Source organism: Rhinoraja longicauda, chromosome 22 (genome assembly GCF_053455715.1).
Source record: "Rhinoraja longicauda isolate Sanriku21f chromosome 22, sRhiLon1.1, whole genome shotgun sequence".
Classification (NCBI taxonomy): domain Eukaryota; kingdom Metazoa; phylum Chordata; class Chondrichthyes; order Rajiformes; family Arhynchobatidae; genus Rhinoraja; species Rhinoraja longicauda.
The window spans coordinates 15204532-15318279 of NC_135974.1; the positions used below are offsets into that span (position 1 = coordinate 15204532).

At 47.1% G+C, this 113748-nt stretch overlaps 3 protein-coding genes across 4 annotated transcripts; 1 reads left to right on the plus strand and 2 right to left on the minus strand.

Annotated features, from left to right (window-relative positions):
- Positions 1 to 298: 298 nt before the first annotated feature.
- On the minus strand, positions 299 to 27668 carry LOC144604588 (glutathione synthetase-like). Its single transcript, XM_078419209.1, is given in 14 exon segments — positions 299 to 321; positions 790 to 951; positions 1709 to 1789; positions 2664 to 2859; positions 4237 to 4277; positions 4280 to 4299; positions 10650 to 10727; positions 12171 to 12251; positions 13421 to 13537; positions 14822 to 14961; positions 15729 to 15816; positions 17923 to 18056; positions 19736 to 19870; positions 27618 to 27668. Coding segments are annotated over 14 exon segments (1347 nt in total).
- Positions 27669 to 37661: 9993 nt separating this feature from the next.
- On the minus strand, positions 37662 to 72853 carry gss (glutathione synthetase). 2 transcript variants are annotated; one of them, XM_078418809.1, is made up of 13 exons: positions 72649 to 72853; positions 60148 to 60282; positions 58636 to 58781; positions 58131 to 58206; positions 57203 to 57342; positions 54877 to 54993; positions 53378 to 53458; positions 51658 to 51735; positions 49577 to 49646; positions 47946 to 48140; positions 45739 to 45820; positions 43156 to 43345; positions 37662 to 41538 (listed from the first exon to the last, which is right to left on the minus strand). In XM_078418809.1, exons 1-13 carry the CDS (start codon positions 72697 to 72699, stop codon positions 41415 to 41417), a joined length of 1485 nt encoding a protein of 494 aa, XP_078274935.1. In that variant the 5' UTR covers positions 72700 to 72853; the 3' UTR covers positions 37662 to 41414. The 2 variants fall into 2 exon arrangements, with proteins under 2 accessions (XP_078274935.1, XP_078274934.1); XM_078418808.1 differs by lacking the exon at positions 72649 to 72853 and adding an exon at positions 71804 to 71916.
- Positions 72854 to 72992: 139 nt separating this feature from the next.
- LOC144604652 (deoxynucleoside triphosphate triphosphohydrolase SAMHD1-like) lies at positions 72993 to 110845 on the plus strand. The gene is made up of 15 exons (XM_078419290.1): positions 72993 to 73037; positions 74044 to 74203; positions 75149 to 75280; positions 83100 to 83166; positions 84106 to 84175; positions 89462 to 89622; positions 94202 to 94317; positions 94929 to 94999; positions 96682 to 96849; positions 99025 to 99125; positions 100670 to 100778; positions 103907 to 103998; positions 106150 to 106262; positions 106712 to 106851; positions 110690 to 110845. The coding sequence occupies exons 3-15, from the start codon at positions 75229 to 75231 to the stop codon at positions 110795 to 110797; spliced, it is 1368 nt and encodes a 455-aa protein (XP_078275416.1). The 5' UTR covers positions 72993 to 73037; positions 74044 to 74203; positions 75149 to 75228; the 3' UTR covers positions 110798 to 110845.
- Positions 110846 to 113748: the final 2903 nt, after the last annotated feature.

A 113748-nucleotide genomic window follows, 5' to 3' on the forward strand; every position in this document is an offset into this window, starting at 1 on the left:
ACCTATCCATTTTCTCCAGAGATGCTGCCTGACCCACTGAGTGACCCGCCCTTTGTGTCTATCTAAGATTTTGACTACTTTATTAAATAATTCGTCAAGTGCCATCACTCCTACTCCCCTCGCTCTGGACCAGAGAGGTGGGAGAGATCTGGTTGAATTTCTGCAGCAGTAATGCAGCATCCTGCATGCATTTTGAGCCACGTGGATCAGATGAGATAAGGCGTGTCGAGAACAACCATTCCAGAAATTATCCCTCCATCTGCAAACTCTATGCGAAGCAGGTGCCCGGCGCACATGTTCATGGACAGTCGATTACAATTCCTACAAGAGTGAAACGCAAGAGTCAACATTAACAAGCACCACTGCTCACCAATCCACACCATGAAAATCCACACTATTACATCCACTGTATTTCCACCAACCCCCTCCTCCAGTTACCCAGTCAGGTCATTGAAACATTAACGGGATTAAGTGCGGGCAGATGAGATTAGTTTTTCTTAAAATATTGTTGGGCACAGACATAGTGGGCTGAAGGGCCTGTCCCCGCGCTGTTCAGTTCTACATTCTATGTTCTTTCCCCACTTACCGAGCCTACTGAGCTCAGCATTATTTTTAAAGACACACACAAAATGAGTAACTCAGTGGGTCAGGTAGCATCTCTGGATAGGTGACATTTTGGGTCGCAACCCTTCCTCAGTCTTGTATGTCTATCTTTGTTATAAACCAGCGTCTGCAGTTCCTTTGAGATTACATCTGCTTTATTTTTGGTTATTTTCTTTGCTTGCTTACCATTTTCTGACAGCCAAAAGAAATCGTTGTTGCGATTCCAAGGCAAATAATTTTTCACCACCTGCGGTTTGAAGCGGTCCATCAGGATATAGGCCGATCTCTGTGAATCACCTTTAATACTCCCAAGAACATGCACGAGTTCTTCACTGAAAATGTTGTTTCCTAACAGCAACACAAATAGTACGAGTTACACACACAAGTCAGAAAAAGTGTCTTGACCTGAAACATTACCCAGTCCTTCTCTCTAGAGATGCTGCCTGTCCCGCTGAGTTACTCCAGCATTTTGTGTCTATCTCCAAAGTTTTATCCGTTCATTTGATATCCATATTTTCTTTGACTGAACTGATCACTTGGGGCAATGGCTGCCCTCTACATCTACACCAGTCACGATCCAGTGCAACTCTATCAAATCTCCTATCAACCTCCTTTGCTCTCCAGTGAACAATGCCAACGTCTCCAGTCTGACATTTTCCCTGATCTCTGGAACCATTCCAATCAATCCTCAGTCAATCCAATCAACATCTTCAGCATCTCCCCCAAGACCCATCCAGAGAGGTGGTGACCAAATTACAATGCTCCAGCGTATCATAATGGTCACAATGCTTACCATGTGGCCTAACCTGTACCTGATACAAGTTCAGGCTGGTAACTGGCAAGATCTGCTGTATTTTAGTCAGAAACACAACAAGTTGTTGCCTACTGCTTCTATTCCCTCACTCCTGCTCCATCATTCAACAGGGCAGCACAGTGGCACAGTGGTAGAGTCGCTGTTTCTCAGCATTGTAGTTCATAGACAATGTCCACTGTCTTCAATGAGGTAGTGGCGAACCGAACAGTACCCTAGCTTAAGGACTCTAGTTCATGTGAAATTTAGAGGAAATCTCATTCTTCAATTTACAAAGAGAAGGCGCCATCTCACCTCCTCCCTCTCGTTGTGGCTTCAGCACATAGGCTTCCGGGTCCTGCAGTGCTTTAGCTATTATTTCATCACCCTCGGGACTGTCACAGAGAGAGTTTTAGTTTAAGTTATTAACAAACTTCTGATACACACGGTTACGACAAAAAGATCAGTAAATATTAGTTCCACTTGCTAACATGACTCCCATCTCAATATTCACAGGTGTCCCAAAAACTTCCCCTCCTCTGCTCCAGGAGAAGTTCAAGAGAACACTCTCTTGAACTTGTACAGGTGTACAGTAGAGAGCATGTTGACCGGTGGCATCACGGCCCAGTTTGGCAACTCGAGCGCCCAGGAAAAAAGAAGATTGCAAAAAGTGGCGAACACTGCCCAATAAATCACGGGATCTGTCCTCCCCGCCATCTCCAAGAGTCTCTGCCTCAAAAAGGTAGCCAACATCATCGGAGACCCACACCACCCTGGCCACACTATCATTTCACTCCTGCCATCAGGAAGGTGGTACAGGAGCCTGAAAACTAAAAAACGTCCAGGTTCAGGAGCAGCTTCTTCCCTACATTCATCAAGCTATTAAACACTACAACCTCCAAATAAGCTCTGGGTGACATAGACTTGGGGGCATTGTTTTTGACTTTGCACTATTGTTGTTTGTTTATTTAATGTACTTCTATGTATTAAAAAATAAATAAATACACACCCATATATATACACACACATATACATTCGCACCCATACACATATATTCATTGAACGTTTTATGTTGTTTTACAGAGTACCATTTGTTGTGCTACTGAAAGTAAGAATTTCATCGTTGCGTTTTTTAGGACATATGACCATAAAATACTCATGATTCTTGACCATTGGTAAACGTTCCCGCCACAATTTTATTGTTCAGTGTTTTTTGTGGGATGCATTTCCACCTTCTGGTGCCTTACCGATACAGGCATTATCTAGACTACCTTGTCAAGACTGTAGAGGCCCTCAAAAGTGTCCTGGATTCGTTCAACAGCAGCCGGGTCCTCTGACAGGTAGTTCTCAAGGACTCCTTCACACACCAATTCCTGTTGAATCTTCTTGGTGCCCACGAGGTGGGTGGCGATATTCGGGCATTTAATTGCCATGGAACGCTCAATCATCAGTCGTGCAAGCCAGCACTACAATAAAGATTAAACAGATACATTATACCATGTTAAATAGATGTCAATTATTATATATCAGTTCTAAACTTACTGTTCACTCCCTCTTGCCACTGTTCATAATTTACAATTCCCATTATCCTTAATCTTAAGGTCATAAGTGATAAGAGCAGAATTAGGCTATTCGGCCCATCTAGTCTACTCTGCCATTCAATCATGGCTGATATATCTCTCCCTTCTAACTCCATTCTCCTGCCTACTCCCCTTATCCTCTGACACCCTGACTAATCACGAATCACTTAAAATGATTACACAAAGTTTCTGAAATGGGCGGCACAGAGGCATAGCTGGTTGAGTGGCAGCGGGTAGAGCTGCTGCCTCACAGCGCCAGAGACCCGGGTTCGTTCCTGACCTCTCGTGCTGTGTAAGTGGAACTTGCACGTTCTCCCCGTGACCGGGTGGGTTTGCTCCGGGTGCTCCAGTTTGGTGTGGCTTTGTCAGATAATTGGCCCTCTGTAAGTTGCACTGAATGCATAAGGAGTGGGACAATATAACGCCAGTGTGAACTGGTGATCAGTGGTGGGAGTGGACTCAGTGGGCTGAAGGGCCTCTTTGCATACTATCTCTTTAAACTATTTGCATTTCAATGTTGCCACCATCCACTGGAATAACATAGGTACAGATACCAGTTACTATGGGGCCCTATGAGCCAATTTTCATACGGTCACAATTCTGAGTATGTTACTCAGTGACACAAACACAAAAAGGCACCGATTTGAAGAGCGAATGACTCATGTCTGTCATTCCCCCCCCCCCCCCCCCCCCAAAGAATTCCCTCAATTAAAATCAATGAAGGAGCCCCCTTTGACCAGCCTGGTTAGGAAAGAGCTACACAGGTTGAGCCCACCTGCCAGCCCTGGGTCTGCAACCCTGCAGGACAGGGCTACACAATGTGCAAAGTGGTTAAATGTGCCGAGAGTTCCTCATTCAACATCCGGTAACAATTTCAGTGAAGCTGTCACATTGGCGGCTGTGTGGACACCACACTCTTGCCCAAGCTCGTACAAAATGCAGCCAACGCTTGACCCCATGGACAAGCCGTTGCAAGAATACCACTCAAGAATGTGTAGGAAGGAACTGCTGTTAGAACTTCTAACTGAAGATAGACACAAAAAGCAGGAGGAACTCAGTGGGACACGCAGCAACTCTGGAGAGAAGGAATGGGCGACGTTTCTTCACCAGTCTGAAGAAGGGTCTCGACCCGAAACGTCACCCATTCCTTCTCTCCAGAGATGCAACAAATTGAAAATGAGTTTAAAAGGGCAGCAATGATTACAGCCCTAGCTATAAATGAATATGCATTAAAATGGGTCGTTTAAAAATAAACACACCAACCTCTTCACTCAGGTAATCATCTGGACTGTATCCAGTACGACAACTGCAACTTCATATCCATCTCTAAACATCAACACAACATAGACTGACGTTACAAAACTTTCCAAAACTAAATTAAAAATCAATGAAAAACAATAGAATTAATCGAAGGTATTTATTCACAAAATGCTGGAGTAACTCAGCAGGTCAGGTAGCATCTCGGGAGAGAAGGAATGGGTGGGTAACGTTTCAGGTCGAGACCCTTCTTCAGACTGATGTCAGGGGGGCGGGACAAAGGAAGGATCAATTAATCGGGTCAATTAATCGAATCGCTGAAATATGAGAAGTTTCTCTTTCCACTGATGCTGTTTGACCTGCTGAGTTTTTCCTGACATTTTCGGATTATAGAGTTAGTCAGGCAACTGTCAGAACACTATCATCGACAAGTACTGGAAAGTTCTCAGCGTCTGGGGTATGCCTGGCAAGACCGACCTTTATTTGCCCGCTGCCCATTGTCCTCGAGAGTGTAGTGGGAGAATGTGGCTACCCGCTGCAGGGCTGCTGGTGAGCTGCTCCCACTGGGCTATGGGGTAGACTTTTAGACCCAGTGACCATGAAGGAACGGCGATGCATTTCCATCTCAAGCATAGACTGGACCCTGGAGGTTTAGTTTAGTTTAGTTTATTGTCACATGTACGGAGGTACAGTGAAAAGCTTTTGTTGCGTGCTAACCAGTCAATGGAAAGACGATATGCGATTGCAATCGAGTCATCCAAAAGTTTACAGATACACGATAAAGGGAGCATAGTTAAAGTAAGAAATGCTGCTGTTGCAGTAGAGGTGTAAATGGGTGGTGCGATTGTAATGCGTGATTGCAGATGCATTTCTGTGACCAGCACGCACAGAGTCGCCTGGCTTGGGTGCCATCGGGGTGGTGGTATTCCTGTGCATTTGCTGGCCTTGTTGTTTGCTTGGGAGGTGCTGTTAGAGTAGCCTCGACAAGTAAAGTAACAGCAACGCATTTTGTGCAAGGTGCAGACACACGTGTTGTCTTATAAAATATGAAAATGAACATAATCCAAATGTGGAATGTGTACCTTTACATAGAAAGAAGGCCAATTTATTAAACCATGTTTACTTGCATCTGTATGTTAGTCATTAGTTCGAGATGCAGTGGTGTGAGAGTCATATCATATCATATCATATATATACAGCCGGAAACAGGCCTTTTCGGCCCTCCAAGTCCGTGCCGCCCAGCGATCCCCGCACATTAACACTATCCTACACCCACTAGGGACAATTTTTACATTTACCCAGCCAATTAACCTACATACCTGTACGTCTTTGGAGTGTGGGAGGAAACCGAAGATCTCGGAGAAAACCCACGCAGGTCACGGGGAGAACGTACAAACTCCTTACAGTGCAGCACCCGTAGTCAGGATCGAACCTGAGTCTCCGGCGCTGCATTCGCTGTAAAGCAGCAACTCTACCGCTGCGCTACCGCTATCAGCTAGACTTATCTAAGAAATAATTCAAAGAACACAAGACTCAGTTGACAAAACCTTTTACTTTAACACCAAGGTGGGAGAAGACACAGAGACCTGAGTGCACTGTTGTTCACTCAAGCACCTGCTTCTGTCCTCTCAAAGAATACCCCGAGTACAGGCAATATTTATACAGCTCAAAGCAGCACAAAGCAGCAGCACAGTCATTTTCCACAGTTACATGACATCATCTAGTCTTAACAATAACATAGTACAGATCGCATAGTATAGTTCTTTTAATTGTTACGGAGTCAAACAGGAGTACAGGGGAGTAAAGGGGAGTTGCATAGCAAAGATGATTAGAAGGCGATAAGGAGGCACCATAGCATCTAGTTCAGAACATTGGAATGTCCAGTCCTCAACAGCAAACCCAGAAAAACAACTTCTAAACCTTGGGAAGCAGCTTCTTATCTGCATGTGCCCAGGACTGTGAAGGATTACTTCCCACGACAACTTTTCAGCTTAAAGAGCAAATTCAGCTCAAAATGTATGCCACAGTTAACACAAAATGGTTTCCAGTTAGCACAAAATGGTTTCTACAGAATTAACTCTTACAGTGGAGCATATAACTGTTTTGCAGTTGTCTGATTAATTTAGCTGGTGTCATTTGATAGAACAAATGAAACAGAATCTAAAACAACTTTAGGGCAGCACAGTGGTGCAGCGGTAGACAAAATGGCAGCGCGTGCAGATGCAGCGGCCCCACACTCTCCCGACTTTTCGAGTGTTTTTAATGTTTTTTCAAGTTCGTCATGTTTGTCACTTCAACAACTCTGGACAGTCAGCAGTAGACAGTATAGTCGTGAGTTCTTGCTGGACAAGAAAACAACATCATCAACACTGGACGCTACGCTTGCAGAGGAACTTAGCGGCCTCAGAATACTCTGCCTGACCTCGACCTCGGCCTCGAGTGCTGCCCCCCGGCTGGAAAGGAGACGCCGCAGGCGGTGTGAGAGGAAGCAGAAGAGGGGTAAGCGCGGAGGCATCCGGGCTAGGCTAGCGGCTAGCCCACACAGACCGGCTATTCCGAGCATGCTAATGGCTAATGTACGCTCACTGGATAATAAAATGGACACTATAAGACTTCTCCGGTCGACCCAGCGTGAGGTGAGGGAATGCTGTGTTTACGTTTTTACGGAAACATGGCTTAATGACAACATCCCGGACTCCGCTGTTCAGCTCGACCGGCTAACATGCTACCGATCGGACAGAGCTACGGTTAGCGGGGGGAAGACTCGCGGCGGCGGTGTGATTGTTTACATCAGTGATGCTTGGTGTCGGGACGCTGTGTTGGTCTACAAACACTGTTCACCGCTGGCGGAGTTTATGGTTGTGAAGTGCCGACCTTTCTACCTCCCGAGGGAGCTAACAGCTATCCTGTTAGTCGCTGTTTACATCCCTCCCAGTTCCAACAACAAGGACAGAGAGGAGGCACTCTGCGAACTGTACCGGGCCATCTCTGAGCAGCAGACAGCACACCCAGATGGCTTTCTCATCATAGCTGGGGACTTCAACCATGCTAACCTAAAAACTGTCATGCCCAAAGTATACCAGCATGTTGATTTCCCAACACGAGAAAACAACACCTTGGACCTTGTCTACACGACCATCAAAGGAGCATACAAGGCTTCCCCCCTCCCCCACATCGGCCTCTCTGATCACCTCACCGTTCTGCTGAAACCGGCATACAGACCCCGGGTGAAAGTCACCAAACCGGTTTCAAAAGAGGTACGTGTGTGGTCAGAGGACAGCACAGCTGCACTCCAAAACTGCTTTGAGACTACAGACTGGGACATGTTCAAGCAGGCAGCAACATACAACAACACAACCAACATTCAGGAATACACAGAGACAGTTACAGGCTACATCACCAAATGCATTGACGATGTGACCCACACCAGAGCCATCACCATCCGGGCTAACCAGAAGCCATGGCTGACAGGGGAGGTCCATGGGTTGCTGAGGGTCCGCAACTGCCTTCAGAGAGGGCAATCCAGCCGGTCTCAGAGCAGCCAGGGCCAACCTTTCCAGTGGCATCAGGAAAGCCAAACAACACTACACCCGGCGCATCACAGCCCACTTCAGTGACAGCAGAGACACACAGAGCCTGTGGAAGGGTATTAGGACTATCACGGACTACAAACCCTTACCACAGACCTGTGACAGTGACACCTCTCTCTTGAACGACCTCAACGGCTTCTTCGCACGCTTTGAAGCACAGAGCAACACACCTGCGCAGAAAACAACTCCCCCCCCCAACGACCAGGCTAGTTGTCTGTCTCCAGGCAGTGTGAGGAGCACACTGTTAAGGATTAACACCCGGAAAGCTTCTGGACCTGACAACATTCCTGGTCGTGTGCTAAAAGACTGCGCAGCTGAGCTCACAGATGTCCTCACAGACATCTTCAACATCTCCCTGAGCCAGGCTGTTGTTCCCTTGTGCTTCAAAGAAACCACCATCATACCCGTGCCCAAGAAGTCTTCTCCATCCTGCTTCAACGACTACCGCCCTGTAGCGCTGACTTCAACCATCATGAAGTGCTTCGAGAGGCTGGTCATGAAGCAGATCAGATCCAACCTCCCCCCCTCCCTGGACCCGTTTCAGTTTGCATATCGAGCTAAGCGGTCCACTGAGGATGCCATCTCCTCTGCTCTACACCCAGCCCTCACCCACTTGGACACTAAAAACTCATATGTTAGGATGCTGTTCATAGACTTTAGCTCAGCATTCAACACCATCATCCCCCAGCAGCTGGTTTGTAAACTAACAAATCTGGGCCTCAGCCCCCTTCTCTGCAACTGGCTGCTGGACTTCCTCACTGCCAGACCCCAGTCTGTACGGGTCGGCAGCAACACATCGGACACCATCACGCTGAGTACGGGTGCCCCACAAGGATGTGTGCTAAGCCCCCTGCTCTTCACCTTGCTGATCCACGACTGCACACCCACCTTCAGCTCCAACCACTTCGTCAAGTTTGCGGATGACACAACAGTGGTGGGTCTCATCAGCAACAACGACGAGACCCACTACAGGAAGGAGGTGGACCAGCTGGCCGCGTGGTGCACAGACAACAATCTCTTCCTGAATGTGGAGAAAACAAAGGAGATTGTTGTCGACTTCAGGAGAACGCACACCCAACACCCCCACCCACTGACCATCAATGGTGCTGCTGTGGAGCAGGTGAGCAGCACCAAATTCCTGGGGGTGAACATCACCGAGGATCTCTCCTGGAGCAACAACATCACGTCCATCGCCAAGAAAGCCCAGCAGCGCCTCTACTTCCTCCGCAAACTGAAGAGAGCGGGAGCCCCCACACCCATCATGTACACTTTTTACCGAGGCGCCATCGAGAGCATCCTCAGCAGCTGCATCACTGTGTGGTTCGGCAGCTGCACAGCCTCCAGCCGCAAGACCCTGCAGCGCATAGTGAACACTGCTGAGAGGATCACTGGCGCCTCACTCCCAACACTCCTGGTCCTTTACACCACCCGTCTCACCCGCAAAGCATTGAGCATTGTGGGTGACCCCTCCCACCCCTCCAACAGCCTCTTCACCCTCCTGCCTTCAGGGAGAAGGTTTCGCAGCCTGAGGTCAAGCACCACCCGACTAAAGAACAGTTTTTTCCACCAGGCTGTCAGGATGCTGAACTCTCTCCCCTCCCTTCCTCCTCTCTCCCCTGCCCCTATTGGACCTGGACTTTAACACCCCACACACACGCACATCCAGCACCAGACACTTAAAAAAATTTTTTTTAACGCATTTGAAGTGACTATATTTTATATTTTATGTTGATTGTTGTTTGCTGTGCCTTTTTAATTTTAACTTAGTTTTATGCACTTTGTTCCTCGGGATTGTGGGAAACGGTATTTCGATTTTCTGTCTGTGTAAACTGGCTGAGGATTGACAATAAAATTGACTTTGACTTGACTTTTGAGTTGCTGCCTTACAGCGCCAGAGACCTGGGTTTGATCCTGACTATGGGTGCTGTTTGTTCAGAGTTTGTTCATTATCCCTGTGACCGCATGGGTTTTCTCCAGGTGCTCCGGTTTCCTCCCACATTCCAAAGACATACAGGTTTGTAGGTTAATTGGCTCCTGTAAATTGTAAATTGTCCCTTGTGTAGAGGATAGTGCTAATGTATAGGGATTGCTGGTTGGCAGGGACTCGTGGGCCGAAGGGCCTGTTTCCACTCTGTGACTCTAGTCCTCTCAAACAAAGCTGGGATATGAGCAGTGACCGAAGGATTGGGAAGTGAGAATCTATGCTATTAGCTAATATAAAATGGATGCTTATTTTCAGTAGAAAGCAGTAAGATGGATGCTTGTGGTAGAAATGTTATCATTGGGAATGGAATGTGTTTGTCCCTTTAGGAGTAATAGGGAGTAGACAGAGAAGCATAGGGATCCTTTGTTCTTAAATGACTCCCTTCGTCTGATAGTGTGAGCCTGTGTCCTAAACAGTAGTATTAGAATTGTAATTTTATCTGTTACCACCCCTTTTTCCTTTCTGTATAAAAAAGTAAACAATCGTGGAAAAGTTGTTCTTCCCCTCTCCTGAGTTGAAATCTTTTCAGACACTAGTATTGTGTCTGGAGATCCACACGGGAAGAACCCCACTGTGGAATAAATCTGATGTGCTCATCCAGTATTACGTGTGTTCTTATTCAGACTGAAGGTAAAGAACTCGGATTATCAGAAGGTGCAATGTATGTACACAGGACCACTGAGTCATTGAAAGTCGTGAAGTCATCCTGGATTGATTGGGGAACTTCTCAATCCTCTCCACTCTAGCAAGAAATGACTCAGTCATCATCCACAACATTTAAAACTGACGTCAACCAACTTCTTATAGTTATTCAGGCAACTCGTGTCAACTAGGCAGAAACTCACACCAGAAGTCTTTTGCTGTCGTCCAAGGTCGCTCTCTCGTATATTTCAAGCATGTGCCTCCTTATCACACAAAGATTCCTGTCATAGAAAGTAATGAAAGTATTAATAGCCCGACAGTGCATATAAATGACACTCCCAAAGCACCGACTAAATTAAAAAAACAGAAAGACACAAGGTGATAGGGCTGACTTTGCACTTTATGCTTTTCCCCATACTTTTCTTAAGCACAAATTCTATCTTTTTGTTTGTCATGCCATTAGTGTACTGACAGTGACTAGGACTCCCTCAGCACAATAATGCATTCAAAATGCAAGGATGAGTACAGGACATTAGTAACATGGTATACACCATTACCGAACAACAGTACAGGAACCAAAATGCTGGAGTAAACCAGTGGGTCAGGCATCATGTCCAGAGAATATGGATAGTTGACAATGCATGCAGGACCCTTCAGATTGATTGTGCGGTATGAATCAGCCTGAAGAAGGGCCCCGACCCAAAACATCACCCATCAATGTTCTCCAGAGATACTGCCAGTTACTTCAGCACTTTGTGTCCAGTGTGGGACTCGTGTAGATGGGCCGTCTTGGTGGGCATGGGGAAGTTGGACTGAAGGGCCCGTTTCCGTGCTGTATATATGACTCTAAAACTATATTTAATTATGAATTTAACATCTCCTTCTGCTACGATAGGATTTGAATCCATTTCTCCAGCTTTGCTTTAAATGTTCCACCACTAATTGTGCAACCATTGGTTCCAAAAGATTACGTACACAAATTGAGCAAAAAAGAAAATCAGCATTAACATGCTGTGCCTTCATGTTATATAAACAATAGACAATAGGTGCAGGAGGAGGCCATTCGGCCCTTCGAGCCAGCACCGCCATTCAATGTGATCATGGCTGATCAATCTCAATCAGTACCCCATTCCTGCCTTCTCCCCATACCCCCTGACTCCGCTATCCTTAACTCTATCTAGCTCTCACTTGAATGCATTCAGAGAATTGGCCTCCACTGCCTTCTGAGGCAGAGAATTCCACAGATTTACAACTCTGACTGATGTTGGACCATCAAACGTGGTTCACAAGGTTTGGCTTGTTTAAAACTCGTCTGTGCTGAGATTTTTTGCTTTGTTTATAGATACAGCACAGAAAAAGGCCCTTCGGCCCACCGAGTCCGTGCCGCCCCTGTTACAATGGCACACACCACACACTACAGACAATTTACAATTTTCACCAAAGCCAATTAACCTCCAAACGTGCACGTGTTTGGAGTGTGGGAGGAAGCCGCAGCACCCGGGGAAAATTGACGCGGTCACGGGCAAACTGTACAAAAACTCCGAACCTGGATCTCTGGCGCTGTGAGGCAGCAACTGTACTGCTGCGCCACTGTGCCGTCCCTTGCGCCACCGTGCCGAGATTCAGATCAACAAGGCAAGGAACACCAACGCAACCAATAAGTAAACATAACAATGAGCCACAAACGGAAAATACACAGATAACTTCACCCTGTGGACACATACCTTTCCCAAAGCTTCATTTCCAAACAGCGTTGGTCAAATATATTCCTCGGGACTCTCTCAACCAGGAAGAGAACCACTGCCCTGAATGCAAAGAACAAAATACTGCTGGTCAGTATTATACAACTTGTACCAGCCAATCCTGTCAATGGGTTTTCCTCATTCATGTGATAATTAATGTTATTTGGTGTGGCATATTCTCATATAATCTTCCCTCTTCTCCCCTCTGCCATCAGGCACGAGGTACAGAGGTTTGAAAACGCTCACCTCCAGATTCGGGGACAGTTTCTTCCCAGTTGTTATCAGGCAAATGAACCATCCTCTCACCAACTAGAGAGCGGTCCTGACCTCCTATCTACCACATTGGAGACATTGGAACTATCTTTAATAGGACTTTACAAGACTTTATCTTTCACTAAACATTATACCCTTTATCCTGTATACGTAGTGTGGATGGCTTGATTGTAATCATGTATAGTGCTTTCACTGGCTGGATAGCATGCAACAAAAAGCTTTTCACTGTACCTCGGTACACGTGACAATTAAATAACTAAGCATTAACAATGACAAGGGGAGAGAAGGCAGTGACAAAGTGGTGACATGCTCTCCCTCATTTGATGGGGCATCGAGTACAAGAGTTGGGTTGCAGCTATACAACTCATTGGCAAGACCACATCTACAATGTTGTGTGCAGTTCTGGTCGCCATACTCTAGGACAGATGTCATTAAGCAAGAGAGAGTGCAGAAGAGATTCAAAAGGACATTGCTGGAACTGAAGGGCTTAAATTCTGACAAGAAATTGGTTGGAGTGATACTGTTTTCCTGGAGTGAAGGAGATATGACAATAACTAAATTAAACAACTAGTGATAATAAAATGTGCAGGAAGGAACTACAGATGCTGGTTTACATCAAAGATGGACACAAAATGCTGGAATAGGTGATATTTCGGGTCGAGACCCGTCTTCAGACTGAAGAAGGGTCTCGACCCAAAACGTCACCCATTCCTTCTATCCAGAGATGCTGCCTGTCCCGCTGAGTTACTCCAGCATTTTGTGTCTATCTTTCAGGATTATAAAAATCAGACTTCAGGTTTGTTTACCATACCCAGTTCTGATGAAAGGCCCTTCATCTGGAATACCCACTTGGTTTCCCTTTGCACTGATCTACTTGACCTGTTGAGTATTTTAGCTTAGATTTCTCAGTATCAACAGTCCTTTTGATTTCCATTCACCGTTGAATAGTACTCACTCACTCATGTGACCCATACAATTGGCAAGCTTCAGTGATGCCTTTGCAAATCCCTTCCACTGCTTTGTTATTCAGGATCTTTGCGGCTTCGTCAGGTTTTCCCCAGCAGTTCAATACATGCCTACGTGAAATATAGGAGGATAAATTAACTTGCATAAAATCACAAGTGGAATGGATAGGGTGAATTCATGCAGACATTTACTTGGGTAGTGGAATCCAGAACCGGAGGGCATAGGTTTAAGGTGACAGGGCAACGATTTAATAGGACCTGAGGCACAACATTTTCATTCCCAGAGGGTGGTGGGTACATGGAACGAGTTGCCAGAGGTTGTAGTTGAGGCAGGTACAATAACAACATTTAAAAGTCACTTGGACAGGTAATTAGGAAATATTAGGGGGATATGGGTCAAATGCAGGCAAATGGGACCGGCTTTGATGGGCCATCTTGGTCGATGTGGATGAGTTGGGCCAAATGGCCCCTTTCCGTGCTGTAGTTTGGTCGATGACTCTAAGTACACTGTTCAATTCTTTCAAAATAGTAAACCATCCATAAAATTAACACACACAAGTCCATTAAATAGAGGCAAAATCTGATAGTCTACCTGCACAAATCTTTCAAAGATTGCAATGCCATACAACACTGAAACAGTCCCCTGAGATCACCAAGCCCACACTGACCTATTTCCTTCAGTCCTACACTAATTCCCATCAAGTCCCACTACTACTCACCTATTAGGGCCAGTTTAGAATTAACCTGCCATCGGCAGAGCATTGGGACGGAGGAGGAAACCAACGGAAACCGATTCGATCACCGGGAGAACGTGCAAACTCCACACAGACATCACTGGAGATCAGGACTGATCCCAGGCCGCTGGAGCAGCAAGTCAGCGGCTCCACTGACTGCGTCACTGTGCCACCAAACAAGAAACAGACCAGGCAACAACTTTCAGTCTGACCACTGCTTGGTTGGTTTGGGATCTTGTTGAAGCCAAATCATGACCTCCGCACAGCGCCCATCAGCGGGATGATCGAGCTATTTTGTTTTTATTTTAGACATACAGCATAACAGGCCCTTCTGCCCACCGAGTCCACGGCAACCAGCAATCACCCCGTACACTGGCACTATCCACGAGGGACAATTTACAATTTTTACAGGCGCCAAATTAACCTAAAAACCTGTACGTCTTTGGAGTGTGGGAGGAAACTGGAGAAAGCACATGCAGTCAGGGAGAACGTCACTGGAGCTGCAAGGGAGCAACTCCACCACTGTGCCACTGTGCCGCCCCCGAATTGCATGCCCCATATGGACGGATGCGACATGGGAGGAGGAGACCAAGACCCTGTACACAAAAGGGAAGACCAACATGAACTAAATGGACAGAACGCCCCTCACGCCGAATCTTACTGATGTACTTCAGGCATCCTGGAAGCCAGCCCTGCCAAGCCGGCAGCGATGGTGTTAATCTCCATCTGTTTCAGAGTGGCAACCTCACAGTGTCTTTTGTCAAACATGTAGTCTGATCGGTTCACACCCAGAGTTATGGGCTGAACAAGGGGAATAAAATAAAAATGATTGGACCCAAGTTTATGCAAAAGCACGAGCGTTACCACATGGAACATTTCCCGGCGTGCAGGTTTGAAGAAAGTGCCCGCGTTTTTGAAAATCAGCTGAAGTTGCACTTGCATGCATAGCAGAAGTCACCAATTTGAAGCATTAACTCGGGACGCAAAAGACCGCAGGAGCTGGAATCCGAAACAAAATAACTAACCTCCAGAGGAACTCAAATCATCTGTGCAGTGAGGGGGGGGGGGGGGGGGGTTGGGGGGTGGGGGGGGGGGGGGGGGGTGGGGGGGGGGGGGGTGGGGGGGGCAGGGGGGGGGAGGATTTGTCGACTTTTCTGGTGGAGACCCAGCATTGGGAATGATTATCCTGCTACTGATGGAAAGAGATGAGAGAAAGGGGTGGGGCAAGAACTCTTCCCCTCACATCTTTCTTCCACCAACCTCCCTCCCAGGCCTGAAAAAGGGTTCTGACACAACTGTTACCTGTCCATTCCCCTCCACAGATGCTGCCTGATCTGCTGATTTCTTCCAGCAGATTTTAATTTTTTTTTCTCTCTCAGGATTCCATCATCTGCAGACTTGTGCCTCTTAACATTGCTGAAGGCTTTCCCCGCAGATCAACAGCACTTCATCGCACTCTTACTGATTGTGTTTTTTGCACCAAAAGTTCTAATTTTTGACAGATATAAAATAATTGGATGTTTTTTGAGAAGGTCCTCTGCTATTCAGCACAAAATGTAATCCATTACCTGGACAATTCCTTCTTCAAGCACCTGATTGTAGATGCTGAACAGGCGAGCTGTAAATTCATCTGCTTTTACAGTGCTGGAAAAGGCAGCACCGAAAACATATTTGATAAGACTGCAGCAATTAAACAACCACAACAAAGTTCAATTACATTTAATGTAATACTTTAGACATAGTTCATGCCTTGACCCACAGGCCCAATTCCATACACATTTCACCAATATTTTTACGACCTTGCTAATAGGAAGCTCAAGACAGCATGTGTTTGATAAGTAAATATAGACACAGAGTGCTGGAGGAACTCAGCGGGTCAGGCAGCACCTCTGGAGAAAAGGGATAGGTGACGTTTCGGGATGAGACCTCCTCCAGTCTGAAGGGGGGTGGGGGGGCGGGGAAGAGAGAAGAGGTCCAAACCTGTGGCATCTGTCTATTCTCTCTTCAAATACTGCCTGCCCTGCCTAGTTCATGTAGCACTGTGCTTTGCATCTGCAGTTCATTGCGTCTCCAAGCTTCTTTCGTCTCCTTCCCAGTTCTGACAAACATTTCCCAATGTCATATATTAACCATTTCTCTTCCCACAGATGCAGCCTGAATTGCTGAGAATTTCCCCATGTTCTGTTTTTGTTTAGCATCTGCCATCAGCACATGCATAACAACGACCTTGAATCTCAATACAGCCACCCCTCATTCTCCTCGAGTTCAATGAGCCCAAGCCTTGGTATTTCCAGGAAGCTATTGTCACATCCCTTCCTGTTCTTTCCCTGCCCACCCCACCATTCCCTTCCACCCTCCACTCCTCCCTCTGCTTCTACATTTCACTCCCCACCTTCCTTCCTTCTCAGTTTCCATCATTTGCACCGAGTTGTCTCGTCTCTCCTGAGCCATAGTTACTATCCCCATCCCCCTCCCACCCTCTCCCAGTTGTCCATTCTGCCGATCAACTCTCCTCACCTGGCTCCAACTATCACTAGTCCTTGCCCTATGCCTTCCCCTCCCCTCTTTCTACCAGCTATCTCTCCTCTATTCCATCAGTCTGAAGAAGGGTCCCAACCCAAAATGTAATCTTTCCATTTTCCCCCACAGGTGCTGCCGACCCACCAAATTCCTCCAGCACTTGGTTTGTTCTAGATTCCTGCATCTGCCGTCTCTTGTCTCCCACTACCCGTTACCACGTTAAAATAGTTACGTTCACTTATATGGCACGACTGTAGTAGAAAACACACCACAGCTCTTTGCTGTTGCGTCCCAAAAAATGACACTGAACCACATAATCTCCAGCATTTTCAGGATGTGGTTCAGAAATGCCCACCCTGTCAAGATAGGAATTGTTGTTAAACAATTTTAACCTCATTGGGTTTAAACCTATGACCGCTTAAAAAGGCTCCAGGGGACAAGAGAAATGAAGCAAGTGAATGTGGAAGAGAGGAATAGAGAACACAGGGTAAACCTGCAACTAACGCAAAACCACAGACAGTCCAGACAGCCGATGCACAAAGTACTTTGTACAACTGCACAGGCAACTCCTGCACAACAGCCACTTAGGTGACAGAAATGTTCTCGAAAAGATTTCACACGTCACTGGCCAGAAATTCCACATCTATATACTAAAACTCGTTTGTTTGTTTATTTGTGATCGAACTACAGCCAAAACGGTACACGATAGCTTGACAATTTTAGGCCCACCTTACTCACCGTCATCGCTTTAATGGTAAAGCAAGTAGTTTTATTCAAATCGGTTATATTTTTTAAGTTATTCACATTTTAAAGTTTAAATCTATCTCCTAGGGAGGGAGGGGGAGGGAGGTGGGGGGGGGGGGGGAGGGAGGGGGGAGGAAGGTGGATAAGGGGGGTTGAAGGGGATGGAGAGGGGGAAGGGGAAGTGGGGAGAGGATGGGGAGGGGGAGGGGGGAAAGGAGAGGGTGTTGCACCAATGCAGGAGAGGTTTGGGCCCAACGGGTCCACTTGGTCTAGTGTGAAATAACATTTGCTCTCTCAGAATGAATGTGGAAAAACCACCACAAAATTTATTTTTTATTCAACTTGCGTCTCTTGACGCATGCACTGATGATGTGGTTTCACGTTACAGAATATGGCGATAAGGACAGATTTCTGTGAATGCAACCCCCTTCGTAACATTGGAGGGCCCCCTTTCTTTTTTGTGTATCATATCATTGGAGTCTCACCTTGCCAGCGCTTTTTTTTAGAAATTCTGAATCCATGCTGATTTTATCAACTAGCACGTTGAAGTTGTGCTGGACCTCAAATGCCTGGGTGAAGAGTCTTGTTGGTACCGGCGATGGGAACAGGGTGAAGGGAGCATAGTTGATCGTCTAGAAGGGAAGAGGTGAAAGATCCATTACACTAGGTATGTGAGACACTAAAATGATCAGCAATACAATATAATCTAGTACAGAACCCAACGAAAGGACATTTACAAATACTGGAAATCAAAATTTGGAAGTGATGGTAACAGTTTTTCAAGTTCGTGTTTCGAGATCAGGAGACAATACATTGGTGGTGGACCTAGCTCCTAAATACTTAAACAAGTTGCATTTTAATTGTGCCTTAAATATAGTATAAGAATTTAAAAAAAGGAGGGACTTTATGCTAAAGCACATAAGAAAATAGTGGGAGCTGGCCACTCAGCCCCTCAAGTATGTCTGGGGCCTCTTCTAGAATCAGAAATGAATAGCATCGAAATGAGCACTTACCCCTTATCCAGACTGACCACAATACCCGGCCACTCCAATCCCAATGATCCATATACATAGACTCTTTTTCCATTCCCAGTACGATAAAAAAGTATAAATAGGTAATAGGTTGTAGAATCTCAGAGACACAAGAGACTGCAGATGCTAGAATCTTGAGTAAAAAATAACCTGCTGGAGGAACCCAGTGGTTCGGGCAGCATCCGCGGAGGGGGATGGACGGACAACATTTCAGGTCAGGACACTTCTCCAGACTTATGATACGGAGGGTGGTTGGGTGAAAGCTGACCAATGGGAATTCTATCTTTGTTCTATCTGAGGGGAGGGGGAGGGGAGGGGGGGGGGGTGGGGTGGGGTGGGGGGGTGTGGGAGGGGGGAGGGAGATCAGGACCCTGGGAGAGATAGGTGAGGGCCATTTTCACAGCAATGAGGGGAAACCAACTTTACTGAAGAAAGAAGACTCGCAGATGTCCCAGAGTGGAAAGCCTCATCTTGGGAGCAGGTGCAGAAAAGACAGGGGAACTGAGAGCAAGGGACAGTCCCCTTGAAAGACCAGGTGTAGTCGAGGTAGCTGTGGGACTCTGTGGCTTTGTGGAAGATAAGGGATGGAGGGGAGGATAAGGGATGGAGGGGAGGATGCATTTCAAACTGCGAAGAATATTGGATAATACAGTTCACCCTCTCCATGGCACACTAGTCAACCTGCGGAGTACCTTCAGCAATACACTGGTCCCACCAAGATGCAGGACAGAACGCCACAGGAGATCCTTCTTCCCTGTGGCTATCAAACTGTACAACCCCTCCCCCTTCTGTCATGGGGTGGACTGATTCCCCGCCCCCACCCAAATCTTTGCACATCCCCAATCCTTTCCACTCAACACTTTAATTTCATGTTTCATGTATCTTGTGTTTTATGACTGTTGGCAGATCAATTTCCCTCCTGGGATAAATAAAGTTTATCGTATTGTATTGTATATCATATCGGAGGAGGAAAGGAGGAAAGAAGATAAGACTTGATTGCCTTCCATCACAGTGGGGAATGTGGAGGAGTCGCTGTGGTGGATGTTTATGTCAAATTTTTATGTGTCTTGTTGCTTTTTTGGTGTGACTGTATGGCAAACCAAATTCCTCGTATGTTACAAAACATGAATAAATTACGACTTCGATTATGATTATGATGATCGTATCGTAGAAGCTAACAGGAGCAATTTAGGGAGAATACATGTCGGATTGATTTGCAAATTTGACCACGAGTATAAACGTACTGCCCAAATTAAAAGGCCACTCCCACCAGAACCGACCTCACTGCTGTCTGGATCCTCCTTTGTCCTCGGAAGGACTCCCTGAAGGAGGGCAGCATCTTTGGCTGCAGCTGTCAGGCACTGGATGAGACTACTGTTCTGCAGGACTTCATCTGTTATGAAGGGGATCACAAGCTCCTGTAACAACAGAGAAATCTTAGAACAGATACACACTGGGACATCCAAATTATTGCTCCTTCCATCTCACCACCAGCACCTCTGCTGAATTTATCCAGGAACATGATTTTGCATAACTCTGACCAAGTGACTTTTTATTTGGACGGGACTCTGTGTTGCAGACAAAAATGGGGAGGGACAATGTAATCCTCCAGCAGGAACATTCCTTACTTGTTCAGTTTAGTGTAGTTCAGTTTAAAGATAACAGCATGGAAACAGGCCCTTTGACCCACCGAGTCAATACCGACCAACAATCACCTGGACATCACTTCTATCCTGTACACGAGGGACAATTTACAGAGGTCAATTAACCTACAAACTTGCACGTCTCTGGAATTTGGGAGGAAACTGGAGCACCAGGAGGAAACCCACATGGTTACAGGGAGAACTTGCAAACTTCGTACAGACAGCACTTGCAGTCAGGATCGAACCCAGGTCTCCGGCGATGTAAGGCAGCAACTCTACCGCTGCACCACTGTGCCGCCCTAATTTAATTTAGAAAAACAACATGGAAACAGGTCCTTCGGCCCATGAACCATTGATCACGCTAGTTCTGTGTTAACTCACTTGACCAGAAACATCCAGGACCTGTGTTAATGGCTCAGCGGAGATCATTTAACTGAATGTTCACCGTCCCCATGGGCAATCATGGCACACACTTCAGAGTGCTTACCTTTGGAAGATTTGTTACACTGGAATCAAATTTGGTGCTGGCGCTCAACTGAGCAGCTGAACAACCCAAGGTCAAGAATTGGGAGATTGACATCAGCAAGAACAGCACCTCATATTTCACTTGGGCAGCTTACAACTCAACAGTATATATATACAGTTGCTCCTCAATGAAAGGAAGCATGCAGGTACAGCAGGCAGTGAAGAAAGCCAATGGAATGTTGGCCTTCATAACAAGAGGAGTTGCGTATAGGAGCAAAGAGGTCCTTCTACAGTTGTACCGGGCCCTGGTGAGACCGCACCTGGAGTACTGTGTGCAGTTTTGGTCTCCAAATTTGAGGAAGGATATTCTTGCTATGGAGGGCGTGCAGCGTAGGTTCACTAGGTTAATTCCCGGAATGGCGGGACTGTCGTATGTTGAAAGGCTGGAGCGATTGGGCTTGTATACACTGGAATTTAGAAGGATGAGGGGGGATCTTATTGAAACATATAAGATAATTAGGGTATTGGACACATTAGAGGCAGGAAACATGTTCCCAATGTTGGGGGAGTCCAGAACAAGGGGCCACAGTTTAAGAATAAGGGGTAGGCCATTTAGAACAGAGATGAGGAAGAACTTTTTCAGTCAGAGAGTGGTGAAGGTGTGGAATTCTCTGCCTCAGAAGGCAGTGGAGGCCAGTTCGTTGGATGCTTTCAAGAGAGAGCTGGATAGAGCTCTTAAGGGTAGCGGAGTGAGGGGGTATGGGGAGAAGGCAGGAACGGGGTACTGATTGAGAGTGATCAGCCATGATCGCATTGAATGGCGGTGCTGGCTCGAAGGGCTGAATGGCCAACTCCTGCACCTATTGTCTATTGTCTATTGTCTATTGTCAACTTACGTTCTGATAAACCCTCGCAAACCGAAAATATCGCAAGTCGAAAATGCATTTAAATACACCCGATGACGTGACCGGAGGCGAGCTGCTGCTCACTGCCATTGGCCAGTGTTTGCACCATTGTAAAGTCAAAATATCGTAAGTCGAAGCATTGTAAGTTGAGGAGCAGCTGTATTGAATTCATAATGTTATTGTTCTATAACACCATCTATAATTTCTCATTTTAAACCAGCATCTGCAGTTCCTTCCTTCAGAAAGGAGTTGGTTGTTGACTCTTGGACAGGGATTTGGATCGGAAGGGTTTAGAAAGATACGAGTCAAACATGAGGAATTGTGAATAGCTTAGTTGGGTGCCTTGATCGGTGTGGACAAATTGGACCAAAGGGCAGGTTCTGGTGCTCATGATTCCATGACACGGTTGTGTTCATCCGCGGTTTGATCACAATCTAGTCCTTGTCAACGGAGCTGCCATAGAGATGGTTGATGGCTTCAAATACCTAGAAATCTATATCACCAGCAACCTAACCTGGTCACATCTGGGTGATGCGGTGATCAAGAAACAACCAGATCAGCGTCTGAGAAGGTTCAACGTGCCTACAGGGTTTCTTCCATAGGTGCGCAATTAAAAAGTATTTTGACGAGATGTATCTCAGCCTGGTCTGGTAAATGCTCGGTCTTGACCACCTGAATCTGCAGAGAGTGGTGAACACAACCCAGTCCATCACAGGCTCGTCACTTCCTTCCATCCAGTCTATCTTCAATCAGTCTATCCTGGTTAACTCACCCCTTCCCACTCAAACCACCCCCTCCCCAGATACTTTCCCCGACAACCACAGGAGATGCAACACCTGTCCCTACACCTCCTCCCTCAACTCTGTCCAGGGACCCCGACAGTGCTTTCAGGTTAGGCAGAGGATCACGTGCACCTCCTCCAACCTTATCGACTGTATCCGTTGTTCAAGATGTGGACTCTTATTCATCGGCGAGACCAAACGTAGACTGCGTGACCGTTTCGCTGAACACCTTCGCTCAGTCCGTCTGGACCAACCTGATCTCCTGGTTGCTAAACACTGTAATTCTCCTTCCAATTCGCACACAGACCTTTCTGCCCTCGGTCTCCTCCATTGTCCGGAGGCAAAATGCAAACTGGAGGAACAGCATCTCATATTTTGTTTGGGCCGCTTACAGCCCAGTGGTATGAATATTGATTTCTCTAACTTCAAGTAACCTTGACATTCCCTCTCTCTCCACCCCCCCCCCCCCCCCCCCCGGGAACAAAGCACTATCTGCCACAGACTGGCGCGTAAAGCAATATACACAGCGCTACAGACTTGGCACTTAAAGGTAATACACACAGCGCTGCTAGGTTGGCGCACAAAGGTTTAAACAGAGCGCTGTCAGTTTAACACATGGGAATTTAAACAAAGAGCTGTCGGCTGCAGCGCAATGGGTTCTAAATACAGCGCTATCGGCCACAGCGCTACGGGTCAGACTGTTCGGGGAAATTATAGACAATAGACAATAGGTGCAGGAGTAGGCCATTTGGCCCTTCGAGCCAGCACCGCCATTCAATGTGATCATGGTTGATCATTCTCAATCAGTACCCCGTTCCTGCCTTCTCCCCATACCCCCTGACTCCGCTATCCTTAAGAGCTCTATCCAGCTCTCTCTTGAATGCATTCAGAGAATTGGCCTCCACTGCCTTCTGAGGCAGAGAATTCCACAGATTCACAACTCTCTGACTGAAAAGGTTTTTCCTCATCTCTGTTGTAAATGGCCTACCCCTTATTCTTAAACTGTGGCCCCTGGTTCTGGACTCCCCCAACATTGGGAACATGTTTCCTGCCTCTAACGTGTCCAACCCCTTAATAATCTTATACGTTTCGATAAGATCTCCTCTCATCTTTCTAAATTCCAGTGTATACAAACCTAGTCGCTCCAGTCTTTCAACATACGACAGTCCCGCCATTCCGGGAATTAACCTAGTAAACCTACGCTGCACGCCCTCAATAGCAAGAATATCCTTCCTCAAATTTGGAGACCAAAATTCTCATGTAACATTCCACCCCTCGAACAGTCTGGTTACCATCACATCTGGCCCGCTGGCGTTACCTCATCACATCTGGCCCGCAGGTGTTACCTCGTCACATCTGGCCCGCAGGCGTTACCTCATCACATCTGGCCCGCAGGCGTGACCTCGTCACATCTGGCCCACAGGCGTTACCTCATCACATCTGGCCCGCAGGCGTTACCTCATCACATCTGGCCCACAGGCTGCAGTAAAGTACATGCGGTCGTGATGCCAATCCGCACATACAACGTCGTAATATTATGGCCAACAAGACTGTCCCGACAGGCAGCAAGGTTGGTGATGTTCTCTTTTACCCCACTCAGGGTGAAACCAGTCACCGAGTCTGTATGACCAGGCATGGTAGAATTTAACTTGTTTTGTCGGAGGTCCCAAACCTTAATGCCGTCAGCAATACCACCAGTGATAATCCGATCGCTTGTGTCATTAAACGTTGCTGCCAGTACTTGGTACGTGTTTTGAATCGTGTGGATTGCAGCCTTCTTCCGAATGTCCCATAGCTTCACTGTTTCTTCCAACTGTGGTCCCCGTCAGGCAAGATAACACGAGTTCACAAAGGATGTGTGACCTTTAAGCCTCTTGATTGTTTCACCAGTTTCACTGTCCCACACTGCTGAAGTTTTGTCTGTTGATGCCAAGGTGACGAGCGGCTGCAGATTGTTGCGGGGGTGCTTGGCCTGCACCAGCCCCACCGTGCTTGGCCTGCACCAGCACCACCATGCTTGGCCTGCACCAGCACCACCATGCTTGGCCTGCACCAGCCCCACCGTGCTTGGTATACACCAGTGCCACCGTGCTTGGCCTGCACCAGCCCCACCGTGCTTGGCCTGCACCAGCACAACCGTGCTTGGCCTGCACCAGTGCCACCGTGCTTGGCCTGCACCAGTGCCACCGTGCTTGGTATACACCAGTGCCACCATGCTTGGTATACACCAGTGCCACCATGCTTGGCCTGCACCAGCCCCACCGTGCTTGGCCTGCACCAGCACCACCGTGCTTGGTATACACCAGTGCCACCATGCTTGGCCTGCACCAACCCCACCGTGCTTGGCCTGCACCAGCACCACCGTGCTTGGTATACACCAGTGCCACCGTGCTTGGCCTGCACCAGTGCCACCGTGCTTGGCCTGCACCAGTGCCACCGTGCTTGGCCTGCACCAGTGCCACCGTGCTTGGTATACACCAGTGCCACCATGCTTGGCCTGCACCAGCCCCACCGTGCTTGGCCTGCACCAGCACCACCGTGCTTGGCCTGCACCAGCGCCATCTCGTTTGCTATTTATTTTTACCAAACATTTTCTATTCATCAGATCCTGCCGACTACGCCAATTGTTGCAAGGGAACGGACTAGTTCAAGGATCTGACTAGTAGAACAGAAAAAGGCTCACTCGTATTTTTAGTTACAAATCAGTTTTATTGGCAAGAGAGAACAAAAACAATACTTGTCTCGGTATGCGCGCCGTCCAGTTTTGCAGCAGCACACCTCTCTCTCTCTCTCTCTCTCTCTCTCTCTGCCTCCGGCCGCAGCGCTTGTACATGAACACATCAGATTTATTGGCAAGAGAACAAAAACAATACTTGTCTTGGTATGCGCGAGGTCCATTTTAAAACAGCACACCCCTCTCTCTCTCTTTGCCTCAAATCATGGCCCTGATTTCTTTTTTTTTTTAATCAAAAAATACTTTATTCAAATAATAAATATCATTCACAAAACATATTTTTTTAAACAAGCCCATCCGACATTTCCGGAGGTTACATTCGATACAGGCATTCATTTAGACATTTACATTTACATTTACCCAGTATCCCTTATTTGGAGGGGCGTCTCTCTCCACCACACCCTGCCCCCCCATGTCCAGCAGCGGAAGGACCCTAGACTGTGCTCCTCCCCCACAGGGCCTTAGCGTTGGCTGCACCAAGCTTCAGTGCGTCCCTCAGCACGTACTCCTGCAGTCTGCAGCGGGCCAGTCGGCAACATTCCTTGACGGACATCTCGCTCTGCTGGGAGGCCAACAAAGCTCGGGCAGACCAAAGAGCGTCTTTCACCGAGTTGATGACCTTCCAGCAGCACTCGGTGTCAGTCTCGGAATGCGTCCCTGGGAACAGTCCGTAGATCAGAGTCCTCTGTGACGGAGCTGCTCGGAATGAATCGTGACAGGGGCCCCTGCAGACCTCTCCAGACTCTCTTGGCAAATCCACACTCTGTGAAAAGGTGGGCCACAGTCTCCTCTCCGTAGCAGCCGTCCCGGAGGCATAGTGCGCTGGTAGTGAGGTTCCGGCGGTGCAGGAAGGATCTGACTGAGAGGGCTCCCCTCACCGCCAGCCAAGCCAGGTCTTGGTGCCCTGATCAGGACTCAGCTCGTCGATGAACCCCTCTCGTACATGAACTAACTTCTGGCTTACTGGTGCCAGCCTTTACACAAGTTGTTGAAGTAACCGCCAGTAGGTCCTGGCCAATAGCGCTGCTCCCAAGTTCAAACTACAACCAATGGTAACGGACTGCATCTATGGTTGCCAACTTCCTCACTCCCAAATACGAGACAAGGTGGCGCGCCCCACGTAACCTCACCCAGCCAGCGGCCACGTGCTCCTGCTCCACCAATGGCGGCCACCCGGGCCGGGGGCCGGGTTCCTCAGTCTGAAGAAGGGTCTCGACCCGAAACGTCACCCAACCTCCATGAGGCTGGCGGCGAGGACTTCGCCATGGACAACGAGGGCGACGAAAGTATCCACAAACTGAAGGAAGGCGCTCGATCCAGGCTGCGAGAAGACTACGACTCCATGGAGCAAGACGGCGACGAGCCAGGCCCTCAACGCTCGGTGGACGGGTGGATCCTGTTTGTGACCGGGGCCCACGAGGAAGCCACTGAGGAGGAAAGACATCCACGACAAGTTTGCCGAGTACGGTGAGATCAAGAACCTGCACCTCAACGTGGACCGGCACACCGGCTACCTCACGGGCTACGCTCTGGGGAGTATGAGACCTAGGCGACACGGAGGCGCGGGCGACCATGGAGGGTTTGAACGGGTTGGAGCTGGTCGGGCAGCCCATCAGCGTGGACTGGGGCTTCATCAGGGGGCCCCCTCGGAACAAGAGGCGGAGTGGCCGCAGGAGAAGCCGGACCTGAAGCATCACTGAGCCGGGACGGAGTGCGGAGCGACCGGTGGGATGTGGCGGCCCACACAGCGCCGGGGATCAAGACTCACCCCCAGATCGCCGTGCCCAAACTGAGCCTTGCGTTACAGGGGCCGTTTAATCTCAGTCGGGACTGTCGTGGGGCTGGGGAGAGGGTGGGGAGAGAAGGGTAAGATTGGCTTGTGCAAAACAACACTCACAAATAAAGTATTTTAGTTAAAAAAATTCAGTCTGGAGAAGGGTCCTGACCCGAAACATCGCCCATTCCTTCTCTCCCGAGCTGCTGCCCGTCCCGCTGAGTTACTCCAGCATTTCATGTCTACCTTTGATTTTAACCAGCATCTGTAGTTTTTTTTCCTACAGTGTCGGGGCCCACAGCGCAGATACGGGACAAGGGCACAATACGGGACAAGGGCAATCCCATTCGGGATAAACCAATTTAACCCAAAATATGGGATGTCCCGGCTAATACGGGACAGTTGGCAACCCTAACTGCATCCGAGCGAGCCCCCCCCCCCGGGAACAAAGCGCTATCAGTCGCGGACTGGCGCGTAAAGCAATACACACAGTGCTACAGACTTGGCGCGTAAAGGTAATAAGAGATTAACCCACTTGCTACACAAACAGCATTTTACAGTCAAAGCTCCCTTTCGGGTTTTTTTAAACACAGATCAGAAATGTTTAAACCATTTCAATAGTTATTTATTTTAAGCTACCATTTCGATCTACCTCATTGATGACCTTCCAACTATCTTTAATCAAACTTTATCCTACACTAAATGTTACAGCCTGTTACTCTACATTGGTTGACGGCTTGATTCGCTGGCTGGAAAGCACACAACAAAAAGCTTTTCACTGTACCTCGGTACATGTGACAATAATTAACTAAAGTAAATCAGCATAAGCTGCAATAGACATTGGACAACAAATATACACCTCGCTTTTCATCCTTTTGGGCACCGTTAGGCTGGGCAACCTGTCGTTCATCTTCTCTCCAATGGCACAGATTAGCTGCTCTCACGAGATCCCAGGTCGAGGTTTCTGTTAGCCAGCATCTGCAGTTCTTTGCTGGTACAAGGCACGAATGTGCTAGACTTTTCCACAGCTCCTCGAGCCACTGGCTCCTGCAGGAGTGGGTGGAAATGGCAGGCATTGTGCTCCCTGCACCCCTTTAGGCCAATCAGAGAGCGAGACACAGCCACAGAGTGAGTGGAGCGTGTGTGATGGTGTTGCAAAGTCAGAAAGGTGGGAGCGGCAGGACGCATCATTTGGCAGCAGTTAGTGCACAGGTAGTGGGAGTGCAGTTTGAGAGAAGCTGATGCGAGCAATTAATGATTCCAGTGAAAGCTCAGATATTTGAAAGGCGATGAAAGAAAGGAAAATCAAGACTGAAATCAAGGTTGCTGAAAATATTTTCATGAAATAACATTGACCTGAAATGCTTCTTTCTCTACATGCACTCTCTGAACTTAAGCTAGACAAATATTGCTGGAGTAACTCAACAGGTCAGACAGCATCTCTGCAGAAAAGAGAAAAGGCACAACTGGAGAGTTGCTGCATTCAGGCAATAGACAATAGACAGGAGTAGGAGTAGGAGGAGGCCATTCAGCCCTTCGATCTAGCATCACCATTCAATGTGCTCATGGCTGATCATTCTCAATCAGTACCCCGTTCCTGCCTTCTCCCCATACCCCCTGACTCCGCTATCTTTAAGAGCTCTATCTGGCTCTCTTGAAAGCATCCAGAGAATTGGCCTCCATTGCCTTCTGAGGCAGAGAATTCCACAGAATTCCAGGCGAAAGAGACACAGGTTCGATCCTGACTACGGGTGCTGTCTGTACAGAGTTTGTATGTTCTCCCCATGACTTCGTGGGTTTTCTCCGGGTGTTCTGGTTTCCTCCCACACAACGCACAAACCCTGTACAAGACAGCACCCTTAACCAGGATCGAACCCGGGTCTCTGGAGCTGTGAGGCAGCAACTCAACTGCTGCGCAACAGTGCCGCCCCTGTGAACAAACGTGGAACAGTGACAACCGTTGAATATTTACAACATTTTCTGTTTTTATTTCACTAAACACAAGCACTGTCACTATGTGAATGTGCAGAGTGCTGGGCCTGGCACGGTCCTTCACGGACACAGTCCTCTCCACCATTGACGTGAGGCACTGCCTCAAGAACGCAGCATCAATCATCAAGGGTCCTCACCATTCGGGCAACGCCATCTTCCCACTTCAGAACAGCACCACGTCTTTATCTTGGGTAGCCTTCATGCTGACAGCAAAAACATTGAGTACAAAGGGCAGCAGATGCGGTTTTACAAAAACAGAGATATAAAGTGCTGTTGCAGACAGGGCTGCCGAGTCCAATGTCCAGGGCTTTGCAGATGGGTTTGGTCTCCAAAGTAACTCAGCAGGTCAGGTAGCATCTCTGGAGGACATGAACAAATGATTTTTCAGGTGGGGTCGGATGAGTCTCAGCAAGAAAAGTAGTCTATTCTTGTCTTCCAGAGATACTGCTTGACCCACTGAGTTACTCCAGCACGTTGTGTCTTTTTTAAGCATGAACAATAAATTGTCTCATTTTAGTTAACCCCCCCAAACATTCCTTTGATGTCAGCAAGACAAAAGAGATTGTGGTCGACTTCTGGAAGCGAGGCAGTACACACACCTCTGAAAACATTGGCGGCGCCAAAGTAGAAACGGTTGAGAGCTTCAACCAGTGTAAATCCCCAACAACTCCCACCAACCTCTACAGATGTGCAGTAGAAAATGTTTTATCAGGATGCATCATAGCATGGTTTGGGAACAGCTCCACACAAGACCGCACAAAATTACAGAGTTGTGGACGTAGCCCAGACCATCATACAATCAAATCTCTCTTCCCATGACTCCATCTACACGTCAAGCTGCCTCGGCAAAGCCACCAGCATAATCAAGGACCAGTCTCACCCTGGTCACTCCCTCTTCTCCCCTCTCCCATCAGGCCAGATGTATAGAAGTGTGAAAATGCACACCTCCAGATTCAGAGACAGTTTCTTCCCAGCTGTTACCAAGCAACTGAACCATTCTATGACCAACACGAGAGTGTCCCTGACCTACCATTTACCTCGTGACCCGCCTCTCTCCAAGTTAGACACAAAATGCTGAAGTAACTCAGAGGGGCAGGCAGCATCTCTGGAGAGAAGGAATAGGCGACATTTCGGGTTGAGACCCTTCTTCAGAATCTCTCTTTTTAAGGCACTCTGTATCTTTCCCATTTCTCTATCTATTGCATTTGAGTTTAACTTCACAAGATCATAATTGATAGGAGCAGAATTTGGCCATTCGGCCCATCAAGTCTACTTCGCCATTCAATCATGGCTGATCAACCTTTCCCTCTTAACCCCCATTCTCTTGCCTTCTCCCCACAACCCCTGACACCCGTACTAATCAAGAACCTATCTATCTCTGCCTTAAATACATCCACTGACTTTGCCTCCACAGCCTTCTGTGACAAAGAATTCCACAGATTCACCACCCTCTGACGAATACGATTAAAAATACTTAATTATATTCATGTATAGTATTATCGGATTGTCAATTAGGCAATTTAGTGACTGATATAAACAAGGCTTGCATAAGGGGTGCGTGCGGCCCTGTTGAGGGAAGTGTCCTGTGAGTAAACTGCGAGTTTTTGGCGAGGAGGCTGAGGTGAGGAGGTTACACTTGTTTTAAGACACTAAAGAAATGGCGGATAAGTTGGTGCAGTGTGTTTTCTGCAGGATGTGGGAAGGTAGGGACATCGCTGGAGCTTCTGGGAGCTACACCTGCAAGAACTGTGTCCGGGTGCAGCTCCTGAATGGATGTGTGGTGGAGTTGGAAAAACAGCTGGATGGTCTCAGGGCCATCCGGGAATGCGAGTTTCCTGGACAGGACCTACTGTGAGGCTGTCACGCCAAGAGTCCAGGTCGAGCGAAGGTGAGAGACCGTTTCAGGGGGGAGTGAACGTGGACTACAGGTTCTGTGCCTATTGCAAACAGGTACACCCTCTTGGGAGCTGCCGGGGCAGAAGACGCTTCCAGTCCAAGCGGCGGACAGGTTGGTGGCTCTAATCCTGGCAAGGAGACTCGACCGGGGAGACCGAAGTCAGGAAGAGCCATAGTAGTGGGTGACTCCATTGTCCGAGGTACGAGCAGTAGATTCTGTGGCGACAGGCGGGACTGGAGGATGGTCTGTTGCCTCCCTGGTGCCAGGGTTCAAGACATCACGGACCGGCTTCAGAACATCCTAGCGAAGGAAGGCGATCAACCGGAAGTAGTTGTGCACGTGGGCACGAACGACGTTGGGAGGAGGAGGAAGTAGATACTGTAACGTGAGTTTAGAGAGTTAGGAAGAAGACTGAGAAGTAGGACGTCGAAGGTGGTTGTCTCTGGACTTCTACCTGTACCTCGTGCTGGTGAGGGCAGGAACAGAGAGATCGGGGATATGAATGTATGGCTGAGGGGCTGGTGCAGGGAGCAGGGATTTAGTGCAGGGAGCAGGGATTTAGATTTCTAGACCACTGGGATCTCTTCTGGGGTAGGGGTGACCTGTACAAAAGGGACGGGTTACGCCTTAACAGCAGGGGGACCAACATTCTGGCAGGCAGGTTTGCTAGTGCTACACGTGTGGCTTTAAACTAAGTAGTGGGGGGGAGGGGTTGACAAATTGGGAATTTGAAGATGGAGTTAAAGGGAAAGCGAATACAGGAGAAATTGCAAAGGACTCTCGAATAAATGGGAAGGGAAGTTCTAGAATAGATAAGAGAGTAAGGTCAGGGCCAATTGTGACCGGTGTGAGAGGGGAGGTGAATACCAAAGTTAAAGTGTTGTATTTAAATGCGTGAAGTATAAAAAATAAAGTGGATGAGCTTGAGGCTCAGTTAGACATTGGCAAGTATGATGTTGAGGGAATCACAGAGACATGGCTACAAGTGGACCAGGGTTGGGAACTGAATATTCAGGGGTATACAACGTATAGAAAAGACAGACAGGTGGGCAGAGGGGGTGGGGCCGCTCTGTTGGTAAGGAATGATATTCACTCCCTTCCAAGGGGTGACATAGAATCAGGAGATGTAGAATCAGTATGGATAGAAATGAGGAATTGTAAGGGTAAAAAGACCCTAATGGGAGTTATCTACAGGCCCCCAAACAGTAGCCTCGACATAGACAATAGACAATAGGTGCAGGAGTAGGCCATTCAGCCCTTCGAGCCAGCACCGCCATTCAATGCGATCATGGCTGATCACTCTCAATCAGTACCCCGTTCCTGCCTTCTCCCCATACCCCCTCACTCCGCTATCCTTAAGAGCTCTATCCAGCTCCCTCTTGAAAGCATTCAACGAACTGGCCTCCACTGCCTTCTGAGGCAGAGAATTCCACACCTTCACCACTCTCTGACTGAAAATGTTCTTCCTCATCTCCGTTCTAAATGGCCTACCCCTTATTCTTAAACTGTGGCCCCTTGTTCTGGACTCCCCCAACATTGGGAACATGTTTCCTGCCTCTAATGTGTCCAATCCCCTAATTATCTTATATGTTTCAATAAGATCCCCCCTCATCCTTCTAAATTCCACATAGGGTGCAAGTTGAATCAAGAGCTAAAATTGGCATGTCGCAAATGTATTACTTCGATGGTTATGGGAGATTTCAACATGCAGGTAGACTGGGAAAATCAGGTTGGTAGTGGACCCCAGGAAAGGGAGTTTGTGGAGTGCCTCCGAGATGGATTCTTAGAACAGCTTGTACTGGAGCCTACCAGGGAGAAGGCAATTCTGGATTTAGTGTTGAAATCAGAACGTGATCTGATAAGGGGACTCGAGGTAAAAGAGCCATTAGGATGCAGTGATCACAATATGATACGTTTTACTCTACAAATTGAGAGGGAGAAGGGAAAATCAGAAATGTCAGTATTACAGTATAGCAAAGGGGATTACAGAGGCATGAAGCAGGAGCTAGCCAGATTTGACTGGAAGGACGCCCTAGCAGGGAAGACGGTGGAACAGCAATGGCAGGTATTCCTGGGAACAATGCAGAAGTTGCAGGATCAATTCATCCCAAAGAGGAGGAAAGATTCTAAGGGGAGTAAGAGGCACCCGTGGCTGACAAGGGAAGTCAAGGACAGCATCAAAATAAAAGAGAAGTATATCATAGCAAAGAAGAGTTGGAAGCCAGAGGATTGGGACTCTTTTAAAGAGCAACAGAAAATAACTAAAAAGGCAATACGGGGAGAAAAGATGAGGTACGAGGGTAAACTAGCCAATAATATAAAGGAGGATAGTAAAAGCTTTTTTAGGTATGTGAAGAGGAAAAAAATAGTCAAGGCAAATGTGGGTCCCTTGAAGACAGAAGCAGGGGAATTTATTATGGGGAACAAGGAAATGGGAGATGAGTTGAAATGGTACTTTGGATCTATCTTCACTAAGGAAGATACAAACAATCTCCCAGATGTTCTAGTGGCCAGAGATCCTAGGGTGACGGAGGAACAGAAGGAGATTCACATTAGGCAGGAAATGGTGTTGGGTAGACTGATGGGACTGAAGGCTGATAAATCCCCAGGGCCTGATGGTCTGCATCCCAGGGTACTTAAGGAGGTGGCTCTAGAAATTGTGGATGCATTGGTGATCATTTTGCAATGTTCTATAGATTCAGGATCAGTTCCTGTGGATTGGAGGGTAGCTAATGTTATCCCAATTTTTAAGAAAGGAGGGAGAGAGAAAACGGGTAATTATAGACCAGTTAGTCTGACATCAGTGGTGGGGAAGTTGCTGGAGTCAATTATAAGACGAAATTGCGGAGCATTTGGATAGCAGTAACAGGATCGTTCCGAGTCAGCATGGATTTACGAAGGGGAAATCATGCTTAATAAATCTTCTGGAATATTTTGAGGATGTAACTAGGAAAATTGACAGGGGAGAGTCGGTGGATGTGGTGTACCTCGACTTTCAGAAAGCCTTCGACAAGGTCCCACATAGATTAGTGGGGAAAATTAGAGCACATGTTATTGGGGGTAGGGTACTGACATGGATAGAAAATTGGTTGGCAGAAAGCAGAGTGGGGATAAATGGGTCCCTTTCAGAATGGCAGGCAGTGACTAGTGGGGTACCGCAAGGCTCGGTGCCGGGACCGCAGCTTTTACAATATACATAAATAACTTGAAGGGATTAAAAGTACCATTAGCAAATTTGCAGATGATACAAAGCTGGGTGGTAGTGTGCGCTGTGAGGAAGATGCTGTGGGTTGCAGGGTGACTTGGACAGGTTGTGTGAGTGGGCGGATGCATGGCAAATGCAATTTAATGTGGATAAGTGTGAGGTTATCCACTTTGGTGGGAAGAATAAGAAGGCAGATTATTATCTGAATGGTGTCAAGTTAGGGAAAGGGAACGTACAATGAGATCTGAGTGTCCTAGTGCATCAGTCACTGAAAGGAAGCATGCAGGTACAGCAGGCAGTGAAGAAAGCCAATGGAATGTTGGCCTTCATAACAAGAGGAGTTGAGTATAGGAGCAAATAGGTCCTTCTGCAGTTGTATAGGGCCCTAGTGAGACCGCACCTGGAGTACTGTGTGCAGTTTTGGTCTCCAGATTTGAGGAAGGATATTCTTGCTATTGAGGGTGTGCAGCGTAGGTTTACTAGGTTAATTCCCGGAATGGCGGGACTGTCATATGTTGAAAGACTGGAGTGGCTAGGCTTGTATACACTGGAATTTAGAAGGATGAGAGGGAATCTTATCGAAACATATAAGATTATTAAGGGGTTGGACACGCTAAAGGCAGGAAACATGTTCCCAATGTTGGGGGAGTCCAGAACCAGGGGCCACAGTTTAAGAATAAGGGGTAGACCATTTAGAACGGAGATGAGGAAAGACTTTTTCAGTCAGAGAATTGTAAATCTGTGGAATTCACTGCCTCAGAAGCCAGTGGAGGCCAATTCTCTGAATGCATTCAAGAGAGAGCTAGATAGAGCTCTTAAGGATAGCGGAGTCTGGGGGTATGGGGAGAAGGCAGGAACAGGGTACTGATTGAGAATGATCAACCATGATCACATTGAATGGTGGTGCTGGCTGGCTCAAAGGGCCTAATGGCCTACTCCTGCACCTATTGTCTATTGATCTGTTTGAGATGCATGCAAATCAAAGCTTTTCACTCTACCTCAGTATACCTATTCAATTACAAGCCCACTCCAATTTGTCTGCATTCGGCTCTTATCCTACTAAACCCTCAAGTCAAGGATCAGTGTCTGAAGGATCTCGACATGAAACGTCACCTATTCCTTCTCTCCAGAGATGTGTCTATCTTCAGTTTAAACCTGCATCCGCAGTTCCTTCTGACACAAATTGTCACATGTATTGACACCAGAACTATGAAATTCTTATTTGCAGCAGCATAACATGCCAGAAAACACAAAAGATATTGTACGTAGATAATGTACAATAAACAAAAAATCAATGCTTTTTATTTACATACCTGTGGTTATTAAAGCCCTTCGTACAACCAAAGACAGGCCATAGAAGTTGATAGTTAATGTTAGTGTTCAAGAGCCTGTTGGTTGTTCGGAAGAAGATACTTTTGAACTTGGGGAGCGCCAGGTTCCTATTCGCGAACCTGCCCAACTGTTTTTAAAACATTGTGATTGTACCCATCCTCTGGCAGCTCATTCCATTTACCTACCACCCTTGCCGTTCTGCAATTAGGTGGAAAGAATGGAAGGAAAGCAATGGGCAACATACTGGAACAGGAACAATGAAAATAAAATGAAACTAACTACAATCTTGCAACAATTACAAGTCATCTAAAACTTTGTAAAGAGTAAGACCGCCAGCAAATAATTTAAATATTGTACCTTTATTAAGCAAGGAGAATTTTTCATAAAAATAAACAACATATTTTGATTGAGACAGGTTGTAATGGTTGAGCCTCCCCGGACATTTTCCTTCCAATGTTGCATCAATTTTAGTTCACTATCGGGTAGAATACCAAGAGGGGTGTCTTATCGCACTCTCTTTGCAGATACCCAAACCGGATTCATTTCCCGTTTATATGTAAAACGAGCAAGGGTGAGATCAGTTTCCACCAATTGTTTTTGGAGGCAAGGGGAGTTCAAGGGAACTGATCACATATGGGGAAATAGGAAGAGTGCTATTAGAATTCATCACTTATGTCCACTAGTGGCAGAATACCCCCATACAGGATTGAATTATTTCTAAAGATCCACACAAAGTGCTGGAGTAACTCAGCAGGTCAGGAAGCATCCCTGGAGAGCATGGATAGGTGACGTTTTGGGTTAGCACCCTTCTTCAGACTGATTGTAGCAGGTTGCCCATCAGGGAACTTCCCTATACAAGGTGAGGAGGAGGTTAGAGATAGAAAAGTTCTAGTGAGGGTAGTTGGCCACACGGGGAGGTCCAAGAGGAGCACCTCATATTTCGCCTGGGCAGTTTGCAGCCCAGTGGTATGAACGTCGACCTCTCCAACTTTAGATAGTCCCTCTGTCCCTTCCTTCCCCTCCCCTTCCCAGATCTCCCTCTATCTTCCTGTCTCCACCTATATCCTTCCTTTGTCCCGCCCCCCTGACATCAGTCTGAAGAAGGGTCTCGACCCGAAACGTCACCCATTCCTTCTCTCCCGAGATGCTGCCTGACCTGCTGAGTTACTCCAGCATTTTGTGAATTGCTGACAAGGGAGGGGCTGTGGTAGTCTGGCGTGCTGACCTCGACCGGACCGAGGCCAGACGACAACTCTGACACCTCTTCCTACCTATCCCTGGACCATGACCCCACCGACCAACACCAGACCTTTATCAGCAGCACCATCACGGACCTCATCATCTCCGACGATCTACTCCCCAGTGCCTCCAATCTCATAGTTCCCCAGCCCCGCACGGCCCGATTCTACCTCCTACCCAAAATCCACAAACAGAACTGTCCCGGCAGACCCATTGTCTCTGCCTGCTCATGCCCTACCGAACTTATCTCTACCTACCTCGACTCCATCCTATCCCCCCGGTTAAATCCCTCCCCACCTACGTCCAAGACACCTCACACGCTCTCCATCTCCTCAATAACTTCCGGTTCCCAGGCCCCCACTCCCTCATCTTCACCATGGATATCCAGTCACTCTACACTTCCATCCCCCACAAGGATGGTCTCAAAGCCCTCCGTTTCTTCCTCGACCGTAGAACCAGCCAATCCCCATCGACCAACACTCTCCTCCGCCTAGCAGAGCTGGTTCTCACCCTCAACAACTTCTCCTTTGACTCCTCCCACTTCCTCCAAACCAGAGGCGTAGCTATTGGCACTCGCATGGGCCCTAGCTACGCCTGCCTCTTTGTCGGGTACGTCGAACAATCCCTGTTCCAGACGTACACTGGACCAAGCCCGAACTCTACCTCCGTTACATCGATGACTGCATTGGTGCTACCTCTTGCACCCATGCAGAACTCACTGACTTCATACACTTCACCTCCAATTTCCATCCTGCCCTTAAATATACCTGGACAATCTCCGACATCTCCCTCCCGTTTCTGGACCTCACCATCTCCATCACAGGAGACAGACTAGTGACGGACATTTACTATAAACCCACTGACTCGCACAGCTATCTGGACTACACTCCTTCCCACCCGGTCCCCTGCAAAAAGTCTATCCCCTACTCCCAATTCCTCCGTCTACGCCGCATCTGCGCCCGGGATGAGGTGTTTCACACTAGGGCTTCCGAGATGTCCTCGTTCTTCAGGAAACGGGGCTTCCCCTCCTCCATTATAGATGAGGCTCTCACTAGGGTCTCTTCTACATCCCACAGCTCCACTCTTGCTCCCCCTCCCCCCACTCGCAACTAGGACAGAATCCCCCTCGTTCTCACCTTCCACCCCACCAGCCAGCGGATCCAACATATCATCCACCAACATTTCCGTCACCTACAACGGGACCCCACCACTGGCCATATCTTCCCATCCCCTCCCCTCTCTGCGTTCCGCAGAGACCGTTCCCTCCGTAACTCCCTGGTCCACTTGTCCCTTCCTACCCAAACCACCCCAACCCCGGGCACTTTCCCCTGCAACCGCACGAGATGCAACACCTGTCCCTTTACCTCCCCCCTCAACATCATCCAAGGACCCAAACAGTCTTTCCAGGTGAGACAGAGGTTCACCTGCACCTCCTCCAACCTCATCTATTGCATCCGCTGCTCTAGATGTCAACTCATTTACATCGGCGAAACCAAGCGCCGGCTCGGCGATCGCTTCGCTGAACACCTGTGCTCGGTCCGCATTAACAAAACTGATCTCCCGGTGGCCGAGCACTTCAACTCCCCCTCCCATTCCCAGTCTGACCTTTCTGTCATGGGCCTCCTCCAGTGCCATAGTGAGGCCCACCGGAAATTGGAGGAACAGCACCTCATATTTCGCCTGGGCAGTTTGCAGCCCAGTGGTATGAACGTCGACTTCTCCAACTTTAGATAGTCCCTCTGTCCCTCCCTTCCCCTCCTCCTTCCCAGATCTCCCTCTATCTTCCTGTCTCCACCTATATCCTTCCTTTGTCCCGCCCCCCTGTCATCAGTCTGAAGAAGGGTCTCGACCCAAAACGTCACCCATTCCTTCTCTCCCGAGATGCTGCCTGACCTGCTGAGTTACTCCAGTATTTTGTGAATAAATCCCTATACGAGGTCATCTGTTGTCAGTTCCCAGCCCTGGTCTTGAATTGCTTCCAGGTCTCCCCCCCCCCAATTAATCTGAAAAACAATCCTGATCCAAAACTTCACCTATCCATTTTCTCGAGATGCTGCCTGACCCGTGGAGTTACTTCAGCATTTTGTGTCTATCTTTGGTATAAACCTCTATCTTTGGTATAAACCGGCACGCACATTTCCTTTTTATATCAATTTTAAACCTTGTTACAGCTGCACATAGTAAATACGAACATTAAAAGTATATAAGTCAATTTCTTCAACCCAGCAGTGCACTACTCAGCTAGAAGCAGGTGAGAACCCAGCTCGATTGCAGAATATAGAAACGAGAACTTACTTTCCTTTATATCAGTATTTTAGAACATCCCAAAGTGCTTCCTTGCTAGTTAAGCATTTCATGAAGTGTAATGATACATATTGGAATAGTAACTCAAATGATATTAAAACAAGAATTCTTGCACAGAATTGCATGGAGATAGACTTTCAAAATCCTTTTATTGAAAATAAAATCTCTATCACATTCCATTGTGATTAAAGTCTAATGGAGAGCACCCATGTGCCACACAATTATGGTCAAAGCTCTAAACTGCGCTTCTCAGATCCATCCCAAGGTCCCTCCATTCCTCTTCCTCTTCTCTGTTACTTTATTGGCAGCCTGAGTTCTAGTTGTGCTGACATGAGCAGCTTTCTCTTCCCTCACTTGTGACATGGTACTCTGATGACATATTGTATTGAAACTAACCCTAATCTCTCATGGCATCTTGTCTTCCGGATGTTTACCTGGAAACCAGTTTAGTTATGGCTCTCTGATGCCAGATTTGCCAGCCACACTACCCCAAGACAGCTACCCCTAGAACAATGTCTGTCTGATTTGGGGGACTGCCTTTCTTGTCCGATCTATAAAATAGTCACAGAATCATTGAGTTATACAGCACAAAACAGGGCCTTTGGCCCACCATGTCCATCACAACCATGTTGGCATTCTGGGCTAGTCCCATTTGCCTGCATTTGATCCATAGCCCTCCCAACCCCTTTTGAAAGTCGTAATTGTATCTGCTTCCAAGGCTACCTCTGATACCTCTGCAAGCGGGAGGATCTGTCAGCTGTGATTGAAAATGTAGGCTAGTTGGCAAAGGTGTTGAGAAGAGTCAAGTAAAAATTATTTAACTGTAATGTGGAACTGCAAAGGGACACAATGGGCCAAGGCAGATCAGCCAAGATACAAGATGATCCTCCAGTCTGGGTGAGGGGCCTCACTGAAACCTGACTGAAACTGGATTATACCAGGTCTCAGTGACCGGTTGCAAATAACGTGACCTTACACGAGTCCACTCCTGGAAGCTGCCGAGCAACCACTGCAGACTCCGGAAGAAAGGTAATGATTTAAGTCTTTTAGTTTTAGAGATACAGCGTGGAAACAGTCCCTTCGGCCCACCGAGTCCAGGCCGACCAGCAATCTATCCAACATATTAGGGACAATTACAGAAGGCAATTAACCTCCAAACCTGCACTTATTTGGAATTTGGAAGAAAACCGGAGCACCCGGGGAAAACCCACGCGGTCACAGGGAGAACATTAAAAACTCCGTACAGGCAGCACCAGTCGTCAGGATCAAACCCGGGTCTCTGGCACTGTGCGGCACCAACTCTACATGCTGTGCTACTCTGCATAGAGTGCTTAGTGTGGCCGTGCACATCTGTACAAGGACACACGTTGCACAAGTTGGCCAAATTATAATACAATAGTTTGTTCTGAAAGTAAACCCTGGACCATGTGAATAGTTCATCAGAAGGAATACAAGCCAGGAAAATGGTGGGAAGTAGATTCAATAATAACAATCTAAAGTGGAATGAATAAGTATTATTGTTCTGTGCTGTCTGACTCTATGACTAATAGTGACCTACTTGGATGGATAGCAATCTGTGAAATGTGGCCATCAATTTTCACACACTGTGGGCTCTCACACACTGATGTTGTCTCATAAATGTTGATCATCTGGTAAATTGGCTCGTAGTGAAATCCCATCTCCTGCAACAGTGGCATGCTGAGAATGATGGTGGACCCAGTCGGACGGGGGGGGGGGTCAGCTGTCACATGCGGCAGCAGTCGGTAGATAAGACTGTTCAGTGAACTTTTGTAACTTTGTCTCATCGAATCATAGCAACACTGTGTACTGCCTAGGGGAAATCTGCTGTATGATTTTACCAGGTTGTATGCAAAGCAAAGCATTCCACTGAACCTAACGACCTGTGACAACAAAGTATCATTGAATGTCATTGAACAATGTCACTGGGCGGGACGGTGGCGCAGCGGTAGAGTTGCTGCCTTACAGCGAATGCAGCGCTGGAGACTCGGGTTCGATCCTGACTATGGGCGCCGTCTGTACGGAGTTTGTACGTTCTCCCCGTGACCTGCGTGGGTTTTCTCCGAGATCTTCGGTTTCCTCCCACACTCCAAAGACGTACAGGTATGTAGGTTAATTGACTGGGTAAATGTAAAAATTGTCCCTAGTGTGTGTAGGATAGTGTTAATGTGCGGGGATCGCTGGGCGGCACGGACTCGGTGGGCCGAAGGGCCTGTTTCCGCGCTGTATCTCTAAAAATCTAAAACACTGGAATTCTGTACATTCATCTAGGACAGTCGTTGGACATTTTGCCTGAAATACAATTGCAACAAGGCAGCACTCCCTCAGTTTACAGCTGACAACTGCAACATATGGAACACACTAGAAAGCCCAATGACATACCAAGGTAACAATATATAAATATCATTGCTGCTCAGTAACATTTTGCTTCTTTCAGATACCGCCAGTGCTTTAAACAACCCGAAACATTTTACTTCGTATTTGGATTTGAGTCATTGACTTGGTCCGTTTTATTTAAAACTAAGATTTTGAATCCTTCGCTAAATAATGAGTCTCGAGCCTGCACCAGTACTGCCCTGTCTCCAGCCCAAGGGGAGAGTGTAAAAGTTCTGCCTGAATTTCTGCAGCAGTAATGCAGCATCCTGCATGCATTTTGAGCCACTTGTGGATCAGATGAGATAAGGCGTATCGAGAACAGCCACTCCAGCAGACACGCCTCCATCCGCATACTCCGTCCTCTTCGTGCGAAGCAGGTGCCCGGCACACATGTTCATGGACAGTCGATTACAATTCCTACAAGAGAGAAACACAAGAGTCAACATTAACAAGCGCCAGTGCTCATCAATCCACACCATGAAAAACTTCACTACAGGCTCACCACCTATTTTCTTGCAACCGGTGGTCTGGCACCTCCTTTAATCCGGACTAAATTATGAGAGCGCACTAAAAACCCCCCTAAAATAATGTGGCGACTAGGCCGGGGGAGGCAGTCGATCGACCACATCGGGGCTTCTGCGGCCGATTGAATTTGCCCCCTGCGGCCAGGGCTCTGGAACTCCAGCCCCACGACAGCCGGCAGATCCGTTCCCATCGCTGACTCCCGTGGCCGACTTTGCGGTCTGTTCCAGTGCCGTTGGATTCCTCTTGGAGGCCGTGATCTCTGTTGGCCGAGCAAAAGGCCTCTGGAACTAAGAGTGCTGGAAAATCAGTGGTGGATCTGTATTTCACACACTGCATTGCAGCAGAGTTACTCAGTCAGGTCATTGAAACATTAACTGGACCATGTCAATCAGGGGCAGCACAGTGGCGCAGCTGTAGAGTTGCTGCCTTACGGCACCAGAGACCCGGGTTCGATCTTGACTATGGGTGCTGTCTGTACAGAGTTTCCACGTTCTCCTCATGAAAGCATGGGTTTTCTCCAGATGCTCCAGTTCCCTCCCACATCCCAAAGAGGTGCAGGTTTGTAGGATAATTAGCTGCTGCAAATTGCCCCTAGTGTGCAGGATACCACTAATGTACAGGGACTCTTGGTTGGAGTGGACTCAGTGGGCAGAAGGACCTGTTTCCATGCTGTAAACGAAACTGAAAGAAACTTCGTCTTTTTGTTTATTCGTTCGTGGGAAGGGGGTGTCACTGCCAATGCCAGCATTTATTGACCATCCAGATCCTGCTCGTGAACTCAGGAAACTGTTCATGGACAATATTTGATAATTTATTTTCCTGAAGAATATCAGTACATCATCATTTCTTTAGACAACCAGATAGTAAATGCCTGAAGAACTCCTTCCTGCACGGAGCTTCTACCACACAGCAGCACATGTATCTCTGCTGGGGAATCCAACTTCAGAGTGAAGCTTCATCCACAAGCTGGAAAGGGTAGAGAAGATTTACAAGGATGTTGCCAGGACTCGAGGGCCTGAGCTATTGGGATAGGTTGAGCAGGCTGGGACTCTATTCCTTGGAGTGCAGGAGGATGCGGGGTGATCTATAGAGCTATACAAAATCATGAGAATCATGAGGCAAACACCCAGAGTAGGGGAATTGAGAGCCAGATGACATGGGTTTAAGGTGAGGGGGGACGATTTAATAGGAACTGGAGGGGTAACTTTTACATGCAAAGGGTGGTGGGTGTATGGAACAAGATGCCAGAGGAGATAGTTGAGGCAGGTACTATCGCAATGTTTAAGAAACATTTGGACAGGTACATGGATAGAATAGGTTTAGAGGGACATGGGACAAACACAGGCAGGTAGGACTAGTTTAGATGGGACATGTTGGTCGGTGTGGGCAAGTTGGGCTGAAGGGCCTGTTTCCACGCTGTGACCTTGAGACCCTGTGACAGAATCAACTGCTTCAGCAGAAAGAATAATGTGGTGAGAATGAACTCAAAGGGTCCAGGACTCTCCTTACCTGATGTAGACACCAAATACTCCCAACTCAACTACACACTCCGACAGTTTCACAGACGCCCCAGGCTGCAGCAGGTAGTTCTTTACCACCTGTGGCGTGATGCGGTCCATCAGGATATAGGCCGATCTCGAAGATTTATCTTTAATACCCCCCAGGACTTGTCTGAGTTCTTCACCGAAAATGTTGTTTCCTAGCAGCAACACAAATAGTAAGAGTTTAGTGCACACTATTACAGATCCACCAGTGTGCAAGGCCATTCGGCCCACCGGGTTCATACTATCTCCTCGGAGAGCACTATCGGTTCCATTCCCCATCACCCCATCGTTCTGAAGAACATTTTCCCTCTTGCGCTTATCCAATTACTCTCTGGGATCCCTCACTGCTTCCATCAGCTTCACAGACAGCAACATCCTGATCATAACCACAGCTTTTCCTTGCAATCCAACAGTTTTATCCCTTCATTCTAGCACATTAGAAGCCAATGCTCTTGTTAAACTACTGTGATATCTTGGAATGAAAATCCTTTGTGAGAAAGAAAAGTGCTGGGCAAACTCAGCAGGGCAGGCAGCATCCGTGGTGGGAAAAGGACAGACGATGTTTCAGATGGGGTCCCTTTAGAGGACTGAACAGATCAGTCTGAAGGCGGGTCTTGACCCAAAAGATCACCTGTCCGTTTCCCTCCACAGATGTTGCCTGACCTGACAATCTGACAACCCGAAAATGCTGAAACTCCTCCAGCAGTGTTTTTTACTCAAGGTTTTAGCATCTGCAGTTTCTTATAATCTCCAGTGAAAATTCTCTGTTGCCTCCCATCCACAGAGTGGCATGGAAATCTGGGAAAGGTTTGGATGATGATGATGACTATTCTGAACCAATACACTTTCTTTGTGCTATGTGAAAGTTCGGAGTACAAGGAGAAAACCATGTCTTCCAATTTACAAAGAGAAATGCAAAACACAAATTGGAGGAACAGTGCCTCATATTTCACTTGGGCAATTCACAACCCAGCGGTATGAATATTGATCACTCTAACTTCAAGTAACCTTTGCACCCCTCTCTCTCTGTCCCTCCCCACCCTAGTCGGCGTATCAGTTTCATTGTTGTCCTGTTGAGTTTCATTATCCATTTCACTCGTTGTCACCTTGCCCACAGCCAACAATGGACCGTTTCCTTGATCATAGTCACTTTTTTGCATATCTCATTCATTTGCTCTATATCTCTCTATATCACAATGCATATCTCTCGTTTCCCTCTCCCCAGCCTCTCAGTCTGAAAAAGGGTCGACCCGAAACATCACCTGTTCCTTTTCTCCAGAGATGCTGCTTGACCCGCTGAGTTACTCCAGCTTTTTGTGTTTGTCTTAGACTCTTATGTAGTTTGGTGACTGCATAGCTCCAAACTACATAGACGTGGGCATTAATGACTTGGATGAAGGGATTAAAAGTACCATTAGCAAATTTGCAGATGATACAAAGCTGGGTGGCAGTGTGAACTGTGAGGAAGATGCTATGAGGAAGATGCTATGAGGTTGCCGGGTGACTTGGACAGGTTGTGTGAGTGGGCGGATGCATGGCAGATGCAGTTTAATGTGGATAAGTGTGGGGTTATCCACTTTGGTGGTAAGAATAGGAAGGCAGAGTATTATCTGAATGGTGTCGAGATCTGGGTGTCCGAGTGCATCAGTCACTGAAAAGGAAGCATGCAGGTACAGCAGGCAGTGAAGAAAGCCAATGGAATATTGGCCTTTATAACAAGGGGAGTTCAGTATAGGAACAAAGAGGTCCTTCTGCAGTTGTACATGGCCCTAGTGAGACCGCACCTGGAGTACTGTGTGCAGTTTTGGTCTCCAAATTTGAGGAAGGATATTCTTGCTATTGAGGGCATGCAGCGTAGGTTTACTAGGTTAATTCCCAGAATGGCGGGACTGTCATATGTTGAAAGACTGGAGCGACTAGGCTTGTATACACTGGAATTTAGAAGGATGAGAGGGGGTCTTATCGAAACATATAAGATTATTAAGGGGTTGGACACTTTAGAGGCAGGAAACATGTTCCCAATGTTGGGGGAGTCCAGAACAAGGGGCCACAGTTTAAGAATAAGGGGTAGGCCATTTAGAACTGAGATGAGGGAAAACCTTTTCAGTCAGAGAGTTGTAAATCTGTGGAATTCACTGCCTCAGAAGGCAGTGGAGGCCAAGTCTCTGAATGCATTCAAGAGAGAACTAGATAGAGCTCTTAAGAATAGCGGAGTCAGGGGGTATGGGGAGAAGGCAGGAACGGGGTACTGATTGAGAATGATCAGCCATGATCACATTGAATGGTGGTGCTGGCTCGAAGGGCTGAATGGCCTCCTCCTGCACCTATTGTCTATTATTTTTTACTTTGCTGTGTATGTGTATATATGTGTGTATGTATGTGTGTGTGCACACACACAAAAATATACTCTGAACTTTTTTTGTTATTTATTATTGGTTTTGCAGTGTATTATGTTTACACATCTTTGGGCGTTGCAAGTAAGAAAGTCATTGTTCCTTTTGGGGACATATGGCAATAAACCACTCTTGACTTGAAGGCACCATCTTACCTCCTCCCTCTCGCTGTGGTTTCAGCACATAGGATTCCGGGTCCGCCAGTGCCTTTGCAATTATTTCATCGCCCTCAGGACCCTGTGACAGAAAAGGTTTTGGTCTAATTTATTAAAAACTTCATGAGGTTACCATCGACAAATCAGTAAATTTTCATGTGTAGGAAGGAACTGCAGATGCTGGTTTAAACCGAAGATAGACACAAAAAGCTGGAGTAACTCAGCGGGACTGGCAGCATCCCTTGAGAGAAGGAATGGGTGACATTTCAGGACAAGACTTTTTTGCATATCTATCATTAATTTGTTCTATCTCTCTATATCTCTCGTTTCCCTCTCCCCTGACTGTCTGAAGAAGGGTCTCGACCCGAAACATCACCCATTCCTTCTCTCCAGACATCTCTGCCTGTCCCGCTGTTACTCCAGCTTTTTGTGTCTATCTTCCGTCATTCCGCTTGTGAACACGACTCGCACCATGGACACAGGTGTCCCAAACCCCCCCCCCCCCCCTTCCCCATTCCCCCCCTGCTCCAGGAGAAACCATTTACAAATGTTCCCACCTCAACGTATCAGTACATTGTTATTTTGTGCGGATCCATTGCCACCTACTGGTGCAATATCTCTGCAGTCATTTACACACAAAATTGATAATGTGTTATCAAAATTCATGATCTCACAAGTGGCAACACCAGTGATTCTGTTCTCCCTTGTAAAACTACAGTGCACACATTCAATTGCAGCATCCATGCTGTTGTTCAGTGAAGATTAGATGCCTCCTGCCATTTTGAAGCTACATCATTTTGTCTGTGGATGAACACAAAGTGCTGGAGCAACTTTACGGGTCAGGCAGCATCTCTGGAGAACATAGATCGGTGGCGTTTCAGGTCGAGACCCTTCACCAGACCCAAAGACTTGCCAAGTTACTCTAGCACTTTGTGTCCTTTCAATTTTAATCTGTATATAGGATGGGGTTCATACTATAATGTTCACCCCTCATTCTCCTAGGTTTGTATATATTTTTTATTATGATTGAAGTTTATTTTTGGGGAAATTAAAAAAAAAAAATCTGCATAGGATGGGGTACATAGTGTCGAGGGGACAAAGGACAAAACTGGAGAACTCAGCAGGTCAGGCAGCATCTTTGGAGAAAAGGAACAGGTGACATTTCATGTTGAGAACCTTCTTCTGACTATGAGTCAGGGGAAAGGAAAACGAAAGATAAAGAATGTACACAGAACAAATGAATGAAAGATATGCAAAAAGCAAAGATGAGCAAGGAATGGTGGAGCCCACAATGGTCCATTGTTGACCGTGGGGTACGTGATAATGAATTATACTGAGAGTGAAACTCAACAGGACGAACAGTGAAACTAGTACAAAGACTAAGGTCAAAGAGGACTGAAAAGAGGGAAGGACAGAGAGAGAGAGAGAGAGAGAGAGAGAGAGAGAGGGAGGGGATGCAAGTGTTACTTGAGGTTAGAGAAATCAAAATGCATATCGCTGGGTTGTAAGCTGCCCAAACGATATATGAGGTGCCGTTCCTCCAATTTGCTTTTGGCCTCACTCTGACAATCAAGTAGGCCCAGGACGGAAAGGTCAGTATGGGAATGGGAAGGGGAGTTAAAAAGTGTTTGGCAACTGTGAGACCTTGTAGGCCGAGGCAGACTGAAGAGACCATGTAGGCCGAGGCAGACTGAATGAAGGCGTTCACCAAAACAATTGCCCAGTCTGCAGACTGGGCGATCGTTGCGCTGAACTCCTTTGCTCAGTCTGCTTTGGGCTACGTGATCTCCCACTTGCCAAAACCAAGCCAAACCCTCTCTCTCCATCCCTCTCCCACCCTAGTCGTCATGCTAGTTTCACTGTCGTCCTGTTGAGTTTAACGTCTGTGTTACTCGTATTAATTGCCTACCCACAGCCAAACAATGGACAATTGTGAGTTCCACCTTTCCTTGATCACCGTTGCATTTTGAATATCTTTCATTCATTTGTTCTATGTGCCATCTATATCTCTCTTTTCGCTTTCCCCCAAACGTCACCTATTCCTTTTCTGCAGAGATGCTGCCTGACCAGCTTTTTGTGTCTATCTTCAATTCCTTCCTACACATTCATACTGTGGAGCGTTGATTACATAAGGTCTGATCTACCCAATTTGCTTAAAGACTGTAAAAAGGATTTGTAGTAAAAACAGAAACAGCATATTTCTCTACCTCATCAATACTGTAGAGGCCTACAAAAGTGTCCCGGATTCGTTCAACAGCAGCCGGGTCCTCTGCCAGGAAGTTCTCAAGGACTCCTTCACGCACCAATTCCTGTTGAATCTTCTTGGTGCCCACGAGGTGGGTGGCGATATTCGGGCATTTAATTGTCATGGAACGCTCAATCATCAGTCGTGCAAGCCAGCACTACAATAAAGATTAAACAGGTACATTATACCAAAAAGGATGCAGAGAAGATTTACAATAACGTTGCCACGACTTGAGAACCTGAGCTAGAGGGAGAGGCTGAATAGGCCATGTCTCTACTCCTTGGAGCACAGGAGGACGAGGGGCGATCTTACAGAGGTGTACAAAATCATGAGAGGAATAGATTGGGTAGACACACAGAGTCTCTTCCCTAGAGTAGGGGAAATAAAGAACCAGAGGACATAGGTTTAAGGTGAGAGGGGAAAGATTTAACAGGAACCCGAGGGGTTACTTTTTTCTTTACACACAAAGGGTGCTGAGTGTACGGGACGTGCTGACAGAGGAGGTAGTTGAGGCAGGTATTATCGCACCATTTAAAAAACATTTGGACAAGCAGATAGGATAGGTTTAGAGGGGTTTGGGCCAAACGCAGGCAGGTGGGACTAGTGTAGATGGGACATGTTGGTCACTGTTACACACAAGGCCCGTGCCGCAGAAAGTGCCCCAACGGCGAGACAGGATTCAATCCAATAATGGCGGCGGTGCCTACCCAGAAGGCCGGGCTCTGCAGCAAGTGCCCCAGATGCAACTAGATGTCGCTGAGACAGTTTATACTCTCAGCGAGTTATTTTGGGCAGGGGATGGAGATGCGAATTGCAACTTACATAAAATCTGATTTACATAAGGATTCACGGAACGCAACCAACATGAGATTCATACTGCAGCCTAACTAATATGGTATACACCTTTTGCATGATTCTCCTTGCTCTTATATTCTACACCTTGACAATTAAACAGATTATCGGGACACGATTACAATTATTTACGTATGCTGTGCAAAGCAGTGTAGATCAAGATCAAGATCAAGATAGCTTTATTTGTCATCCAATATTGGACGAAATTCGGTCACCCACAGTCCAACAATTCATACTGTGGATTTCAGAAGTCTGCAAGGGATGAGAACGGTGCTACAGAAATGCAAGTCAATTAATCTTTTCTCTCAGGATGAGGTGGGAACTGGTTTCATTTCATCTTCCACATATCTACATTTCATCAAATGACTTGTGTATACTTCTAAACCTACAACATGAAAGTCCATCCCCACAGCCAGCTGCTTTACCACCTATTTAAAAGAACCAAAAACATTTGGTTGGGCAGGCTTTTCCTCTTCCACCTCCAGTATCCATCCAACTCCCCGTTGAAAGTTACTTAGAATAACCTTCCATAATAACCAGAGATTTAAAAAAAATACTCGCGGTTGGCAGTGGCACTGCTTTACAGCACCAGAGGCCCATCTTAATTCTGACCTCGTGTGCTGTCTGCACAGAGTTTGCACATGCTTCCTGTATCCGTGTGGGTTTCCTCCAGATCAACAATATCTACACGTCTTGTTATAAATGACTCAAAATTGCAAGTTTAAAACTAAACGCACCAACCTCTTCACTAAAGTAATCATCTGGACTGTACCCAGTACGAAAGTAGGCCACAGCAACTTCATTTCCATCTCTAAACATCAACACAACATGGATAGATGTTACAAAACTAATTTTAAAGTCAACACAAAAAATCAACAGAACGGCAGACACTGAAATATGAGAAGTTTCTCTTTCCGCTGATGCTGTTTGACCTGCTGAGTTTTTCCTGACATTTTCGGATTATAGAGTTAGTCAGGCAACTGTCAGGACACTGTCACCTACAAGTACTGGAATATTCTCAGCGTCTGGGGTATGCCTGGCAAGACCGATCTTTATTTGCCCGCTGCCCATTGTCCTCGAGAGTGTAGTGGGAGAATGTGGCGACCCGCTGCAGGGCTGCTGGTGAGCTGCTCCCACTGGGCTATGGGGTAGACTTTTAGACCCAGTGACCATGAAGGAACGGCGATGCATTTCCATCTCAAGCGGGTGTGCAGCAATGGAGGTGGTGGTGTTCATGCGCGTTTGCTCCCCTCATCGCATGTTTGGGAGGTGCTGTCAGACTAGCCTTGACAAGTAACGGCAGCGCATTTTGTACACGGTACAGACACACGTGCAGTCTTATAAAATATGAGCAAATCCATATATGGAATGGGTGTCTATGTCGAAAGCAAGCCAATTAATTAAAACAGTAGAAACAAGGAACTGGTTTCCAAAATAATTACGCAAAGCGTTGGAGTAACTCTGCGGGTTGAGCAGCATCTCTGAAGAACATGGATAGGAGAGGTTGAGGTCAGAACCCTTCTGCAGACTGATTCATACCCCACAGTTTGAAGAAGAGACCCAACGTGAGCCATCAGACAGCATGTTAGTTAAAACAGTATGTTATCATTAGCTTGAGTTGCAGTGGGGCACATGATAGGGTTTACGATAGCCCTTTGAATAAACGGTTATTTTAGCCAGAGATTTTAAAGAGCAAAGGAAAGGGAACCCTCAGCAATTTAGTTTCGAGATACAGCGTGCAAACAGGTCCTTTGGCACACTAACACCACACCGACCACCAACTCCACACCAACCACCAATCGCCCTTACAATAGTTCTATCCTACACACTGGGGACAATTTACAGCAGCCAAATAACCTACAAATCTGCACGTCTTGGAATGAGGAAACCCACGGGGTCTTACGGAGAACGTGCAAACTCCACAGTGACAGCACCCGTAGTCCGGATAGAACCCGAGTCTCTGGTGCTGTCTGAATATACGCAGGGAAGATGCAGTGACTGGAGTATTGTAGGTACAATGCATGTACACAAGATCGGCGAGTCACTGAAAGTAGTGACATTACTAAACTCGGAATAAGGGCCTAACGAGAGTAGGTAAAAAATCTGCAGATGCCGGTTTAAACCGAAGGTAGAAACAAAATGCTGGAGTAACTCAGCGGGTCAGGCAGCATCTCTCGAGGGAAGGAATGGGTGACGTTTTGGGTCGAGAAGTTTCGTGTCTGAAGAAGGGTCTCGACCCGAAACGTCACCCATTCCTTCTCTCCAGAGATGCTGCCTGACCCGCTGAGTTACTCCAGCATTTTGTGTCTCCCTAATGAGAGTAGGTTGGACTAATGGAGATGGGGCATCTTGGTCGGCATGGGCAAGTTGGGCCAAAGGGCCTGTTTCCATGCTGTACGACTCTACGACACTAAACTGGATTATTTGGGGAACTTCTCAATCTTCTCCACTCTAGCGGAGAATGCCACTGTCAGCATCTACAACCTTTCTAAAGGATTAAAAATGAAGTCAAATATCTTTTTAAAGTTAAGAAAGAAGCAACTGCAGAAACTAGGTCTACAGAAATGGAGTATCTCAGCAGGTCTGGCAGCATCTATGAACAACATTGATTGGTGACATGTCTGACCGAAGAATGGCCTCGAACCGAAACATCACCTATCCACGTTCTCCAGAGATGCTGCATGTAACCCACTGGGTTACTCCAGCACTATTGTGTTCTACCTTTTTAAAGTCATTCAGGCAACTCATGTCAACTAGTCAGAATCCTCAGCTTCATAATCAACGAGAGGGAAAAGAAAACTCACACTAAAAATAAAACTCACACAAAAAGTCTTTTGTCGTCATCCAAGGACCCTCTCTCGTATATTTCATTCAATTGCCTCCTTATCACATGCAAATTCCTGCCACAAAAAATAATGAAAGTATCAATTGTTTAACAGCAGACAAGTGGAAAATAATACTCAAAGCAATGAACTATAAAGAAAATGAATGTCCATCTCTTTGGTTGTCAGGCCATTAGTGGACTGATAGTGCTTAACACTCCCCTCAGCCCCAAAACACAATCACTTTATAAAATTATAAGCAGCTGAGATAGGGTAGATAGTCAGAATATTTCCTTCCCCCAGGGTGTAAACGTCAAATACTAGAGGGCAGAGGTTTAAGATCAGAGGGGAAAAGTTTAAAAGGAGATGTGCAAGACAAGTTTGTTCATGCTGCCTCGGCAAGTCCACCAACATAATCAAGGACCAGTCTCATCCCGGTCGCTTCCTTGTCTCCCCCTCTCCCATCAGGCAAGAGGTACAGAAGTTTGAATACACATTCCTACAGATTCAGGGACAGTTTCTTCCCCTACTGTTGTCAGGCAACTGAACGGTCCTCTCACCAGCTAGAGAGTGGTCTAGACTTCCTATCACAGCTTCTTGGAGACTTTTAAACCATATTTAATCGGACTATATCTTGCACTAAACGTTATACCCTTTATCTGTACACCGTGGACGGCTTGATTGTACACATGTATCGTCTTTTCTTGCACAGGATAACATGCAAACAACAGCTTTTCACTGTACCTTGGTACACGTGACAATGATAAACTAAACTAAAGTTTACATAGAATTGGAGGTGCCTGGGACATGGTGCCAGGGGTGGTGGTAGAAATAGATACAAGTGGCATTTAAGAGGCTTTAGGTAGGCATCTGAATATGTAGGGAACGGAGGGGTAAATATTACAGGCAGACAGTAATCAGCAGATTAATTTAGTTTTATCTGGAGTTCCTAAGTTCATAAATCATTGGAGCAGAATTAGGCCATTCAACCCTTCAAGTCTGGTCCATCATTCAATCATGGCTGATCTATCTTTTCCTCTCAACCCCATTCTTCCTGCCTTCTCCCCATAACTCTTGACACCCTTACTAATCAAGAATCTGTCTATCTTACCTTAAAAATACTGAATGACCTCCACAGCTGTCTGTGGCAATGAATTTCACAGATTCACCACCCTCTGTAGAAATTCTTCCACACCTCCTTTCTAAAGGTATGTCCTTATATTATGAGGCTATGCCCTCCAGTCCTAGACTCTCCCACTAGTGGAAACATTCTCTCCACATCCACTACCTAGGCCCTTCATTATTCATTAAGTTTCAATGAGGTCCCCCTTCATCCTTCTAAACTCCATCAAGTACAGGCCATCAAATGAGTGTGAGGAGTGTGCAGGACACTGTAAAAACAAGGATATTCAGATGCCGGTTTACCAAAGGAAATAAAAACAACACCGAGTGCTGGAGCAACTCAGCGGGTCAGGGGGCATCTCGGGACAACATGGATAGGTGATGTTATGGATCGGTGATGTTATGGGTTGGGACACTCCTTCAGATATATGATGGTAAAGGACATTAGCAGCATGAGACACGTCCATCGCTACACATAGAGCAATACAGCATAGGAACAGGCCCTTTATCTCATGATGGCTGTGTCATACAACAATAAGTACAAACTGGATTAAAAAACAAATAGATGAACTGACACTTCAACCTCACGGACACATACTTTTTCCAAAGCTCCATTTCCAAGCAACGCTGGTCAAAAATATTCCTCGAGATCTTCTCCACCAGGAAGAGAACCACTGCCCTGTATTCAACACAAAAGGTTAGTATTACACAGTGCTTTTTTGTCGACAAATGGGTGTCAGTATGCATACAACAGTTCACGGGATGCTACGCATCGATCTAGTTTAACTTTGAATAACACCAGCACGTACCGTTATGGAAAACAAAATCACCTGTATTAAACGACCTGCACCAGCCAATCCACAGGTCTTTAATTTTGAAAATGGGATCTGAAGAGGGAACTAGAGCTATGGCAGCCGACCTATTGTGATCAAGTTAAATGGTATTTATTTATATATTGTATTATTAATTTGTGTTATATTTTTTATTGTCATTATGTGTGGACAATGCACTCGCATTTGGAGAACTGTGAGCAAATTTGGGCCCATATCTGAGGAAGGATGTGCTGGCTCTGGAGAGGGTCCAAATGGAGATTTACAAGAATGAATCCAGGAATGAGTGGGTTTTGCATATGATGAATGTTTGACAGCACTGGGCCTCTACTCGCTGCAGTTTAGAAGGTTGAGGGGGGACCTCATTGAAACTTACAGAATAATGAAAGGCATAGAGTGGATGTGGAAAGGATGTTTCCACTGGTGGGGGAGTCTAGGACCAGAGGCCAGAGCCTCAGAATTAAAGGGTGCACTTTTAGAAAGGAGGTGAGGAGGAACTTCTTTAGACAGAGGGTAGTTAATCTGTGGAACTCATTGCCACAGAGGGCCGTGGAGGTCGAGTCAGTGGATATTTTTAAGGCAGGGAGAGACAAATTCTTGATTAGTACGAGTGTCAAGGGTTATGGGGAGAAGGCAGCAAAATGGGTTTAGGAGGCAGAGATCAGCCATGATTGAATGGCGGAGTAGACTCCATGGGCTGAATAGCCTAATTTTACTCCGAAAACTTGAACTTGTGTGGCCTCTGCATACACAATAGTATTAAAAGTCAGGCTGCACGTTTGAACGGCGCATTTAAATCTCTCATACCCAATTCAGATCAAGGGTCCTTCACCTGCAATTTGTATAGCATTGCCCTAAAGGGTGGCACAGCAGTAGAGTTGCTGCCTTACGGCGCCACAGACCCAGGTTCGATCCCGACTATGGATGCTGTCTGTACGTTGAGTTTGTACGTTCTCCTTGTGAGCGCATTGGTTTTCACTGGGTGCTCTGGTTTCCTCCCACATACATACAGGTTTGTAGGTTAATTGGCTTCGGTAAAATTGTAAATTGTCCTTAGCACGTGGGATAGTGCTGGTGTTCGGGGTTCAATGGGATTTTATTGTCACGTATGCACAGGTGATCGCTGGTTTGTGCGGACTCGGTGGCTGTTTCCGCACTATCTCAAGTCTAAAGGCACAGGTGCTGCCTGAACAGTTGAGCATTTTTGGTCAGATTTCACAGTATCCACAGTTCTTTTTATTTTCATTTGCTGTTGAATAGAACTTACCCTGATGACCCATACAAATGGCAGGCTCTTGCAATGCCTTTGCAAATTCCTTTCACTGCTTTGTTACTCTGGATCTTTGCCGCTTCCTCAGGTTTTCCCCAGACATTCATCACATGCCTACGTGAAAAATAGAATTATATAGACCCTGCTCATGTCTTTAAAAGCATAAATACATATAAAATTAGCTAGCACAATGTTAAAAGGATGCAAAAATCTCGTTTGTGTACACAAATCTTTCAGAGGTAACACAATGGGGGAGGGAAGGGGGTGGCACGGTGGCGCAGCAGCAGCGTTGCTGCCTTACAATGCCAGAGACCCGGGTTCGATCATGACTGCGGGTGCTGTTTGTAAGGATTTTGTATGTTCTCCTCGCGACAGTGTGGGTTTTCACCGGGTGCTCCGGTTTCCTCCCACACTCCAAAGACGTACAGTTTGGAGGTTAATTGGCTTTGGTAAAAATTGTAAATTGTCCCTAGTGTGTAGGATAATGCTAGTGTATAGGAATTGCTGGTCGGCACAGAGTCAGTAGGCCAGCGGGCCTGTTTCTGCACTGTATCTCTAAAGTAAACTGCAAAGACAAACAGCAATGTGACAGGTCCTTTGGATCTACATGGGTCCACAGTGACCATTTACGTCAATCCGACTCTAATCCCGATCTATTCCATTCACATCAACTCCTGCCACATTCAGCCACTAACCTACACACTCAGGCCAATTTGCAGAGGCGCCAATTAACATACCAACCTGCACATCTTTGAGATGGGGGAGGAAACTAGAGCACCAGGAGAAAACCCACATAATCACAGGAAGAAGGTGCAAACGTCAGACAGACAGCACCCGAGGTCAGGGGCGAAGCCGGGAAGCTGGAGACTCTACTAACTGCGCCACTGCACAACCAAACAGGAAACGGACCAGACCACACCTTCCAGTCTGCCCACTGCTAGGGTGGTTTGGGATCTTGTTGAAGGCAAATCATGAATTCTGCAAAGTGCTTGTCAAAAGAAAGATGGAGGTATTAGATCGCAAGACATTGCAGCAGAATTAGGCCATTCAGCCCATCAGGTCTGCTCTGCCATTCAATCACAGCCAATCTATTTTTCCATCTCAATCCCACTCTCCTGCCTTCTCCCCGTAACCTTTGACGCCCTTACTAATAAAGAACGTATCAATTTCCGCTTTAAAAATACCCAATGACTTGGCCCCTACAGCGGGTGGCACAGCAGTGGAGCTGCCCCCTTACAGCTCCAGAGATCAGGGATCGATCCTGATTACAGGTGCTGTCTGTACGGAGTTTGAACATTCTCCCTGTGACCGCATGGGTTTCCTCTGGCTGGTCAGATTTCCTCCCACACTCCAAAGGCGTACATGTTTGTAAGTTAATTGGCTTCTGTAAATTGTCCCGAGTGTGTAGGATAGTGTTTTGTGTACAGGATTATCACTGGTTGGCGCTGACATGGTTGGCCGAAGGGCCCATTTCCACACTGTATCTCCAAACAAAAACCCTCTGTGGCAATGAAATCCATCGATTCACCACCCTCTGGCTAAAGGAATTCCTCCTCATCTCCATTCTAAAGGTGCGTCCTTTTATTCCGAGGCTGCCCTTCGGTGTTAGATTCTCCCACTGGTACAAACATCCACGGTATTGAAGGATAGCTCAATGGAGCTGTTATTGTCACATGCGCAAAATGCAAATGCACAGTAAAATTATTTTCTTAGAAACAGTCCAGTAGAGTATGGCCCTACCCAAGCACATCTCCGATTAGCAAATTGTACAGAACTAGTCTACTCAGCCAACTTGTAAGAGGTACCATGTCCATCCGTGCTCAAGTTGTCATGAGCGGTGTGTTCCAGGATATAGACAATAGACAATAGGTGCAGGAGGAGGCCATTCGGCCCTTCGAGCCAGCACCGCCATTCAATGTGATCATGGCTGATCATTCTCAATCAGTACCCCGTTCCTGCCTTCTCCCCATACCCCCTGACTCCGCTATCCTTAAGAGCTCTATCCAGCTCTCTCTTGAATGCATTCAGAGAATTGGCCTCCACTGCCTTTTGAGGCAGAGAATTCCACAGATTCACAACTCTCTGACTGAAAAAGTTTTTCCTCGTCTCAGTTCTAAATGGCCTACCCCTTATTCTTAAACTGTGGCCCCTTGTTCTGGATTCCCCCAACATTGGGAACATGTTTCCTGCCTCTAACGTGTCCAACCCCTTAATAATCTTATACGCATAAGATGGATGCATGCAAAGAAGAGACAAAGCCCGGACAAAAAAGGGAAGACCAACATCAATTAAACTGACAAAGGTCATCCATGTGGAATCTTACCGATGCACTTCTGGGACTCTGGCAGCCAATCCTGCAAAACTGGCAGCAATGGTGTTAATCTCAACCTGTTTCAAAGTAGCAGTATGCCTGGATCTTTTGTCAAACATGTAATCTGATCTGTTCACTCCCAGCGTAATAGACTGAACAAGGGGAATGAATAAAAAAAATTAGACTTTAGTTTACACAAAAGCAAGAGGTCAAGCACTTTCCACGCAAAACATTTCTGTACCTCATTTCCTGGTGTGTAGGATTTAAGAAAGTGATAATTATTTCAGAAATTAAATTAAGTTCTTTGAGAATTGAGAGAACCGAACTGTTCTTCCACCTTGTCATGATCACGGGCAGCACATTCGGTGGGAACTGAACTTTAATCCAGTAATGTTTTGGGCCCCATATCTGAGGAAGTATGTGCTAGCATTGGAAAGGGTCCAGAGGAGGTACACAAGAATAATCCCAGGGATGACTGGATTAACGTATGAGCCTTTGATGGCACTGGGCCTGTACTCACTGGAGTTTAGATGAGGGGGGGGACCTCATTGAAATTTACCGAATAGTGAAAGGCCTGAATAGAGTGGATGCGGAAAGGATGTTTCCACTAGAGGCAGCGTTTAGGACCAGAGGCCATAGCTTCAGAATAAAAGGACGCACCTTTAGAAAGGAAATGAGGAATAATGTTTCGTCAGAGTGTGGTGAATCTGTGGAATTCATTGCCACAGATGGCTGCGGAGGCCAAGTTGATGGATATTTTCAAGGTGGAGATGGAAAGATTCTTGATAAGTACGGGCGTCAGGGGTTATGGGGAGAAGGAAGGAGAATGGGGTTGAGAGGGAAAGATAGATTAGCCATGAATGAAAGGTGGAGAAAGGCGAATGGCCTAATTCTGCTCCTAGAACTTATGAACTTAACAGTACAAAGCACAATCCATTACCTGGGCAATGCCTTCATCAAGCACCTGAGTGTAGATGTTGAGCAGGCGAGCTGTAAATTCATCAGCTTCTGCCGTGCTAGAAGTGACAGCAAGGAAAACATATTTGATAAGATTGCAGTAGTTAAACAAACAAAACAAAGAGAGACGCAAGAAACTGCAGGTCTGGAATCTTGAGCAGAAAAACAAAGTACTGGAGAACTCAGTGAGTCAAGAAGCATCTGTGGAGAGAATGGATAGGTGACGTTTCAGGTTGGGACCCTTCCTCAGGCTAACAGTAGAAGGCGGAGGGGACTGAAGAGGGTTGGAACAAAACCTGGTAAGTGATAGTTCAGTTTAGTTTATTGTCACATATACAGAGGTATGAAAAGATTTTGTTGCCTGCTATCCAGCCAGCGGAAAAATAATACATGATTACAATCGTTCCATTTACAGTGAGTAGATCGGTGGGGATGGTGAAAAGAGGTCGTGCGGAGGTCATCTGTATGTCACAATGTAGGAATCTTACCTTGCTAACGATTTTTTCAGAAATTCGGAATCCATGCTGATTCTATCAACCAGCAAGTTGAAGTCTTGCTGGACCTCAAATGCTTGGTTGAAGAGTCTTGTTTGTACCGGCGATGGGAACAAGGTGAAGGGAGCATAGCTGATCGTCTAGAAGGGAAAAAGTGTATGATCCATTCAACTCAGTATGCGAGACACTGGAGTTATCAACTTTAGAGGCAAAATCTAATACAGGTAGTTCTGCATAACGCACAGTTCCACAGCACAAAATCGATACAACACAAGTGATGAATTAAGGAATACTATCACCAAGGTCAAACTGCTTATAACACTGCTTAGAACAGCGCTCCTGGACAGTAAACTGGACTGGTCTAGGAACACTGAGGCCCTCCTGTACAAAAAGGGACAGAGCCGACTGGACTTTTTGAGAAGTCTCCACTCCTTCAGCGTCTGCAGTAAGATGCTGCAGATGTTCCACCAATCAGTTGTAGCCAGTGCCATCATCTTCGCTGTTGTGTCCTGTGGCAGCAGGGCGAAGGTCGCAGACGCCAACATGATTAACAAACTCATCAGGAAGGCTGGCTCCGACATGGGGGCGGAATTGGATTCATGGGAGGTGGTCTTGGATGGGAGGATGCTCCTCAAACTGCAGAGCATCTTGGACAATACAGCTCACCCCCTCCATGACACATTGATCAACCCGAGGAGTACCTTCAACAAACTGGTTCCACCAAGTTGCAGTACCGAATGCCACAGGAGATCCTTCTTCCCTGTGGCTATCAAACTGTACAAATCCTCCCCCTTCTGTCGTGGGGTGGACTGTCTTCCCTCGCCCCCCTCCCCCCATCCCAAATCTTTACACATCCCCAATCCTTTCCACGTCACTTTAATTTCATATTTCACGCATATTGTGTTTTATGACTGTTGGCAGATCAATTTCCCTCTGGGATAAATAAAGTTCTATCGCATCACATCGTAACACAATTGTGATTGGAATCAAGGGAACTTCTCAAAGGTTACTTTGGAAATTAACAAGCAGAGAAAAATCTGTCTTGAGTTCAAACACTATGAGGGTAAAAAAAACCTGTTTCCATGTAACATGCCCTCGGTATTCAGGCAACATTGTTTCTTAACACAATCTATCAGTTTTGCAACAGGTGGCCATTAAAATTGACAAATAATTGTTTCTTTTGACAATTCTGCAACAATACTCTGTTAAATAATAACATACAGCATCTAGTAATCTTACCTTGCAATAAAAAAAAATCTTGCTCTTGAAAAGGCCTTCTATTCCCCTCCCCCCAAACAGATTATTGTGAGTCTGTAGCTATTGAATCCCCAATCCCCTTACCCCATTTAAACAATTGTCTTCATTTGTGCTAGTGTACGGGTGATTCGCTGGTTGGTGCTGATTTGGTGGGCTAAAGGGCCTGTTTCCATGCTGCATCTCTAAAGTTTAAAGTAAAATGTAAAGTCATACCGCCCAAAATAAAAGGCCACTTTCACCAGCACTGACCTCACTGGAATTTGGATCTTCTTTGGTCCTCATAAGCACTCCATAAAGTTGAGCTGCATCTTTGGCAGCAAGCGCCAGGTGCTGGATGAGACTACTGTTCAGTAGAACTTCATCTGGTACAACTGGGATCAAAATCTGTAGAACAACAGAATAAGCTTAGAGCTAATATACACCTAGACATCAGAATTATTGCTCCTTTCATATTCCCAACACTACCTCTGCCAAATCTATTTCATCGGGATGCATCACAGCATTGTTCGGGAACAGCTCCATTGAAGACCATAAGAAATTGGTGGGAATTGTGGAGCAGCCCTGACCATCACGCAAACCAAAATCGCTTCCATTGACTCCATCTGTACTTCACGCTGCCTCGGCAAGGTCACCAGCATAATCAAGGACGAGTCGCACCCTGGACATTCCCCCTTCTCCCCTCCGACATGAGGTACAGAAGCGTGAAAATGCATTCCTCCATATTCAGGGACAGTTTCTTCCCCGCTGTTATCGGGCAACTGAAAGCTTCAACCAACAACTGGAGAACAGTCCTGAGCTACTATCTACCTCATTGGAGTCCCTCGGACTATCTTTAATTAGACTTTAGTGGAGTTTATCTTGCCCTAAACGTTATTCACGTTATTCCCTTTACCATGTATCTGTACACTGTGGATGGCTCAATTATAATCAATGCATTGTCATTCCGCTGACTGGTTAGCATGTAACAAAAGCTTTTCACTGTACCTCGATACATGTGACAATAAACTAAACAAAATGAATTTATCCAGGAATATGATTCTGCACAACTCTGACCAGGTGTTGGTCACATTTCCCCTCTGCTGGGGCAGCACAGTGGTGGAGCTGCTGCCTCACAGCTCCAGAGACTTGGATTAGATCCTGATTACGGCTACTGCTTGTACGTTCTCCATGTAACCGTGCGGGTTTTCTACAGGTGCTCCAGTTTCCCCCCACATCCCAAAGACATGCAGATTTGTAGGTTAATTGCCCCCCTATAAACCAGTCCTATTGTGTAGGATAACAAGGAAGTAGTGCACGGGTGATTGATGGTTGGTGGTGGGCCAAGGAGATCGTTGCTACGCTGTACATCAAAACTATGGTCCAATGTTACATTATTGAAACATTTACCAAGGCACAGTCAAGTTTCTTTTTGCATACAGTTCAGTAAATAAATCTTTCTAAACTATACATAAGCCTGTGTCGGCACAGCCCCGTGCCGATAGGGCACCGCGCCGACAGGGCCCCGTGCCGACAGAGCACCGCGCCGACCGAGCCGGTGTCGGCAGAGCACCGCGCCGACATAGCACCGCGCCGACAGGGCCCCGCGCCGACAGAGCACCGCGCCGACATGGCACTGCGCCGACAGGGCCCCGCGCCGACATAGCACCGCGCCAACAGGGCCCCGCGCCGACATAGCACCGCGCCAACAGGGCCCCGCGCCCGACAGGGCCCCGCGCCGACATGGCACTGCGCCGACAGAGCGGAGGCATCAGGAATGGACTGATGGAGATCGTCGAGGGTGCTGGTGCAGTGGATGTCGCGGGTACCGGTGGTTGAGGACGGGCCAGGTGGGAGCCAGAGGACATGCCACCAGGAACAAAGGAGGACCCGGCGTGAGGGGACCCCCATGAGGCGGCGCATTACATTGAGTCCTTGAAGCATTATATTGCATATATATGAAGCATTATATTGAGTCCTTTAAGCAAATTATCTAATATTTCCTGTTAAGAAGTGTAAATGCAGTAGTGATCCTGCATTGGATGGGCGTTATAGTGATCCTGCATAAGGATGGGCAATTGATAGAAGTGCCTGTGGAGGAATGTTGAACAGATTTTAACAAGGTTCAAGCAAGTCATGGAAAAGGGTTTGGCGGCTGGGGCCCGGGTTAGCACCACGGAGGCGTGAAGTGGGGTGTCGACAGTGGCGAGGCCTTGGCGGAGGAAGCGGTGAAGCCTCGCGACGCTGGGGTCTCGGCAGCGGTGAAGCCTCGCGACGCTGGGGTCTCGGCAGCGGTGAAGCCTCGCGATGCTGGGGGTCTCGGCAGCGGTGAAGCCTCGCGGCGGCAGCAATGCTTTGTGGGCCGACCCACGGTCAACGAGAGCGTGGAGGACCGCCTTGAGGGAGGGGGAAGAACAATGGAGGACCCGATGTAGGGGGACCGCCGTGAGGGACCTGGGGGGAGAACAATGGAGACCCAGTGTGTGGGTACTGTTGGGGGGACAAAAGGAGGGGCCGGCGTGCTTTGTAACTTTGTCAGTGCCTTAGGTGGCTGCTATTTGTATGCATTGTGTATGCAAGCAATGAAATGTCATTGTGCCTAGTCACGTGTGACAATGAAAGGGCCCGAGGGCCCATAGGCAGATTTCTATGGTGTAGAAAATGAGCTGCCAAAAATAACTTGGGAGCAGTTGCAAAAGAGAAAAACAACATTGGATAAGTGGGAGGTGTTAAAGCCGAGAGTTCAGAGTTCCTGCCATGGGCAAGAGGTAAAATGGCAAGTTTGGGGAAACTTGGTTAAGAAAGGACCAAGGAAGAGAAAGGCGCACATGGTGCATATTTGAAATTTATACATTGAATGAGTCCTCTGCAATTTAAAGCGGAAATTGATAGAATTTAAGAAATAAACAGGGCAAAAAGTGGCCATGAAATTACACCGGCAAGTAGGATTCAGGAGAATCCCATCATCTTTTATAAGTAGAGACACAAGGAACTACATATGCTCGTTTCCAAAAACAGACACAAAGTGCTGGAGTAACCCAGCAGGTCAGGCAGCATCTCTGGAGAACATGGATAGGTGACATTTCGGATTACGTCACTCAAAGCTTGTTGCCATCTGCGACCAACTCTTCCCTGTGGGATGTTTCTTCTGAAGGGTCCCGACCCAAAACATCACCTATCCATTTTCTCCAGATGTTGCCTGACCCACTGACTTACTCTTTCACTTTATTACCTTTTATAAATATATTAGAAGGAAGAGAGTAGCTAAGGAATGAATAACCAAAATAATAATCTTTGCATGGAGCCAGACGATATATGCAAAACCCCAAATTAACACTTCCCATCAGTATTCACCAGAGAGCAGAGTGTTGGAGGCAGGTGAGTAAATGGAGGGGAACCCAGAATATTCTGGAGCATGTTAGGGAAAGAAGGAATGTCAGAGATATCAGCAAGCACCAGAATGGACATGTTCCTTGGGCCAGACTGGATCTATTTGAGGATGCTAAGGGAACCAAGGGAGGTGATTAGGGAGGAACCAAGGGTTGGAGATATTTTTATCTTCATAAGTTCACAAGTTAATTCCCCTCCATTTACTCACCTGCCTCCAACACTCTGCTCTCTGGTGAATACTGATGGGAAGTGTTAATTTGGAGTTTTGCATATATCGTCTACTCCACCATTTAGTCATGGCTGATCTATCTTTCCCTCTCAAATCCATTCTCCTGCCTACTCCCTGTAACCCTTGACATTCTTATTAATTAACAATCTGTCAATCTCCGCCTTAAAAATATCCATTGATGGCCTCTTCAGCCTTTTGTGGCACTGAATTCCACAGATTCACCACCCTCCGACTAAAGGAATTCCTCTTCATCTCCTTTCCACAGGTTATGTCCTTTTAATCTGAGGCTATGTCCTTTGGTCCTCGACTCTCCCACTAGTCGAAACATCCTATCCACATCCACTCTATCCAGGCCTTTCATTATTCGGTAAGTTTCAATTAGGTCTCTCCTTATCCTTCTAAAGGCCAGCGAGAATAGGCCCAGTATCGTCAAACGCTCCTCATATGTTAACCCAATCATTCCTGGGATCATTCTTGTAAATTCCATTTGGACCCACTCCAATGTGGGGTCGGCAGTGAAGGTCAATCCGTCCGCCCGCTAGTACCAAAATCCGTTATAAACAGATCTGTAATAACAAGGATTTACTGTAACGTTTTTTCTGTGTTTGCCGGATTCTGCGCCAGTGATGCCGCTGGAAGCATGATCTTCATTGCACATGCACCTCACCGTGCTCATGCATATGGTAGTAAACTAGACCCGACTGGAGATCTATTGGAACTAGATTGCATCTTCATTAACATCTTCCAAAAGTAAAGAACTACAGCTCTCTTTTGATAGACACAAAATGCTGGAGTAACTCAGTGGGATAGGGAGCATCACTGGATAGAAGGAATGGGTGACGTTTTGGGTCAAAACACTTCTTCCAGTCTGAAGAAGGGTCTCGACCCAAAACGTCACCCATTCCTTCTATTCAGTGATGCTGCCTGTCCCGCTGAGTTACTCCAGCATTTTGTGTCTATCTTCAGTGTAAACCAGCATCAACAGTTCCTTCCTATACAGCTCTCTTTGGATGCCAATTAGGGGCGAAATAGTAGAGTTGCTGCCTCGCCAAGCCAGAGAACCGGGTTCGATCCTAACTATCTGTATGGTCTGTATGGAGTTTGCACGTTCCCCTTGTGACAGCGTAGGTTTTCTCCAGCTACGCTGGTTTCCTCCCACATTCCAAAGACGTGCAGGTTTGTAGGCTAATTGGCTTCGGTAAAAAAAATAAAAATTGTCCCTAGTGTGTAGGACAGGGCTAGTGTACAGGGTGATCAATGGCCGGCTAGTGATGGCTAGGATCTTTGGCCACTGGAACATCTGGGAGATTGTTTGTATCTTCCTTAGTGAAGACAGATCCAAAGTACCGGTTCAAATCATCTGCCATTTCCTTGTTCCCCATAATAAATTCCCCTGCTTCTGACTTCAAGGGACCCACATTTGCCTTTACTATTTTTTTTTTCTCTTCACATACCTAAATAACTTTTTACTATCCTCCTTTAAATTATTGGCTAGCTTACCCTCATACCTCATTTTTTCTCCCCTTATTGCCTTTTTAGTTATCTTCTGTTGCTCTTTAAAAGATTCCCAATCCTCTGGCTTCCCACTCTTCTTTGCTATGATATACTTCTTCTCTTTTATTTTTAAGCTGTCCTTGACTGCCCTTGTCAGCCATGGGTGTCTCTTACTCCCCTTAGAATCTTTCCTCCTCTTTGGGATAAATTGATCCTGCAACTTCTGCATTGTTCCCAGGAATACCTGCCATTGCTGTTCCACCGTCTTCCTTGCGAGGGCCTCCTTCAATTCTGGCCAGCTCCTACCTCATGCCTTTGTAATCCCCTTTGCTATACTGTAATACCGACACTTCCGATTTTCCCTTCTCCCTCTCAATTTGTAGAGTAAAACTTATCATATTGTGATCACTGCATCCTAATGGCTCTTTTACCTCGAGTCCCCTTATCAGATCAGGTTCATTGCACAACACTTAATCCAGAATTGCCTTCTCCCTGGTAGGCTCCCGTACAAGCTGTTCTAAGAATCCATCTCGGAGGCACTCAACAAACTCTTTCCTGGGGTACATTACCAACCTGATTTTCCCAGTCTACCGGCAATTTGAAATCTTCCATAACCACGGTAGCATTACATTTGCGACATGCCAATTTTAGCTCTTGATTCGACTTGCACCCTTTGTCGAGGCTACTGTTTGGGGGCCTGTAGATAACTCCCATTAGGGTCTTTTTACCCTTACAATTCCTCATTTCTATCCATACTGATTCTACATCTCCTGATTCTATGTCCCCCCTTGCAAGGGAGTGAATATCATTCCTTACCAATAGAGCGACCCCATCCCCTCTGCCCACCTGTCTGTCTTTCCTATACGTTGTGTACCCCTGAATATTCAGTTCCCAACCCTGGTCCACTTGTAGACATGTCTCTGTGATTCCCACAACATCATACTTGCCAATGTCTAACTGAGCCTCAAGCTCATCCACTTTATTTTTCATACTTCGCGCATTTAAATACAACACATTAACTTCGTTATTCACCTCCCCTCTCCCACAATTGGCCCTGACCTTACTCTCTTATCCCATCCAGACCTTCTCTTCCAATTTATTCGAGAGTCCTTTGCAATTTCTCCTGTATTTGCTTCCCCTTTAACTCCATCTTCATATTCCCAATTTGTCAACCTCTCCCCCCACTACTTAGTTTAAAGCCACATGTGTAGCACTAGCAAACCTGCCTGCCAAAATGTTGGTCCCCCTGCTGTTAAGGTGCAACCCGTCCCTTTTGTACAGGTCACCCCTACCCCAGAAGAGATCCCAGTGGTCTAGAAATCTAAATCCCTGCTCCCTAGCACCAGCCCCTCAGCCATACATTCAAATCCCCGATCTCTCTGTTCCTGCCCTCACCAGCACGAGGCACAGGTAACAGTCCCGAGATAACCACCCATGACGTCCTACTTCTCAGTCTTCTTCCTAATTCTCCAAACTCACGCTGCAGTATCTCCCTCCTCTTCCTCCCGACATCGCTCGTGCCCACGTGCACAACCACTTCCGGTTGATCACCTTCCCTCGCTAGGATGTTCCGTGATGTCTTGAACCCTGGCACCAGGGAGGCAACAGACCATCCTCAAGTCCCGCCTGTCGCCACAGAATCTACCGTCCGTACCTCAGACAATGGAGTCACCCACTACTATGGCTCTTCCTGACTTCGGTCTCCCCGGTTGAGTCTCCTTGCCAGGATAAGAGCCGCCAACCAGTCCGCCACTCGGACTGGAAGCGTCTTCTGCCCCGACAACTCCCAAGAGGGTGTACCTGTTTGTAATAGGCACAGCCACCGGGGTCTCCTGGAGTCCACGTTCACTCCCCCCTGAAACAGTCTCCCACCTTTGCTCGACCTGGACCCTTGGCGTGACAGCCGCACAGTAGGTCCTGTCCAGGAAACTCTCGTATTCCCGGATGGTCCTGAGGTCATCCAGTTGCTTCTCCAACTCCACCACACGTCCATTCAGGAGCTGCACCTGGACACAGTTCTTGCAGGTGTAGCTCCCAGAAGCTCCAGCGGTATCCCTACCTTCCCACATCCTGCATGAAACACACTGCACCAACTTATTTGCCATTACTTTATTGTCTAAAAAAATCAGGCTCGAAAACAAGTGTAACCTCCTCGCCAAAGACTCGCAGCCAAAGACTCGCACTTTTCTCACAGGGCACAAGACTCGCACTTTTCTCGCAGGGCACAAGACTCGCACTTTTCTCACAGGGCACAAGACTCGCACTTTTCTCGCAGGGCACAAGACTCGCACTTTTCTCACAGGGCACTTCCCTCAACAGGGCTGCACCCCTTGTGCAAACCTTGTTAATATCAGTCTCTAAATTACCTAATTGGCCAATTTGCCAAACTTCCAATTTAATTGATCAGCCAATCCACACACTCACTTCTATCCTGTCTTCCTGACAAGCTTGGAGGTATGTGCTTTACTGACTGACTGCTAGCGTCCTTTTGGCGTTCTTTTTAAACTACCTTTTTTTATTTTATTTTTATTTTTTATGGATCGCATTGGATATTATTTGCAATTTATTATTTACAAACAGATTTTATTACAATTTTTGACAGCAGAACTGTCAGAGGGAAAACAAAGGGCCCACTTCCTCCACCAGCATTACCAGGGCTGCCACTGCTTTTGGAAGGGTGGTTGCCCAGAACATTGGCTTTAGTTGCCATCGACAGCAATATACGTTCACTGGACAGATCAATAACTGCTAACTGCCAGCTTGGAGCAGATTTAGCCCTCAGCCGGTAGAACAATTACAGAAAATCAGCAACAACATCACAAACCTTGTCTTTCAGGTCATTAGATTTCCATCTCCCTCTGAAGATATGCAAACATCTTAATCACATCATGAAATGTTAAATCCTTACTGCTGACAGAGATACGGGCAAGGTGACAACAGAGTGCTGGAGGAGCTCAGCGGGTCAGGCAGCATATCATATCATATATATACAGCGCGGAAACAGGCCTTTTCGGCCCACCAAGTCCGCGCCGCCCAGCGATCCCTGCACACTAACACTATTAACACTATCCTACACACACTAGGGACAATTTTTACATTTACCCAGCCAATTAACCTACATACCTGTACGTCTTTGGAGTGTGGGAGGAAACCGAAGATCTCGGAGAAAACCCACGCAGGTCACGGGGAGAACGTACAAACTCCTTACAGTACAGCACCCGTAGTCAGGATCGAACCTGAGTCTCCGGCGCTGCATTCGCTGTAAAGCAGCAACTCTACTGCTGCGCTACCGTGCCGTGGAGGGAATGGACAGGCGACGTTTCGGGTTGGGACCCTTCTTCAGATTGATGAAGTAGGGCGGGTAGAAAGCTGGAAAAGAGAGGTGGGGGCGGGACAGAGTGATAGGTGGATGCAGGTGAGGAGGGGGACACAAGATTCTGCAGACGCTGCAACCCTGAGTAAAACACAAAGTGCTGGAGGAACTCAGCAGGCCAGGCAGCATCTGTGGAGGGAATGGACAGGTGACGTTTGGGTCGAGATCCTTGGGTCTGAAAAACAAATTTTGTTCATTAACTGCCTTTCCCTTTAATCTGTAAATACATTACCTAAAATAAAATTGCCTAATTACAAATTTTGGAGATAGTTTTTGATCAGAGCTAATGTTGTTCAAGGCACAGGTCGAATGAAAAAAAGATTCATAGTGGAAGCAATAAACCAAAACCAAATGAAATGTTAATTTGAAAGGGAGAACTAAATACCTAATGTACAGTGCCGGGGAGAGACAGGAACAGCCTGGATTTGTTAGGTGCGTCTGTACTGGTTCTGGGGATCGTTGCAAAATTGCCGATGGTTCTTTGTAATCGTTGGTGGGATTCATAACTGTGGTGTGGATGTCACTGTAGGCTCCACAGACCAGCTCCGTGGACCGCTTGAATATCTTCTCCTTTAGTGTTCCACTCAAAATGAAATTCAGTTGCGGCATTAATAGACTATCTGGTGAAGACAGGTACCTATCAAAACTGCCTTTTTACCTGCGATTAACACTCACTTACTCAGCTTCACATGAGTGTTAATCGCAGGTAAAAAGGCAGTTTAAAAAGAGCGCCAATGGACGCTCGCAGTCAGTCAGTCAGTTATGGAGGGACGGTCTCTGCGGAACGCAGAAAGGGAGGGGATGGGAAGATGTGGCTAGTAGTGGGGTCCCGTTGTAGGTGACGGAAATGTTGGAGGATGATTTGTTGGATACGCTGGCTGAATGGGTGGAAGGTGAGAACGAGGGTGATTCTATCCTTGTTACGAATGGGAGGGGGAGCAAGAGCGGAGCTGCGGGATGTAGAAGAGGCCCTAGTGAGAGCCTTATCTATAATGGAAGAGGGGATGCCCCGTTTCCTGAAGAATGAGGATATCTCTGATGCCCTAGTGTGAAACACCTCATCCCGGGCGCAGATGCGGCGTAGACGGAGGAATTGGGAGTAGGGGATAGACTTTTTGCAGGAGACAGTGTGGGAAGAAGTGTAGTCCAGATAGCTGTGCGAGTCAGTGGGTTTATAGTAGATGTCAGTCACTAGTCTGTCTCCTGTGATGGAGATGGTGAGGTCCAGAAACGTGAGGGAGATGTCGGAGATAGTCCAAGTATATTTAAGAGCAGGATGGAAATTGGAAGTGAAGTGTATGAAGTCAGTGAGTTCTGCATGGGTCTAAGAGGTAGCACCAATGCAGTCGTCGATGTAGCGGAGGTAGTGTTCGGGGATGGGGCCAGTGTACGTCCGGAACAGGGATTGTTCGATGTACCCGACAAAGAGGCAGGCATAGCTAGGGCCCATTCGAGTGCCCATAGCCACGCCTCTGGTTTGGAGGAAGTGGGAGGAGTCAAAGGAGACGTTGTTAAGGGTAAGAACCAGCTCTGCTAGGCGGAGGAGAGTGTTAGTAGATGGGGATTGGCTGGTTCCAAGGTCGAGGAAGAAATGGAGGGCTTCAAGACCATCCTTGTGGGGGATGGAAGTGTAGAGTGACTGGACATCCATGGTAAAGATGAGGGAGTGGGGGCCTGGAAACCGGAAGTTATCGAGGAGATGGAGAGCATGTGAGGTGTATCTATCTATTTAGATATCTATGATAGACACAAAATGCTGGAGTAACTCAGTGGGTCAGGCAGCATCTCTGGTAGAATAGGAATAGGGTGAGACTGTTCCTCAGACTGGGAGGGAAACTCGAGATAGGAAAAGGTACAGACCAAATCAGAACCATCCCCAGAGGCCGGCTCTGATTTGTTCTGAACCTTTTCAAACCTCTAGTTTCCCTCTCCCCTGACTTTCAGTTTGAAGAAGGTTCTCAACTCAAAACGTCACCTATTCCTTTTCCCCCACAGATGCTGCCTGGCCCACTGAGTTACTCCAGAACTTTGTGTCTATCTTCGGTGTAAATCAGCATCTGCAGTTCCGTCCTACATGTTTAAATAACTAGCTGGGTTGAAGAAAAATTAACTTTGGACCACTTCCTCTGAATAGGCGGATTGCACGGCAGGCGAGGTCACGGCCCCTGACCCGTACTGTTGCCTACTAGGAGGCACGCCGTGTACTGCAGGCAATCACTTACTATGGCTTTCAGTGCAGCGGGCCTTTGCTTCGTCTTTTTCTTCTATTTTGTTTGGAATGGCTTCTGTTGTGGAACAGTTCGCCAGTCCTAATGAGAGGGTGTTGCAGTTCAATGTTGCGGCTGCACTTTGCCGCAGCTTGGCTTTCCCCAGACCCTCCTGTTGGTCCTCCCATCAGCGCGTCTCCGGCTCCCTCCCGGCGCTCCGAGCATCCTGACACCTCTCCCCGTTCCTGCGCCCCTGCTCTGGGCCTCGCTTCCTGCGGTTCTTTGGCTCCTCGCAGCCTCTGCTGGCCCTCCAGCCTTCTCCCGCTTGCCATGTCCATCAGCCGGGCTCCGCTTCCACTTAGCCGGTGCTCAACACCTCGAGGCTGGGGCCGCCGAGCAGAGCCGTGGCCTGTTCCGCCTCGGCTCCCAGCGCCCGGCCCAGCTCTCGCTGCCGGTTGGCCTCTCCCCGGCTCCTCTTCCTCTTCGGGCTCGACACTCCGCTCTTCCTCGTCTTCCACCGCCTCCTCCCCCTCCAAGTCTGTGGAGCCTTTCCTCCCTGGGCCCTTCGTCCTCAGGCGGGTCGCCGACCTCCAGCGCTCGCTGCTTCTGCCCCTGCAGATCCTCCAGGTCCCTCGGCTCAGGTTCTTCCTGCTGCTCCTCTCCCAGCTCACTCAACCCCGTCCATTCCTCCTCCTCCTCCTCTGCTTCTTCTCCCCCCGCTGGCCAGTCGGCGGCCCTCTGCTTCTCAGCTTTGCTCTCCTGCCTCCCTTCCCGGCCAGCATTTCCATTTCTCCCGCCGGTTGGCCAGACGTCTTCCCAGCTGCTTCTTGCATCCGCGGGCTTGGCAGTCCTTCTCCTGGCTCCTCTTCCTCCGCCAGATCCTCCAGCTTCTTCTTCGTTTTTTACAGCACAAAAATTGGCCTTTTGGCGGCTTTTTAAAGGTAAGCGTGTACCTGTTGCATGTGTTACTAGTGTGTGCTGTCAGCTGTCATGTCCTCCAGACGGTTTGAGCGACTCCGTGCGTCACGCCCTTTGACCTTACGTGCAATCCCATTGCTTATTTAAACAGGAAATTCCAAACAAGCAGGGTAAGGCGGAATTAAAAACATAAATCATTGGGGAGGGGCAGTAATGGACTGAGTTACTGCGATTAACACAGACAGTTGTTTTAACAGCGATCGCACGCACCGAGAGGTTTGCACCGTGACAATCTCGGCTGGAGGTACCAGGTTGTACCTTGCACTGGGCGGGATCTGGCCTGTAGGCCCTGTGTACCTTCACCACAGAAACACCGACAGTTCCTCACTGTTACTCCTCAACATCTGACTTTCTCTGGCAAACCTCGTTTTTTGGGACACTTTTACATCCACCCCCACCGTCTTCCCCTCCCGCAAAAATAAATAAATACAAAATAAAATCGACAGACCGTATCAAAATTACCACAAGACTCCAGTTTTGGTTGGAAACTGGGCACACACACGTACATATATTACAGACACACAAGCACATAGACACACAGAGATAAACACACACACACACGTACATATATTACGGACACACAAGCACATAGATATAAACACACACACACGTTCATATATTACACAAGCACACAGATATAAACACACACACACACGTATACGCACAAGACACAGTCTGAAGAAGGGTCTCGACCCGAAACGTCACCCCATTCCTTCTCTCCAGAGTGAGATGCTGCCTGACCTGCTGAGTTACTCCAGCATTTTGTGATACCATCGATTTGTACCAGCATCTGCAGTTATTCTCCTACAAGACACATACATATACACGCAGACACATACAAACACACACATAAATACAAACACGTGTCATTTTTACAAAAGATAGACACAAAAAGCTGGACAGGCAGCATCTCTGGAGAGAAGGAATGGGTGACGTATCGGGTCGAGACCCTCCTTCAGACTGAAATCACGGGAAAGGGATACGAGAGATATAATTTTTGTTTTTACAGACGCGGCACTTTAACTCAAGATCGGGAATGTATGCACCACCTAAACGGTTTTCATTAAAGATGAATGAGGATGGGTGTGGTGGCAGACGCTTACCTCGCTCTCGGTGCGCTTGGGCACGCTGAGGCTGGGCAGCCGGCTGTGCATCGTGCTGCCGCTGGCACTGGCGCTGCCGCTGGCACTGGCGCTGCCGCCGCCAATGCCACTGCCTTCCCCACCGCCACTGCCGCCGCCACCGCCACCGCCGCCACCGCCGCCCGCGTTCAGCGCCACTCTGCAGATCCTGCGGCGGAGCACCGAACCCGCCTTCTGTCAGCACTGGGCGCGCCTGGCTGTCTGTCGGGGAGGGGGAGGGGGAGGGGCTGAGGCGCAGGTTGCCATGGCGACCGCGCTGCAAAGTCAGAAGAAAGGGGGCGGGGTTTGGCGGGGAGCGGAGGGCACGTGACCCGCCGGCCACCCGTCATCAACAGGGTTCAGGGTGTGAGGTAGGCCATGTTGGACCCTCGCCCTCCCCCGGTGCGAGACCCAGTCACGCTTTCAGTTCCATTCCCATTTTTCTGTCCTGGGCTTCCTCTATTGTCAGTGAGGCCCAGCACAAAGTGGGGGAAGAGCACCTCAAATTTCGCTTGGGCAGCTTACAACCCAGCGGTATGAACATTGACTTCTCTAATGTCAAGGAACCCTTGCTTTCCCTCCCTCTCCATCCCTCCCCCATTTTAGTTCTCTGACCAGTCTGACTGTTCCTGATTACATTTTATCTCTGCTTCGTTGTCAACTTCTCCCAGCTAACAATGATCCATTCTACATTTTCCTTGTCCTCCATCTCTTTTGATGTCTCGTTTTTACACTTTACCCTTCCCAGTCTCTGTGTCTCCCTCTCCCCTCATTCTCAGTCTGAAGAAGACTGCATTTCTCTCTGTACTGTGTCTACAGTAACTGAAGTCCTTTGAACTATCTTGAATTGGACTTCAATGAGACTTTATATCTTGTGCTAAATGCTATATCCTTTATCTATGGAGCTTGGACTGCAAGAAGATAGGAATTGTATAGAAGTGTACAAGGTCATGGTAGGAATAGATAGCTGAAATGCACAGTCTTTTGCCCAGAGTAGGGGAATTGAAAACCAGACACAGGTTTGTGAGGCGGAGAATAATTTAATCGGAACCTGAGGTGTCGCTTTTTTACACAAAGGGTGGTGGGTGTATGGATTGAGCTCTGGAGGAGGTAGTTGAGACAGGACCTGTCATAATGTTCAAGACATTTGGACAGATATATGGATAGAACAGGTTTAGGGGGTTATCGGCCAAGTTTGGGCAGGTGGGATCACGTACCCATCCAAGTGTCAAAGCAGAGAGGAAATGTTCTGTTTTGTTATACATGACAAACACTTTTGACGTGATATTATGTCATGGACCTGAAATTCTTCTTTCTCCACATATACTGTCTGACCTTAGGGTATTTCCAACACTTCTTGTTTTTATGTCATTAAAGCCCTTTCTGTCTCCTGGAAGTGATGGGGTTGTCCTGATGTAATAGCATCAAAAGCATCTTAAAAAATGAGGCATCTTATCATCAAGGATCCCCACTATCTTTGCCATGCCCTCATATGGCTGCTACCGTTGGGCAGGAGGTACAGAAGTCTCAACACCAGGTAAGGCACAGCTGCTTTCTTCCAACCCGACCTGCACAGTACTAATCCTACCTTGGCAAAGTCATGCCAATGCAAAGGAAGCCACATCAGGAGCACCAAATGCATTAGGTAAGGTGAAAGGAGGTGCATGTGAACCTCTGTCTCACCTGGAAGGGCTACTGGGGTCCCTGATTGGAGGTGAAGGAGGAGGTATAGGAATAAGTAAGGAGTATTTATGTAAAGGAAAGACACCAAATGCTGGAGTAACTTAATGGTCAGACAGCACCTCTGGAGAACATGGATATGTGATATTTTGGGTCTGGACCCTTCTTCAGACTGATTGCAGTGGTGAGGGGTAAAGAAAGCCAGAGGATTTTGAACGCAAGGGGAGAAGTATTAACATAAAAGCTCACAAATGTACTCCAGCTGTTTGAAGAAGGGCCCCGACCTGAAATATCACCTATGTACATCTACCTGAGATGCTGCCTGACCCAATAAGTTATTCCAGCACTTTGTCAAGTCACGTCAAGTCAATTTTATTTGTATAGCACATTTAAAAACAACCCACGTTGACCAAAGTGCTGTACATCTGATTATGTACTAAGGAAAAAAATGAAACATACAGTAGCACACAAACATAACAGCACATACAAAACAGTTCACAGTGCCTCCTCAATGAGCCTCAAACGCTAGTGAGTAGAAATAGGTTTTGAGCCTGGACTTAAAGGAGTCGATGGAGGGGGCAGTTCTGATGGGGAGAGGGATGCTGTTCCACAGTCTAGGAGCTGCAACTGCAAAAGCGTGGTCACCCCTGAGCTTAAGCCTAGACCGCGGGATAGTGAGTAGCCCCAAGTCGGCCGACCTGAGGGACCTGGAGTTAGAGAGGTGGGTTAGAAGATTTTTGATGTGGGGGGGGGAATGTCCATTTAGGGCTTTATATGTGTCTTACTCTGCCTATTTGTGCAGTACTGGAACAGACATCCATGTAATGTGACCATGCTACTTACCGAATAGTGAAAGGCGTGAAAAGGGTGGGTGTGGACAGGATGTTTCCACTGGTGGAATCCAGGAACTGGAGGACACGGCCTCAGAAGAAAGGTATGTACCTTTGGAATGGATTTTATTCACAAAATGCTGGAGTAACTCAACAGGGCAGGCAGCATCTCAGGAGGGAAGGAATGGGTGACATTTCGGGTCGAAACCCTTCTTCAGACATGTCAGGGGGGCGGGACAAAGGAAGGATATAGGTGGAGACAGGAAGATAGAGGGAGAACTGGGAAGGGGGAGGGGGAAGAGAGGGACAGAGGAACTATCTAAAGTTGGAGAAGTCAATGTTCATACCGCTGGGCTGCAAACTGCCCAAGCGAAATGAGGTGCTGTTCCTCCAATTTCCGGTGGGCCTCACTATGGCACTGGAGGAGGCCCATGGCAGAAAAATCAGACTGGGAGTGGGAGGGGGAGTTGAAGTGCTCAGCCGCCGGGAGATCAGGTTGGTTAAGGCGGACTGAGCGAAGGTGTTGAGCGAATCGGTCGCCCAGCCTGACTTGACTTGACATCTAGAGTAGTGGATACAATAGATGAGGTTGGAGGAGGTGCAGGTGAACCTGTCTCACCTGGAAAGACTGTTTGGGTCCTTGGATGGAGTTGGGGGGGGCGGTAAAGGGACAGATGTTGTATCTCCTGCGGTTGCAGGGGAAAGTGCCCAGGGATAGGGTGGTTTGGGTAGGAAGGGACGAGTGGACCAGGGAGTTACGGAGGGAATGGTCTCTGCGGAACGCAGAAAGGGGAGGTGATAGGAAGATGTGGCCAGTAGTGGGGTCCCGTTGTAGATGACGGAAATGTTGGAGGATGATTTGTTGGATACGCTGGCTGATGGGGTGGAAGGTGAGAACCAGGGGGATTCTGGCCTTGCTACGAATGGGGAGGGGGAGCAAGAGCGGAGCTGCGGGATGTAGAAGAGACCCTAGTGAGAGCCCATCTATATTCGAAGAGGGGAAGCCCCGAGGTGAGGGGATGGTAAATCTGTAGAATTCATTGCAACAGATCGCTGTGGAGCCTGTCATTGGGTATTTTTAAAGTGGAGATTGAAAAGTCTTTATTAGTAAGGATGTGAAAGGTTATGGGGAGAAGGCAGGAGAATCGGGTTAAGAGGGAAAGATAGATTAGCCATGATTGAATGGTGGAGTAGACTTGATGAGCCAAACGCCGTAGTTCTGCTCCTGAGACTTATGAACTACATTCTGGGATATCTGACCAAACGATCATGAATGGGCCAAGTTGGGGTCAGGTACGACAATGTGCTGTGCTGAGTTGGCAGGAATCCAGATCAAACAACTTGAGAGACGTGTTAAAACTCTGAACTGAGAAACACTGATGCAACAAGGACAATGTGAGACGGCAACAGAGTAATGTAGATAAATAGGTGTGAAATGTACTGAATGGTTGGGAGTAGGCGAAATGTGTAGGAAGGAACTGCAGATGCTGGTTTATACCGAAGATAGACGTAAAAAGCTGGAGTAACTCAGCTAGAGAGAGGAATGGGTGATGTTTCAGGTCAGTGTGAAGAAGGGTCGCAATCCAAAACATCACCCATTCCTTATCTCCAGAGATGCTGCCTGTCCTGCTAAGTTACTCCAGCATTTTGTGTCTATCTTCAATAGGAAGCAGACGGCTGCCTCGGCAAGATCACCAGCATAATCAAGGACGAGTCACCTCCTAGTCACTCCCTTTTCTCTTTCTCTTCAGGCAAGAGGTACAGAAGTGTGAAAACGCTTACCTACAGATTCGAGGACAATTTCTTCCCACCAACTGTTATCAAGCAACTGAACCATCCTATCACCAACTAGACAACGGTCCTGACCTCCCATCTACCAATGGGTTATCTTTAATCAGACTTTATTGGACTTTATCTTGAAATGTCACCTATCCATGTTCTCCAGAGATGTTGCCTGGCCTGCTGAGTTACTCCAGCACTTTGTGTCCTTTTGTGTAAACCAGCATCTGCAATTCTTTGTTTCTACAAAAACTCCTATCACTTACCAGCAATTGTCCTCTCTTCCAACTTTCTCCTCTACTACTAGAATGTCTGAAGGAGGGTCCAGACCCCAAATATCACCTATCCATGTTTTCCAGAGATACTGCCTGACCTGCTGAGTTATTCCGGCACTTTGTGTTTTGTTTGATCTGTCAGACTATAGCTAATAATCATATGACACTTCTACTTTTACACACCCTGCAAACTAAAGCCATTTTGGTTCATTTCTTTAAAAACTCTAGATCCAAGAAATCTTTCTCTATAGATTTAGAGGGATCTGTGCCAAATATGGGCAGGTAGGACGAGCATAGATGGGGCATGTTAGTTGGCATGGGCGCTCGGGCAAAGGGCCTGTTTCTGTGCTGTATAACTCTATGATTCTTTGACTATGAAAGAGAAGCGTTCAGCTGATCAGACGACATCAGCGGCAGAGAATGAAGACACAAGGAACTGAAGAAGGGTCTGTAAGTTATCTAAAATTATGAGAGGTGTGGACAGTCAGAACCTTTATTTCCAGGATGGAAAAATCCAATAGCATAGGGTTGGTGGGGGAGTGGGGTGGGGGGAGTCTAATGGAAATGTGCAGGGCAAGTTGTTTTAACACAGAGAGTGGAGGGGTCTGGAACTCATTGCCAGATGTGGTGGTGGAGGCAGATACGATGGTGGCGTTTAACTTTTAGATTGGCACATGGAAATGCAGGGAATAGAGAAACATGGATCATGTGCAGGCAGTTTAACTTGGCATCATGTTCGGCACAAACATTGTGGGCCGAAGAGCCCATTCCTGTGCTGTAATGTTCGATAGTGCTGCAGAAGTTATGTATTTTACAGATTATGGATCATGCAAAGCAGAAGAAATAGAAACAAATAAGCCGTAAAGGCAAAGTTCGCTGCAAGGAAGTGTATTACAATCCACTGGAAATCTGATTACCGCCCTACAGTATTGCAACATACTATCTATTACAACATAAGATGTAAGAGTCAGGACTTAAAAAAAATATGGCAACCACATATAGATTTAATGGCAAGAAGGGAAGCTTCAGGGACTATTCGCTGATATGTCGGGTTACAATGTATTTTCTGTTTGTGACCATATATGGCAATGTTTGGCATCCAGTGTAATTGTAATGTGATATGGTACAACTTACCTACTATCAAAACTGTCAATCAAACCATATAACTCTCAATCTTTTGTTTTTATTTGGGGTATGTTTGGGGGGGGGGGGGGGGGGGGGGGGGGGGAGGTTGTCCTTTTTCTCTTTTTCTTTTCTTCTCCTGATACTGTGCATAATTATAAAATGAATTCTCATTTGTATTTTTGTGAAGCTTAATAAAATATATATTTTTTTAAAAGGCAAAGTATAAACAAACCATTCTTGACCGTGACAGAGCTCCAGCTGCAAGTTTATTGGTTTGAGATAAGTGAGTGAGCGGACTTTATCTGGGTCGGTGAGAGCCTTTTTGTTCACATGAAACGTAGACATTTGTGGGCTTGAGGTGTGTTAATGTTGATGCTCCACAGTGGAACAGTGAAGTTCTTGCATGCGAATGTCTGAAGAACGGTCTCGACCTGAAATGTCACCCATTCCTTCTCTCTAGAGATGCCGCCTGTCCAGCTGAGTTACTCTAGCGTTTTGTGTCTATCTTTGGTTTAAACCAGCATCTGCAGTTCCTTCTTGCACAAGTTCTTGCATGCGGCAGCTTAATATGCCTGCAAACGCAATACACAGAGATAAATATAAAAGTCAAATAAATTCAATAAGCTGGTAACAGTAATACTAATTTAGTTTATTGTCACGTAAAAAGTTTTTGTTGCACGCTAAACAGGCAGCGGAATAACTATGCATTATTACAATCAAGCTATCCACAGTGTACAGATACATGATAAAGGGAATAACGTGAATAGTGTTTAGTGCAAGATAAAGCCCAGTAAAGTCTGATCAAAGATAGTCCAAGGGTCTCTAATGAGGTAGATAGTATCTCAGTACTGCTCTCATAGTAGTGTAAAAACTGGTCTGTAGTACAACCAAACATACTGTCCACTGTTGGATGATACTGTCATAGTTGCTGACGATTGTGTTGTGTAATATTCAACAGTCTGGTTGTTGCAAAGAAACTATTCTTGAATCTGGTGGTAATGGTTTTCGGGCTTCTGTACCTTCCCAATGGTAAAAGTGATATGAGATGCATAGATAGGGTAGACAGTCAGAACCTTTTCCCCAAGACGAAAATATCAAATACTAGAGGGCATAGGTTTACGGTGATAAGGGCAAAGTTTAAAGGAGCTCTACAGGGCAATTATTTTTTATGCATAGGGTGGTAAGTGCCTGGAATATGTTGCCAGGGGTGGCGGAGGCAGATACCATAGTGGCATTTAAGAGATGTTTTCAGGGCTATGGAGTACGTGCAGGCAGGTAAGAGTTGTTTTTTTTTGCATCATGTTCAGCATGGACATTGTGGGCCGAAGGGCCTTTTCTTGCACCCGTACTGTTCTCTGTAGAAAAAAGGAAATGCCGGTGCTGGTTTACCAAAGAAAGGCACAAAATGGAGTGACAGTTGGACAGGCAACATTATAATGCTGAATCTCTATAAGGCGCTGGTCAGGTCGCATTTGGAGTATTGTGAGCAATTTTGGGTACTATATCTGAGGAAGGATGTGCTGGCCCTGGAGAGGGTCTCGAGGAGGTTTACAAGAATGATCCCTGGAATGAATGGGTTAACATACGATGAGTGTTTGACGGCACTGGGCCTGTACTCGCTGGAGTTTAGAAGAATGAGGGGGGACCTCATTGATTCGTATGGAATAGTAAAAGGCTTGGATAGAGTGAATTTGGAGAGGACGTTTCCACTAGTGGGAGAGTCTAGGACTAGAGTTCATAGCCTCAGAATTAAAGGGCGTACCTTTAGGAAGGAGATGAGGAATTTCTTCAGTCGGAGGGTGGTGAATCTGTGGAATGCTTTGCCACAGAAGGCTGCTGAGGCCAAAGAAATTGATATTTTTAAGCCAAAGATAGATAGATTCTAGATTAGTATGGGTGTCAGAGGTTATAGGGAGAAGGTAGGAGGATGGGGTTAGGAAGGAGAGGTAGATCAGCCATGATTGAATGGTGGAGTAGACGTGATGGGATGAATGGCCTAATTCTGCTCCTATCACTTGTGACATGGACAGGTGATGTTTTGGGTTGGGAGTCTGAAGAAGGGTCCCAAAATGTCACCTTACCATATGTAGAAGCAAAGAAATGCAGAACCTGGTTTATACCAAAGATAGATATAAAGTTTCTGAAGAAGACTCCTGACCCATACCTTTTCCTCAGAGATGCTGCCTGACCGGCTGGGTTACTCCAGCACTTTGCGTCTACTGTTTCTATGCTCAATGGGAGCATTGCCCCATTGTGTTTGGGTCCATTTTCCTCTGTTTACAAGTCGTCCTGATCCAACATAGACAGGACGGCGGACCAAGTGCTGGTAAATGGGATTAGCATGGATAGATACTTGAGGCAGCAGGATTAGTGGCCTTAACGACTACTGTCCGGTAGCACTCACACCGGTCATCACAAAGTGCTTCGAGAGACTAGTCCTGCAGCACATCAAAGCCAGCCTCCCACCCACCTTCGACCCATACCAGTTTGCCTACAGAGCAAATAGGTCTACAGGGGATGCCATCGACACTGCTCTTCACACTGCACTGACCCACCTTGAACACCAGGGGAGCTATGTGAGGATGCTCTTCCTCGACTTCAGCTCTGCCTTTAACACGGTCATCCCGAGCAGACTGGTCACCAAACTTTCTGACCTTGGATGTTCCCAAACCATCTGCCAATGGATCAAGGACTTCCTGACCAACCGCCCCCAGACCGTCAAAATAGGCCCTCACCTCTCCTCCACCATTACACTGAGCACCGGCTCACCACAGGGCTGTGTGTTGAGCCCCATCCTTTACTCCCTCTACACTCACGACTGCGCCCCCACCCATCCCACCAACACCATCATCAAGTTCGCGGATGACACGACTGTGGTTGGACTCATCTCAGGAGGAGATGAGACAGCCTACAGGGATGAAATCCAAAGGCTGGCAGCATGGTGTTCAGTGAACAATCTTGTCCTGAACTCCTCCAAAACAAAGGAACATAATTGACTTCAGGAAAACCAGTGTAGAATACGACCCACTCTACATCAATGGGGTCTGTGTGGAAAGGGTACCCGCTTTCAGGTTCCTGGGTACGCACATCGCAGAGGATCTTACCTGGTCTACCAACACCATCACCACAGTGAAGAAGGCACAGCAGAGACTCCACTTCCTGAGGATCCTCAGGAAAACCAACCTGCAGGAGAAGCTCATGATGTCCTTCTATCGCTGCTCCATCGAGAGTGTACTGGCATACTGTATAACCACATGGTATGCCAGCTGCTCAGAAAAGGACAGGAAGGCCCTTCAGAGGGTCATCACGACGGCCCAGAAGATCATCGGCTGCTCACTGCCCTCCCTGGAGCATCTGTTCAGCCTACGCTGCCTCAGTAGAGCAGGCAAAATAATAAAAGATCCATCCCACCCCGGCCACCGTCTGTTTGTTTATCTGCCCTCTGGTCGACGTTTCAGGTCGATCAAATCCCGAACAAACAGACTTAAGAACAGTTTTTACCCCAGGGCCATACGAGAACTGAACACTACCTTCTGCACTAGGCAACACTGTTAAAAAATCTTTTGTACTTAATATAATTGTATTTATTTGTTTTTGCATTTATTGCATATATGTTTCTACGCACCGTCAGGATTGGCTATTTTTTAATTTCGTTGTACTCGTTGCAATGCCAATAAATGAATATTATTATTATTATTATTATTATTATTATTATGAAGTGCTGAACTCTGGCCTTCTGTCGAGTGCTTTTGCAAAGGGCACGCTGGGCCTTTAAATGGGAGGAGTCTGTGGTTTGATTGACAGCGAGCGGGGGCCGGATTCCCGGGACTCTCCAGAACTGTCAATCAGAGGCGGCGAGCAGGCGCAGTTTGCAGCGGGTCGGTGCAGCTTTTGCAGCGGAGATTCAGAGCAAGATGAACCGGCGCAAGAGAGGGAGATCCTCCAGTCCCGGCACAAGCCGCAAGAGAGGGAGATCCTCCAGCCCCGGCACAAGCAGCCCCGAGCGGACAGCTTTGCAGCAGAGTAAATCGAATTACCAGGAATGGGACGTGGAGGATGTCTGCCGCTTTCTGCGGAAGCAAGGCTTGGGAAAGTTCGAGCAGGTATTTAGAGGCAAGTATACAACCAGAGAACCGTGCAAACCTTTCCCACCCGTGCCGCTCTTGGGGCTGAACTGGTCTATCAATGTTCTCCAGCGATGCTGTCTGCCTTTGCTGTATAAACCAGCATCCGCAGTTTCTTGTTATTACTGTTCATCCCATCCTTTCCCTGCAAATTTCATCGGAAGAGTTCAAACAAATGGCAAAAGCAATCAGGGAAGCACTTGGAAACATCCTTTGTCGTTTCGATGCAATGCCTTGCACATTTGTTAGTATTAAAGATCTTGTGTTGGGGAATGCGACGGAGAGGCACGCAGACTTCTCACCTCTTTAATCATTTTGTCATCAAAAGCCTCGATATTAAATGTGGCGAGTCTAATATTAATGACATATTCAACGCTCTGTCGAAACGGTGTCGCCATGGTAACAAATGGTTTAGTGTCGGGTTCCAGGACTCGGAGATTAAGGTTGAAAAGTTTACCATTAAATTTACCACTTAAATTCTCAGTTACAAATTTAACGTCCTCCATGCTATCCCCACTAATCATCAGGGTGTTGGGAATTTTTGCCTGGACTTTGTAGTATGGACGATTCTTATTTGGATATTGCTTTCACTTCCATTTTCCTGTACATACTCTCATTAGATGCACAGCTTTCGGGCGATGTCTTGCCAAAGTTGACAGAACGTGATTTCAAAGAGGTGGGTGTAAGGTAAGCACAACTTTTAGCTCGGGCCTTGGGGGAATGAAGTGACAGGAGGAATTAGAATTCAGGGCAGAGACAGCAAAGAGGTTCCCGAAAGTGTAGGAAGGAACAGAAGATGCTGGTTTACACCGAAGATAGACACAAAATGCTGGAGTAACTTAGTGGGACAGGCAGCATGGATTGAAGGAATGTGTGACGTTTTTGGGTAGAGCCTCCTTCAGACTGAGAGTCGGGAGAGGGACACAGATATGGAAGGCGTAAGGTGTGAAAATGAGACATCAAAGGGGCAATTCAAGGAAAATGTAAAATAGATCATTGTTAGCAAGGGGAAGGTGATAACGAAGCATACAAAGATAAAATTTAATGTCTCGGCCTGAAACGCCACCCATTCCTTCTCACCAATGATTCTGCCTGTCCCGCTGTGTTATATCAGGTTTTTGTGTCTGTCTTCGGTTTAAATCAGCATCTGCAGTTCCTTCCTGCATAAACTGTAATCAGGACAGTCAGACTGGTCGGAGAACTGGGATGGGGGATGGATGGAGAGTGAGGGAAAGCAAAGGTTACTTGAAGTTAGAGAAGTGAATGTTCATACCGCTGGGTTGTAAGCTGCCCAAGCGAAATATGAGGTGCAATTCCTCCAATTTTCGTGTTGAGCAGTGGGAAAACAGATGGAATTTTCGTCTGTATTCATTTTTCTATTTCTATTAAAGAAAATATTGCCAATAGTTCAAAGTCTGCGGTGTGCTTTGATTCCCTTTTCTAGTTACTAGAGGGGTGCAGAGGGAGCTAAGAAACAATGGTCTTGAGTCGTGCAAATGGGCACTTCGAGCCACCAAGTTGTGGTGACCATCAAGCACACATTTACACCAATCGTTTTGCAACCTACTTTCCCATCAACTTTATAGTAGCCACCTGATCTACCAACCTGTTTTATTTTCGATCTAGCGCCCTGGGAGACAGATTAAAACTGATCAAGTGCATTGATACGCTCTGGCAGAACCCTATTGACGCAAAGGTAAGATGATACCTCTGGTAAGGCATTGAACCATCACTGGGCTTCGGTTGATTATCGCTTGGGCGCAGTGACAGGAGAATTGATGACGTGCAGAGTCCTCAAATATCCCGTGACTGCACCCAAGTGATAGTTGCATGGCAGTAGAGTTGTTGCCTTACAGCTTCAGGGACCTGAGTTTGATCCTGACTGCAGGTGCTGTCTGCATGGAGTTTGTACGTTCTCCCTGTGACTGCGTGGGTTTTCTCCGGGTGCTCCAGTTTCCTCTGACACCAAAGACGCAGAGGTTTGCAGGTTAATTGGCTGTGGTAAAAAAAAGATAGTCAATAGTCAATTTATTTGTCACATACACATAAATGTGCAATGAAATGAAAAATTACCCGCAGTTCAACAATAAGACCAATAAGAATAATCAATAAAAATGCAATAACACATACAATCATAACCAACACCAAACAAAATAATCATCCATCACAGTGAGTCTCCTCCAGTCCCAGTGATGGAAGGCCAGAATGTATTTTTCTCTTGTTAAGAGGCCCCTGGGTGGGGACCTCTTTGCTGTCTCTGCCCTGAATTCTAATTCAGGACGATGAAAGGTCTGCGGCGGGCCAACCCAAGCCCCGCGATTCGGGGCGGGCGAATACGCTGCCGCTGCTGCTGCCGGAGCTCCCGATGTCGGCCCCCACCCAGGGGCCTGTGGGCTTCCGACGTCCATGCGGCCCGCGGCCGAAGCCTCCGGAGACGAGTCGCAGCCGCTCCCGCAGCATCCGAAGGCAGCCAGCGCCGCAGGTGGTGAGTCCTGGCCGCGGGCTCTGCGAACCAGAGCCCAGGTGGTCCCAGCCGGAGCCCGCCAGCTCCAGGTGCATGGCCGGTGGTAGGCCACAGCGGGAACGGAGACATGACACAGAAAACAAAGGTCGTGTCTCCGTTCGGGAGACATTTTTACTGTAGTCCCCCCACATAACACACAACCGCAAACACTACATCATATTTAAACTACAATTAAGACAAAAACAACAAAAAACACAAAAGACAACGGACTGCAGGCAAGCCGCAGCTGCGAGGGCAGCGCTGGCTCCTCCTCTGGCTGGCTCCTCTATCCTACTCCATCAATGCACAAGATAGTGCAAATGCACCAGGTGATCGCTGGTCTCGGTGGGCCAAAGGGCCTGCTTCCACACTATATCTAGTCTAAAGAAGTTTCGAAGCTGTTAAAAGGTGTGTGTCTGTGCATGAACGAGGACCTGTTAGACTGCAATTAATCTAGTGAGGTTAGTTCCTGGCAAAGGCAGGGGCTCATGGCTCCCCAGGAAATGGGGTTGGGCATGTGAATTGGACGACATCTTTATAAATGAAGGGGATTCAATGGTGAAGGTGTTGACATCGCTTCACGGTAAGAAGAAGCGTAGTTAGAATGTAGAACAAAACACGGCATGCTGGACGAACTCAGCGGATCAGGCAGCATCTAAGGAGTGAATGGGCAGGTGACATTTTGGATTGGGACCATTCATTCTTGAATGTGGAACCTTTCTCTCCCTTAGAAGCCATGATAGAACGAAAAGAAAGGAAAATGATGGGGGAAACACCCAGCGTGCCAGGCAGCGTCTGGAGAATGATAAATAACCTAAATTTATTTAATGCGAAACATAAACACAATGTGGGGGAAGGGGGTAGAAGGTAAAGACCCATAGGTTTAGGTGAGGAGGGGATTGGTTTGCTCTTGGGCCTGGCCATGATGGCCATTCAAGAGTCCTGGCAGCAGGCAGTTGAGGGTTCTGCCTGAGTCGACTGCCTGCCTCTCTTCTGGGCCTACGATGGTGCCCTGCGTGTCCCTGGAGAATGCAAATAGCAGTTTTGATTAATGCAGTGTTTTGTACACTAACTTTGTAATAAAATAACTTTGTGAAAGAAAATAATATAGTTGAGGGGCGGGGGGGGGGGAGGACAAAGACACCAGGTCTGTTAAGCAGATTCCCGTTCTGTTGAGTAAAAGTGAGTTCCAATCATTTCTCAACCTTGTATCCACAAATTCAGTGGGAGTAGGCAAAATACCCCTCAATCCCCCTTAAAACCCCCCAAACCTGTGCTGCATTAACTTAAATTGTTTTTAGGTTTTTGTAAGAGCCCCACTCCATCCACACCCCTTCAACCCCACTTATCATCCCCCGCCACAACCCACCTCAACCCCCCTTATCCTCCCCTCACCCACTCCATCCCCCTCAGCCCCCTTATCACCCCCTCCCCCACTCTCCATTCACCCAATTCATCCACCCTGAGCCCCCTTTAAAACTCCCCCAAACCTCCACTGCATTGGTCTAAAACCCTCCCCTCACTCAGGCACTCCATACCCACCTCAACCCCCCCTCACTCACGCACTCCATTCCCACCTCAACCCCCCCCCCCTTAAAACTCCCCCCAAACCTCTCCTGCATTAACTGAAATTGTTGTTTAGAATTTTTTTCAGTGCCCCGCTCACGCACTCTATTCCCCCCTCAATCCCCCTTAACTCCCCCAAACCTGTGCTGCATTAATTTAAATTGGCTTCAGGCTTTTTAAAGAGCCACACTCACCCACTCCATCCACACCCCCTCAACACTATTTATCATCCCCCCCACAACCCACCTCAACCCCCTTATTCTCCCCTCAACCCCCTTATCCCCTCTCCTCCATCCCCCATTCGCCCAATTCATCCTCCCTGAACCCCCTTTAAAACTTCCCCAAACCTCTACTGCATTGGTCTAACACCCTCCCCTTACTCAGCCACCCCATCCCCTAACTCACGCACTCCATTCCCACCTCAAAACCCCCCCCTTAAAACTCCCCCAAACCTTTCCTGCATTAACTGAAATTGTGTTTAGGATTTTTCTTCAGAGCCCCACTCACGCACTCCATTCCCCCCTTAATCCCCCTTAAAACTCCCCCAAACCTGTGCTGCATTAACTTAAATTGGTTTCAGGTTTTTTTTTAAGAGCCCCACTCACCCACTCCATCCACACCCCCTCAACTCCTGATCGTCCCCCCCACAACCCACCCCTTATCCTCTTCTCACCCACTCCATCCCCAGCCCCATTTTCCCCCCCTCTCTTCCACCCTCCATTCACCCCATTCATCCCCCCTGAACCCCTTTGAAACTCCCCCAAACCTCTACTGCATTGGTCTAACACTCAGCCACTCCATCCCCCCGCGTTCCCTGGGTGGGGGCAAGGGAGGGGCAAGTGGGGCTGGCTAGGGGGGATGGAGTGGGTTAGTAGCGGGAGGAGGGGGGGATAAGGGGGGATTGAGTGGGGAGTTGAGGGTGCTACAATACAAGAGAGGCTTTGGGTCCAGGCCTCACTCAATCATACCCTCTCCCCTTCCCTGTCCCCCCTCTATGAGGAATGGGCCCAACGGGTCCACTTGGTCTAGTGACCTTTAATTCTGAGGCTATGGCCTCTCCCACGAGTGGAAGCAAAGGTCAATAAGAAGAACAGTGAAGTGCAAATTTCTGAGGAGTTCCGCACTATGGCGCTTGCTGCAGGATGACAAAGCTGCAAGATTTTGCTCCGCCATTTTAACAAGAAATTTAGAAGCCACCGACCCTTGTCCCTGAGAAGTGTGCTTCAAATTGAGCATGTAGCTGCATTTCAAAAGCTAATTCTGGTTTCGATCTGGAGTATTTTAAAACCGAGACGTGTCGTGAGCAACTGGCAATGACATCATTGCCAAGAACATGCTTTGTGCGCATTTACGAAGATTAGTTTGCCGTTGATGTACTCTCCAGCATGTATTTGGTGAGATGCAGAGGAAATATAGGTTGGAGGGGTTGGTGGGAAATGTGGCCAACAGCACAAACGATGGGAGAAATAGAAGGAATACATGAAGGAGGACAGATGGCAAAGTAAATCCCGTCTGAGTGGTCAATCCTGGCTTGAGGCATGAGGGAAGTTACTAAATGCAGTGCAGAAGCTAAGAAATCTAGCAATACAGATAAATCTATATACTAAAACTCGTTTGTTTGTTTGTTCCTGAACTACAGCCAGCGATATACGATAGCGCGACAATTTTAGGCCCACTTAACTCACCGTCGTCCCTTTGGTGTTAATGGAAGAAGTTTCATTAAAATCAGTGTTATATTTTTAAAGTTAATCACATTTTAAAGTTTAAATCTATCTCCTAGGGAGGGGGGTGGAGGGAGGGGAGGAGGATGAAGGATAAGGGGGGTTTGAGAGGGGGGTGGGAGGTGGAGGGAAAGAGAGGGGGGGAGGAGACGGTGCTGCACCAATGCAGGTGAGGTTTGGGTCCAACGGGTCCACTTGGTCTAGTATATTATTACTAAAACTATCACCGTGTATTTTTGTGGGTTTGTGGATAGATTTGTTCTCGAAATAGAGCCAAAACGGTACACGATAGCGCAACAATTTTAGGCCCACCTTATTCACCATTGGCTTGCGGTTCAAATGGTTGTTATATTTTTAAAGTTATTCACTTTCTAAACGTTTCGGGTCGAGATCCTTCAGTCTGAAGAGATCCTTCAGTCTCGACCCGAAACGTCACCCATTCCTTCTCTCCCGAGATGCTGCCTGACCCGCTGAGTTACTCCAGCATTTTGTGAATAAATACCTTCGATTCGTACCAGCATCTGCAGTTATTTTCTTATATCGCCATTATATATGATATTTCTATGCTGTCTGCATGCCCACTGGTGGTCACTGTATTTTTTCTGTTTTATAAATAATTGTATACTTACGGTATATATAGATTCCAATATTTAAAGCTCTTTTTAAAAATGGAATATTTTTTATTTGTTGTCATATAAATCTCATTAGATTTATAAAACTGACATTTCTTCATTTTTTCCTACGGCCCGCAAAAATGTGCCAAATATATAATGTGGCCCTCGTGCTGGAAAGTGTGGAGGCCCCTGGTTTATACCAAAGATAGACACAAGGTGCTGGACCTGAAACATCGTCCATCCATTTCAACCAAAGATGCTGCTCGACCCGCTGAGTTACTCCAGCACCATGTGTCTATTTTAGATATTTAAATGTAGAACTGTTAAAAACCATAGTAACCTTGAATGTGCGCGTGAGCGACGGAGCTGTATTGCTTAATTATTAAATGGAGAGTTTACACAACGTGTGGACCTCTACAACCTTAGTTTCCAGGCTCCTGTACCCGTACTCCGATGGCAGGAGTGAAACGGGTGTGGCCAGGGTGGTGTGGGCCTCTGATGATGCTGCCTATCTTTCTGAGGCAGTGACTCCTACAGATCATTTAAAAGATGAACAGAGAGCTTTGACTTTCCTGCAGGTGTTCAACGACCCGATTCATGGCCACATTGAGATGCACCCACTGCTCGTCCGCATCATCGACACCCCGCAGTTCCAGAGGCTCCGCTTCATTAAACAGCTTGGAGGGACCTACTTCGTCTACCCTGGGGCTTCCCACAACCGCTTTGAGCACTCCATCGGGTAAGGACTGGGCGAGCAATTCTGCAATGTGTAGGAAGGAACTGCAGATGCTGGTTTATACAGAAGATAGACACAAAAGCTGGGTCGGGCAGCATCTCTGGAGATAAAGAATAGGTGTTTTGGGTCGGCACCCTTCATCAAACTGAAAGTAGTGGTGGGGGAGAGAAATAATCTGGAGGTGAGAAAAAGCCAGAACAAATCAGGGCCGACAACGGAAAGGGCCCAACCCCGGGCACTTTCCTCTGCAACCGCTCTAGATGCAACACCTGTCCCTTTACCTCCCCCCTCAACTCCATCCAAGAACCCAAACAGTCTTTCCAGGTGAGACAAAGGTTCACCTGCACCTCCTCCAACCTCATCTATTGCATCCGCTGCTCTAGATGTCAACTTATTTACATTGGTGAAACCAAGCGCAGGCTCGGCGCTCGGTCCGCATTAACAAAACTGATCTCCCGGTGGTCGAGCACATCAACTCCCCCTCCCATTCCCAGTCTGACCTTTCTGTCATGGGCCTCCTCCAGTGCCATAGTGAGGCCCACCGGAAATTGGAGGAACAGCACCTCATATTTCGCCTGGGCAGTTTGCAGCCCAGTGGTATGAACGTCGACTTCTCCAACTTTAGATAGTCCCTCTGTCCCTCCCTTCCCCTCCCCCTTCCCAGATCTCCCTCTATCTTCCTGTCTCCACCTATATCCTTCCTTTGTCCCGCCCCCCTGACATCAGTCTGAAGAAGGGTCTCGACCCGAAACGTCACCCATTCCTTCTCTCCCGAGATGCTGCCTGACCTGCTGAGTTACTCCAGTATTTTGTGAATAAACCGACAACAGATTACCTCAATGGACCATTGTTGGATGTGGAATGTGTGATAACAAGGGATACAAGGATTCAAACAGTGGAACTGGTAGGTTGACTAGGGTGGGGGGGGGGGGGGGGGGGAGCGAAAGCAGGAGATACTTGAAATTAGAGAAATCAACGTTCATATTGCTGGATTGCCCAACCGAAACATGAGGCATGGATTTGAGATGCCCATTGACCAGGTTCCAGCAGGTGAGTCCTCCTCCAAAGTGAGGTCCATCTCCTCAGAGTTGATGAGGTAACTCCATCCCACATGCTTGTTCGGTGGATCTTCTGAGCTGTGGATCTTCGGAACTTCGTAATCAAGTCCGAGCTCGGTGCCCTTTTGTTGCGGACAAGTGACTGGCCAGGGTACACTAAAGGCTTCAATCTCTCATCACATCTGGGAAATACTCTTGTAGAAACGAAGATCTGCAGATGCTGGTTAATGCACAAAGGACACAAAGTGCTGGAGTAACTCAGCGTGTTTGGCAGCATCTCTGAAGTTGAGTCTGACGAAGGGTCTCAACCCGAAATGTCGCCTCTCCATGGTCGCCAGAGATGCTGCTTGATCTGCTGAGTTACTCCAGCACTTTGTGTCCTTCTGGAAAATACTTTCACTGGTCTCTGAGCAAATGCAGTCAACTCCTCCTTTGTGCCCCTTGGTTTAGTTTTAGCTTAGAAAAACAGCGTGGAAGCGGGCCCTTTGGAACACCGATTCCGCACTGACCAATGATCAAGCGTACACTTGTTCTGTTATCCTAGTTTCACACGTTAGATGCAATTTACAGAAGCCAATTAACCTACAAACCCGCACGTCTTTGGGATGTGGGAGGAAACAGGGGCACTTGGAAAAAACCTGCGTGGTCATAGGGAGAACCTACAAACTGTACAGTCAGCACCTGCAGTCAGGATAGAACTGTAGTCAGTGTCTGGCACTGTACGGTTGCAACTCTACTGCTGTGCCACAGTGCCGCCCTGTGGTGTTTTGCCATATCTATTTTAATTTGTAACAAGCAAAGTATAATAAGCCTGTGTGTGTATTGTCTGACAGCCAGTCTGTCACCCGGGTGTAATGTAGTGGAGTTGAGATCCGTGGCCAGAGTGGAGCAGACAAAGTGCAGAGTTGAAATCGGAACAGGGAGAGCCTGGCTCCGAAACTAGGTCTGTCGACACAGTGTTTACAAACTTCCCCTTTGCAATGGACCTCTGCCCCAGAATGAGTTGAATTGGACTCTTGCAATCTGAGATGTATCCCTTCGGCCTTTGTTTATGATAATTGTTGGATAAAATTGGCATGTGAGTCAGACTAATTAAATAGTCACACCCTTTCTCCTGTGACGGCTGTTTGTTACAAGTGCTGCTTGAAATTGTAATGTCCACTGTATGTTTCCATCATGTTATGGGGCATGTACTACATTGTAGACCCCTATGTTGCTTAGGCCCTGACCGAGATGCAACGATTCCAGCATGTCAGGGCCCCAAGTTGCTGGTGTAACTCAACGGATCAGGCAGCATCTCTGGAGAACATGGATAGGTGAAGTTGCAAGTCAAGACCCTTCATCTGCTTAATTGTAGGTGGGGAGGACAGGAGAATAAAGCTGTAAGAGGGGAGAGACGGGACAAAGTGTGACAGATAATAGGTGGACACAGGTGAGGGAGACAGTGATTTTGATCGTCAGATGTTGGGAGCAAAGGCCAGAGATAAAAGCATAAGGTGCGAGACAGGATTCAAGTGTTGTGATCAAATCAACTCTCCGAAAGAGTTGTAAATTGGGAAGCCAGTGGGAGGGAGGTGGTGGATGGTGGGGTGTGGAGGGAAATGGGTGGTAATCCAGATGGGGGGAGGGGGGAGAAGAAGAGGGGGTGTGGGGGAGGAAGGAGAGGGATGTGGAAGGAGTTGGTTCGAGGTAACCTAAAATTGGAGACTTCAATGTTCATTCCGTTGGGTTATAAACTACCGAAGAGGAATATGAGGTGCTGTTCCTCCAGTTTGCGGGTCAGCCGCCTTCCACTGTCTCATTCAACATGTATTTTAACTTGCACTATGACCTATTTGTTCCAATAAATCTGACCTGTCTGCAATCTGAGTGTTGTGTTATCTTGCTTTAAAGTTCTCATTCTCTGTTTCTTTAAGAACTCCTTGAATCACTCCATCTCTGAGCAAGTGTATTCCTTTGATCTAAGGTTAATGGCTTTCTGTCTGCCAAGTTGCAAAGATCTGGCATTGTCCCCCACAGCCTCTCTAGTTTTAATGCCTTTTTGTCGTCTTAAGCTACTCCTTTCAACCTTTCCTAGTGCAGAGCGTTATTGCTCTTCTGCAAATATCCTAACTCTTATCAGAGTGGGGCGGTCACGGTGACGCCAGCGGTAGATTTGCTGCCTTACAGCGAATGCAGCGCCGGACCCGGGTTCGGTCCCGACTACGGGTGCTGTCTGTACGGAGTTTGTACGTTCTCCTCGTGACCTGGGTGGGTTTTCTCCGAGATCTTCGGTTTCCTCCCACACTCCAAAGACGTACAGGTTTGTAGGTTAATTGGCTTAGTAAATGTAAAAATTGTGTCTAGTGGGAGAGTGTTAATGTGCGGGGATCGCTGGTTGGCGCGGATCCGGTGGGCCGAAGGGCCTGTTCCGCGCTGTACCTCTCAACTAAACAAAAAAAGTTAGAGTGGAAGCATTTAGGTTTATTGCACAACAGGTGAGGTATAGATGCTCCCCGGCTTACGATGCTTCGACGTGCGATATTTCAACTTTGCGATGGTGCAAACGGCAGCGACCTGTAGCGAGCCGCAGCTCGCTTCCGGCCACGTGATCAGGTGTATTAAATGCATTTCCACTTACAATATTTTCGGTTTGCGATGGGTTTCTCGGATCGGAACCCCATCATAAGCTGAGGAGCACCTGTATTCTGGAATGTGGCTGTGTATTGCTTTACACAATCTTTCCTATCTGAGAGTATTTATTCATCCAGAGTGCAATGCGTTTCCTTACATTTATTTTTTGGGGGGATAATTTTCACAAGTTATTTGACCTTGAGCTTCTAAACTAACCTTTAGCATCTAAACTGAACTATTTCACCAATAGTTGTATTAAGGATTCTGCCATTGTTTTGATCTATGGGCCGAATGGGCTATTTCCATGCTGTTTCTCTTGACCAAACTAAACAATCAAGTACAAAAGGTAAACCAAAGAGAAAGATAGTGTAGAATATATTCTGCAGTATAACAGGTACCAGAGAAAAAGTCCAATGGCCATAATGATGTAGGTTAAAGAATTTGGATAATACCCTAGCTTATGGAAGGACTGTGCTGAAGCCTGACAATAGAGGGGAGTAAGCTGTCTCTGAGTCTGGCTTTCAAGCTTCTGTATCTTCTGCTTGATGGGAACAGAGAGAAGAAGGAATGATTGGGTTTGGAGAGGTCTTTTTTGTGTTGGCTGCGTGAATTGTCGATGGAGTCAATGGTGGGGAGTGCATAGTGGCACAGTTGGTTGAGATCAAATGCAAGTCTCTGGCGTTGTGAGGCAGCAGCTCTACCAGCTGTGCCACTATGCCACTCCCTCTGCATATTCATTCAGGTATTATCTGATTTGATAGAATGCAAACAGAAGCTTTTCGCTGGACGATTGTACACTTGACAATAATAAACCTAAACAGGGGGATCAATGTTTTGAAAAATCATCATTTGAAGGTTGTTGATGAATAAAAGCTTTTGTGTCTTTTTTCTATTGTGTCTTTGTCCCACAGTGTGGCACATCTGGCAGGACAGCTGGTCAAAGCACTCTGTGGTCGGCAACCGGAACTTCAGATTAGCCATCGCGACATCCTGTGTGTTCAGATCGCCGGACTCTGCCACGATCTAGGTGAGGGAATGGCTCTTTCGCGCAAGAGAAATAAGGGTGATTAGTGAGGGTGTCGGGATTATGGGGAGAAGGCAGGAGAATGAGATTGAGAGGGAAAGATAGATCAGCCATGATTGAATGGTGGAGTAGACTTGATGGACCCAAAGGCCTAATGCTATTCCTTGAACATGAAGAGAAAGACCTCAAATCCAGTATACAACTTATGGTATACCAGGCAGAATGATGCACAACTAGGCCCAGTTACCTGACACAGTGACCTGGACTCTCATCCCGATGCATTGTTGAGGGCGGGCTGCACTGTTGCAGGAGATGACATTTTAAACTGCTCCTACTGATTCAAGTGTCTTTCCATCTCAACATTGACTTTTAGACACAAAATGTTGGAGTAACTCAGCAGGACAGGCAGCATATCTGGATAAAAGGAATGGGTGATGTTTCAGGTCGAGACCCTTCTTCAATCTGAAGGGTCTTGACCCGAAACGTCACCCATTCCTTCTATCCAGTGATGCTGCCTGTCCTGCAGAGTTACTCCAGCATTTTGAGTCTCTCTTCGGTTTAAATCAGCATCTGCAGTTCCTTCCTTCAACATTGACTTTTCTTTTGTTCCCCAGGTCATGGACCTTTCTCACACCTGTTTGATGGACAATTTATTCCTCAGACGAGAAAAGATAAGAAATGGAAGGTAAAGCAATCTGCAGACTCCACTTACGGGTGCGTGTTACGCGAAATGTGGCAATGGGCGCATGCAAGGATCTCATCTACGGCGATAATAAAGAAAGCAAACTTACTGCTAGCATTTATTTAGAGAGGGCTTGTATACAAATACAGGGAAGTAATGCTGAGGCTCTATAAGGCGCTGGTAAGGCCTTATTTGGAATATTGTGAGCAATTTTGGACGCCATAATCTGAGGAAGGATGTGCTGTCTCTGGAGAGGGTCCAGAGGAGGTTTACAAGAATGATCCCAGTAATGAGTAATCTGATGAACGTTTGTCGGCACTGGGCCTATACTTGCTGGAGTTTAGAAGAATGAGGAGGGACCTCATTGAAACTTACAGAAAAGTGAAAGGCTTGGATAGAGTGGATGTGTATAGGTAGTTTCCACTCGTGGGAGAGTCTAAGATTAGAGGCCCAAGCCTCAGAATTAAAGGGCGTTCTTTTAGGAAGGAGGTGAGGAGAAATTTCTGTGGTCATAGTATGGTGAATCTGTGGAATTCTTTGCCACAGAAGGCTGTGGAGGGCGTCAGTGGATATTTATAAGGCAGAGATAGATAGATTCGTGATTAGTATAGGTGTCAGAAGTTATGGGGAGAAGGCAGGAGAATGGGGTTTGGAGTGAGAGATAGATCAGCCATAATTGAATGGCGTAGACTTGATGGGCTGAATGGCCTCATTCTACACCTATCACTTATGACTTTATGTCCTTAAGATGGTGTCTTTGCGGAAGTTCCGTGAGCATTGGAGAATGCTGCCAGGACTCCAGGGTCGGAACTATAGGGAGGGGTTGAGATGGCTAGGACTTTCCTTGGATTTAGTTCAGTGTTTTATCATAACAAGTCACAATGTACAGTGAAAAGCTTTTGTTGCGTGCTGTCCAGTTAAAGAAAAGACGATACGTGATTACCATCAAACCTTCCACAGTGCACAGATTAAAGGAACAACATTTAGTGCAATATAAAGTCCGATTAAAAATAGTTGAAAGGTCTCCAATGAGGTAGATGGTAGATCAGGACTGCTATCTAGCTGCTGAGAGGATAGCTGAGCGGTGATCTTATAGATAGAGATGTATAAAATCATGAGGGGGGTAGACAAGACAAATACACAGAGTCTTGTATCTATGGTGGGGGAATCAAGAGCCAGAGGCTTGGGTTTCAGGTGGGAGGGGAAAGATTTAATAGGAATCTGAGGGATAAATTTTCATTATAAGGGTGGTGGGTACATGGAATGAGCTGCCAGATGATGTAGTTGAGGCAGGTATTATAACAGCACGTAAAAGACATTTGGACAGGTTTATGGACAGGAAAGGTTTAATGGGATGTGCATCTTGGTCGTAGGCAAGTTGAGCTGAATGGCCTGTTTCTGCGCTGTATGACTCTGACCAAAGCAGTTTGCACTAGTTAACTCTGTTTATGTTGCTTTGCACCCTCGATCAAGGGTCTTGATTGGTCTAAAGAAGATTCCGACACAATGTTGTCTGTCCATTCCCTCCACACATGTTGCCTGAACCATTGTTCCTCCAGCACTTTGCCTGAACCATTGTTCCTCCAGCACTTTGCCTGAACTTTAATTGTGACTTTTTTGCATTGAATGATGTTTCATTCCCTTCTCTGAATTGAGCTTTTAAACTAAACTTTAACTCGGTGCAGCATGAAGATGCTTCATTGGACATGTTTGACCACTTGATCTCCTCCAACGATCTGGAAGATGTGCTATTGAAATACGGCTTGGTGTTACCAGAAGACGTGGTGTTTATAAAGGAACAGATCAGAGGCCCAACAACAGAAGGTGGCGGAACGGGTAACGTCTCTAAAGTGGTAAGTGATACGGTGGCGCAGTGGTAGAGTTACTGCCTTGCAGCGCTAGAGACCCGGGTCTGATCCTGACTACGGGTGCTGTCTGTACGGAGTTTGTACATTCTCCCTGTGACCTGTGTGGGTTTTCCCCAGGTGCTTCAGTTTCCTCCCACACTCCAATGACGTGCAGGTTTATAGGCTAATTGGATTGGTAAAATTGTAAATTGTCCCTAGAGAGTAAGATGGTGTTAGTGTGCGGGGATCGCTGGTTGGGCGGATTCGATGGGCCGAAATGCCTGTTTCCCTGCTGCAGTTCCAAAAACTAAACTGACACTGTTGATCCAAGGGATGGGAATAAAAACTGGAAAATTTAACTTGCGCAATATTTTTTGTTTTGCACTGAAGCAATGGTTCTTTATTTATCACGTTTAGTTTATTGTCACGTGTTGTGAGGTACAGTGAAAACCTTCTGTTGCGTGCTATCCAGTCAGCGGAGAAACTATACTTGATTATAATCGAGTCGTCCAGTGTGCAGATATATGATAAAGGGAATAAAGTTTAGTGCAAGATGACGCCCAGTAAACTCCAATTAAAGATAGTCTGAGGGTCTCCAATAAGGTAGATGGGAGGTCAGGACCGCTCTCTAGTAGTTGATAAGATGGTTCAGTTGCCTGATAACAGCTGGGAAGGAATGATCCCTGAATCTGGAGGTGTGCGTTTTCTGTACCTCTTGTACTTCTGTGCCTTTTGTCTGATGGCAGAGGGGGAGAAAAGGGAGTGTCCGGAGTGAGCCCCTTCCTTGATTATGCTTGTGGCCTTGCCGAGGTAGCGGCACGGTAGCGCAGCGGCACGGTAGCGCAGCGGTAGAGTTGCTGCTTTACAGCGAATGCAGCGCCGGAGACTCAGGTTCGATCCTGACTACGGGTGCTGCACTGTAAGGAGTTTGTACGTTCTCCCCGTGACCTGCGTGGGTTTTCTCCGAGATCTTCGGTTTCCTCCCACACTCCAAAGACGTACAGGTATGTAGGTTAATTGGCTGGGTAAATGTAAACATTGTCCCTAGTGGGTGTAGGATAGTGTTAATGTACGGGGATCACTGGGCGGCACGGACTTGGTGGGCCGAAAAGGCCTGTTTCCGGCTGTATATATATGATATGATATGAAATGTACCGAGGTACAGTGAAATTCATTTTTGTACATTGTTCAGTACAAGTATCACTATACATAAGCACTTGGATGCATCTTAGATAAGAATCTTGCGTACAATACAAGTGAATAGTGGTAGTACACCGAGACAGATTTGGTGCCATTTTCAAATCCCAGTTGGTCCAGTTGTAGAGCTCAACCTACCCATGAAGGGCTGTTATCCTATTGCAGGGTCAGCGTAGCCAAGCGTGGCCATTGGTATCGTCCTTTGCTCTGGGCTGCTGCAGGCCGTGCCCTGTCCAAAAGATAGCTTTATAATTGGAATTGATTTTTGAACCTTCATTGCTTTTATTCATTCACATGATACTGCTGCCGTTGCCAATCCTGGCACTATTGTTTGTCCCTGCACTTAGGGGACATTTATGCGTCAATCTCGCTGACGTACCTGGAATCAAACATGGGTGATACGGCAGATTCCCATCCAGATTATCTTTGTAAGCTAGCATCATCTGTTCCCTGTGTCTCCACTCTGTTTCTATCACTAACTTAGGGCGGCATAGTGGCGCAGCGGTAAAGCTGCTGCCTTATGGCACCAGAGACCCAGGCTTGATCCTGGGTGCTTTCGGTAGAGCGTTTGGACCTCTGAACTTTAATCGAGCTTCAATGTTATATCTTTGCATTGAATGTACCCTTTATCCTTTATCTGTGGATTTTAGGGTGGCACAGTGGTGCAGTGGTAGAGCTGCTGTCTCACAGCCCCCAGAAACCCAGGTTCGATCTGACCTCGGGTGCTGCCTGTACGGACTTTGTATGTTCTCCCTGTGACCACATTGGTTTTCTCCATGTGCTCCGGCTTCCTCCCACACTCTAAAGACGTACAGGTTTGTAGGTTAATTGGCTTCAGTAAAATTGTAAAATGTCCCCAGCCCCCAGTGTATGATAGTGCTAGTGTACGAGGAGATCGTTGGTCGGTGTAGGCCGCAGGGCCTGTTTCTATGCTGTATCTCTAAAGCCTAAAGTAAAGTAAACACCGCTATTTCATCTTTCCAGTGGCCATACAAGGGCCGTACTCAGGAGAAAGGCTTTCTGTATGAGATCGTTTCCAATAAGAGGAGCGGGATTGATGTCGATAAGTGGGATTACTTTGCCAGGTAAGTCTCTGTGTGATCTTGATCCATGACTTTTCTCGGTCGCTCTCCTGGGACATGACAGCCGTTTGTTTAAACCAATGGTTCTTTATTACCTCAAGTACCAAGGTACACGCAATCCCTGATTAAGGACAGGATGCATGGAAAATGGCACAGAGTACATATGTAATAGTCACCAGGTTTTGGCACCATTTTCCAAGTCCCAGCTGCAGCTGGCCGTAAAGGCCTGTTGCCTCCATTCCGTCATCTGTGAACCATCGTCCCTCTCCTCACCCGGACACCTGGAGCTTTCGTGCCCCGAGTCGACCTCGAGGGGGGCGGAAGGTAAGACCCTCTGATTCTTACCGTCCCTACGTACAGCGTCCACCGCCTTTGCCGACTCCCTCCACCCTCTCTCCAATTCCCGGTTCTCCGGGGCGAGCAGGAGACAAGCCTCAGACAAAGCTCCCACTACAGTTGGGTTCCCGATTCCATGGCGGGCGAGTCAGGCTTGTTGTCAGGGTGTGGCTGCAGATTGCTGGGACCTTCTGCTGTGTGCGGCTCGCTGGGACCTTGACTGCTTCTGATAAAAGCTATCTATTTGAGAACTGAACTGATCGCGATTTCTCTGGAATGTCAGAGCTTGTAGTGAGACTTGATAGAAGGGTATAAAATTCTGAGAGGCATAGATAGGGTAGACAGTCAAAACCTTTTCCCCAGGTTGGAAGTGTCCAACACTAGAAGGTTATCTATCAGGTGAATGGGGAACTGTTTAATGGAGATGTGTGGGGTAGGTTTTTTGTTACATAGAGTGGTGGGGGCCTGGAACGCATCGCCAGGGGTGGTGTTGGAGGCAGATAGTTTAGTTTTAGTTTAATTTAGAGATACAGTGTGGAAACAGGCCTTTTGGCCCACCAAGTCCCCGCCAACCAACGGTCTGCAAGACAGTTCCAATAGTGGCATTTAAGAGGCTTTTAGGTTGGCACATGGAAGTGCAGAGAATAGAGGGATATGGGTTGTGTGCAGATAGATGAGATCACAGCAGAAGGTCCCAGCAATCTTGGCATCATGTTTGGCACAAACAATGTGGCCGAAGGGCCCATTCCTGTGCTGTACTGTTCTATGTTCTTGCCGAGTGCATGTGCTTCTCTCCCTCACCCACACGCCACATTGACTGTGTTGCCCGCCTATCACAAGCAAAAACACAGTGCTGGAGGAACTCAGCGGGCCATGTAGTATGTGGGGGGAATGGACAGGCAACGTTTTGGGACAGGACCATTCTTCAGGTTGGCTATTGCACTCTGATTTTAACTAATGTCAATCTATTGACAGTTTACCCCAACTAAAGTGACAAATTCTGTATTGGTAAATCCAGAGTCTAGTGAAGTTAACTTGTAACTGTTCAGGAGTTGTTTGCCTAATCCTCGCCAGGGACTTTAAAACATTGAGATGTGAGCCCGTTGATCTCAGCAACGGGGCACGTTCCGTGTGAGTGATCAGCCGGACATGAGGATGCTTTAACACTGGCTGCCGGAGGTCGCCATTGAAGTCTCATCTTGTTTCTGAAGGGACTGTCACCACCTGGGGATCCGGAACAACTTTGACTTTGAACGCTTCCTCAAGTTCGCTCGAGTTTGTGAAGTCGACGAAATGAAGCACATCTGCACTCGAGAGAAGGTGATGAATGTTGTGAGAAGCCGAGGAGCTTCTGGAGTGTGTTTTTGCAAAGCCCTGCTTGATTTTGATCTATATATCGGCGAGTCCAAGTGCAGACCTGGTGATCGTTTCGCTGAACACCTATGCTCAGTCCACCCTGGCAGACGCAATCTCTAGGTTGCCAAACATTTGAACTTTCATTTCTGTACTGACCTTTCTGTCCTGGGCCTCTTCTACTGTCAGAGAGAGGCCACACCCAAATGGAAGGAGCAGCACCTTGTATTTTGCTTGGGCAGCTCACAGCCTAGCGGTATTAGAGTTTGATTTCTCTAATTTCAAGTAACCCTTGCATTCCCTCCCTCATCCTAGTCGTCCAGCTAGTTTCACTGTTCGTATCTCTTTATCTTCCCTTCCACAGCTTAGAATGGATCATTGTGGGCTCCACCTTCAATTGGTCATCAGTGCTGGCTCTGATTTGTTCTGTACGTTTTCGTACCTCTAGTTTTCCTCTCCCCGACTGACTCTCAGTCTGAAGAAGGGTCTTGACCCGAAACATCACCTATTCCTTTTCTCCAGACATGCTGCCGCTGAGTTACACCAGCATTTTGTGTCTAGCTTTCTAGTTCTGATACCGGCTAACAACGGCCTTCAGATCTTCTTTCCTGCGCTTTCTATCGTCTGAGGAAAAGACCAGCAGAAGTGCAGCACAGTGATGCAACTGGTGGAGCTGCTGCCTCTCGGTGCCAGAGACCCAGGTTTGATCCTGATCTTGGGAGCTGTCACTTGCAGTTTGTACATTCTCCCTGTGACCGCATGGGTTTCCTTTGGGTGTTTCGGTTTCTCCCATGTTCCAAAAACGTGCAGGTTTTTTGGTTGACACAGAATGCTGGAGTAACTCAGCGGGTCAGCCAGCATCTCTAGAGAAAATGGGTAGGTGACCTTTCTGGTCGGGACCCTTCTTCAGGTCCCGACGCAATACGTTACCTATCCATTTTTTTCAGAGATGCTGCCTGACCCATTGAGTTACCACCAGCATTTTGCGTCTATCTTTGGTGTAAATCAACATCCGCAGTTCGTTTGTAGGTTAATTGAATTCTGTACATTGCCCCATGTGTGTAGGATACAAAAAGTGGGAATACATGAAACTGGTGTGAATGGGTGATCGATGGTCGGCATGGATTTGGTGGGCCAAAGGGCCTGTTTCCATGCTGCATCTCTAAAGTTTACAATGACTCGTTATGAACTGTCCTTGCCTGCATGTCTAGTTTCAGCTCACAGAACTCCAGTGCACCTGTGAATGCTGACAAGAAGATTACTATCTGTTGTGTTTATAGAACTACAAGGTTGCCTGTGGTCTTTGGATTTGGATGCATCAATGCAGAAAAATGGCTGCTTTTGGAACAAACAGAGGTCTTATCAAAGACTGATGTCATAGTTTCATCCACTGGGGAACCTCCTTCTGACCTCGCTGGTCTTTTGGAAATTCAATTTTAAAAGTGATGAAAAAGTATAACTTAGACGATGCAACTCGATGGCATGAATAGGAGAGGCAATTGGTGATGGGTCAGCTTAGTCCTGGTATCAAGGGCGCAGAATAGAGCAAAAAGCAAATGGAGATTAAAATCTTGGAAGGGTTGGGGTTATGTGTTTGGTGGAGGTATTGATGCCTCTGATGTGCTCAACGGCCTCCGCTGTGCTGTTGTCTTGTGATCTCGTACGTCAGTACAGTAAACCCTCATTATTACGGACATCTTTCTCTCAGTTTTCGGTGATAGCCACTTCCAGGCCGGGTGTACTGCCGTCACCGCCGGCCCACACAGCCCCTTCAAGGCCGCACTTCTCACCACTACCTCCAACCCTTACCTGCACTCTCGCCACCTGCAACCATTGACCGCCAATGCTCACCTCTGCCCTCCCGGTTGCAACTCACCTGGATTCTAGGCCCAGTTCCAGACCGAGAAAGGACGTTGCTTTTAAAAACGAGTTGAATTGTACCTCCAGGTAACAGCAAGGAAGAGCCTGAAGAAAGGACTTGACCCGAAACGTCACCTATCCATGTCCTCCAGAGATACTGCCTGACCTGCTGTGTTACTCCAGCACTTTGTAACCAGCATCAGCAGTTCTATTTTTAATACTAATGCAATGTCACTCTATTACTTAGCAATCCTTTCCTCTGTTGCAGCAGACAGTTGCTGTATTGACAGATTGTTGATTATCATATCATATCATATCATATCATCATATAAATACAGCCGGAAACAGGCCTTTTCGGCCCTCCAAGTCCGTGCCGCCCAGCGATCCCCGTACATTAACACTATCCTACACCCACTAGGGACAATTTTTACATTTACATTAGTAAGGGTGTTGAGGAATATGGGGAGAAGGGAGGGGAATGAGGTTGAGAGGGACAGATAAATCAGATAAATCAGCCATCTGACCTATCCATCACCAATATAACCTCGGAACAATCAACAATAACAGAAACCATTCCCTCCCCTCCCCATCACATGGCCCGTTATAATCAGGGTTTATTGCATTTAGTATAGTTTGAGCAAACCCACGCAGGTCACTTGGTGAACGTACAAACTCCGTACAGCCCTTGGGCCCACCGAGTCCATGTTGACTAATGATCACTCTGCACACTAGCACTATCCTGACACACAAGGGACAATTTACAATCTTTACCAAAGCCAATTAACCAACAAATCTTTGAAGTGTGCGAAGAAGTAGGAGCTCCCTTGGAAAACCCACGCAGTCACTGGGAGAATGTTCAAGCTCCCACCAGGCAGCATCCATAGTCCCGATCGAGACTGGGTCTCTGGCACTGCAAGGCAGCAGCTCTACCAGTGTAGTATAAGAAAATAACTGCAGATGCTGGTACAAATCGAAGGTATTTATTCACAAAATGCTGGAGTAACTCAGCAGGTCAGGCAGCATCTCGGGAGAGAAGGAATGGGTGACGTTTCGGGTCGAGAAGTCTGAAGAAGGGTCTCAACCCGAAACGTCACCCATTCCTGCTCTACCACTGTGCCACCCTTATTCCTAAACATGGCTCTGTCCCAGCAACTGAATCACTCAGTGCTTCAGAACTGCTGTTCCTAACGCACAGTTTGAGGAGGGAGAAGTGACCTCTCGTTTTCCGTCCACAGGAGGTTGGTGACCTGTACAACATGTTTCACGCACGCAACACGCTGCACCGCAGGGCCTATCAACACCGAGTGGTGAACCTTATCGAGAGCATGTGAGTACTCCTGCAGCATGGGTGGTAAGGAGCCTTCAGTTTAGTGTTACAGCACAGAAATAGGCACTTCGGCCCACCGAGTCCATCCTAACCAGCGGTCCCCACACACTTACACTATCCTATACACACTAGAGCTAATTTACAATTATACCAAGCTAATTAACCTACCAACCTTGGTAGGTTGGGAATATAGGAGGAAACTGGCGATCCCGGAGCAAACCCACACAGGTCATGGGGAGACCATCCAAACTCCATACAATCAAGCACCAATAGTCAGGATTGAACCTGGGTCTCTGGCGCTGTAAGGCAGCAACTCTACTGCTGTGCCCTTTTCTCCATATTATTACCTTGCACCCTTCTACACATCCCCAACCTTAAACCCCTCCACCTCCACAAATGTTTCTGCAAGCCACTGATGTGTGTGAAGTATGACGGATATTGTGGACACAGCCCAGACCATCACGCATACCAGCCTCCCTTCCATTAACTCCATTCACACTTTCGCTACCTTGGCAAAGGCCACCAGCATAATCAAGGACCAGTCTCACCCCGATCACCCCCGCTTCTCCCCTCTCCCATCAGGCAAGAGGTGTAGAAGTGTGAAAACGCGCACCTCCAGATTCAGATTCTCCCCACCTGTTATTGATAACTCTCAGTCTGGTTGAAAAATAATTGATTCGAATACAGTTGTTGAGTACAATAGATTTTTATTGTCCGCGACTCTCCCAGGTATCAGCTGGACTCCGATCAGACTCACACAGACCTAGCAAAGCAAGTAGCCTGTGGTACAACTTATCACATATTTATACAGAGTTCAACAAAGACTGGCAACAGTAATTATTAAAAGCCAATCACAACCTACACACGTATACAGTAGGCGTCATATGGCTACAGAGAAACTAAACTAAACTTATCAGTGATTGTCACATGGTTTCAGGGAAATGCATCACATGGTTTCCAAGAAATGCACTAGACTTCGTGATGTCATACAGCAATCTGTCACACCATGGCGGCAAAGACCTCTACCTAACGGGGAATCAGTCAAAGATCAGGTTCCGAACCACTATACTGCTGGGGCTCTGTCTGCAAAGACTCCCATCCATCAGTTAAACATACACTCTCAGAGAGAGAGAGAGTGTTATCCTTTTCTAAGCATAACAAAATGTACTATCAGGAGACATTAGCATATAGCCTTCACGTAAGTCGCGTAGTTCCATACGGTACAAACTTCAGTTATTAAGGACCCAGGGTCAGACAATGGTCAGGCTGATCTTTTACTTATTCCACTATTTTATTATTTCTGTCCCTTACATAGCCAGCATATTCTCATTATCAGGCAACTGAGCCATCCTATCACCAACTGGAGAGCAGTCCTGACCTACCATCTACCTCATTGAAGACCCTCAGACAATCATTAATCGGATGTTACTGGACTTAATCCTGCACTAAACATTATTCCCTTTATCCCCTACCTGTACACTGTGGACAGCTTGATTGTAATCATGCATAGTCTTTCTGCTGACTGGAAAGCATGCGACAAAAAACTTTTCACTGTACCTCGATACACGTGACAATAAACTAAACTAATATTTCAGTCACACCCTGCACTTCCCTGACCGTGACGTGTTTACATTGCATCAACCCTTGCTCAGGGCTTGAGCCTAATAATGTTTCTTTTAAATTCCTTTGCCCTGTCCCAAGGGTGTTGAAACCAATGCAGATCTGTTTCCAGTGTTTTCCCTGTCAAGTTGCCATGAAGAAGTAGTGCGGGCAACAATGTTTGAGCGGAAGAGACAGCATGAAAATAGGCCCACCAAGTCCATGCCAACCATCGTTCACCCACTCACACGATCTGTGACTGGATAGCACGCAACAAAAAGCTGATCCCTATGTTGTCCCACTCCCCCATTCATCCCGGCACACTGGGGGGCAATTTAGAGGCCAGTCAACCTACAAAACCTCACGCCTTTGGGATGTGGGAGGAAACCCTCGCGGTCACAGGGAAAACGTGCAAACTCCACGCAGACAGCACCTGCGGTCGGGAACGAACCACGGTCCCTGGCGCTGAGCAAGCGGTACTGCCAGCTGCATCTCTGTGCCGCTCGGTTCAGGCAAGTGCTGACATGTTTCTGAACATGTTTACTCCATCAGGATCATTGAAGCCATGGTGCTGGCAGATCCACACATCCAGATCGTTGGAAAAAATGGGACCTGTAAAATCTCCGAGTCGATCGATGACATGGAGGCCTACACCAAGCTCACAGGTGAACACTCCTTTCATTCAGTCCCACCTAAGTCTGCTCTTTGAACTATAGAGTGTACGTTGAATGTCGGTCAATGCAGCAGAGGAACAGCTCTTCAGCCCACAATGACCAGAACTGCACCTGTTACTCCGGCTGAGGTCTGACCAAGGTTTTATAAACTTGGAGCATCTCCCTGTGTGGAGGAAGGAACTGCAGATGTTGGTTTACGCCAAAGATAGACACAAAATGCTGGAGTAACTCAGTGGGACAGGCACCATCTCTGGAGAAAAGGAATTGGTGATGTTTCAGGTCGAGACCCTTCTTCAGACTTGTTGTTTGAAGAAGGGTCCCGGCACAAAACATCACCCATCTACTCTCTTCTAAAGATGCATTCTAGACTCTTCCTACGACTGAAAATATCTTAGCATGTTTTATTTTATTTCTCTGACATTGGATTATTGTTTTTCCAGACAACATCTTTGAACAGATTCTGAATTCTTCCAACCCTGAGCTAGAAAAAGCACGAAAAATCCTGAATAACATCATTTGCCGCAAGTTGTACAAATGGATCGGGCAGACGCAGCCTGCAGCAGGGACGATAATTAATCTGGTAATCAAACAGGACAGCACAGTGGCATGGCGATAGAACATCTGACTCGCAGCCCCAGAGACCTGGGTTCGATCCTGAGCTTGAGTGCTGCCTGTGTGGAGTTTGCATGGTCTTCCTGTTACTAAGTGTGTTTGTGCCGGGTGCTCCGGTTTCCCTTCACACCCTGAAAACGTGTAGGTTAATCGGCCTCTGCAAAATTGCCCCTTGTATTTAGGGAGTGGATGAGAAAGTGGGATAACTGTGAACTAGTTTTACTAGACCTTGGACATGGGTTTATGGTGAGGGGGAAAAGATTTAATAGGAGCCTGATGGGTAACTTTATCACACATAGGGTGGTGGGTGTATGAAACAAGCTGATGGAGGAAGTAGTTGAGGCAGGTACTATCGCAATGTTTAAAAATCAGTTCGACAGGTACATGGATAGGATTGGTTTAGAGGGATATGGGCCAAAGGACCTGTTTACAGGGCAAGTAGGGCTGAAGGGCCTGTTTACACGCTGCATAACTCTGACTAATTATATAAAACTATGACTCGTATGAACGGTGAGTGAAGAAGCATCTCGAAACGTCACCTATCTACATTCTCCAGAGATGCTGCCTTACCCGCTGAGTTACTCCAGGTCTTGTGTGATCAATGGTCAGCATGGGCTAAAGTGCCCATTTTCAAGCAATATCTCTAAACATTAAACAATAGACAATAGGTGCAGGAGTAGGCCATTCAGCCCTTCGAGCCAGCACCGCCATTCAATGCGATCATGGCTGATCACTCTCAATCAGTACCCCGTTCCTGCCTTCTCCCCATACCCCTTCACTCCGCTATCCTTAAGAGCTCTATCCAGCTCTCTCTTGAAAGCATCCAACGAACTGGCCTCCACTGCCTTCTGAGGCAGAGAATTCCACACCTTCACCACTCTGACTGAAAAAGTTCTTCCTCATCTCCGTTCTAAATGGCCTACCCCTTATTCTTAAACTGTGGCCCCTTGTTCTGGACTCCCCCAACATTGGGAACATGTTTCCTGCCTCTAATGTGTCCAATACCCTAATTATCTTATATGTTTCAATAAGATCCCCCCTCATCCTTCTAAATTCCAGTGTATACAAGCCCAATCACTCCAGCCTTTCAACATACGACAGTCCCGCCATTCTGGGAATTAACCTAGTGAACCTACGCTGCAAGCCCTCCATAGCAAGAATATCCTTCCTCAAATTTGGAGACCAAAACTGCACACAGTACTCCAGGTGCGGTCTCACCAGGGCCCGGTACAACTGTAGAAGGACCTCTTTGCTCCTATATTCAACTCCTCTTGTTATGAAGGCCAACATTCCATTGGCTTTCTTCACTGCCTGCTGTACCTGCATGCTTCCTTTCATTGACTGATGCACTAGGACACCCAGATCTCGTTGAACTCCCCCTCCTCCTAACTTGACACCATTCAGATAATAATCTGCCTTTCTATTCTTACTTCCAAAGTGAATAACCTCACACTTATCTACATTAAACTGCATCTGCCATGTATCCGCCCACTCACACAACCTGTCCAAGTCACCCTGCAGCCTTATTGCATCTTCCTCACAATTCACACTACCCCCCAGCTTAGTATCATCTGCAAATTTGCTAATGGTACTTTTAATCCCTTCGTCTAAGTCATTAATGTATATCGTAAATAGCTGGGGTCCCAGCACCGAACCTTGCGGTACCCCACTGGTCACTGCCTGCCATTCCGAAAGGGACCCATTTATCCCCACTCTTTGCTTTCTGTCTGTCAACCAATTTTCTATCCATGTCAGTACCCTACCCCCAATACCATGTGCCCTAATTTTGCCCACTAATCTCCTATGTGGGACCTTGTCGAAGGTTTTTTGAAAGTCGAGGTCCACCACATCCACTGACTCTCCCCTGTCAATTTTCCTAGTTACATCCTCAAAAAATTCCAGTAGATTTGTCAAGCATGATTTCCCCTTCGTAAATCCATGCTGACTCGGAATGATCCTGTTACTGCTATCCAAATGCTCAGCAATTTCGTCTTTTATAATTGACTCCAGCATCTTCCCCACCACTGATGTCAGACTAACTGGTCTATAATTACCCGTTTTCTCTCTTCCCTCCTTTCTTAAAAAGTGGGATAACATTTGCTAACCTCCAATCCACAGGAACTGATCCTGAATCTATAGAACATTGAAAAATGATCTCCAATGCTTCCACTATTTCTAGACCATCAGGCCCTGGGGATTTATCAGCCTTCAGTCCCATCAGTCTACCCAAAACAATTTCCTGCCTAATGTGGATTTCCTTCAGTTCCTCCATCACCCTAGGTTCTCCGGCCCCTAGAACATTTGGGAGATTGTGTGTATCTTCCTCAGTGAAGACAGATCCAAAGTAACAGTTTAACTCGTCTGCCATTTCTTTGTTCCCCATAACTAAACGAAATATCACGCAGGGCAGGTAACAGTGGAGGAATGGGTCATTTACTCAACTAGCCTGTGCCAGTGTTTATACTCCTTGCCTGTCTCTGCCTGCTCCAGGCAGAAGACTGTGCACCTTCCCTTTAAACAAGCATAGCAATCGGGCATAGTCTTTGGCTATTCGACCCTTTGAGTCTCCTCTCCTCTTCAAGATCATGGCGGATCTTCTACCTGAGCACCTTTTTCCTTCGGTCTCTCCTCAATGCCCAACAAGCTTTTGTTGTGAATGAACGATGGCTGAGTGTCTGATCCTCCAGGTTGGAGAATTTAACAGATTCATCCTCTCTGAGCAAAGAAATTTCAGTCTGAAATACCTTCTCACTTATCCAGAATCTATTCCTCAGCTGGACACAACATTGTTCCTCCATCTGGCCTATTAGTATTTTGTGGGTTTTAATCTGACCTCTCATTCATCCAAACTAAAGAATATGGGTGTAGAATGGGTGATCGACGGTTCGTGTGGGCTCGGTGGGTAGAAGGGTTTTGGGCATCATGTTAGAGGAGATATGTTGTCAAGCTGGAAAGGGTGCAGAGAAGATTTACGAGGATGCTGCCAGAACCCGGGGGACTGAGCTATAGGGAGAGGTTGAGCAGGCTGGGGCTTTAGTCCTTGTGTAGGAGGATAAGGGGTGATCTTAGAGGTGTACAAAATCATGAGAGGAATACATTAGGTAAATGCATTATCTTTTGGCCCAGAGTAGGGGAATCGAGAACCAGAGGGCATTGGTTTAAGGTGAAGGGGGGGGGGGGGGGGGGGGAGGAGAGAGGTTTATTAGGAATTTCAAGGGTAACTTTATTGACACAAAGGGTGCTGGGTGTATGGGAACGAGCTGCCAGAGGAGGTAGTTGAAGCAGGCAGGTACTATCGTAATGTTTGACACATTTGGACACGTACATAGATAGGATGGGTTTAGAGGGATATGAGCCAAGTGCGGGCTCACTAGTGTAGATGGGGCATTTTGGTCAGTGTTGGCAAGTTGGGTCGAAGTACCTTTGTCCACGGTGTCTGACTCTAAGGGCCTGTTTCCACACCCTTTCTATCAATTGAATTGAATTTTTCTACTATTCCTGCAACCAGCCTGGTGAATATTTGCTGTACTTCAGATGCAGTTACATCAAGGCCCTTCACAGTGGCAACATATCCTGTCAGCTACTGCCCTGTACTAAATTGATCTCGTGGTGAAGGTCAAGACACTATTTTGTACCTTCGCATTGGCTCTCAGTAACTCGTGTACAAGGACAACTAGGAACATCAACATTACACAGTCTGTCACCATTTTAAGAACAAGAGCCCACTTTTCCTTTTTGTGTATCCAAGTGGATAACTTCCCATTTACCACGTTTCATTGAGAAATTCAATATGCTTTTTGTTTCAGAAGGGGCATGAGTTGGCTGATGAGATTGCTGCAGCTGTCCCATCAACACCTCTGGATGTTCAACTCTGTGCAGAAGATTTTATTATAAATGTGAGTAATGGATTTTAAGCATGTAGAGGGGCCTTCTCCCTACAGTGGCAGATAGTCTCATTAAGTGGTGCAGCGTGGAAAAACAGGCATGGAAATTGGTCATTAAACACGACAAGCTCCATCTTATCTTGGATTACCCACGACCTGGCGCCACGTGGTGGGGGTTTCCAGTTACGGGAGGGGAGAGCGAGCAGCATGAAGGCGGCTCCTCGGCCTACAAATTCCTGCTGGTTTAACCCCCCACCCACCCCTACCCCTTTGACACCGTGTTTCTTCCCTCCCGGCCTTGGGTTAAACTTTACACCCCTCTCTCGGTTAATGGACGTGTACATATAAATAGACACAAAATGCTGGAGTAACTCAGCGGGTCAGACAGCATGTCTGGAGAAAAGGGATAGGTAATGTTTAGGGTCAAGACCCTTCTTCAGACTGAGAGTCAAGGGAAAGGGAAATGACTGAAACTCAGTCCGAAGAAGGGTCTCGACCCAGAAACGTCACTTATTACTTTTCTCCAGAGATGCTGTCTGACCCGCTGTTACTCCAGCTTTTTGTGTCTATCTTTGGTTTAAATCAGCACCTGCAGTTCTGTATGTATTTGTGTGTGCGTGTGTGAGCGCCACCTGTATCTGCATGCATGCATACGTAAAATAAACGTGTGTGTGTATTTGTATGTATGTGTATGTACAGGTATGTGTATATATATGTATGTGTATATATGTATATAAGTACATGTGTATATATATATATGTGTGTATATATATATATATACACGTGTGTGTAGAAATGTAAGGTAGATACAAAATGCTGGAGTAACTCAGCAGGACAGGCAGCATCTCTGGAGCGAAGGAATGGGTGACGTTTCGGGTTGAGACCCATCTTCAGATGTGTATATATGTGTATGCATGTGTATATGTGTTTGTGTGTATATATGTATGCGTTTGTGCATATAAATGCGCGTGTGTATTTCTGTGTGTGTATATGTGTGTATTTCTATGCGTTTGTATATATATATGTATGTCTGTGTATGTGTGCCTGTGTGTGTGTATATGTGTGCCTGTGTGTGTATACGTGTGCCTGTGTGTGTATATATGTGTGCGTGCGCGTATATATGTGTGTGTGCGTATGTATGTATGCATGCTCATGTACGTGTACGTGTAATCTCCAACCTACCCTTTCTGTCCAAAGTTTTGGAACGTGCTGTAGCTTCCCAACTCAAATACCACCTCTCTACCAATAACCTGTATGAAACTTTCCAATCCGGATTCCGCTCCAACCACTGTACTGAAACTGCGCTCCTCAAAATCACAAACGACCTTTTCCTCTCCTCCGATGCTGGCAACCTCAACATCCTCATCCTACTTGACCTCAGCGCCGCCTTTGACACCATAAATCACTCCATTCTCCTCACCCGACTTGAAACCTCCTTTAACATCACCGGCACAGCCCTATCCTGGTTCAAATCGTACCTCTCTGACAGGCACCAGTTCATCTCCATTAACAACTGTAAATACCCCACCGCTCCCCTCCGCCAAGGTGTCCCCCAAGGCTCAGTCCTTGGCCCCCTCCTCTTCATCCTCTACCTGTTCCCCCTTGGTCAATTAATCCGCCGTCATGATCTCAACTTCCACTGCTTCGCCGATGATATCCAGCTCCTCATCTCCACCAAGTCAATCTCCACCACCACACACTCTACACTGACAAACTGCATCACTGAAATAAAATCTTGGCTTCAATCAAATTTCCTCAAACTCAACTGCAACAAATCTGAAATCATCATCATTGGTCCAAAAACGCTCACCAAATCCACCCAAAACTTCATCCTCAATATTGATGGTCTCCCAGTATCCACCTCCCCTCACATCCGGAATCTTGGAATCATCTTTGATCAAACCCTCTCCTTCGACAAACACATCAAACACATCACAAAGACAGCCTTCTTCCACCTCAAAAACATTGCCCGTCTCCGTCCATCCCTCTCCTCCACAGCTGCAGAAACCCTCATCCACGCCTTCATCACCTCCCGTCTGGACTACTGCAACAGCCTCCTCTATGGCTCACCCTCAAAAATCATCAGTAAACTTCAATACATTCAAAGCTCCGCTGCCCGTCTACTCACCCACTCCCCGATCCGTGACCATATCACCCCCGTCCTTTACAAACTCCACTGGCTCCCCATCCCCCAGAGAATCCAGTACAAAATCCTCCTCATGACCTACAAAGCCCTCCATAACCTGGCCCCATCCTACCTGACTGACCTCCTCCACAGGCACACTCCCACCTGCACCGTCCGCTCTGCTGCTGCCAATCTCCTGTCCCCCCCCCCATCCGGACCAAACTCAGATCCTGGGGGGACAGGGCTTTCTCCATCGCTGCTCCCACCCTCTGGAACTCACTACCCCAAACCGTCAGAGACTCCTCCTCACTCACCACATTCAAAACATCACTGAAGTCTCACCTGTTCAGCACTGCCTTCAACCACTGAAGGTCACCTCACCTTCTGTCTTCTTTTTCTGTTCGTTTACTTATTTATCTATTTATTCACTTCTCTATGTTCTAGAAATCCCTGTAAAGCGTCTTTGAGTGTTTGAAAAGCGCTATATAAATGTAATGCATTATTATTATTATTATATATGTACATTCAAGATTCAAGATTCAAGATAGCTTTATTTGTCATCCAATATTGGACGAAATTCAGTCACCCACAGTCCAACAATAAAAGCATTAAATAGGCATTAAAATTACACAACCCCAAAAACACACAAAAAAAGAAACATCCATCAAAGAAACATCCATCACAGTGAGTCTCCTCCAGTCCTCTCCTCACTGTGATGAAAGGCCACAATGTCTTTCCCTTCTCCTGCCGTCTTCTCCCGCAGTCAGGCTGTTGTGGTTGCAGGCCGCGCCGGACGGTCCGCAGCGGGCCGTGCCTAAGGCGAGTCCCAGCCGCTCCCGCAGCCTCCGAAGACAGC

What these genes read in the sequence shown, in the direction of transcription:
- gss (XM_078418809.1), bottom strand. Translation starts at nt 72,699, where the DNA reads ATGCACAGCCGGCTGCCCAGCCTCAGCGTGCCCAAGCGCACCGAGAGC. An exon ending in GAAATGGAGCTTTGGAAAAA is followed by an intron (nt 51,736 to 53,377) that starts GTATGTGTCCGT and finishes TTTTTGTGGCAG; the next exon opens with GAATTTGCATGTGATAAGGA. An exon ending in ATGATTACTTTAGTGAAGAG is followed by an intron (nt 48,141 to 49,576) that starts GTTGGTGCGTTT and finishes TCTTTATTGTAG; the next exon opens with TGCTGGCTTGCACGACTGAT.
- LOC144604652 (XM_078419290.1), top strand. Translation starts at nt 75,229, where the DNA reads ATGTTTCCACTGGTGGAATCCAGGAACTGGAGGACACGGCCTCAGAAG. An exon ending in TTCAAAGAGGTGGGTGTAAG is followed by an intron (nt 83,167 to 84,105) that starts GTAAGCACAACT and finishes TTTTCGATCTAG; the next exon opens with CGCCCTGGGAGACAGATTAA. An exon ending in CGCTTTGAGCACTCCATCGG is followed by an intron (nt 89,623 to 94,201) that starts GTAAGGACTGGG and finishes TTTGTCCCACAG; the next exon opens with TGTGGCACATCTGGCAGGAC.